Raw genomic sequence first — 144,179 nt, 5'->3', positions numbered from 1 at the left:
GAGTTAGTTAGGTAAGCAGCCTATAAGTAGAGCTGATAGAAGGTAGTGAGGTGGACCAAATACCTCTTACCCTGCATAGGGGGTAAGGGAAGAGCTAACCCCACTCTGGACGGCCCTGAGTCCAGAGTGGAGGCAGAGACCATCACAAAGGAGAACAGCTGGTGGACATTGTATATCAACTGTACCTGTCTGCTGCTGCTGGAGACTGAATAAAGGAGTCTGCTGTTAACAGGATCATTGTGTGAGACTAGAATCTCTCATCCCTGGGAGGGGGATTTCTGTGGTAGGGATTCCACCCCGTATTCCTGGGGCTTACTACAGATGGAGGCTCTGCACCATTGAAGAAGAACGAAGGCATCCACCCCAGTAACCTATCCTGTTGTTCCCCCATGACACCGCGGGAGACTCAGGCCCTCCTGTTGCCAGCAGGTATGCACCACACTAAGTCATGTAGCCAGACCACAGAACACCTTAGGGGGCCCGATCTGCTATTGGGTTGGGGTCCATGGGTTACATAATCTTTCGTAGTATGCTCTAAACTCCTCAACTATGTGTTTGGGATTTGCAGTCAATTCTGACGTTCTAGCTTTAATTGAGTGAATTGTGTCGTTTTGTTGCTTATTCCGAATTTTCCTTGCTAGCATAATATCTGGCTTGTTCGCCTTCTCAAAAAAATTCCTCTTTGTCCAACTCGGTGTCTTTTCAGCCTGGGAGGTAAGGAGTAGATTAAGTTCTATTCTTACATCTTTCAACTCCTTTAATGTTTCCTCTCTACCAGTTCGGTTATGTAGTATAGAGAGTTCATGGAGCTGGTCCCTTAGCTGGTTCGTTTTGGCCTCTCGCTTTTTTCCTGCCTGCTGCTATATTAATCAGGGCCCCTCTCATTGTGGCCTTGTGAGCCGCCCATAAAGTGACATGGGACTCCACACTGCCCATGTTTGTCTTGAAAAATTGTGAGATCTCTTCTTTTATGTTCTGTGCTAGCTCGGGTATCTTAATTAATGATTCGTTTAGTTTCCAATTTGCTCCCGGGCTGGCCAGTCTAATTTGAGAGCACCTCAGCTCAATCGGTGCATGATCCGACCGTGAAATATCATGTATTCCTGAATAGGAGATCTGTGGGACCAATCTATTTGATACAAAGAATTAATCAATTCTACTGTAGCTGTCATGTGGGTGCGAACAAAATGTGAAGCCTCTTTCTCCAGGGTGTTGTTCCCTCCAAATGTCAACTAGTTGTTTGTCTCTGATACCCTGGCGAAATGCTGCCACCCCTTCAGTCCTGGCTCTGTTCCTCTGTAGTGTTCTGTCTAGTGTCGGGTCTAATCGTTTATTGAGGTCTCCCATGATCACTATACTACCTTCCGCCACCCTATCCAGCTGTTCAAAAATGTACGGAAGGACTGTGGTTCATTTTCGCATGGGGCATAAACCGAAGCCAGCGTTATGCTACTGCTATGTATCTTCCCCGTCAGGATAAGGTATCTTCCTTATATGTGCCTTTTAATTTTATCCACTTTAAATGGGAAGCTGTTGTGGAACAGTATCGCTACTCCTTTTTTTCTCTCTGTTGCGGACGCTAGATAGAAATGGCGGAAGTGGATGTCCAAAAACCTAGGGTTATTTCTGACACTAAAGTGAGTCTCCTGTATAAATAAAACGTCTGTTTTCTTTTTTTTATATTCTGTGAATGCGATTCTCCTTTTCTGAGGGCTATTAAAGCCTTTAACATTATGTGACACCCAAGTTACAGCCATTGTGTTATTTGTGCAGGTTTGCTTACCAAAATCTGATGTCTTTTCAGGAGTACTCCAAGGGTCTGCTGCCGACATTCTTCTACCCTGCCTTCGTCGGACCGATCCAGTGTGTGGTATGTGTGGGGGTTCAGGGTGAAAGGGAAGGGAACACTCACAGGGACAAACAGGGAAAACAAGACAACATAGAATATAACTGACAAATTAAACAACATCTGCGTTGAGCTATCGCTGATCCTACCGGATCCGAGCTCTTGTGCCCAGGGGCAACATGCCTTTTCCCTATTCCCTCCTATCAGAGTCCAAAGGCGCCAACTCTCTGGGAGTCTCTCTTCCCCCGGGACTTCCCCCACTGGCCCTGATGGTATAGCTCCAGTGGAGCCATGGCACATGCCTACTGCCAGGGTGGCGGAGCTTCCGCCTATCTCCCTTCGCTCCCTTCCATTTTCGTAACAATGTCTCAAGTCACGTACTTTTTGAATTATCCATTTTTTGTAACACCCAACTATCCAAACTTTTTAACTATATAACTATGCTATTCACCTATATCCTGTTCCCTTTACCCACTTTCTATTTGTTCTGCCATGTGCAAGCTGAGGGTTGCTGCTGCCCGCCTGCACCTCTAATGTCCCATATTTTTATATCCACCCTTACCCAGAGCTCTGGAGACTTTCTTGACGAAGTTGAGACATTAGGGGGTCTGACATAACAGCATTAGGATGAAGCCGTTTTGTTTGACTATTTTCAGTCCGCCATCTTGTCCTGTCTTTGTGAGTTTTAATGTCATCATTCTATGTGAAGAAATCTGTGTGAAACAGAGAATGGAATGTTTTCGCTCCTAGCTGACTTTATTGATCTTTCCTCATCCAATCAGCTTCCAAATGAAAGTGTAAACAGGCCAGATATTATGAGAAAGCCTCGTTAGTAGTCTAAGATAAACTGTTTCCCATACAATGTGTCAAGTGACAGAACTGACATCACATTTAACCCCATAATGATTTTTAGCTTACATACAGTTATTCAGTATTATTATGTATTACAAAATGACATCAGCTTTAGTATTGTTATGCATTACAAAATGAGGTAATATTTAGTGACGTGCAAGCCCCCCCATAAAGGGGTGGAGCTTTAGGTTTTAGGGTACAAATATATGGCATACCATGTTATTGTTAGAGAGCTTTTTTTCAAAAGCTGTCTCCGTTGTGCACTTGACTTGAATAAATTCACGTGTTATTCTGTTTCAATCAGACTGTGTTTTTTATTTATGCTTTTCTCATTCTCTTCTGTATCCCTCTCATCCTCCACTCCTCAACCTCCATTCTAATCCTGGTATCTGCTTATTTCTCCCTTTCTATGCCTCTTCCTATCTTAGCTGTCACTTCCCTTGTCTAATTCTCTTTTCTATTTTCCCCTCTCTTTACTTTGCCGCTTGTTCCCCCTATGCACCACCCTATCCTCCCTTCTCCTTGTTTCGTGTCCATCTTTGTTCCCCCCTTTCTACGCCCTTCCTCACCCCTTCCCCCTAATCTCCTCGTAGCTGGGCTCCCGGCAGCGGAGGTCGCGTACCCCCGCCGAGAGACCCTGCTTCCATCACCCTTCTTATCTTCCGGATTCTCCGTCCCGCAGCGTCATCACTGGGCTCCCGGCCACCTTCACTGACGTCACTCCTCTTCGGCGCCTCATTGGGTGAGCTGTTCTTCCTCCCTCCTCCTCCTCCTCTCCACACTTAGCTCCGCCTCTCCACACTCCCTCTCCTCCCTCGGAGCTCGGCCGCAGATCTTTCGCGCCTTTTTCCTTTTGCCCGCGCTTTTCTCCCGCTTCTTCTCCAGCTCCCGGCTCCTCCGTCGATCCTTCTACCTGGACGCCATCTTCCCTCTTCTTGAGCAGCATCATGACAGGTTCCGTATTTTCTGCCTTTTTGTTTGGAAATAGTCCCGGTCAACTTAAGCAGTTAAATTTCAACGTAAACCAACTTGTAACAATGGTAACTTTAAAAACTTCTTGTTCTTTTATAACTGTTGTACCTCTGCACAGTCATTGTAACCTCCCCTTTAATGGCTCTCCATTAATCGTTTTAATGTTGCGGTAAGTCCTTTAATGGGATAATGATGATGGACAGATATGTAACTTTTCTGCCCTCATGTTTTATTTTTATCTTTTTTCTTCTCAGCGGCACTGCTCACTTTCTTCCAAACTGCCTCCATTGCTGGCTGCTTCTCTGCCTGGTGTTTCTTTACTCCTAGCTTCAGCAGGAACTCAGCTCCCTCGTCCATATGCCTCAGTGTATGAGCCCTTCCTTCTCTTATCACTAAGAGTCCAAACTGAAAGACCCATCGATATTTTATTCCCTTCTCTCTCAGAATTTTAGTCAGGGGTTGGAGGGACCTTCTTTTATTCAGTGTGGTGGGGGAGATGTCTTGGAAAACAGACATTTGTATGCCGTCAAACTGAACAGTGGGAGAAGCATAATGCATCCGCAGGATCACATCTCTCGGGGGGTTGTTTGGAAGGGGCTTGGATCGCAGGGCACGGTGACACCGATCCATTTGGAGCTCCGTTTGAGTTTTGTCTGGAAGCAGGGACCCCATCCATCTGCCCACGAACTCCTCCACATCCAGGACCTCCTCAGGTATGCCTCTTATTCGCAGGTTATTTCTCCTGTCTCTATTTTCCCCGTCTTCTTGTTTGTCCTCCAGTTCCATCAGACGTTTTTTTATTTGTGTAATCTCCTGCGCTGTGTGTTTGTGGCACTCCACTGAGGTGTCCATTCTTTGCTCCAGATCATGCGTTCGTTCTCCGATGTTTTGGAGGGCCTTTCTCAACCCCTCCACCTCATTGCGAAAAAATTATTTTATGTCCATGAGAAATTTTGTCATATCTTTTCTTAATACCGGCTGCATTTCTGCCTCCTCTGCCTGTTCCCCCCCCGGTCTTGCATGGAGTCCGTGTCGGAACTACCGCACGGTGACATAGCAGCCTCCTCTCTGTTTTTTGCCTGATCTGAGTTCCAGAAGTACGAGCGTAGACCAATAGATTTCCTCTTCGTTTTCTGTGAAACTGCTCGCGTCGTTGGCATCGCCGCCACTTCTTCGTTCTGTGTGTGTGTTTTGCGCGGTGATGTTTTGGGTATTTTATTGATTATTTTGTACTATTGCGCCAGGAGTTAGCGGAGCTTTCAAACTAAGCTGCCATTCCTGAACCCGTCGCGCATGCGCCTCCCTACATTTTTCTAAAACCGGGTAACGGGTACCTGGAGGATTTGGCGCCTTGTACCCGGTCGGGTACCCGGCTACCTGGATTTTCACTTACCTGAGGGTGGAGGAAGCCCGTGCGGACATCTGAACAGGTAAGCAGAGGTGCGGGGGCGGTGCGGCAGCATCAGCGTCAGTGTGGAGCCCGCGCGGGAGCTGCAGGACTCCATACTGCACTGTGAGCGGGGACCATGTGACCGGAGCAGGAGAAGAAGCTTTCCTATTGGACAGACTGGTGCTTGGGGCCACTGGTGACGATGATGACTCTGGTAGTGATCATCAACATCAATTTCAAACATCTATCTACTGCAGCCATGGATCCCTCTTATATCTAGCAGCAGAACAGTGCCAACGTTCGATGTGTCAGAGGTTTGAATCACAGGGTCAAATCTCCTTGTGAACTTGGGAACGTCACTCAACCTCTCTGTACCGGAGGCGCCAAAATTAGATGGTCAGCTCTACGGTGCAAGGACTCGTTGGGCCTGCAAAATTCAGCGCAATGTCAGCACTACGCAACGAAACCATTATTATGACTTTTTATATATTTACGAGCAGGGCAAAGTCAATATGGAGACGTTTGAGAACCCCCTGATCTAACTGATGGAGAGTGAACATTGTGAGCATCAAAGTTGCATTTTTAAGATGGTTTGAGAACAGCAAAACACAATTTAAAAAGGGCCTCGAAAAGGTTTTTCTCCATCAATATTGCTCAGACAGAAAATAGCTGGAAGGCTCTCCGGATGAAGAGTGTGATCCGAATTATAAAAGGCCAGTCAATTTCCTAAAAATTCTTCTGCCTCTTAGGCCTACATTCACTAAACGGTGCTAAGATTTAGCACGACTAAACTCCCATTCATTTGAATAGGAGTTAGGTTAAAGTGTAGCACCGTTTAGTGAATATGGGCCTAAGTGAGGCTGCGCTTTAAAGGGAAAAGCTGCTGCAGTTGTATGCAAATCACCAAAGTGAAAGGGTTAACCAGCAAAATATTCTGACACTTAAATCACTCAACCTGTGCTGGGAAACAATGTTTTCCCCCCTAACCTCCTGCCAGGATATTACTAAAACAGCCTCCTCAATCTCTCACCTTCCTGCAAGACCAACACGATTAAGGATGTTCCTCTAATTTGGCCCTGGAAAGGTTTGCTCTTATTTTTAAGCATTGCGGTGGTTTGTTTTTGCTAAAAAAGCTCAGACATTCAACAATGAGGCTCTTATACCAGCCCCGCGAGAAGCATTGACTCACTGCATTGGAAGGGGAAGGGGGGGATGTTGAATTTTAGGGAGAGGCTTCTTTATGCTGTCTGCCCCATAAGAGATTCTGGGAACAGCAAATCACACTTCAATGCCCTATACTGAATGGTAATTAACATAACGCAGAGACAGACTGGAACACCACTTAGGGGTGTAAACACATCATGAAAGTGCAACCAGGAGTTTGTTTTGCCACTTGGCACAGTTTTCTCCTGCCAGTTTTGCGTCAGATGTTAAAAGAAAAAACTGTTTCCTACATTTGACTGTTAGCCACACAACTGGAGGATCTCATATGGCACGTGCAAAAGATGAAAGGATGCACGCTGATGCAGAATCTGATACTTCTCATCATAATGTGTGCATTTGACACTCTCCACATAACAAGTTGAGGCATAGGGCAAAGAAGGGTGGGGAGCCGTGCTGGTCCTTTCTTCCATGTAGTAACAAAGGAGGGAAAGGGAGTAGGAGGTAAGATACCTTTTATTGGGACCATTAAGTAGTTGATAGGTTACAAGCTTTCGAACCTCTCAGGGTCCTTCATCCTTAATCATACCCTATTAAGTACACTGAGAGGTTTGAAAGATTATAACATATCAACTACTTGTTGGTCCAACAAAAGGTATCATACCCCTACTCCCTCTCCCTCCTTTGTTAGTAAGCTGATGCACACACAGCAAAAACTGGAGCCTCGCAAACTTGATGCAGTGATGTTAAAAGGCCCAGGAGGAAACTGACACTGCAAATTTACTCCTAAATTGCCTTAATGCGTCATCCACTGTGTTGTGATGACTATTTACAGAAGCCTGTGACTTCCCCACCTACCACAAGGTGACAGTGACACCCAGACACAGGACACCCTGTTGTTCCGGGTGCAGTGTGACAGTGGCACAGATAAAGTTGAGACATCTGGTCCTTATCATGTCTCTTTTATCATTTACAGAGTGACAGAGAGATAGAAAAGATAAGGGCCCATTAACTCTGCCTGGCTAACCATACACAATGAAACAGACAGATGAGGTGTATGGCTCATTCAGTATGTTTTACAGACTTAGCATAGCAAATGAAGGCAGAGGAGAAACTACCCTGGCTCACCCAGTCTGCCCATTTTCCTATCTGCTGTGAATCCTCAGACCCTATTGCAGATGCAGCGTTATGGCCGGTCGCGCGGCCGCAAAGAATGTGCTAGTGCACAGCGTGCAAAGTCTTGACCGTCTGCGGCGCATTGCACAGCAGTCGGTAATGGCCCATCGGGATTAACACAGCGGGGTCCCTGCGCCTGAATGGGACTCAACACTGTGTGAATCCAACCGGGCTGCACCTGTCTGTGAGAGACACGCAGTAAGAGTGAGACAGAATCAGTCACTCTCCCTGCGCGCCTCTACCAGGCGATCGCGCAGCTTTCATTTTATTTTAAGCATTCATTTCGGCCTAAGGGCCCCCTGCTTCCCAGGTTACAGGCCCCGGTATGGGGTGCCGGTATCTCCGCCATCTTATATCTCAATATAAATTAGCTTTAACTGTGCATGCAATGTCTTGTATATAATGTATACCCTGGTCATTATGTAACTGTATTTGTAAACATGTATTATTTGTCATAACTCTGTGCCCAGGACATACTTGAAAACGAGAGGTAACTCTCACTGTATTACTTCCTGGTAAAATATTTTATAAATAAATAAATCTTGAAATGTCCCACGTCACAGCCCACGTGACTAGGACATTTAAACAATGCAGGGAGATACCGGCACACCACTGTAGATGCTCGGCTTTCAATCATATTACATGTAACCCCTGTTTCTTTCCCTTAAACTGACTTCTATATGCTAAGGTGGGGGCCCAAGTCCTACTCCATGTTATGACTAGTGCTATCCCACTAGCTGAGCACGTGGCTGAAGGTCGGACAAAAGGACACGACACAGGGCTTTGAATAACAAGAACGTATCTTTACACCTCCTACAGACACAGGCAAAAAATAAATAAGTAAATAAAAAACGAAATATATATATATATATACATGAAAAAGGAAGAATAAACAGTGCACACTCTAGTGCATTACCACAAAAATAGAAGTTATTATAGAAAAAGGGGGTAAGCAATGCCCACTTACAAGATAGTAAAATATAAAGTTCATATAAAGGTATCTTTTAGACGGTGTCACTGTATATATTCACCGTCAGCGGAGGGGATCACCCAGTTGTGTGCTGGTTAATCCAAAAGCACATTCTGCTGCTGTGGATGCTGTTAGTGTCCTCCGACTCTGACAATCAGCGACGGTGTTGCCCGATCTAAACCGGCAGCATGCAGGCAGCTCAGATGTAGTAGAAACGGATCCGCACGCTCACAACACACGTGGCTACAAGGGATTCCCTTCCGCATACAGCTGTTTACTATCTTGCATTGTTTACCCCCCTTTTTATATAATAAATTCTATGTTCGTGGTAATGCAGTAGGGTGTGCGCTGTTTCTTCTCCCTTTTTCATAGCCTGTCCTGGGGAACTGATTCTTCCCGGACACCGCAGCCCCCATCTCCTGCATTTTATTTATTTATTTATAAAATATTTTACCAGGAAGTAATACATTGAGAGTTACCTCTCATTTTCAAGTATGTCAAGTAAGTTTGGCATCTTAAACACATTTTTGTGCAGTTGGATTGTCAATATTTTTCAACGACTCCTGGACAGGACTTGTAACTATATTATTGGTTTATACAATTGATCTTGTACGTATGGAGATATCATTTTTCCATTTATATATTTTTTATTGCATCTATATGTTGTGCTTAGCGCTAGTTTTTCTCTGTTTTATATATATATATATATACAGGGCACCTACAAGCTCATATTGAACCCCCAAAATAACCATAACATATATATAAGCATATAAGTGTCACAGAGGAGTGCTACTGAGCATGGCAATATATATTTAAAACCAGAGACAGAACATAAAACACAGACAGAGCTCAGTGCACATCCAGTGAAACTCATACACGGTACAGTGCCTAAATATATATGTATAGATATCTATTTAGGCACTGTACCGTGTATGATTTTCACTTGATGTGCACTGAGCTCTGTCTGTGTTTTATGTTCTGTCTCTGGTTTTAAATATATATATATATATATATATATATATATATATATATATATATATACTGCTGCGGCCAAGTTTATTCGAGCATTTGCCCGTTCTTGGCCGCAGCAGTAGCCTGGCGCGCGCCCGAGAGTGACGGGCGCGCGCCGAAGCAGCGGAAGAGCGCCCTCCGATCGGGGCGCTCTCCCTACCGCTGCCGGGTCCGCCGGGTCCCCCGGAACCCCCTGCCGCCGTCCCGCGATCGCGGGACACCAGGGCTCCCTCGGGGAGCCCTGGACGCGCGTGCAGGGGGCGCACGCTCCCGAAGAAGCGTGACCGCGCGTCTATGACGCGCGGCACGCCGAGGGGCGGCCACTAGCAAGCCGGGAAATCTCCCGGCTTGCGGATCTGGCCGCAGTGCGATAAACTGTGTCGCCACTGTACATGTAGAGGTATCAGTACCGTGTTAGCCGAGCTTCAATAATCAAAAAATAAATAGATGATACCGTTCTGTGGCTAACGAAATGCTTTTATTTGTGCGAGCTTTCGAGATACACTGATCTCTTCTTCCGGCGTTGTTAGGCTGCGTCCATAGATGGACCAGCCGTGCTGAGGCGTGAGGACGATCCGCACTGAGCCCCTGCATCCTCAATGAGGATGCCTTAAGAGGGGGCTCACGCGAGCGTCCGCAGGCGTGCTCAGGCTTTGGAGTTTTCAGCCGAGCGCCAAGCTGTTTTTCAGCGCGCTGTCGGCTGAAAACCTCCAATCACTGCACAGCAGCGTCAACATCACGGCGCCGTGACGTCGGCACCGTGACATTGACGTCAGTGCGTGGCGGGGGCGATTGGCCCAGCGACGTCACTGCCCCGCCTCCAACCACCTCCCCCCGGCTCCCTTCGCGCACGCTGGCTCGCCTGCAAGTCCGTGCAATCGCGCTGACTGAAGCAGGCGAGCCTCAGCGTTAGCGCGCCTCCGCTCTCCCACACCTCTATGGCCCGGGCCTTACAATGAATGAATCAAGCAAAAGCTATACTATAAACAGTGTCTATTGGAATGTTATCTGTGCTGATCCTTCCCCCGGTGTGGATGTGTTTTATGTGTTACAGCCATAAAACACATCCACAATGGGGGAAGGACCAGCACAGATAACATTCCAATAGACACTGTTTATAGTATAGCTTTTGCTTGCTTCATTCATTGTAACATCGCCGGAAGAAGAGATCAGTGTATCTCGAAAGCTCGCACAAATAAAAGCATTTCATTAGCCACAGAATGGTATCATCTATTTATTTTTTGATTATATATATATATATATATAAATATATATATATATATGTATATATATGAGAGAGAAACAAGCGCTAAGTACAATATATATATATATATATATAATCAAAAAATAAATAGATGATACCGTTCTGTGGCTAACGAAATGCTTTTATTTGTGCGAGCTTTCGAGATACACTGATCTCTTCTTCCGGCGATGTTACAATGAATGAAGCAAGGATAACTTAAAAACAGTGTCTCTTGGAATGTTATCTGTGCTGTTCCTTCCCCCGTGTGGATGTGTTTTATGGGGGAAGGAACAGCACAGATAACATTCCAAGAGACACTGTTTTTAAGTTATCCTTGCTTCATTCATTGTAACATCGCCGGAAGAAGAGATCAGTGTATCTCGAAAGCTCGCACAAATAAAAGCATTTCGTTAGCCACAGAACGGTATCATCTATTTATTTTTTGATTATTGAAGCTCGGCTAACACGGTACTGATACCTCTACATGTATATATATATATATATATATATATATATATATATATATATATATATATATATATGTACAGATATATCATCTTCAAGCAGAAGGATCGTTCACATTCAGGTACAATATACATCATATAAGTCACAGTTATGTATCAGTGTCTCTCCCAAGTCCCAATGACCCATTTTATAAGGGGCCTGTTTGTGGATGCGGCACCATGTTGCAGCTCTTATTGAAAGTGTGCCATCATAACAGGCCTATGTCTTCGCAAAGCCTTTAGTTCCCTCATGTATTGTTATCATAACTCTGTGCCCAGGACATACATGAAAACGAGAGGTAACTCTCAATGTATTACTTCCTGGTAACACATTTTATAAATAAATACAAATAAAAAATAAATTTCCTCTGTGTCTCCCACCCTCCAGCTTCAGAGAATAACCTCTTGTATGTACTTTTTTGCTCTGAAATGTGCATCCCTCCTGCACCTTGTTGAAACCATTGATACATATGAAGGTTTCTATCATATTTCCCCTACTCTCCTCGAGGCTGTGCATTATTATTATGGTTAATTGGTAAAGCGCCTACATAGTCCACAGCGCGGTACAATGAGGATACAGAGAAATGTATTGTATATTACATGAACAGTGTTACATACCAAATAAGGACAAATAAGTGTAAACAGATACAAAGAGGTAATGAGGGCCCTGCTCGTGAGAGTTAATAATCTAGAGGGAATGAGGGACACTGTTGAAACAAAAGGAACATGTTGAGGTCCTTAGTTAGGGGTGACACAGGGCCTAGAACAATGCAACACAGATTCTTCTTGCAATCACTGTGTCACTATGCCTCTTCTAGTAACTTCGATAAAATCACTGCCATCTCGAACAATGTGGCATGTTCCCATCGAACGGTTTGTCATTTGTGTTATCACGGTATTGAGAAAGAATCAAAAAGCAATACCGCAAGTCACAAACTGTGAGGTAGGAAAATGCCAATACCGATCGGGACAGCAGTGATCCCAAGCACACCAGCAAATCTACAACAGAATGGCTGAAAAAGAAAATAATCAAGGTGTTGCAATGGCCCAGTCAAAGTCCAGACCTAAACCCGATTGAAATGCTGTTGCTGGACCTTAAGAGAGCTATGCATAAATAAATGCCCGCAAACCTCAATGAACTGAAGCAACGTTGTAAAGAAGAGTGGAACAAAATTCCTACACAACGATGTGAGAGACTGATAAAGTCATATAGAAAACGATTACTTCAAGTTATTGCTGCTAAAGGTTGTTCTACAAGCTATTGTATCATAAGGTGTACTTAGTTTTTCACACATGGCTTCTCCATTTTGGCTTTATTTTTGTTACATAAATCATGACACTGTGTAATATGTCGTGTGTTGTTGTTCATCTGAGGTTGTATTTACCTAATTTTAAGACCTGCTAAGGAATAGATGATTGTTATTATGTCCTGATATGTAAAACCATGGAATTCAAAGAGGGTGTACTTTCTTTTTTTACATGACTGTACATCTATTTCAAACAATGTATATGTGTATATATGATGTGTGTGTTTGTGTGTGTGTGCTTAGAGGTCTTTGTGTGTGTGTGTGTGTGTGTGTGTGTGTGTGTGTGTGTGTGTGTGTGTGTGTGTGTGTGTGTGTGTGTGTGTGTGTGTGTGTGTGTGTGTGTGTATATGGCATTCACAGCCAAACTATATACACACCCACACACAATATATATACATATACATACATACACACAATCAGAATACAATGTATGTTTTTTTTTTTAAATGTCTGCCTATATAATGTTTATTTAGTTCATTTTATTGACGCTGCTATTTAGGTGTCTGTGTATATGCAAATTATGAGCTGAAAACATGTGTATCCAATCATGCTTAATTGACCACTCCACTTTACAATTGGTTGCCAGCTATTTTCAACCAGTATTTAAACCCACCTCTGGTACAAACCGCTTCACACTCATACTCCCTGAGGAAGTTACCGATTGGTAAATGAAATGCGTTGGGACTTTTTGGCCTATTGGCGATTCCGTAGTCCCTCTAACTGACGTCACCAGGACCGCATAGCGTTACACCAAATTTGGAGGTTCCAGCTGCAGCTTCCGCTCCGTTGACGTGAGTGTCTGGATGGGAGACAGGTCAGACTACAACTTGGAACACCAAGGGACACAAGAACCAGGTCTTATTTTTCTATTAAGTATATGCTGCAATATGCAAGAACATTTTTTCTATTTGGCCACATAGTGGTTGATTTCTTAACATCCAGGTCTACAAAAATACCTGTTTGTAGAATTTGGACAGGATACATTATACAGTCTGGCGACCTACTTTGAAGTCCTTCCAGATATTTGATACAGCCTGGTTTGCTATTTTTACATCTTCAGTGACTTTGTATATTCTATATCTACACCGTCTTATTGGAATATTGACATTTAGATCTATGGTGTGTCTACATATGAGACTGTCCTGGTCTGCACACGACCACCGTGTTATTTGTTTTTTTTATGTCCTCTTTTTTATATGTAACCTCCCAATTTTTGTGAGTGAACATTGTCTTTGTTGTTCAATACATTTCCCCCCATTTTTTGGACATTCTATGTCCTTCTCCTCCTCCAACTGTGCCAGCGGAAAGGCTTCCTCTAATACCCTGACTGCAACAGGGGAACCAAGTCAGCACAACCTCCGTGTATCGGCAGGGGATCCGACCAACCGGCTACCAGTCCACCAGTGATGACATCAGTGACGTCGTCGTCCTTACGCGTTTCGTCTCCTCATGAGACTTTGTCACAGGCTTACAATACACGGAGGTTGTGCTGACTTGTTTCCCCTGCTTGCAGTCAGGGAATTAGAGGAAGCCTTTCCATTGGTACAGTTGGAGGAGGAGAAGAACAGACTGAATATCCACACCATTGAAGATTCTGGGGATCTACCGTGATGTCCACAGTACTTTGTGATATGGTATCACTACATGCCTGATTTTATATTACCCATGTGCGTGAGCCTCTTTCCATCTGATTTTATCTATTAAAGTGAAAACAGTATCACATTATGGGCCGTGCGCTTTCTCTTTTCTTTATATATATATATATATATATATATATATATATATATATATATATATATATATATATAAAGAAAAGAGAATATATATATATTACAAAAAGAGGGACATTGCGGCTCCCATAGTCCATAAATGTGTATAACGTTTAATAAAAATAACAACCAAAATGTGGATTACGGCCACTCACAAGATAAAAATTGAAATTGCGCATAGGACATATAATATGGTACACCGATATCACCGTGGATTCATTGAAGAGACCGGGACAGCTTGCAAGGGCCTGCGTAACAAGAGCGCCTTCCTGCTACCAATACCAGGCGCACTCGGGGAGTGCACGTCCGCACCAAGCACCCTCCGCATATGCGCAGTATTGCCAGAGGTTCCTCTGTAGCAGGGACTCGCTTATGCCTTTAAAAGCGGGCGCACTCGGGGAGTGCACGTCTGCACTAGACTCCCTCCACACACGCGTGCTGCAATACCGCTACTTCAACTGTCAGGTGTAATAGTGTTGCAATATTAACCACACTGTACACAGCTCGGCTCCAAAGTAAAAAAAACAGTTCAATAGCACAGCCCACTCTACGCGTTTCGTGGCTAGGGGCTTGTGACTTCATCAGGGGACAGAGGGTTAATGACATGAGGAGTCTTTAAATAGAAAAAACCAGATTGAATAATTAGACATCCAGTAGTTAACCCTCTACGATATTAAAGAAATGGTTAACCCTCTACGATATTAAACAAATTTGAGTGTCTGCTATTGGTGAATTACAAGACAAGGGAAACACACAACAATTAATAAAGAATACATAGCAATTCATTGAGCCATTACTATCAAAAGATGCTGAGAGAGAAACCGAAAAAGGACATAAAATAGATGATGAATACATGTAAAAATATATAAAAAGGCAGTGTTATTAAAAATTCTTCAAACAACTAAATGGCAAATACAAATACAATATAATCACAATAATATACAATATCAAACCAACAGTAATTGCACAAATGAAAATACAATTACAATAATGATGCAAAAAAGAAAGCAAAAAAAGAACATGACATGCACCTTTTAAAACAAATACACATACTAATAATGAATGCTAATAAAACTATACAATTGCAGATTAACATATCTATAATAAACTACAATGTATATAAAAAAGTACATGTTAAAATATTGTTTATTAATAAATTTGTATGAATAATTAATTGCAGGATATAATAGTATAAAAAAATATATATATATATATATAGAGAGAGAGAGAGAGAGATATATATCAATTAGATTGTAAGCTTTTTGGGGCAGGGACTCCATTTCCTAAATGTCACGTTTATATTTGAAGCACTTCTCCCTTTTATGTGTTATTTATATGATTTTCGGTATTTTTTTATTCCGATTTAAAAAAAAAAAAACGCCAAACGAGTGGCGATAAGGTACTTATCGGCAGGTTTTCAAACGATACCCATTAATATCAGCACCGGAGACCCCCGGCATGAATCCCATGCAATAAAAATGCATTTACAGGCAACTTCATTACTTTAGCGGCTAACCGCTATGGCAATGAAGGGGTTAAGGAACAGCAGCAGCTTTATTGGGGGCAGAGAAGGGTAGTGAAGGGGGTACTTGGCCCTTTACTTGCCTCCTCTGCCCCCAATAAACATTACAATATGTACTTCCACCAATGCCCCCACATAAAAACATTTTTTATTTTGTTTTATACACAGGAAGGATACCAGAGGCCGGCGGGGGTCCCCGTGGGTCCCTGCTGGCTTGCGATACCAATCCTGTTGCAAAAAAAAAAAAGTGGAATACATTGCAATAAATATCTTCTATCACCTTCTTCTTTCTTCATCTGTCATTCTTTCTTTCTTTTCTTTAATCTATCTTCATCTGTCAATCCAAAACCCAATAGTAAATCCTGAACAGGATGTTCTCTCGTCGTCTTCTTCCTGTTAAATGAGACGTACAGGCCTTATATATGGCCTGTGACGTCACATTTTCAGGTCAGATTGTACAGCTCCAATCTAATTGGATGATGTATCATGTGCCCGCCTCCTTATTTTTTGTTAAGAATGTGACGTCATCTCCAAGGGAGGTACGTCACATCCTTAAAACCACGTGGCTATATCACATGGTATTACAGCCAATGGGATGGAAGACAATCCCACTGGCTGCTGTACCATGTGATAGGTTACATTAGTTCAAAAGGATGTGACATCATCCCTTAAAGTTGGAGGAGAGAAAGTTAGCCAAGAGGTTGTATACAAGCCGCTCAAGTAGTTTGGAGGCAAAGGGGAGAAGAGGGGTAGTAGTTAAAGCGGGAGGTTGGGTCAAGGGAGGGTTTCTATGAATGGGCGTGATGAGTGACTAGTTAAAGGAAGATGTGTGTGCCGGAGATGAGAGAAGTTAGAAAGGTGAATTTGGGTAGTACTTAGTGCGCTAGAGAGGGATATGCCCCATAGATTGTCTGACGCTAACTTTATGTCTTACATGGAAAGTTAATTCACTTTATAGTAGGTAACATGAGTGTGTATCGGTGTTTAAAAGCTGCTTCACATCTATCTATCTACGAGTAGATTATTAAGCTCAGCAACCAAATCCAAACAACATCTTCTTAATACCCTATTTAAATAGCTGTATTTCCCTGTGCTTCAGGCACCAACATACATTATAAGCTCTATGGGACAGAACACTCATAGAAATGTGTACATTGCAGCACTGAATAAAATAAATATGATATATATAAATATAAATATATATATATATATATATATATATATATATATATAAAACATATGTTTCTGTAGTTGCATATCTCAGACACCGTTTGAAAATGTCCAGTGACGTGCGGTTGGCAGGTTTCCAAGCTGCAGGATACCGTTCCAGCCACTGACTCAGAGGGGGTTCTGTTACACAGAGTCTGAGATTTTCCAGTTATTTATTACATCTGGTGGGATCTTGTAACCTAAGGTACACCCACACAATGCCTCAGCCTAGCCATGGTACTGTGAAAACTGTATTCAGTGTGTAGAGATGGCTCAGACGATGTACTGGATTTAGCAGGCTCGTCTGCATAATAGTCTGATGCTGTGCAGGTCTAATGTAAGACAGAGACAATAGGAGCATACTGCAATAATATGCAACACAGAGCAGTATCAGTGTGAATACAGCACTGTGCCATACACAACCATGTAAGAACAGCAAAGCCTTACACAGGGTTGCCACCTTCTATTGAATGCTAACCCGCAGAGTTTTTGCAATTATTTTATTTTATATATACATATATATTTATATATTTACTTCTCCTAACTTCTCTGGCGGCGGCATCTCCTCCTGCAAGGTTCCGTCAACATGGCCCTGCGACGTCAATGGGACGTTACATAATGTTATGCGGCGTCACATTGCCATGACAAGTGTTAAGTTGTTGCCATGAAGTGTTAAGTTGCCATGACAACAGTACACCTTAGGGCGCTGAGGCATCACGTGACATCCCGTTGTCATGACCATGTGACGCCGTGACGTCACATTGTCATGGTAACGCAACGCCATTGGATGTCGTGGAGCCACGTTAACGGGACCCTGCGGGGAGAGATGTCGCCAGATGCTGCCGCCACTGTCTGGAGATTTTACAGGAAAACCCGTAGTCTCCGGGTCAAACCCAGAATGTTGGCAACCCTGGCCTTACACAATTAGAGGACGGTTCCAAAGTCAGTGACTCTTTCTTTCTAAAAGACTCAAAGTCCATAAATGTTCCTCTATTCATATCAAAAGATTAGTTTGCAAACTTGGCAGATACAGCGCCTGACTAAAAAGTCGTGAGGATATGAAACTTCAGCAAACACCGCCAAGTGCGGATATGTTGTTTAAAAAGCACCTTCAATGAAGGCACATGCGCTAAGTCGTACAAGATGGTCCTAGGGTTCCATGTTTAGAGGGCACAAAAATTGCAATAAAAGAGGGTTAAAAGAACCATAAATAAAGCTGCAACCATAAGAGATGTGTGACAGCACTGCCAACACCCTTGAAAGATACCTTCTTCCAAAAATAAAAAGCAACCACTGACTGGAGAAGCGACAGCGACTGAATGGGACCGGGCCAAGTTAGTCCTCGACAAAGAAGGACATAAAAGACCTGCATAATAGCCTGAAAACAATGTTCTAGATGGTGCTGAAAGAGGTGAACACTGAACTGGGCGCTTTGGGAGAGCGGATATTGGCTATGGAGGAGAAACTAAACAGGGCCATTACCTCACAGGCTGCAATGGATACCAACATCCGTTTGTTGGGAGACTGCATGATCCTACTCTCAGTCTAGCAAAAGGACCAATCATATAACAGGTTCTGACAGAAGAACATATGCATATTCGGGTCGCAGAGTTGGCTGCTACTGCTGAGGATATCGTCCAACACATACTAAAACTGCTTCTACCGGACTCACTTACCCTGGACTTTGCACATAGGGCAATTCTGTGAGGATCGGGCGCAGCCTCCTCTCCCGTGATGTCAGCATCGGGCACAGGCTCCGCTCCCAAGATATCAGGATCGGGTGCAGGCTCCGACCCTGAGTTTGATCCAGACTTTGGCACAGTTGGTGCCTAATAATTGCCTGCTGTGCAAACCCAGCCAAGCAATGAATCAGGAGCCTGATTCTAGTATCAGCTTCTGCTGTGCAGCCATTCACCTATTGGCTGTTCCTCCTTTATAGTGTCAGCGATTGCCTCTGTAAATCGGCTGAGCATTATAGTTCTTTACTTGTGACGTTGTGCTGGTCGCAAGCACCCTGTTTTTCCCATTCCTGCCTTGCCTTATCTTGCAGTATCTTACCTAAACCTTGGCTACTGTCTACTACCAACCATCTCTCTCCAACCCTCGACCACGGCTAGTGACCCCAATGATCCGTACCCTCTCCTACCTCCGACCACGAAGAGTTTATCTATGTTCCTTACTTCTCCTACCCTGACCCGGATACTCACAACTACAAATCTGCATTCTGGCTCCAGGTTGGTGTTTCTATATCCCTACCTCGGCCTCGCTGTTCAGTCCATTTTGTGGCAAGCACCAGTTACAACTTCGACCTAAACCACCAGCCTCGGAACCACACGCGATATAATTGTGAGATGCAACTACTTCCATGAAGTTCTCATGCAGGCCGCGAGATCCCACCACATGCTGAACGGGGACCTGTTCCAGATATTTGCTGGCCTCTCACCGACTACCCTGGCAAGAATATGGGAGATGCGGTCTATTACAACTACCCTACATAGAAAGGATATCAGATATAAATAGGGCTATCTTTTTCGACTAAAAACTGGATGTCGTACAGAAACCTGTCCGAAGGTGCAGACCTCCTAACCAGACAGGGAATTGCTGGAGACGACCCAGAGTTCCTACAAAAAGACACGCCACGCTCAAAATCCCAAAGACCAGAGTCGACTAAGGTTCCACAACGTGTCATTCGAATCAACTAACATTGAGCATCCCATGTTAGAGCCGTTTCAGTCCAGGACAAACGCATTCAAAGATTTTCAGCCGAAAGGCCCAGCCTGAGTTGTCCTGGTTAAGCCTCTAGGGAGACTCGCCACAGTAAAACGCTTAGGCCCAGGCCATGGTGCCTTCGTGCGTGCGGAGGCTGTGGGAAAGCGGGTGCTTTCCCTGGGCATGGTCGACGAACCGTATGGGGCGTGCTCTGGGGGTGTGCCTAGGGGCATCACGGAGCTGGTTCGCCTTCATTGGGAGCACCGCTCACATGACCGGTCTGTCGCACCAAGAAATCAGTTTGAACTGATTTATTGCGCAACCCGCGCCCCCTCCTGCATCCGCGCGCACACGCACGCACGCCGCATGGACGCGAACACTGCCTTAAGGCAGGTACCATGGTCCCAGCCTTAGAGAGTTCATTTTCTGCACTACAGGCCCTCCTGTTCCAGGCTCAAGGCCCCCTCATCCCTCTGTCTCTCGGTCTTGTCCACAGGGTTGAGCCCTCTGGCAAGTCCGCTGAAAACGTGACAGTGAGCATCTCTCAATGAGGATGTATCCGGGGATGGAGACGAGAAGACAAGCCGAGGACGATTAAGTTGACTATATAACAATAACTGTTTTTTGTTCTCAAATAAGGGCAGCTGTCTCATATTACACAAGTTATTTCAACATGATAGTTATCTATATGTATATATAGAGTATCTGCCCTATTAACACACACGATTCCCGGATAATTACTACTATTATATTGTTAATATCAGTAAGGGAGACAACACATAGACATACTGCACAGGGCTGCTATCGCGGGGCTATCACAATGCCACAGTTGAATCCCAATAACTACATAGGAGCCTAACCCGGTCCACACACAGAAACCCCTAAGGGTCTTTTGTACACCCAGCAAGTGAATTGTATACTTGTGTGTGCCCGCGACACCCTCACGCGTCCAAGTTTTACTCTTCCCATACATTTTCTTTATCACAATACTCCCTTTTACGGGATACCCCAACATGCCAGGTCCTAACCCAGCTGGCGCTGTGTTTTTTGTGTTCCTCCCCCCCCCCCATATGCCCATAACCCACAGCTCCCATATGACCCCATTGCATACTCACGAATCATGCTATATTTTGAGATGTCTCTACTGAGAGAGAAAGAGGCCGTACAGAACCAAACTCCTCTGAAAGTGGAGAGGCTAACCCTGCTACCAACATAGCTAGAGGTGCAATGGCTAGTTCCCTCTATAGCAGGTACAAATGTCTCCCCACTGCCCATCAATGACGATCCTAACCATTCTATCTCATAACACAAGTGGTCTAAATATACCATTCAAATGCTGAATCGCTGCATTGCAAGAATATTAAGATCCAACAGCTGGCATCATTTCCCTCAAGGAAACACACTTAATGACCCCTCAAAGCCCAACATTTTAGACAAACAATTCTCATCTTTTTTTTCTAGCTTCGGCTAAGAGTAAATGCAGAGGGGTTGCCATCTCTATTCATAACAGTATGCCCAGATAAAATACATGCAGACAGTGAGAGAACATTTCTAATTCTGGTTGACAAGGTTGGTGGAATCCGAATGACACTGCCAAACATTTATGCCCCTAACAAAGAGATAAAAGAGACAAAGAGATAGATACGTTTCCCCCAAGGGTGTTTGACATGCTAGGAGAGAAGTGGGTCACGTAACTCTGGGGGGAGACCTTAACATGGTCATGGAGCCCAGTGTGAACAGGTCAGGGGGACAAGCTCACGACCTTCAACCACAGGCAACCAGGGCCGGCTGGGAATTTTGTGGAGCTTGGTGCGTCAAGCTTTTGTAGGGCCTATGACGTTGCGTTGTCATGACACCATGTGACATTGCGGCATGTGAAAAGCTCTGCAACCAAAATAAATACAACCCAACCTTAAATAGTATATAAAGGCAGTGCTCCCTGGAATAATTCAACATGAACAACACAAGAAAAAGCAGGTCCTCAAAGACAGAACTTGCAGAAATTCCATAACGGGGCACTTAGGGTTATTGAAAAATGTTACAAAATGTATTAAATATATTGCAATGATCAGACATATTGGATGTAACTTTGGGCTTCTCTGTCTTTTGTTGTATACAGTTAGCCACGCCCAGTAGCACTCCAATTGACATGTATATACATATATATATTATGTGGTAATTTTGGGGGTTTCTTAGAGCTTGCTGGGTATCTGTGTGTTTATTAACTTTGTCCAGCTGGTCTCAGCTGTTTTGATGGTTAGTGGCCCCTCCCTCCCAGGGTTTAAGCTCGCCCCTCCCCACTTTTCAATTGAGCAGCTCTTTTTTATGCAGCTGGTTGGGACAGATCCAATGCAATCATTCTTCCTCTAATTATATAGGTAAATAAGAATTTTAATCAGTTAGTGTTAGGACCTGCAAATTTGGTCATGCCTTGATGCGGCTTGCAGGCTTAAAATGCTTTGGCCAAAGGGTTTAACTAAATGACCCTTTTTCAAGAGTTATATAGGCATTTCACTGTGTATTTTTCTCATTTTGGGTGTAGTTTGGGCTTCTCTGTTTTTTGCTGTATACATTTAGCCATGCCCAGTAGCACTCCAATTGATACGCCAATTGATACGTATATATATATATATATATATATATATATATATATATATATATATTATGTTGTAATTTTGGGGGTTTCTTAGAGCTTGCTGGGTATCTGTGTGTTTATTAAGTTTGTCCAGCTGGTCTCAGCTGTTTTGGAGGTTAGTGGCTCCTCCCTCCCAGGGCTTAAGCTCGCTCCTCCCCACTTTCCAAGTGAGCAGGTGTTTTTCATGCAGCTGGTTGGGACAGATCCAATGTGATCATTCTTCCTCTAATTATAGAGGTAAATAAGAATTTTAATCAGTTACTGTTAGGACCTGCAAATTTGGTCATGCCTTGATGTGGCTTGCAGGCTTAAAATACTTTGGCCAAAGGGTTTAACTAAATTACCACTTTTCAAGAGGTATTTCACTGTGTATTTTTGTCATATTGGATGTAGCTTTGGGCTTCTCTGTTTTTGTTGAATATGTATTTTACTATGTTTATTTAAAAAAATTGGTCCTCTATATATCTAGTGATATTGAGTAATTGTATTCTATGTATACTATTGTGTTTTATAATGTATCTATGTGAATACATTGTGTTGATGTGTATCAAGCCATGATAGCACTTTAATTGTCACCATACTATGCTGCAAATCGAATTTAAACCAATCAAAGTATATGGAAGAGTATTTATAGTGAGCTAGAACAGCTAGCACTCCGGATAAAACTGGGAATCCAGTGAAACGTGTAGAGTGCCACAAGATCACAGCTGTGCAGGATTGATGTTCACAGCTCTGCTGCTTCCCTAAATCTGCATCCGGGCATCCAAACCAGGAAGTGTGGAAGCCAGCCAATCACAAGTGAGATCGGAGAGTGGAGAGACACAGAGAACTGCGGACACGAGCGGGGGGTGAACGCTGAGGGTCCCGGACAGCACCTACTCTTTCTATAATCACTGCTTATTTGCTTGATAAATCCTGACACCATGTGAGCGTAAAAATTATTTTCTATACCACCTGATAAATTCTATATCAGTCTGCGCTATTGGGGCTTCTAATTTTTTATTCACAAGGTTACCACATGTCACGCTTGTGCTCTCCTCACAAGTGCAGGGAAAAAGGGAAGGACCCGTCAGCGAGGTGGGGAGGCCGCAGGGGATACAAAGGGAGCAAGTTGCCGCGCAGCTGGGGATCGGCGCACGTAGTCACGTGACCGCGCCGCGCGCATGAGAATGCGCGACGCGTCCGGAGGTGCGGTGCCTTCTCAGAGACACGAGTGATCCAGCTGCATTTGTGCGCATGCTCTGACAGCAGAGCGGGAGTGCGCGCGTTCTCAGGCACCAACACTTCAGCACAGGAGTCTGGAAACGGAAACCAGGAACATGGTACAGGAACAGGGGCATAGAGTCCAGAGCACAAGGTAACATCCAGAGAAGGATTGCTTCTAGGAGAACGTCCAGACTACTTAAAGGCATAGTGACAGAAACAGCAAAGTGCAGCGAAACTAAACATAACATAAGGGTTCTTAGTCTAATCCATTGGCCAAGGAATTATAAGCCTGCTACCACGTCAAGGTGAACCCTACTAAGCAGGTACTACACTACCCGACGGTAAACTAACCTCAGTAGTATAAGAGTGACTGTCCCAGTCTTCCGGAATCCACAGGAGATAAGTAAGGCCTCGGTCCCGCTGCGCTCGGTGGCACGGGCGACCACACGCGAGTTCCCCATCAGCAGGGGAATCCTGCGGAGCCGGTCCCGGTCCCCCCTGGCTGCACAGCTTACTACACGCTGTGGCGCGTCAGCCGCTATGGGATACAAGAGAATGGTGTTCCCTAGCGTTGATGCGTCACGTGGTGTGGCTGTGAGCCAATGGGGAGGGGATGCTTCGGGAGGAGGAGAGGCTTCGGGAGCGGGGAGGAGTGTGGGGGGAAAGCAGCGTGAGTGCCTGTCTGTGTGTGTGTATGTGTGTGCCTGAGTGCGTGAGTGCCTGCCTCTGTCTGTGTGTCTGTGTGTGTCTGTGTGTGTGTGTGTGTGTGTGTGTGTGTGTGTGTGTGTGTGTGTGTGTGTGTGTGTGTGTGTGTCTGAGTGCGTGAGTGCCTGCCTCTGTCTGTGTGTCTGTGTGTGTGTGTGTGTGTGTTGCTTTACTTACCCGAGCCATGGAGGGAGGGGGGGAGAGTAGCGGGTCCCTCCGCTCAAGCCACGCCCCCCCTCCCGCTCAAACCTCCCACTCCCGCCCAGGCTCCCTACAGACCGCATATCGCGGTCTGTGTATGTTAGCGCCCCACCTGTCTGCAGTGCGGGCGCGCTGACTCTGGGAGCGGGGCCTTAGCCTAAAGGTCCCAAGGAGGTCCAGGCAGGAACAATATGCGATGAGTACCAGCAGGCCCCAGGGCAGGCAGCAAAAGACTAATAGCAGAGAGAAAGTCAAAGAGAGGCTTAATTCCTGTCAGGAGGAAGAGGGCAGGGTTTGCCAGAAAGCAAGATGGCGTTGCTTGCTTCAGAATCCTTAAAGACACAGGATCTTGACTCACAGCTAGAGGGCGGCGATCAGAAGTAAACAGGTAAAGAAGGAACACGCCGCAGGGGGCGTGTTCCGCGCATCGTTACACCACACACCTAAATGCATCGGACACGTTGTTGCCACTGATGGATATGCTTTAAAGCAGCGGTCCCCAACACCCGTGGCCTGTTAGGAACTGGGCCGCACAGCAGGAGGTGAGGAGCCATGGGTAAAGCACAACTGTATAAATCGTCGAAACGCGTTGCTCAGTTGTTTGTCCCAGAGAGGCCACCGTAGCAGCCCGATCCAGATTGCGTTCCAGCTGTGCCCCAGAGCAGGATACCGGACGCGGTAGCAGGGACACGCCAGTGCCGCACTGGTCACGGACTGCACGTTTGCAGCCTGGGACTTTCTTACATGTGAGTTTAGAGAGTTCATTTGTTATTAAAGTGTGTATTTTACCTAATACAGGCATACCCCGCATTAACGTACGCAATGGGACCGGAGCATGTATGTAAAGCGAAAATGTACTTAAAGTGAAGCACTACCTTTTCCCCACTTATCGATGCATGTACTGTACTGCAATCGTTATATACGTGCATAACTGATGTAAATAACACATTTGTAACAGGCTCTATAGTCTCCCCGCTTGCGCACAGCTTCGGTACAGGTAGGGAGCCGGTATTGCTGTTCAGGATGTGATGACAGGCACATGCGTGAGCTGCCGTTTGCCTATTGGGTGATATGTACTTACTCGCGAGTGTACTTAAAGTGAGTGTACTTAAAGCGGGGTATGCCTGTACCTCTCTCTGGCCTCATCCCGAAACCACCCCCCCCGGTCCGTGGAAAAATTGTCTTCCACGAAACCGGTCCCTGGTTCCGAAAAGGTTGGGGGCCGCTGCTTTAAAGAACAGATAGTTTGTGCGTACACAATCTGTATGCTACCAAGAAATGTATTCACTTTGAAAGACATATTGCACTTTTTGTGTTTTCAATTTTATTCACATTTTTGCACTCCCCACCACCTGGACTTCGATATTGCTGAGGAGTGAAAGAGCAAAATCTGGAAACGGTCTGAGCAGCACTTTATAAAGTATTTTTAATTTTATATCACTGTTGGTTTTTTTCCCTATGTGGTATTTAATCACAGAACACTTTCTTCTATAAGAATTGCACTTTTATTTGGTATAGAGCGCCAGTTTAATAACACCTTTTTCTCACACCCGTATGTATGTATATTTTTATTTATATAGTGCCATCCATGTACATAGCGTTTTACACAAGTAACACACGTGACATAATAGGAATAAGCGCTTCAGACAAAACAATAGGAAAAGGAGTCTGCCCCGAAGAGCTTACAATCCAAGTGCCCACCCAGGCAGTTAGTCACCCACCCAGGTAGTCAGTCAGTCAAAGGGCAGTCAAGGCAGTCACCCACCCAGGCAGTCACCCACCCACCCACACAGGCAGTCAGTCAGTCACCCACCCACCCAGGCAGTCAGTTTCCCACCCACCCAGGCAGTCACCCAGGCAGTAAGTCACCCACCCTCCAAGGCAGTCAGTCAGTCACCCACCCACGTGCCTTCCATCTCCCCTCCAAAACCAGTCCCACCGCCTACCAATTGAAGCCCCCCCCCCCCCCAACCCACTGGTCGGTTGAAGGCTCCACCCTCCCCCTGGCCGGTTGAAGCGTGGGCCGGTTGAAGGCTCCCCCCGCGGGCCGGTTGAAAGCCCCCTCGCTGACCGATCGAAGGCCCCACCGTGGACCGGTTGAAAGCCCCCTCGCTGACCGGTTGAAGAGAGGTACTGTAATTCATTTTAGTCCCATAGTGTACTTTACCCCCCAGGCCCATACTTAACCCCCCAGGCCCTTTCTTGACCCCCCCAGGCCCATACTTAACCCCTCCCCCCAGGCCCATACGTACCCCCCCAGGCCCATACTTAACCCCCCCAGGCCCTTTCTTGACCCCCCCCAGGCCCATACTTAACCCCTTCCCCCCAGGCCCATACGTACCCCCCACAGGCCCATACTTAGCCCCCCCAGACCCATACTTAACCCTCGCCCCCAGGCCCATGCTTATCCCTCCCCCCAGACCCATACTTAACCCCCCAAGGCCCATACTTAACCCTCCCAGGCCCTTTCTTAACCCCCAGCCAGGCCCATACTTAACCCCCTCAGGCCCATTCTTACCCCGCCCCAGGCCCATACTGACCCCCCCCCCCCCCAGACCTTTTGTCACATTGGATGTAGCATTGGGTATCTTTGCCTTTTGTTGAAAATATTAAAATAAACAGATTGCATTATAATGTTTTTTTCCCTATTACAATAAGAAGAAAACAGTTAAGTAAAAGTTGTGCGCTAATTTTTTTTTCCGTGGTAGGTGCGCTATGGGTGGGGGGGGGGGGGGGGGGCAGGGACTGCTCCTTTCATTTGTCCCGGGCCCCATGATTTCTGTTGGCGGCCCTGAGCACAGGTGGCTCAATCTGTGGCTCAGTCAGTGACTGGGCCACCGACTGAGCCAACAGTGCTGACACAGGGATATCCTTAAAACCGGACCTGTTGGGGGGGGGGGGGGGGAGGGGGGCTCTTGAAGACTGTAGTTGGCCACTCCTGCGCTATGGGGTCTGTGTATCAATGCTGTATTTTCACCTATAATTATACCTTTTTAGTATTAGCACCTAGATTCCCAAATAGTTATCTCTGCACTTAAACCCTTTGCCTGCAGCAATGCATTGTGGTACCAACGGGGATAAAACACTGTGCAATGTTAGGTAAATTGAGGAATGATTGTGGATAATGATGATGCTGGATAGTAGTCCTGGGATTTTATGTCACCTATTTATGGAAAGGTGCTCAAGATGGTTGGGTGCCCAGCCAATAACAGCACACTCGGAGCCCAATTCCTGCACAGGGACAAAAGAGTTAAGTTTAAAAGAAAACTTAGTTCTGAAGAATTGGATGAAGTCATAGTCTGGCTAGATCTGTGAAAGTTCATCCACTCAGGGATCATGTTCTCTAAATAAGGTAAACTCTGCCTGCCGCCTCTATTGTTTGGGAGAGGGATGAGGCAGGGTCCTACAGTATCCTCGAGACATCTGCCCTCCCTCCCCCACTCCCCCTTCAGAGACCTGTCCAAACGGACCAAGTTTTACTAATTCCCCTTGCGTGGGGTTTCCCTGTTTGCAGCTGGAGGGGGCGAGGAGTTAGGTACTGTGCAGACAGGCCCATATTCACTAAAGGGTGCTAAGCCTTAGCACGTCAACTCCCATTCATTTGAACTGGAGTAGTGCCATACTAAAAGGTAGCAGCAGCATCGTTTAGTAAATATGGGCCATACAATCCTAAAATAGTCAGTTTAACACCTTCTGCTTGTTATATTTGCAGCAGAATTTGGCACAGGTTAAAAAATTTTTTTTTCCACATATAGAATAAATATGAAAAGCCCAGCAGAAGATACAACGAGCAATGCAATCTATGACGCTTTTAGTTCATTACGCAACTTAAATCCTAATCCACTCATCGCGTCCCGCCTCGATTACTGCACATATTGTCATACAACGGCCGGGTCACGCGCCAATGATGGCGAACCGCTCAGGTGACATCGCGAGCACGCCTCCGGCACGCCACCCCATCGCGTCTCCTCCTCCAGATCCCCCAGGCCACAGATCGCCTCTGCAGTAGGCACGCGACGCCTTGCGCTCACGTGTGCGTGTGCCTACTATATCCGAGGCATTAGTAGGCATTCTCCTTGTCCACCTCTCTCAACTCCAATCCATTCAAAATGCTGCTGCTAGACACTTCTACTGCTCCGCAACACTTATCCCTACACTGGCTTCCCATAGCCTCTAGAATTAAATCTAAAACCTTAGTAATGACCTACAAAGGTCTCAGCAACACTGGCCCCCCTTACATCTCAGCCCTCATCCACATATACATAACTACACGCCCATTATGTTCGGCCCACGACATCCGCCTTTCCTCCCACCTTACTACCCAGTACCGTCTTAACGCTGGGCAGTTGCCCGGGGGCCCAACGAGCATAGGGGCCCCACGCTAATCTATGCACAGACCATAATTTAACACAAATTTTCCGATCACCCGCCTCAACATTCAAATCTCCCGCTAACTCGGTAGAAGAAGAAAAATTACAACTTGTAGCGGAGAGTTGGCATGTCTGCATTCGCGAGAGAAATTTTGCAGGGCCCAGTGCACTGCTTTGCCCGGGGGCCTATAATGCTGTTAAGACGGCCCTGTTACTACTTCCTCTCACTCCCGCCTGCAAGACTTCTCCTGTGCTGCCCCCTCTCTGTGGAATTCCCTACCACGCGCCATCAGACTCTCCCCCAGCTTTCATGGCCCGTAAGCTGGGACCGTCCCAAGTCCCAGCCGTTCCACTGACCCCATGTCAGACGCGAGATGGGCCCCAGCTACTCAATGCACCAAGAGCCCGGTCTACTCGCCCACTATGCCACCACCAGGCATTACCGTAACTGAGCCCCGTCTGGCAAGGTTACCCTGCACTTACCCCCCAACCAGCCGCCACCACAGAGGCAACATAACCCCAATAGACACCTCAAAAATAAATATATTTAATACAAGTATAACTCACAAAACATAATTTAACCAAAAAAGGTTAAAATAATAAAATAAAAATAATCTCCCACCCCTCACTGCCTGCCTTTAACTACTCCAGTTGGGCCCTTCCCCCCTCCCGGTGTCGCCGGTAACCAAGAGGGGAGCGAGGAGGCAGGCGGAAAAGGTGGGGTGGGTGAGCCTGGGCCTGGGGGTCATGCCGTGCTCTGCCTAAGGCTACGGCCCCAGTGTCGGCTGCTGCGTGCGCACCTGGCGGGCGGCGCGTGCAGCTGTGTAAACTGCGTGATCCGGTCTGTGATGAGCTGCAGGAGATTGTGACGGGGGCGTGGCGGGGTGTTACGGGGGCGTGACGTGTTCGCCCTCATTGGGTGAACCGCCAGGGGGGGGCATGGCCAGCCTCAACCCCATTAAGGGGCGGTTCTTGCTCGTGCACTCCATAGCGCGCGCTGCAGCATTTACTGGGGACCTAGCCTCTGGCTGCGCTTATAGTGTTGGCTACGGTGACTGCGACGTTGCGCAGCGCCGTAGCAAGTACATGCAGTCCGTCTCGGGTGCCCATAATGGGCGCTGCGGCACTGCAGAGCGACCGAATGGTCGCGATCGCCAGTAGTCAAAGGATTTTGACTTTTTCGGAGATTGCAGAGTGACATCAGCGGCACGTGATCAGTTCAGCCAATGAGGGCGAACCGCTCACGGCCACGCCTCCGCCGCGCCCCCTGTCGCCCTCCCTTGGTCTCCTGCACCAGAGTGCACTAATCGCAATAACTACGTGACGGCTGACGTCACACGGTCACGCAGCCGGTCGCGTAGCCAGCACTCTTAGCGCAGCCTACGGCTCTTTGCTTTCTTTTTGTAGTCAATAAAAAAATATTAAGTACCTCCAGCACTGAGTGGGTTAAGGGATGGTTTAGGATTGAGATGCCATATATAGAAACCCACTTAAGGCCTTCAATGGGCATCACCAGCTCTGGCCCCTTCCATGTAAAAAAGTATTTTGATGGCTCATTAACCCTTTCAGTGCCAGAGGGCCGGGACCTGCAACACATCTCAAAGGAGGGGGATGTATCAACGCCTCCCAGATAGTAACGCCAGCCAAGCTCAGCTTAGCATGGAATCCTTCTGCAAACCCTGGCTTTCAAAACGCAAACTGCTCTACTCAGGATATTTCTGGGCTGAGAAGTACTTGGAAACGACACATCCTGGCCCTGCACCTTGTGTGTTCTTGGAAAGCTGCTCTGATGTCAGTAATGTTTGTATTTTCCGGACAGACCCCTGTAGCCCGAGACGACGCAGACCCCAGAGATTGGGGGATCCTGTCTTCCACTTGAAAAGTATCCGGATGGCATATTCCAGCAAAAAAAAAAAAAAGTTGTGAAGTATTTTCTTAAAGAGTAATAGTTTCATGGAAAAAGAGAAAGCAGAAGGAATAAAAGCCGCTGTTTAGTTAAAAAGTGACTAGGTTTACTGGCTGTGCTGTTAAGCTGTGTAATGCGGCAGGCATACGCTTATTGGGTTCCATGTTAAAATGGATGAGACGTAAAGAGGGACACACTGTGCTCATCTGCATGTCTTTACCCAGAATCCCTGGCTCCAGTGTAAGCACTGTATGCTAAGGCTAGGTCCCCAGTGCAGCCGGCGGCATGTGCCGTCGCCTCTCAGCAGCCCCTTACCTGCTCCCTGGCTGTCCCCAGTCTATCCTCGCTCCCAGGCTCACTGCGCACTGTGACGCATCAGCCGGCAGGGTCTACAACCAGTTTGTGATCCCGAACGGTGACGCGTCACGTGGTGTGGCAGGGACCCAATCAGAAAGGCGGGGGAGCGGGAGCGAGAGGTGGATGAAAAGTCTGCTGAGCTCCGTGTGTGCCACAGAAGCCCGTGTGTGCGCGTGTGTGCGCGCATGGGTTTTTTTTAAAGTTTGGCCGGCGTCCTGGACCGCCCCCTTGTCATGGCTGCGCCCACACAGCGCATTTTGGCGATGCCCCTGCGTGTCAGAACACCGCCTGCAGACCGCAGATCGCGGTAAAGCGCTCTGCACGCGTCGCCAGGTCGCAAGGCAGGCATGCAGGAGCGTGCAGTGGGGCCTCTAGAGATAATGGGGAAAGGCAGGGTTGCAGATTATCTAAGACGTGAACTTGCTCCCAAGCAGTATTTGTATTTGCTGTAGAAGTGACTTAAGACTTGCATTCAGGAGAAAGCCCTCATCCAAATTACACAGTCTATGTTGTTTTAAGATAAGAGGTTCAAGGTAAGTTGTGTTGCATTTTTAACTTCACACCTGAGCATTGGAACAAGGCCCAGCGACACATGCAGCCATCAGATTTATTTGCACCTAACAAAAGATTGTTGCAGCAATTCGCTGATTATAGGCCAGTGAGACTTTTAACCAAAGCTGAATCCCCTCCTAGTTACCGAGGTACCAATCAGTGCTCCTTCCTGTATTTTCAAAGATTGCGGGCATACAATAGGAAGCTGCAATGTCCCCCCTCCCATAGGCCTGCAAGACCCACTATATTTGGCAGCCATTTTGAGTTGCCTAGCGAGAGCATATACACTGGCAACCAAACTCTCAAGTATCTCAAGGTCTGGTGGTTTACAGAGCTAAATATCATAGGGTTCAGATCCTGAGGACACCCCTCCCCGCTCCGAATTCTGTTAAAAAAATCTAATAAAATATATATTATATATAATAAAATATAAAATAAAAATAGAACGATTAGGCGAGATTGCTGCTTTAGGACATTAAAAAAATAAGTGACATCACTCAGTCCATATGGTAGTCGTGCTATTTGTGATTTGTTTGTGTCTTTTAAATCTTTGGCTTTTGGTGAGCTTCTGAAATCTTTAAATCCCAAACTTAACTGCGAAAAGCACAATGAGAAATATCACCGAATATACCACGCCAGTTAGGGTCTAGTAAGTGGCACGTACCAAACGGAGAAAGGAATTCAATTCTGTCCTGTTGCATTGAACAGGGCAGTTGTTTTATATACCAATGGTCGCCATTTTACCAGCCCCACACAAAATCAATCACATCAATATTTCTTCAAAGCAGAAAGTTATTACTGAAGGTTTTCAGAATAAAGAATGAAGAATGTTCAGTGTAAGTCATTATAATCACTTCTGTGGAATAACTGCTGGTTAATACCTTGGTTGGGATACAGCCATCAATTTTATGTTCAGTTTAAGATCCATCATTTGGAGTACTAATGGCATTTAAATGCCCACACAGTAATGCAGACGTGAGAACTGCCTTAGTTCATTGTTCATATAAGAATCCCATAAGACGTAGGTGCCACAAATCCATACCCAAGCTGCAGATATGCTGTAAGAATGAAACCCAGACCACAGGCCCCTAAATAACAATCAGCACAAGACACCCACCACATAACCAGGAGAGCTGGTTTACTTTCCAGCACACAGGCGAGATTTCCTCCCATAAAGGGAGGTAAAGCAGCATGAAAGGTGCGTTAGCCTTTTCTTTAATATTCTGGATGACTCCAGCACATGGTGGAAAATCCACGTCGTCTGTCTGCAAAGAAAAGAGTCCCTTCAAGGCCACACACACACGCACCTGGAGTCTCCAGCCCTACTAGACATATACATTTGGAAGAGTGTTAGACCGTATAGAATAAAAGTGTGTGTGAAGCCTGCCGACCAAAAAAAAATCAAAACTGAGATCGCCTTAACAGATCCCAACCTGCAAGTAACAATTTGCTATGTGTGTTGTGGGTCATTGATTGCAGTCCTCCATTGTGCTGTGTCCGTGTTGAATAGAGATGGGTGGATTTTTGGGGGGCGGATTTGGATCCCCAGTGGATCAGCTGGTTCCTTTGGTCCGCGGATTTCAGCGGATCAATCTCAAAAAGGGCGATTCGTGTTTTTGCAAATTTTATATTATGATTAGCAATACGCTCCGCGGATTCCGCAAACCCGTGGGACGGATTTGTATAATCCAATCCGTGGGATTAAGCAATTCGTTGGCGTATTATTAACGGATCGCTGAATCTGCGGCTTGGGTTCTACAGATCCGTTCACGGGTTATATCCCAATGCCGGATTTTGATGAATCCGCATGGATTAAAACCGACCAAATCAGTTTGCGGATTTTATAACGCAAAACGGAGTTTGGGGTGAAAATGTGGAAAAATCCGGAAAACAGATTTGGGCGGATTTGCCCATTTCTAGTGTTGAATGCAGGGGCCATAAGACAAATAAGTGAAGGACACATGGCATCTAAGTAGACATTACAATGTTGTCATTGTATCAGCAATAACGCTGCATCTTTGATTTAAACATATGTAGCCAGGTCCTGCGGTTCACCCCCCCCCCCCTTCGTTCTCCAGTTTCCCCCCCTTACCTCCGCTTAGTGTCGGGAAGCTTCGGGGGCGGGCAGGTCGCTGTGGGCTACCGCCGGCAGAAGATCCAGGGCATCGCCATGTTGTTTGGGGTTCTCGCGTATGCGCGGTGAACGCTGGAGTTGTGGCGGCCTGGAGACAGCTTGCGCATGCATAGTAAGAAGCGCAGCCAGAGAAGGCTCTTGGCAGGGAACTACAAGTCCCATGAGCCTTAGGGATGACCACATGATGCCAGGAAGCCAATAGGCCGCAAGGTTTCTTGAGGAAAGGAAGTAGGAGGTTGCGCAGGGGACCACGTTAGTTAGTAGGTGCCAGGAAGGGGAAGGGGACAGAGGTTTCTGTGCAGAGAGGCAAGTAGCCTCTGCACTAGGACAGAGAACCCCCTAGGCCTCAGATAAGCCCTGAGACACTATTAGCTTGTGGTTGCTTCAGGGAAAGTCCCTAGGCTAGGGAACCGATCCCATTAGCACCATAGTAAGAGTAAGGGACACAGCGGACGCTGCACTTACTGAGAAGAGGTCTGGGATCAGGCCTAGCACGCAAGAGAGAGTGGCATTACCCGGGTGGGACCACCCTGGAGGGACGTCGAAGAGGAAGTCGTGGATCGGCGGATCCTTTTTGAAGTATTTGCGGCCCGGGTGCTGGAGCGCCCGGCAGGTACATTTACTAAAGTGCACCAACATACCGGTTCAATACAGGCGCTGATCACGCCTATGGTGGGTTCTTTGGGGACACTATTGGGATAAGTGACCAATGGACTTAGCATATACTGTGGACACGGTGTTGGGAAATAAATGTGTGGGGTGAAGGCCCTGCGAGGCGTGCGGTACTTGTATTTCTAGTCCTTATAGAGTATAGTGTGAAGAGTTATCTGTTGTATCTCTGTTACAGTAAAGACCTTTCTATTTTTACTAAGTGTATGTATTCATTGTGAATGTGTCCTGTGAGGGTCTCCTCCCACTCTGCTGGGATCCTTCTCAGGTGGAGGCGCTGCACCATATGGTAAGAGTAATTCACCCCAGGCTTAGGCTCCTGTGAGCCAACAGGTATAAGGGCAGCACGGGTAGTTGCTGTGTTTCAGAGGGAAACAGGGCTTCATATGGAAATGGTCACATTTCTCAAACGTCGACAAAAATCTGCAAACGTTATTCCTTAGTAATATATTGCTGCTTGCTGATTTTGGGTGAAATTTGTTATCTGAATGTCCAAAATGAGTAAGTTCTATAAATGCGCGTGAATATTTCTCCCGTCTTTACTGCTGCCTCCAACATGCTGATAAAATCCAAGGCAAATTTCCTTCATAACAAGCTCATTAACCAGTGCTTTATCTTTTTTCCTTCATATTAACTGCTGCACTAGAGTCTGGATAAACCATCCTCATTGCCTATTATTTGTCTGCAATTTAAAGAGGCAATCCATGTACTGTATTTGTAACTATGTATTCTTTGTCATCTTAACTCTGTGCCCAGGACATACTTGAAAACGAGAGGTAACTCTCAATGTATTACTTCCTGGTAACACATTTTATAAATAAATAAATAAATTGCCGGTGAATCTTCTGGTGGTGTATGTATATATACTAGCTATTGTGCCCGGCTTCGCCCGGGGAATGCAATATTGAATACATGTACCTGCCCCCCCCTCCCCACTGCTGCCACATCTCCCCGGGCCCCCACCCCCCCTACACCCCTGCTGCTGGATGTAGTGCGGGGTGAGATTTTGTCTCTGTGTGTGTCTGTCTGTGTGTGTCTCCCCCCACTGCCGGAACATGTCCCCGGACACCCCCCTCCCCCCCCGCTGGCGAAACATCTCCCTGTACTGCTGTGGCATTCCCCTCCCCCGTACCTGCACCACACTGTGATGTCCCTCCCTGTACCTGCAGCACACTGATGTCCCCCCCTGTACCTGCAGCACACTGATGTCCCCCCCCCCTGTACCTGCAGCACACTGATGTCCCCCCCCTGTACCTGCACCAAACTGTGATTCCCTCCCCCTGTACCTGCACCACACTGTGATTCCCTCCCCCTGTACCTGCACCGCACTGTGATTCCCTCCCCCTGTACCTGCACCACACTGTGATTCCCTCCCCCTGTACCTGCACCAAACTGTGATTCCCTCCCCCTGTACCTGCACCACACTGTGATTCCCTCCCCCTGTACCTGCACCACACTGTGATTCCCTCCCCATACCTGCACCTCACTGTGATTCCCCCCCCCCCCCCCCCGGTACCTGCACCTCACTGTGATTCCCCCCCCCCCCGGTACCTGCACCACACTGTGATTCCCAACCCCCCCGGTACCTGCACCACACTGTGATTCCCTCCCCCTGTACCTGCACCTCACTGTGATTCCCTCCCCCTGTACCTGCACCACACTGTGATTCCCTCCCCCTGTACCTGCACCTCACTGTGATTCCCTCCCCCTGTACCTGCATCACACTGTGATTCCCTCCCCCTGTACCTGCACCACACTGTGATTCCCTCCCCCTGTACCTGCACCACACTGTGATTCCCTCCCCCTGTACCTGCACCTCACTGTGATTCCCTCCCCCTGTACCTGCATCACACTGTGATTCCCTCCCCCTGTACCTGCACCTCACTGTGATTCCCTCCCCCTGTACCTGCACCACACTGTGATTCCCTCCCCCTGTACCTGCACCACACTGTGATTCCCTCCCCCTGTACCTGCATCACAATGTGATTCCCTCCCCCTGTACCTGCACCTCACTGTGATTCCCTCCCCCTGTACCTGCATCACACTGTGATTCCCTCCCCCTGTACCTGCACCTCACTGTGATTCCCTCCCCCTGTACCTGCACCACACTGTGATTCCCCCCCCCCCCGGTACCTGCACCACACTGTGATTCCCTCCCCCTGTACCTGCACCACACTGTGATTCCCCCCCCCCCCCCCCGGTACCTGCACCACACTGTGATTCCCCCCCCCCCCCCCGGTACCTGCACCACACTGTGATTCCCTCCCCCTGTACCTACACCTCACTGTGATTCCCTCCCCCTGTACCTGCATCACACTGTGATTCCCTCCCCCTGTACCTGCACCGCACTGTGATTCCCTCCCCCTTTACCTGCACCACACTGTGATTCCCTCCCCCTGTATCTGCACCTCATTGTGATTCCCTCCCCCTGTACCTGCACCACACTGTGATTCCCTCCCCCTGTACCTGCACCTCACTGTGATTCCCTCCCCCTGTACCTGCATCACACTGTGATTCCCTCCCCCTGTACCTGCACCACACTGTGATTCCCTCCCCCTGTACCTGCACCACACTGTGATTCCCTCCCCCTGTACCTGCACCACACTGTGATTCCCTCCCCCTGTACCTGCACCACACTGTGATTCCCTCCCCCTGTACCTGCACCTCACTGTGATTCCCTCCCCCTGTACCTGCATCACACTGTGATTCCCTCCCCCTGTACCTGCATCACACTGTGATTCCCTCCCCCTGTACCTGCACCTCACTGTGATTCCCTCCCCCTGTACCTGCATCACACTGTGATTCCCTCCCCCTGTACCTGCACCACACTGTGATTCCCTCCCCCTGTATCTGCACCACACTGTGATTCCTTCCCCCTGTACCTGCACCACACTGTGATTCCCTCCCCCTGTACCTGCACCACACTGTGATTCCCTCCCCCTGTACCTGCCCACACTGTGACTCTCTCCCCCTGTACCTGCACCACACTGTGATTCCCTCCCCCTGTACCTGCACCGCACTGTGATTCCCTCCCCCTGTACCTGCACCACACTGTGATTCCCTCCCCCTTTACCTGTACCACACTGTGATTCCCTCCCCCTGTACCTGCACCACACTGTGATTCCCTCCCCCTGTACCTGCACCACACTGTGATTCCCTCCCCCTGTACCTGCACCACACTGTGATTCCCTCCCCCTGTACCTGCACCACACTGTGATTCCCTCCCCCTTTACCTGTACCACACTGTGATTCCCTCCCCCTGTACCTGCACCACACTGTGATTCCCTCCCCCTGTACCTGCACCACACTGTGATTCCCTCCCCCTGTACCTGCACCACACTGTGATACGGTTCTTTATTCTTATACCTATTTTATCCCTATGGGACATGCACATACAAATAATAGTTTACTTATAGGAGTGCCAACAAATTCTTGACTATATATATAGGATTGAAGCAGGGGTCTCCGGGAACCCCCTGCTTCTGGAGATACTTACCTCCGAAGGAGGTGCAGGTAGCTGCTCCAGCTCGGGACGCAGGGCTTTAAAGTTTAAAGCCCCAGTGTCACATGGACCAATAGAAACCCGCACCGATGACATCACAGCTTCCTATTGCTACGCAGAGCGCAACATCTTTGAACAGCGGCCATATTGTGAACCCTGGTAGCTGAGATCGGCTACTGGCACCTACTACGGAGGTATCTCAGGAAGCAGGTGGTCCCCGGAGCAGAAGTTAACGGGGGGGTTCAGCTTGGGAGACCCCCTGCTTCAATCCTATATAAAATAAAAAATAAAACAATTTGCAAAAAAATCCGCCGGCATGGAGTGGCGCTTTAATGCAACTGTATGAGATGAGGGACAGTAAACTGAGGTTGCCAACTGCCGGTTCAACTAAATTACCTGGAGTTTCGTACTTTTACCCTCATCTCTCAATTAACAGGTGACACCTCAAAGGCTTTGAAGCAACAATGTCCCTAAAAAACAAACAAAATACAAATAGTTCATAACATCATTTGTTGGGCTGATCTATTTCTAACTTTTTAGTTGATCTAAATCATCGTTGTTTTTGCCTAGTTCCCCCCTGTTTATGATTTTGCTGGCATCAGCTGTTACAGCGGCAGCTTTTATTGTCTTAAGGAATGTGAATGGCAGCGGCCATTTTAACTTCCCAAGGAGGCAAATTTTAAACATCTGATATCGCCACGGTTCAGAAAGGCTGGGGCTGCTAAAGAAAGAAAGGAGACCTTATTTTTTGAGTAGAGTGGATTGTTACGTGTCCAGCAGTGAGGATTGTTACATGTCCAGCAGCGAATTCGTTAGACATGTAAATTATGTTCTTTTTACGCAGCTCTGCTCACTCTTTAAGTGGACACGCATGTAGTCTGATCCTAATGTGTATAAGCTTAGAGGGATCCATGTTAAAATGGACAAGAAGCAAAAAGTTACACATATTGAATGCTCAGTCATTACCTAGAATCCCTTGCTGCAGTGGAAGTATTACACGTAGGGTTGCCAGGCAGCTTCTCCAAAAATACTGGACACAATGGTGAAAGGTGCGACAGGCGCAGGCACGCACACACGCAATCCTCCCTCACATCTCTCCACTCCATGCGGTTTCCTCCTTTCCTTGCCCCCACCTCCTCTTGATTTGCTGCATTACCCAGCAGCAGCCAATCAGTAAGGAGGAAGCTGCACAGCACCCTACAACAGCCCTGAGCAGGGAAATCCTGCGGTCCCCCAAGTCGGTCAGGTCACTATGTCCAGAGGGATAATATCGGACACATACATGTCCAGTATTACCTCTAATTTTTTACTGGACAGAGTGTCCAAATACAGGGCAGTCCAGTTCTATAATGGGCACCTGGCAACCCTACTACTCTTAGGAAGTTCTAGGTGAACCAGTGCTAGAGCGTTATAAGCAAAAAAAGGACTCAGGTGCCAGCATCTTGGAATGGCCCCAAAGGCCAAGAAACTCAAGGATAGTAAAAATGGGTATTAAGAGTAAAAATCTGGTCAAGATAAAAGACTAATCAAAAAACAATAGTCAAGCACAGGTGGCTCAATCTGTGCTGAAGCAGGAATATCCTGAAAAGCTCGCCTGTTGGTGTCCCACACGCTAAGAGATAATGGGGAACGGCAGGGTTGCAGACCTGTCTGAGACATGTGAATGTGCTCACAAGTAATATTTGTATTTGCTGTGCAGCATAGCTGCTAATGCTAGCAGAGGCTGGATGGAGGAGGGGATGTTAGGTATTTAGTACCTAATTGTTAGCCCGGGTTGTCTTTAAAGCACCAATGCTAATCAGCACTAAAGAAAAATAAATATTTGTATATGCTTCTTCAGATCCCTTTTGTTTTTTTTATCATAATTACATACAGTAAATTATGTATGACATCCATTTATATAATAGCATGAGAGTGAGAATGACAATGACACTGAATGTGCCTCAGGCACCAAAAACAGAGTCTAAGCTCATCTGGGCCGGGACTGTGCCTGTAACAATTGCTATGTGCTGCGTACCACGCAGTGAAGGGCCGAGTCCCATTGGGAGAAAAGCGCTATATGAAATAAATGTATAATTATACATACATATATATATATATATATATATATATATATACATACAGCAAAAAAGGGGTTCCACAGCACACTCAGACGAAGAATAGTAATTTAATAAAACTTCAGGCAACCAACATGCTCCAGAGCAGGGTCCTTTCTCAAGGTCCGAAACGTACGTTGCTCTGGAGCATGTTGGTTGCCTGTTTTATGACATTACTATTATTGCTGCGGACCCCTTTTTTTGCTGTGTATCTATTGGAATGGCTGGTGTTCCCTGTCCGACTGCGTGCACCTTGATCTCTGTTGTATTGTATGTCTTTATTTATATAGCGCCATTAATGTACATAGCGCTTCACAGCAGTAATACATGTGGTAATCCAATAAATAGCAGATAATATAAATAACAGATCATGGGAATAAGTGCTTTAGACATTAAGGAAGAGGAGTCCCTGCTCCGAGGAGCTTACAGTCTAATTGGTAGGTAGGGAGAACGTACAGAGACAGTAGGAGGGAGTTCTGGTAAGTGCATCTGCAGGGGGCCAAGCTTTATGTGCCATGTGTTCAGAATAGCCACAGTCCTATTCATATGCTTCTTTAAGCAAGTGTGTCTTAAGGTGGGTCTTAAAGGTGGATAGAGAGGGTGCTAGTCGGGTACTGAGGGGAAGGGCATTCCAGAGGTGAGGGGCAGTCAATGAAAAAGGTTTAAGGCGGGAGAGGGCTTTAGATACAAAGGGGGTAGAAAGAAGACATCCTTGAGAAGAACGCAAGAGTCTGTATGGTGCATAACGAGAAATTAGGGCTGAGATGTAAGGAGGGGCAGAAGAGTGTAAAGCTTTAAAAGTGAGGAGAAGAATGGAGTGTGAGATGCGGGATTTGATCGGAAGCCAGGAGAGGGATTTCATGAGGGGAGACGCTGAGACAGATCTAGGAAAGAGTAGAGTGATTCTGGCAGCAGCGTTTAGGATAGATTGTAGGGGAGACAGGTGAGAGGCAGGAAGGCCGGACAGCAGGAGGTTACAGTAATCAAGACGGGAGAGAATGAGGGCCTGAGTCAGAGTTTTAGCAGTCGAGCAACAGAGGAAAGGGCGTATCTTTGTTATATTGCGGAGGAAAAAGCGACAGGTTTTAGAAATGTTTTGAATGTGAGGGGCAAATGTGAGAGAGGTGTCGAGTGTGACTGTTAAGTATATACCCTTTTTTTTGGTGTGCACCCAGCATTTATTTGTTTTTATACACACACCAGCAAGCCTTAGAAAGATGGTGCTGTCCCAGATAAAGCAATGGAGATTGCACTGAATCCAGTTACATTAGGCCTCGGCCAGGGAGGCGCTGAGCGCGCGCTCACGCTGGCCACACACATTGCCTCAATGTGTTTCATCGCGGCCAGCCTGCTCAGCGCTTAGCTGCTTGCAGAGCAAGCAAATTTGAATTTGCCGCTCGCAAGCGCGTCACTTGAGCGGTTCACCCAATGGGGTCTAACCAGCACCGTGATGTCATGGCCACGCCCCCAAGCGAGCGCGTACCTAGCCGGCCACAATTCGCCCGGCCGAGCAGGGCGCTCACGTGACGCGTTTGCGAGCAGCAAAATCAAATTTGCTTGCTCTGCAAGCTGCTAAGCACCGAGCAGGCGCAGGCGCTCGCTCATGCTGGCCACACATATTGCTGCAATCTGTTTCATCGCGGCCAGTGTGAGCGCGCCCGCCCGCTCAGCACCACCCTGGCCGAGGTCTTAGAATAGCTTATTTCAAAACATAAGTAAAACCACACAGGCGAAGGAGTCCCCAACCGATAATATATAATGTTAAGCAGGGGAGCGCAAGATTTTCTGGGAGGGTGGGGGTGGGGGGGAGTGTAGCAGTTACAGAGGCACTGCGCTCTTCCACAAAGCATTTAAATTAAATGCCAGGGGGAGCGCATGCGAGGCCTCTGTAACTCACTTACCTGGTCTCCGGCGGCTTCTTGTGACGTGGCGTCACATGATGTCGCATGGCCATGGCAACGTGACATTACATGATATCGTGATGCTGGAGAACAGGTGGGGGGAGGGCAAGCAGAATGAAAAGTTTGTACACCCCTGATGTAAAGCAAAGTTACATGGCCATACCCGAGGGGGCTCACACAGTGAGTATAAGTGTACAGTGCAAGAATGGAACTCAGAAACAAATGTATCACAGACCATCACCTTACCCACTACACCACACCCTCTGCTGCGGATGGACTGAAGATAAAAGTGACATGCGGTGGGCATTTCTTTGCAGGTTTCCACATCATCTGTTTCATGTTGAAGAGATTTAAAAAAAAAAAAAAAAAAAAAAAAAACAGGTATCAATTGCGTAATTTTTACTGTCACTTTGCATCAATTCACAAAGGCGCTTTGCTCTACATGAGGCAGTGAGCATTTTGGGAAGGGGCTATATATGGGGAATTAGGGGAGGAAATCATCAGAACAATATTATAATGCGAGGGATCTAATGTTGCACCTATAACTGGTGCAGTTTTCCTCTATCTTTGCGTCAAATAAAACCGGCGTGCCTAAGGTGGCGTTAAGTGCTGCTATTGCGAGAACTGCACTGAATGTAAGAACCAAGATCCATACATAGGTTTCTGGTGCAAAATGACACAGATTAAGCTTTTTGCTCTGTGTTGTTGATTGATCCATCTTGATCCACTACCCCCTGAAGCTTCACAAGAAACCTCTGTGGGATATTTCCCTATTTCTCTGGGAATATTGACCATGCCCTATAAATATTTAATTCGGACAGGAATAGTCTGTAAGGTCTAGGAGCCGAGCCCTCTGTCTGTCTGGGAGATTTGAACACACTTCTCTTTGTGTTGCATCTCTACTATTAAAAGTCAAGATAAGTGAGTTTCAGTGTAACCAGAGCTCAGTGTGTTAACCCCCTAACTGAATGCATCACCAACAATAGGGTTAAAATCTAAATTAAATCACTATATATATATATATATATATATATATATATATATATATATATCCCTGTTTCTGACGCCTCCCTCAGGGACTACTAGTGCTGTACTTAACCTGCGGCTCCAGGAGATATGAGCCTCCGCTAGCTGGGAGCTTGGGGTAAGGGTTCTAGCGCAGCGCCTCCACTTGCCCAGGATCCCCGTTACGTAAGATCGCCCTGGGCAAGAAACATACCAACAATGCGTGCAACCAAGTTTACTGTGCATAGGCAACCATATCTTACTCTCTACATAACATCACACATAACTTATATACTTATACTATAATGTTAGAGTCCTTATACTACCGTGGCTCAGTCACATTCCTAGCAAAATTGTCCCGTATAACAGTGGCTCTGCCACGCTCTATAGAGTGTTGTCCTTGTAAGAGGTTAGCTAATATACTCAGTCCGCTAGCCACTTGCTAGTGTCACTACCAGAGTTATTCCTAAGGCGGGATCAGCGCCTGATGACCGGTGTTGGTGCACTTGCTTTACAATTGTACCTTCCGGTCACGGCGGTGACCGGTGCTTCTTCGCAAAGGGTCCGTTGCCTCCGCTCGGAACCTCCGGACGTCGCGGTGTCCAGCCGTCTGATCCCAGATGACTGTGACTGTCCACAACTCTGTGCGCTGTCCCTAACTAAGGTGACAATTCCTTCCACTATCGGGCGTCCCTGCAGTACAGCAGCCTACTGTGACTCAGGGAAACTTCCTATGGGCCTGGGGTAATAGCTGGCCTATGCAGGCGGGTCACGGACCCCCTGCACTCACACTACCTCCTCTCGCTCGGTCCCGAGCTCCTCTGCCTAGCGTTTCTCTTCCCCACGCTTCCTGTTCCTGCTTCCTTAATCCCCGCCCTATCATTGGCTCCTAGCATCAGGTGATTGTCCCAGAGCTCGCGGGAGTTGTCGTCCATTATCAGAGCCTTTCCTTATTGGCCTGCCGTTCGCGCGCTCCCATTGCGCATGCGCGACCTCTTCACCCCGTCAGTGTCCTTTGCAATATTGCGCAACAACATGGCGGCACCCTGTACTACCGTGCCGTCGCGGAACCTGCCGTACTCCCTCCGCACACACACCCTTACATATATATATATATATATATATATATAATGGAAATATAACTGTATATTCATTTGCATGTCTTAGGCAGGTCTGCAACCCCGCCTTTCACCATTATCACCCAGCACACAGCACTTCCACTGCAGCAAGGGATTCTTGGAAATGACATGCAAATGAGCACACAGTGCCACTTTTTGCTACAAAACCATTTTAAACATGGTTCCCTATAGGCTTAAGCTTGCTGCATGGTCACAGCTTTAAACACAGCCATATAATATTTACAGGCAAGCTGTGAAATAACCTATGAGCAATATCATGATGAGTGGCTCAGTGAATAAAGACACCGACTCTGTAAACAATGACACAGAGTTTCTAAGCAGGAGAACCTGGCTCAAATCCCGGTGTCGGCTCCTTGTGACCTTGGGTACGTCATTTTATCTCCCTGTGCCTCAGGCACCAAAAACAGATTGTAAGCTCCACAGGGGCAGAAACGGTGTCTGTAAAATTACTGTGTACTGTGCACTATACTAACTGTGAAGTGCTTTATGTCCCATTGGGAGAAAAAGCACTATGTGAAATAAAGCTAGGAAATGTTAGTGATTTGCTTCATAATAAAATAAATTGTGAGAAAGTTGCCCCGGTCAGGCTAACATTCAGTGTCAATGGGCAGGAACTGTGTGTGCAAAACGCCTATGTGCTGCATACTGCACCCTATACTGTACCGTCATTGGGAAGCACTACGAGTTCCATTGGGAAATAAGCACTAAATGAAATAAAATCATTATTATAAATGACTTGATGAGCAGGAATCTTGCCACTTTAGGCTACTCTTACAGTGCCGGTGACGCAGGCTGACTTCCAGCGATCGCGACGGCGGCGGCAATGCATTTGTTTTGACGCGACATCGCTGTCACCGGCACTATAAGCGCAGCCTTATTCTGATACTTTTAATGAGCTGTGGAGATAAAGCTCTTTACAGGTTTAAATAATATATATGGGTCTTGCAGAAACCCAATAACAAGTATATAATAACAATACTAGCATCCTCCTCACAGCTGTGCTCTGCACACCTCACACTGCCCAGTCTCAAACACACACCTCACACTGCCCAGTCTCAAACACACACCTCACACTGCCCAGTCTCAAACACACACCTCACACTGCCCAGTCTCAAACACACACCTCACACTGCCCAGTCTCAAACACACACCTCACACTGCCCAGTCTCAAACACACACCTCACACTGCCCAGTCTCAAACACACACCTCACACTGCCCAGCCTCAAACACACACCTCACACTGCCCAGCCTCAAACACACACACCTCACACTGCCCAGCCTCAAACACACACCTCACACTGCCCAGTCTCAAACACACACCTCACACTGCCCAGCCTCAAACACACACCTCACACTGCCCAGCCTCAAACACACACCTCACACTGCCCAGTCTCAAACACACACCTCACACTGCCCAGCCTCAAACACACACAATCTCTCCCCCAGCCTCAAACACACACACCTCACACTGCCCAGTCTCAAACACACACCTCACACTGCCCAGTCTCAAACACACACCTCACACTGCCCAGCCTCAAACACACAATCTCTCCCCTAGCCCCACTCCCAGCACTGAGTGCTCAGTGCGCCCTCCCCCTCCTTATATAGAGGGGCACAAGCCCTCCCCTCACTTGACGCCAGAGCCCAGTCCCACCCAATGGGATAGCGCCCAGCCCCTCCTCCCCTCCCGCTGCACCCTGTGTGTATATATATACGGCGCGCACCACACTGCGCTCTCTATTCCTTGCGCAGCGCAGCGCGGATTGCATCTCTCCTTGCGCTTTTTCTTGCTTTCTTTTTCTGCGGCTTCTGGTTATTATTTTTTTTATTATTTGTGCGCTCCGTGGTTGTTATTTTTTTTTCCATCCCGCACCTGCAGCCCTTTTGGGAGATGCGCTATTGATCCGGCGCAGTCCTGCACCAGATTCCGCTGACTCCCCTCCTCGCCCTGAAGATGACTCGGTGGCCCCTGGCCCGACTGTTCTCGGCCCTATGTATTTGCGCGGCGGTGTGCGCCACCCCCTCCGAGAGCAACAAACAGGCGCAACAGTCTGTGCAACCGCAAACAGCGCTGGACTCCTATCAGAGTAAGGATGGGGTGTTGCGGGAGGTCACTCTGGGTCCTGCATAGGGGGGCATATGTATGAAGAGCAGAATGGAACAAAAAGGTTGCTCCACATGTTATACAAAAAAAGACCTATGGGATTTTCGTGGGCACATAATGTGATTATTTTGCACCACTTTTGCGTTGATAAATATGCTGCATGGTGGTCTGCTGTCCTTTCCCTTTTCTTGTGCTGGGGCTTGTTTATCATGGCAAAAGTTCTGCACTTCTGGGGCAGTTTATTGCCCCAGATGTGTCAAAGAAATTGAAATTGACTGTTTTTTTTCCCCCAATAACAGCATGTTCTTGTATAGCGCTGCTAGTTTTACGTAGCACATTAGAGACATTTTGCAGGCACAGGTCCCTGCCCCGTGGAGCTTACAATCTGTTTTTTTTTTGTGCCTGAGGCACAGGGAGATAAAGTGACTTAGCCCAAAGTCACAAGGAGCCGACACCGGGAATTGAACCAGGTTCCCCTGCAGCAATCTCAGTGCCAGTCAGTGTCTCACTGAGCCGCTCCTTCTCCCATAAATGACCCATCTGGAGCAATGGGAGTGGGGTCTTTTTTTTTTTTTTGCCCCAGAACTTTTGCCTGGAGACATGCAGCCCTGTCTCTGAGACATGGGAATAAGCACGCTTCAGACCTAAAGGTATACATTGGGAAAATGAGCCCCTGCCCTGAAGATCTTGCAATCTTAACTCAGGGCTTGGGCAACTCCAGTCCTCAAGGGTCACCCAACAGGTCAGGTTGTTAGGCTATCCCTGCTTCAGCACAGATGGCTCTGTCATAATGACTGAGGCTCTGATTAAGCCACTTGTGCTGAAGCAGGGATATCCTGAAGACCTGACCTGTTGTGGCCCTTGAGGACTGGAGTTGCCCAACCCCTGATCTAAGTGGTAAGTATGGAGCGCTTGGACCAGTAGTAGGGTGTTCTTTTAAGTGCGACTGTGAGGGGTCATGATGAATGTATAGTGTCGGCCAACGAAGCTACCCAAATGCTTGTACCAGAGCTGGCTGCAGAGGGTTAAATGTACCTGAGGGTTCTGTTTTGGTGACTCCTGACCCTCCACACCCTGCTGTAGGATCTGTGCTAAAAGTTCTGTTTAGGTCCGCACTTGGACTACATACACCCTGGACTACATACACCCGCTGTGTGTTCCTCTGCACCCCTGTGTGTCTGTCTGACTCTGTAAATGCCCCTGGGTAACACCCTGTCTGTGCCTCACTGCAGGCACCCTTGTACATGAACTTAACTCGCCGTGCACTTACTGTTCATTTCATCAGAACTACAATCTCCAGAGGGCAAAAGAATGTAATACCCCTGTTATCAGGACTCTGCACACAGGACCCCCCATGTTCTGTAACTAATGGCATTAATTTAACGAATGTACTGTGGCTAATGTAATTATCCTCTAGCCTTGTCTCCTCTCTATGCAGCGTGATGCTGCTATACTCCCACCTGGAGCGCCCAATAATAAAATATCTGGTTACAGTGACTGTTCTAGGCTGAGATTTTGTGATAAATAGGATGCTGATTTTGCACCAGACAAACCCCCCCCCCCCCTTTTTTTTGCCCAAGTTTTGTAGCTGGATAACACACAGGGCATTAATCAGTCTTCTGGTTACATAACGGATGCAAAATTACCACCTCGGCTTTATCCAAGAAAATCTTGATGGTTTAAATTGGGATATTTTTCTTCAGTAAATCTACTGCGTTTTGTAGCTGGAAGACATTCATCCAAAAACAAACTTGGTTCCTTATTGTGTTTGCCCCGATGTGCTAAGGGGTATAGATAAAAGCAAAATTGGGGCAAAAAAAATCTCCCTCATATGTATCAAAGGAAAGTCCTATTGAAATCAATAGGTTTTTGTTTTGATACATCTGAAATCGTTTTGCCCCACCTTTTTGCCTTAATACATGCGTTTTTTGCCCCCAAGTCTTTTATGGGGTGGGGGGTGAGAATGCATTTAGTCCCTTCACTGTGGAACTTGCTCTTTTTAGTTTATTGTAGTAGACTTGCTATTTCTCCCTGCAGCAATGAATACGTTTTAAATCTCCAAAGAATCCCAATAAACATTTAGTGCCATCTGCAGACTCCCAGCTCAGCCAGAGGCAAATGGTTCTCTTGTCTTGTCTCCTAACTCCAATTGGCATGTGATAAGTGGAGGAGACTCCTGAATAGCCAGAAATCCAGCTGTGAATTGCTTAACCCTATAACGGTCAGAGGGGTCTGCAAAAAAAAATACCTTTTATTTCATTCAAATCAGTTTTGTTGTTCATGTAAAACTTGCCACAATTCTCACATGCGCTTGTAGCATTGTATGGATGTAATTGAACTTCACTGTTCTGGATATTCAGTAGTAGATATGTGGCGTTTTATATAATTGGTCCTTGGAAGATGCAGTGTTATGAGTGCTTGAGGCACAGGGAGGCTGCAAAGTCTCATGAAGGTCAGTCTTCCAACATCTTTCTCATGACTGGTTTGGTACATGGCATCTCGACTGTACTCTGCATCAATGATCACGATTGCTTGTTTAGTATGGCCTGGATTTTGTGAATCTGTGGACGTATCCATAAGCACCCCCAGGTGTATAGTGCGGTGGCTGGATGTTACGTGATGTCTGACAATCCTCTCTGCAGAATTCATTTTCTGCTTTAACAAGTTACACCCAAATGAAGAAACACTCCTATTTGGTGCAACAATTCGGACAATTGTTTTTAATGAATTGTCTGCTACAAACTTGTAAGGTGTTCTCCTTGATGTATACATTGCTAGGTTTGTGTTTTGAATTCCAATGTTTCATGTTCCAATGTTTGTTCAATTATAGGTAGTTGCTATCAATATAAACCTTCTGCTAAATGCCTCTGTTACCACAGCAGGAACGGGATGGTTATATTTGGCCTGAGAATAAAGATGTGAGGTTTATCTGTGCTATGCAGAATTCCTGCAACATCCCCTGTGGTTATTTTGACATGATCCAGGCACAGGAACCAACATAATGTGCATGCGCAACTATATAAAGCCTGTGTAAGCCTTTTTTAAAGGGCAGATTCGGACACAGTTGTTGTTGTATTGCAATTCACACTGAAATATACCTGCGCCAGGCAGCATCTATGTATTAATCATAGCAGCTCCATTTTCAGGTATGTCTGCATACGACGAGGGATTAATAAAGCAAGTGTGAGGCGCTGTGTTTGAGTTTCATTTGCATATTGGCGCAGGTCTATATATCCAAGTGCGTGACTTGTTGCTGTTATTGACTGTTTTCTGTGTTGTTTTTCTTGGTCATCTTAAAGTTGGTGTAAGGCATGCATGCGCCAAATTCTAAAATGGTACAAGTAAATGTCTCGTTTCAGCCAGAAATAAAATATAATTCTGCATCAGCGCACACAGCTTTTTATATCGAGGCCCAAACTCTTATTGTGGCAGTTTTGATCCGATGCTTACGGTTAGGAAGAGATTTATGGTCCTGTTTTAGGATGTTTTCCAGCTGGTGTGACGGGCAATTTCAGGGGGTAAAAGAGTAAATGCGAACGTCACAGCTGAAGTGTAATGAAATAAAGCGTCTTTTGTTTGGATCTTCATATCCTACATTGTTACTACGCCTGTAAATCTGTGGGGCTGTAATTCTTGCTTTGTGATTTTTATTTTCAGGAGGTTCTGCTCCTAAGAGGAAATTGGCTGCCCGAGACGAATAGGGAAAATCTATTAACTGGGGGTTGTAAAATACTTAAGCGCCCTGAAAAGTTTCTTTCCTCTGGGTCACTGATGGGAGCGAGGAACAATAGCTGAGGTGTTGCCAGCTGCACACAATCATGTCCTTGCTCACTTCTGCCTCTGAATGGCTTTGTCTCTCTCTTGTTCTGTCATTAGCTTCATGTAGCCTGAGGTTATTTGATGACTGTGGCTTGTTGTACCCTTTTTTGCTTAACACTTGGGATTTAAATCTCATTACATGGCAGCCTTTGGAATTCCCAGGAACCCCCTTTGTTCTTCTCCCTCCCCCCTCTCCTTGACAAGTTTAACCATTTTATTAACAGTGTTCAGAAGTGAGTTTATCATGTGCAGTTTGTAGTTTGTCTTCCTTAAGAACAAAGGATTTGAGTCTTCCATTGGCGGGCAGATGAAGCATAGATATCAGTGGAAGGGCGGTTTTGAAGACTCTGTCCGAGATCATATAAATTGTATCATCTGCATGTAATATAATACACAGGCTTCCAAATGAATGGACCCTGAAACGGGTGACCATCTTGTGATGACAAACATACTGTGCTTACCTTGCCATAACCGCGCATATTACGTCTGTCTCCTAATATATCTCATGGAAATACTTGGACTCTGCCAATGCAAACCATTTTTAATAACCTAGAATGGATGAATAGATTGCATTGGCTTGGCAAATGTCCCCATAAATAAACAACGGGAAGTAACAGATTGTTCTTTGCTCCCCACAGAGAGCTGCTACGATAATGGGAAGTCCTATCAGATCAACCAACAGTGGGAGCGTATCTACCAGGGCAGCACGCTGGTGTGTACGTGCTATGGCGGAGGCAGGGGCTTCAACTGTGAAAGCAAGCCAGAGGGTGAGTGTCTGCACAGGGCCTGGGTGCGAAAAGGGGCATCTGAGCAGTGAGTGTGTAGTTTAGGGCAGGTGTGCGCAAACCTTTGGTGCTCGCGTCCCCCTTTACCTTTGCGCTGGATCATATGATGCGGCTTTGCCATGGCGATGGGTGTCGATGATCCCACGGCGTCATTTCACGCCACGGCGCCCAAAGCCGGCTGAATCAAGGTAAGTGAGTTACAGAGGCCTTGCGCGGTCTCCGGCATTTAATTTAAATGCCTTGGGGAAGCGCGTGGGACCTCTGTAACTGCTGCACCCCTGGTCTAGGGGTTAAGTGTAAAATCTTCTGTACTGTGCGGCAATAATGTAACATTGGCAGTTTCTGCTATATAACTTAAATGTTTATGCCACTGGACATGCAAAGATTACTTGTTTTTCGCGTTGTGTAATTTCTCCCTTAACCCCTCATTACTCTATTTAGCCATTCTTCTTATTGCATGCTGACATGTTTTTAAATCCCCTCTCTTTCTAGCTCCCCCCCACCCCAAATAACCTGCATGTTCTAAAGCATCTATTTAAATATAAAAACCTCGTCAACCTCTTGCACATTACCAAATTACAATGCTAGGTAAATAAAGTACAAACCGTGGGGAGAAATTCAACATAGGGTAAAGAGAACGTGCTCCTAAGAGCTTACAATCAAAGTATATTTCTTGCCTTTATGTAAGAATTAAATTCTCTGGTCTTCTAAAAAAAATAAATAAAAAAAAAAAAATATCTATATACAGTATCTACTGAGACACTCGGCTGTAAAGAGCTGCAGAAAATGAACTTCTTTAAATGTCTTCTACAAGGTCATTAAGGATCTGACATGGTGTATGACCTGCTCTGTGTCGAGGTGCATTGTGGAGTAATGTAAACTGGTCTCTTTAACCACTTCAGTGCAGTTTCATAAGCTCTGGGTTCACGTCTCTATCTGCAAGTTAAAGGATGCGTCCCTATTGACTTTCCCACTGGTCAAAATGGCATTAAAAGGTTCTGCCCTTGAATGCAGGCGAGCTCCCGCCTTTTCCCCAAATGATCCCAAGGCGAGCTTTAACACTGGACTTGTTTTAGAAGCCCGTCAGATTTATTAATAAAAATAATATTTGATAAAAGGGGTGTTTGTTTTTTTATAAATAAAAACACTACAATCAAAAAGTGGCCTATAGTGCTGTGTCCAGTCGCCAACTTTTATAGGTTTGGTTCCTGCTAAATGTTTATCAGAGTTGTTCCGGTCTCATTGCCCCCAAACAGCCGAAGAAACTTGCTTTGACAAATACACGGGCTCTACGTACCGGGTGGGGGAGACTTATGAGCGCCCCAAGGACAGCATGATCTGGGATTGTACCTGCATTGGAGCCACCAGGGGCAGGATCAGCTGCACCATTGCAAGTAAGTGTCACTGTTATTGGTCTCTATAATGCAGCAGGTAAAGGGGACACCAATAATGGCGTATTGAGAAGTCTGCTGGGAAATATACTCAATGTTGTAGAAATCTCTGGCAGACACGCTACAGATTGTGTAGATCATGAGGCCAACTCCAGTTCTCAAGGGCCACCAATATGTCAAGTTTTCAGGCTATCCCTGCTTCAGCACACGTTGCTCAGTTGTTGGATCGAACCACTTATTGAGCCACCTGTGTTGAAGCAGGGATATCCTGAAAACCTGCCTCAGCCTAAGTTTATCTGCTCTGCTACATCTTTGAAGTAATTAGACCCTTTGACATTTGGTCAGTGACTTCTTGGTGGCTTGTAAATGCTTGTCCTGGTATTCCTGTCACATGCAAATCGGGTCTTTTGTATAGTTGGGGGCATAAAGGTGTTAATGTGCTGTTTCATGGGGTGAGGCCAGATGTTGCCTTTCTAGATGGGGAGGTTTTTTTTTTCTCCTCTCTTTAATGATCTGAACTTGAAGGCCCTCCTTATGGAAAGTGCATGTCTATTTGCCATAAAGGGTTCATCTGCTTGTCTCCTCTGGTGAAGGCTAGGTCCCCGTTGCGGCCGGCACCGTGTACGGCCGCACCGTTCACCAGCCCCTTACCTCCTCCCTATCCGTCCTGGGTAACTCCTCCGCTTCCTGGCTCACTACATACTATGACGCAGCAGGGGCTACAACAGGATTGTTTTCCGTGCGGCGACGCGTCACATGGTGCGCCAGGGAGCCAATCGGAGACTTATGGGTTGAGTGACACACGGGGGGGGGGGGGGGGGGAAGAGTGGCACAAGGGGTATAGAGAGAGACTGACAGGAGGGAGAGTGGCACATGGAGAGGGATGGTGGGGGGGGAGAAGCAAAGTGGCATGGGGGAGAGGTAGAGTGGGATACCACTTAAGTGGTTGAACATATATTTGGGGCCACAGCTAGTGCATAAGGCACCTTACCGCCACGGGGGAGAGGAACCCCCCCTACCACTCATGGTCGCGCCCACTACCCGTAATGGCTGCGCCCACCCGACCCATTTTGGCCCCACCCGCGCCTAAAACAAGCTTACCTACAGATCACAGTGAAGCGTCGTGCACGCGCTGCCTGGACGCAAGGCGGGCATGCAGGTGCGTGCAGCGGGGCCGTAGCCTGACTCTGGCTATTGATGCAGATGGCTCTTTGGGTTGTTGTGGTCTGGACGAAGTCATGGTGCTATTGTCACTAACTCGCCTTGAAATCTGACTGCACCTGTATATTTCTGCCTTTTGGAAGAACTGTTTTTTTTTTCCCGTTCCTCTGTGCTTGTTTGATTTTTAATTTGTATTTAAAAATTCCTGTGGCATCCATGTTCACATGGCAATCTGTACTGTTGTGTTTTTAATTTTTTTTTTTTATCCTCGCTTGCTCCATCCCAGCCAGCAGCCCAGAGCTGTTTTCCATGCAGACTACAAAGCCCCATCAGAAGCTGTCGCACAAAAACAAATGTATCTCTTGTTTGAATAGACTGGTAGCCGCTGTCCATGCAAGAGCAGTGGATGAGTACTTTACACTGTAGGTTTCTAGTCTGTTCCATGTCCAATTCTCTTTTGCAATGCAGATCGTTGTCATGAGGGTGGCCAGTCCTATAAGATTGGAGACACTTGGCGCAGACCCCATGAGACTGGGGGTTATATGCTGGAATGCGTGTGTCTGGGTAATGGCAAGGGGGAGTGGACCTGCAAACCTGTCGGTAAGTTATCTACAAGGTTTAGATTGCATGCTCTTATGCCTAGGAATATCCTTCCTGCAATGTTTTGTAATGGTACCGCATAGAGCACTATATAGATACAGCCAGATCCTTAAATCCATTTATATTACCAAAAGTCAGGTTACATTGTTGCCTCCTGTAGCATTTTATAGCTAGATCCTTAAATCCATTTATATTACCAAAAGTCAGGTTACATTGTTGCCTCCTGTAGCATTTTATAGCTATCTCCTGGGAGTCATTTTGCACCTCTGTGCTACATATTTAACGTGACACATTCCCGCATAGGCTTTCAGATGGGCTTTCCACTCATGGAGCAGTAATCCATACTGTGTGGGTTTTTTTTTTGTATAATGGTTTGTAATCTGACATTGACGGTACAATGCTAGATGGCGTTGTATCCCCTCGAGATTGGTGCCTATTACCCAACCGGTGGTACAAGATTGGCGATGCGTAGTATGACCACCTGTGTTGCAGAACCGTCCTGCAGTGTATGTGATTAGTAAAACTCTGCTACTCTGCAGCCCACTCCCGCATTCTCCTGTCTCCTCAGCTGAGCGATGTTATGATAACACCGCTGGCACATCCTACGTGGTTGGACAGACCTGGGAGAAGCCCTACCAAGGATGGATGATGGTGGACTGCACGTGTTTGGGAGAGGGCAGCGGGCGTATCACGTGTACCTCTAGAAGTAAGTGCTGGCTTCTGTAAGCGCCTCTAACAAAAGGCTCCAGTGTTGGGATGTGGATGTGTTGGAGAACTTAGTGTTTTTGTTTTTCTTATGGGGGAGAAACACAAGTTCATGTAACCCTTTGAGTGCCAGAGCAGCGCAATGCATTGCTGGCGCCACCAGCAATGAATATATGTAAATAAATATTCCCATTGGGGGTTAATCATTAAGCTGCAATAGTGCCGATCGACGCACCATTGCCTGGAAGCTCACATTGACTTCAATGGGAGTTTCCATGTGATCATGCCCTGATCAGTTAAATGATTTGAATCCTTTCTCTCAACTAGGTAAATGGGAAGAGAGGGTGTGGGGGGTATTTTACTTCTCTGAACACTGCTTTTTAGAGGAATAAATGGGAACCAAACTAAACTTTTAAAATGAGGACTTCATTCTTATATATATATTTTTTTTTTAGTTTGTTTGTGAACTGAGACTTGATAAGTATATAGTGTGGGGCAAGGGTTAAATCACTTGACCATCACAGCCCCAAAGAAACAGAATTGTACCCATTGTCCAAAGATACAATAGAAGACAAATATGTGCTTTAAGCACGCTTGGTTGTTTTTAAGGAAGACCACTCCGGCTGTTAAATTATTTGCACCTTTAAATTATCGTATTTGCTTTTTAAATCCGTGCCGTGAGATCTTTTCCATTTCATTTTCAGCGTTAGGGGAGGATTGTTTCCTCCGCCCTGTTGGTTTTCACCTACAATACCAATTCTGCAGAGCACTGCATGCATTACAATGCATTACAATACATTACATTCCCAGCGTGTTTTGGACTATTTGGGGATATGGAAGTCTGTCTTATCTGTTCTCTACCACATCTGGACTTCCTGTTCCATGCGGCATCCATTTGCCCAGCATATTCAATCTCATTGGAATTTAAATTGCCTTGGAATTTAAAACATTGATTGCGATGTTACAATGAATCTAGGCTCACTGTTGTACCTTTTTTGCATGTGTGGGAATGTGAGCATTTAAATCGCTGCTCTAAATAGAAGTGCAAACACAAATAACACTTTAAATGCCAGATAACCCTTGCAATATATAACTAATTTTCATAGCTCTTTTCTCCCAATGGGATTCACTGCTTTTCACAATTACTGTACAGTGCATGGGTAAGCCGCATTGTACATGGGGCATGTCCATTCCTGCCCAGATGAGCTTGCAATTTGTTTTTGCTGCCTGAGGCACAGTGAAAATGTGACTTGCCCAGGGTCACAAGGAGCTGACACTAGAATTTGAACCAGGTTCCCCTGCCTCAAACTCACGGAGCCTCTCCAACAATAGCACTCTGGGATTAAAGTTATGGCAACCGCTTCAACGTGTTTCAGTTTCTTAGTCCAGTTGAGAACACCATCTAGTTTGGCTATAATGCATAAAGTATTTATAAGTGACGTAGTGTCAAGTAAACACAATCTGGACTCTTTTTAAACACATTTGTGCTCTGTATGCAGTCTCTGTATTTGGCTCCCAGAACAATGGTGGATGCAATGTCATCTTTAGCGATAGACATGAATGAGAAGCCAATGTGAAGACTGTTCTGTCTCCAACCACAGATCGGTGTAATGACCAGGACACCAGAACCTCTTACCGAATCGGTGATACCTGGAGCAAGACAGATACCAGAGCAAACATGCTGCAGTGTATCTGTACAGGCAATGGCAGAGGGGAGTGGAAGTGTGAGAGGCACTCATCTGTACAATCAACAGGCACTGGTAAGCAATGATTGTGTGAAGAGTCTCCACTGATGCTTCTGGCTGAGTTAAAGCCTTGGTGGTTCTTGCTCACACATGCCCAACAGCTTTCAAAGTTGGGCTGCAAAACGTATATAATGTTGGACATTTTAAGGTTTTTGGAGTTTAACAGAGTGCACAAATACCATGGAATACACTACACACACTGCTTTCATTAGATATTTGTTTAAGGCTCCTGGTGATGGAACAATGTGTTAGTCATTTCAAAGCTGAACTGATTTTTAGCTTTATATGGTGTTGCCTAGAGGTTATACAGTGGGAGCTGTGCTCAAATACCCTTGCAAACATATAAAAAGAAATTGTTTATTTCAAATGAAGGGTGCTGTGCATTTCTGATATCTGTGATGTCCATCTTGATGTGTTCCAAACATTCTGTATCTATTTGGTGGCCATTCCCTGCAGAATTTGATCCCATTGTAGGAGACGCTGAAGCCTAAATATAGAATTTGTGGACATAAGAGCCACACTTATCCATCTCGTCTGCCCATTTTCCGATCTGTTGCAACACCACTGCTTTGTTTTTATTCTTGGCTTTCTTTCATAATTAAGATTGCTTTGTATATCCCAAGCAATTACCTGGTCAATTACCCGTGGGATAATTGCCTTCACACCTTTGCTTGTTCCTTGGCAAGGGAAGTGCACGTGGCAGTCAATGTAATGAATAACTGTAATGCTTCTTTTCTGTGCTCTTCCCTCAGGAACTGGCTCAAACTCTTACACTAATGTGCAAACTGCAATTTACCAGCCGGATACACAACTGGAACCCAATGGTCACTGTGTGACGGACAATGGAATCCTGTATTCTGTGGGCATGAGATGGGTACGGACACAGGGCGCCAAACAGATGCTCTGTACATGCCTGGGCAATGGAGTCAGCTGCGAGGAGACTGGTGAGGGTTTATTTATTTTTTGGCTTTTTTTTTTAAAGATGGCTGCTCCTTGCATATGTTCATCTCGGGTGGCCATTCCCGTTCTAGTCTTCCATATACTTTCTAATATTTTATCAAGTTGATTTTAACCCCTCCAGTGCTGAAAGGGTCTGCAATGCAGCAATATTGCTTACCCTATCAGCATTGAAGTAATTTGACAAAAAAGGATTTATTTAGTAGTTAAAAGGTTTTTTTTTTTTTTTTTTTTTTTTTTTTTTTCCCCCTCATTCCTTATTGATTTCCCTTTTGTCTTTTCAAACAGTTGAGACTGTAACATATGGCGGTAATGCCAATGGTGATCCGTGCGTCATTCCATTCACACACGATGGAAAGACCTATTATTCCTGCACAGGTGATGGACGCCAGGATGGGAAGCTCTGGTGTGGCACCAGCTCCAACTATGATCAGGACAAGAAGTATTCCTTCTGCACAGATCAGCGTGGTATGTTCCTATGCCCCAGGGACCTGCAGAGGAATGTACTGCTAGCTGCCTGGCAGAGTTGACCGAACTAAGTGGGGAAAATACAAAATGGTGCAATATGTGTCGCAGTGTAGAGACTCTGTCTTTAGAATCCAACCGGGGGTGTGCTCACACTTCCGTTTCGTTTGTGCATATGCCAAATCGGTGGCAATGATGTGTCGTTCTGTACCCCTGTACGTCTTGGTGTAGGGTGACCTTCGTGAATAAGGTAAAGGACCAATGTCTACGTGCCCCAGTGTATGATGGTGAATCTGTGCAGTGTTGGATGATGGCGCCTCAGATTCTGGAGTTGACAGGCCGTGGCTATGACTGGCAATGGGTCATATCAAAATATGTGCTTGCGAAAGATTTGCCTTGTCTGACTCCCTTGACTGTGTACTGTATTGTATGTCTTTATATAGCACTAAAAGTGTACTCTGTGCTTCACAAAGAATATAGTGCAGGGAATTTATAATAATACATTAAGTGCAGCAAAATCAGACAATAGGAAAGGAAATCCCTGCCCAGAGGAGCTTACAATCTAAGTGGTACGATGGGAAACTTGGACATCAGGTGAGGGAATATGCTGTAGATGTCAGTGCTTGGTAACAATGGGGGGTAGGAGTGACTGGGTGTGGGACAATAGCTATGAGTGCAGGCTGTTGGGATGCTTGATTTGTGGGGCGAGTTTTAAGGTTAGTCAGGATTAAATCAGGAGGTTAACACCATTTGCATGGGGGGAGATGGCAGGGAGGCATGGATGAGAGCAGGTGTGTTTGGGTTGAGGATTAGGAGATATCCAGCAGCAGGAAGGAGTAGATAGAGGGTGTGAATATAGTATTTGTGAGGATGCTTTTTGTATGGGCGTAGGTGGAGGGGAGGAGAGGTGAAGAAATGTGGCTAGGATGGGAGGGGTGTGGGGGAAGTTGGAGAGAACAGAAACGTTTACAAAGGAGTGAGTAGACATTAAACAGAAAAAGCGATGGGGAGGGCACAGTGAGATGCAGGAGGAGAGACTAAACCAGGTATTGGAGGATAGGAAGAGTACAAATGATACCAGCATTTAGAAAGTCAAGTTCTCAGTTACAAGGTTGTAGTTTTGGAAATGCAGAGTCAAGATCTTCTTGTAGTATTCAACTCCAATTCTAACTCCAGTATTAACTCCACAGACATATGGCTCACAGCCAAGATAGACTCGCTTAAATACTGTTAAGTACAGTCACTTGATTAACAATTAAGGGAGGGGTCTGCCTATTCAGCGCATACCAGGTAGATCAATAGCCGATGGGCTTAATTTGAAAGAAGGGTTCCAATCAAACAAACATACCTGTGAAGAAATTAAATCAGAAATCCAGGTTTAAGGATATTTAAAAGATGTAGAGCATCCACAGACACTTTGTGACACTTTGGGGTGACGGGTGATGCTGCCTTCCTACAAGAGATTACAATGCATCTCCTTGTAGTATTAGGGATCCACTTTAGACGTCATCAATGGGGATAAACGCTAGGTGAAGGTGTTTCAAAGGCTGACTATCAACACTAATGGTGTCATTTTATCTGTCTGTCTATAGCCTTAGTACAGACACGAGGTGGGAACTCCAACGGAGCACTTTGCAACTTCCCATTTTTGTACAACAACCGAAACTACACAGACTGCACATCTGAGGGTCGCAGGGACAGCATGAAGTGGTGTGGAACTACTCTCAACTATGACGTGGACCAGAAGTTTGGCTTCTGCCCCATGGCAGGTAAGTCGCATGTTTGAGGAGCCACCTCCCTAAGGTTGTCCGTATTGTGACTACTAGGATCGGCAATCGGAACGCATATAATAAAGCTAATGAACAAGGGGATACGCTTCTTTAGAAGACACAAACTCACATGTAAATGTTTATTTTAATTTTATATAATCTCCGCACTTGACGCATCATAAAACAGTTCAAAAGAATAATGAAATAGAGAGAACTGGGACCAAGCAGTCTAGCCAGCACAACTAACCTGTACAAACACAAGGGAATTGCCATCTCCAAGCACACGTACGTCACAACTTACAAACTTGTGTCCAATTCAAAGGAAATTTATTGTAGACAAACGGCAACAACATTTTGGGTCCTACATGGAACTTTGCTCAGGTGACCATAAAACAAGACATTGTTGTACTAAAGATCTTGCAAGCGCCTACATGCAGACATCGGGCGAAATCTGGGCACATACAGATGTAGCAAGACTTGCTTTCTTCAAAGTCCCTGCCACTCGCAGTCACACAACCACGGAGGACGTGGCACAGACGGGTTTACGCTGCGGAGGGTCCCGTTCTGGTGCATGGACCCCTGCAGCGCCATCATTGCACATTGCCCACTTGCTTGTTCGTCCGCTATACCGAGGACAGAAAGTCTTGCTTCATCTGTACTAGTGTGTGGGGAACCCAGCTGAACAGTGACGCGTGGTGTGTTTTTTATTGCTAAAATTTAAGACCTAATGTAACAGTATTACTCTGGTATGGAATATTTTTTTTTTTTTTAACAAGGCTGCTTTTCTTGTCAATAGCTCATGAGGAAATTTGCACAACTAATGAGGGCGTCATGTACCGTGTGGGTGACCAGTGGGACAAACAGCATGACCAGGGTCACATGATGAGGTGCACATGTGTTGGAAATGGTCGCGGGGAATGGAACTGCATTGCTTATTCCCAGCTTAAAGGTAAAGGCGGCTCTCCCGTCCCTTTAACTATGCAGACTATCACCGGGTTTACTCGCAACTTTCCGAGCTTTGCTGCAGCGTTAATTCTCTGTACTACGGGTTCTGTAGTTACTAAGAATCAGGCTTTGGTTCTTTTTGAAGGTGATGTATACTAGGAAAACTTCTGCGATTGCAAATTCCTTTTAAAGCCAAGGTGAGAGCCTTTTGTGTGTTTAGCATTTCCTGCCCTAACCTCGGCTTTGTCACATTTTTACAAGATATGTTGATTTTTACTGATGGAAGTGTCTCAGACGCATGCAAAAACTCCCACAACTTTACTAATAAACACCCAGTATCAGGAGCCATTTAAAAGCCAAGATTTGAATATCATTCAAATACTATAACAATTCTTATTTGCAAGATAAATATTGAAAAGGCATAAATTAATTGGCACTTGAATACAGTAACATTAAGGTTGTGTGGTGCAACCAGGTTCTGTTTGGGGTTTTTTTTTTGGGGGGGGGGGGGTCTGTATACAGTAGTGGGATCACTCAAAATGCCAATCTAAAGAAACAATCCTACATTTATTTTTTTTCTTATGTAAAGCATGTGACCATGTATAATTCTACAATTTTACACAAGACGGCCATCGTTTGGTACTTCTGTTTATAAATTTGTCAAAATCCTGATAATGGCCACTTTTCAGTTCCAATCAACCCTTCAGTCCGTGTAACTCGGCAGCTACAATGTATCTGGCTATTACTAAGGTAACAGTATCTAATTTTTACAGCTCAAACTGCTGGAAATGTTGGCAACAAATTATCACAAGCAGGGAAGTTGTAAGGCTGCGCTTATAGTGCCGGTGACATCACGCTGCGGTCGCTGGAAAAATCAAATTGACTTGACTTTCAGCGATTGCGACCAAGCCGTCGCTTTGCTTCTACTATAGGTGCACGCGACAGCGGCAATACATTTGTTTTGCCGCGTCGCCGGTACTATAAGCGCAGCCTTAGAAAGATCTTGCACGGCTTGTGAGGTGTGATGAAACCTGCTATAGAAACCAAATCATGCTTGGTACATTAAAAAAAAAAAAATTGCATTGAGAGGTGAATTAAGTCACCATCTAGTACCGCAGAACTGTTTTTAACAAAAAATAAGATTTTGCATGTTTTTGCTGCTTTTAAAGTGGCAAGTGAATTTCCCAGCCCACGAAGCACTTCCTGAGGGAAATTCCAGGTCGTTAGAAAGGATGTGTGGCTCAGATTCTTGAATCGATGCAGAACATTGCAACAGTGCCCGTTGGTTATAATAAGCAGATGTTATTGTGAAGTCCACAGTATTGGAAAATCTTCTCCCTGCTATGCCCAGTCACAGCTGCACTATATTAACGGTCTGTGTACTGTAGCTGTGACTGCAAATGTATACTTATACACAAGCCTGCAGAACAAAGCATTCGCAATACAGGTCACACTGGGAACAGCCGCAGTGCTCTGTAGATGCACTGCATGGACCGTTCGTAGGAAAAGTGGTGTGTCTCTGTGTAGTTAGAAACTAATGTGAAAACCAGCATAGTTTCTATCTTTGTCCTATGCAGTAATACATGTTTGAGCCAAACACCATAAACCCGATTTTAGGCTTGCCAAAGAGTATATTCACAGATGGGATAGGGGAGTGGTGGGGGCTTCAACTCTCCAAATAACTTCACTGCTTTCCTTTAATTTTCCTCCTTTTTGTTATAAAAAGCTTCTAGTGTAAACGCTGTTTTTGCAGGAATATAAGCTATGATTATACATGAGCACAAGAGCTTACAATCTGGCCCAATGCAGCTTGCACTGGCAGGTTATTGAACATCTCTGATGTCCTGGTGGGCATAGTAAGGCCTTAATGGGGTTTTCCTCGAACAGATCAGTGCATCGTGGATGGGGTCACGTATGATGTGAACTATACTTTTACCAAACGCCACGAGGAAGGACACCTGATGAACTGCACGTGCTATGGCCAGGGACGTGGCAGGTGGAAGTGTGATGCCGTTGGTAAGTAAACCAGACGTGGAACCTTAATGTAGTCAACCCTCTGCCTTCACTTACCTGCGCTCTTCAATGTTTGTCATGGAAGTAAAATGTGGCAGGAACTTGTGGGAAAGAATACTCCTGTCTTAAATATTAAGGGGGCAGCTGGATAATATAATGGCTTGATTCCGTGTGTGTGTGTGTGTGTGTTCCACAACTTGGTTACACTAATGACTTGTGACCCCTGTTTTGCAAACCAACAAGGCTTGGAATAACTGTTTGCTCTGACAAATAAATTAAATAAACATTGTAAAAACTCTTAAGCTTTTGTTTACTCTGTGTGAATGTAAAGTCTTAATCTTTAACTTTTTATGCTACTATCCTTCACTTTCATCATAAATTAACTTTAAAATAAACATGCTGCATTATATACTCATACTGTAACTCATCCCCAGAGTGATGGCCGTGTTGGTTATCGTTTGGTGAGTTAAGGCAATAGCTGTAGATTTTGAAGACTTCCCTCTTTTAAGCAAATCAAAAATACTGGGGGATTGAAAATGATACACTAAACAGTGCTAATTGTTACAGGACCATTGCCAATGTTCCCTAAAGCGTTACACACATGGAAGCCCTTACATTGTTTCATTTTATGTTGTATTAGTTTTAATTGTAGAACAGCTCCATTTCAAAATGTTAAAGTATGTTTTGCTGTATTTAATCTTTGACCAAACTCTGGAGATTAAACGCGGAGCGGTAGCCCTGTGCAGGGGGAGGCAGAGGATGAATGGGTGGTGAGATCTGATCTGTTTATTCAATCAGTTTGCTAAGCCCTGTGCATTTCAATCTGTTTTCATTGGCAAGCGTTCAATGGGCTGATGTCTCTCAGGACACAGAACAAAGCCGCGGCTAAGCGCTGTGCATGAAGGTTTTTTATTTCTAAATAAACACTGCGCAGTCTCCATTGGCTGGCAAATGATTGCGATCTGATCCCTTTCCTGCCCTATATCACAGATCCGTGCATAGTATTGGTTAAGTGGCATGAGCCCCAAGGGTACCCAGTGCATCACACAGGAATTGGTAACATACGCTCTTGGATATGGTAAGAGGTCTCTAGTACAGTACTATATATATCTGACCTTGCTGAAATCCAGAAGGGTTGAATCCATCTGCTAGAGGAAATCCAAACCGCTGCTGCCACTTAACTGCTTCACCAATACTATGCATGGATCTGTGATTTAGGGCAGGAAAGGGATCCGATCACAACCATTTGCCAGCCAATTGAGAATGCAGTGTTTATTTAGAAATAAAAAACCTTCATGCACAGCTCTTGGCTGTGGCTTTGTTCTGTGTTCTGAGACATCCCAATAAAAATATATTATATATTATCTATCTCTTTGATTACCTTTATTGAAAACTAATTTCCTAAGCTGCCGATCGATTAGTTCTCCCATTATTGATCAGTAAAATCCTGCTTCCCAGGGATTACTAAATGGCCGCCTTTCAGTTTCAAATAAACCCTTCCGTCAGTGTAACTCAGCAGCTACAAAGAATTCTTGTATTACGAAGGTAACGTTGACTATTAGTTTACAACTCAAATTGCTGGTAATATTGTCAACAAATGATCACAAACAGGAAAGTGTTACAAATATCTTGCACTGCTGGGGAGATGGGCTAAACCCTGCCATAGAAATAAAGATGCTCAGTATATTAAAACTCATTAAAAATGGCATTAAGAATTGAATTTTAAAATAAAAAAATAAAGGATATTGCCTGGATTGCTCTTTTTTTCATACAACCAGAAAATAAAATGCCCAGACACTGGAGTAGCTTGCCTTGCGTAGAATGGCAGGGAGGTGTAAATCTCAGACTGCTCTTATAGTCCCGGCGACGCTGCGGTCACAAACGAAATCAAATTGACTTCTAGTGATCGCGACCAAGCTGTCGCTTCGCTCCTTCTATAAGCGCACGCTCTGGATGCAATACATTTGTTTTGACGCTCCGTCGCCAGGACTAGAAGCGCTGCCTTACATGCATTTTATTTATTTTCGCTTTGCTCTGTTTGGTGCTGGTTTTTATTTAGTGTATGTGTGTGGTTGTTGTTGTTCGAACCCCCTCCCCTCTTGTTGGGTATCTATAGAACATAAGAAACATTTGTCCACTCATTTCTCCCTCCTCGGCCAAACTTTTCATCCCCTCCTCGTCTATACTACAACCTTCTGTCTCCCCCTCTACTCCTCCATACCCCTCCAAGAAATCTAAAATGCTGCATCCCGTACACTTCTCAATCTCCTTTGCTCTGCCCATACCACCCTCTCCTCTCCCACCTCCACTACCCATCTAACAGCGTTCCCTCTTCAAATTCCTCACCCTGGTCTACAAATCTCTCCATGGTCTTTCCCCTCCTCACCTTTCAGCACTCATCTCTCGCTACACACCTTCCCTTCGCTCCCTGATTGCCCCAGCCACCTGTGCCTCTCGATTCTGATCATTTGCCTTGGTTCCCCCACCACATTCAATCTCACCCCTCGTAGCCATCTTCAGAAGACCACTCATCACCAGATATACCATCGCATCTCCACATCACCATCACATTCCATGATCCCCTATTAATCTCCCATCCCCCTCCATCACCCCAGCCTCCACAATGCCCATGATCTCCCCTACGCTCACTCCTTCCCAAAGTCTCTCCAAACACACTAGTCACCCACCTCACCAATCCAATTGCCTCCACTGTCGGGCCCATTGCCATGCCACCGACAGGACTAAATCCAGAGACCTGACCCCAACCCCTGCCCACCAGCCAAGCAAGTTTAATGTACAGCATCCCAGATAAGGGTGCTATATAAATGTTATAATAAATATGGCGGACAAGATCAAGGACTTGGTCCTGCTGCCAATAGACAAGTATGGCCACCAGTATAGATTGCAGCTTCCTATTTGTGACCCTGGCTGCCATGTTTCTTTCAAATGGACACAACTACAAATTGTATATCCGGAGCCAGAGGGTGCATACATCAGGATTGATATTATCAGGCTTTTTTTGGGGGGGGGTCGGGGAGAATGGTGTTCTCTTGGAAATGCCCCAATAGCTACTGCTTTGCTCAGGGGTCATGATGGGGCCATGCAAATCTCTATCCAATTCCTCTAAACCAGGGATGGCCGCCAACAGGTCAGGTCTTCAGAATATCACTGCTTCAGCACAGGTGGCTCAAACAAGGATATCCTGAATACCTGATGTGTTGGTGGCCCTTCAGCACTGGAGTTGGCCATCCCTGCCCTAAGTAGAACAAGGTTTATGCTGACGTCTCCAATGTGTTTCAGACCAGTGCCAGGACTCTGAAACCAGACTCTACTACCAGATCGGTGATTCCTGGGAGAAGCACGTTCATGGGGTACGATACCAGTGTTACTGCTATGGCAAAGGAATCGGGGAGTGGCACTGCCAACCTCAGCAAACCTACCCAGGTAACCACCCTGCTTATGATATTTACCAGTTGCACATTAATGGTTGCAGTGAGAATCCTGTGTGGTTGGATGCTGCTGGTGATGGCAGCAGCAAAGGGATCATTTACTGGGCTAATGTTTGTTGTATATTTTGAGACTTCATGCTTTAAGGGCTTATTACTGTGGACGGTGTCAGTTTTTCTTTTCAATTTCAGAAGGTGGTGTAATTAAATCCCACTGAGTTTGTAGAACTGGCTTCCTGTTTAGGTGCTGTCATATTGATGTTTTCCCCATCATTGTTCTGGTCATATTGTAACCTCGAGTGAGATGTCAAAGAGACAGATGTTTGTTCCACCTTGTAAAGGCAGGTGGAGGGTTTGCGTGCCTTAGATCATCACTTTAGATGGCTTGGGATTTCAGTGCCACTCGATGAGATGTGTCCTGCTGGAATCTTCAGAAGGTCAAAGGAAAGAACCCAGCAGTACATTCTCCTTTACCATTTTATTTAAGTTCCAGAGAAAATGGAAGGGGGTGGGTTGCATGCGCTGAGACAATATTGCACAGCTTTATGATGATGCAACCGGAGGATAAAGTTCATGGTAATGTCCCTTCTCTCTGAAATCTGCCAGCGCTGCTATCATCAGATTCCACGAACTTGTAACTACATTTTTGATAGCGGCTCTCGGTGTGTGTGCTTTCTGTCCATTCCGTGAAGCGATAACACAAGTTAACTATTGGTGTCTGGAGGCTTTCAGTAAACCTGCCTTAAACCTGGTGCACTACTATATTTAAATGTCAAATCTTGTGCAAATTGCCAATCAAAGGTGGCACACAGGGCTGTCCTTTAAATTTAGCTGTTAAACTTGCTGCCCCATGTAACCTGAATTATATGTACAGTTGGTCTCCTCTTGGCAATATGAGCCGACAATTAACAAATTGCTAGCATGGTTTATAACGAATGTTTTTTATGTTAACTAACTTAAGTCCCAAAAGCCAGTGACACTCTGTATAAACAATAAATTAGTTGGAAAGAAGTCTTACCTAGGAGAGTGCAACAGAAATTACAAAGATGAAGTGATCACATCAGTCTTATAACTGGTACTGTATTTAGAAAGTCTCAACTTTATTTAAAAATTTTTTTTATTTTTTTTAAACAAATTTCTGGGGGGATGGGAGGAAGCCACTTTCAGTAATGAAAGGAGCAAAGTAAATTTAGATGTTAACAAAATATATAACCAGGTATGAGGTCTATTTATTATTGATGTCATTTCTTGGTCTCATCTTGCAGTACAGGGGTCTAAAATGTAAGCTTTTTGGGGTTTGTTCTGTGTGAATTTTCATGAACCTTTTTGTTTTTGTGGGGATTGGCGAACACAGAATTACGAGTGCTTGTTTTTATTTTGGCTAAATCCATTTGCACGCTTTGTAGAATACATTTTACTTGAGGGAATGTAGTGAGAAGAGCATCTTTCACCTATAGAATCTTGTTAGAGCACCTGTGAATTCCAACGTAACCCAGATCCTGCAATGGGGGTGGCTGGAGAAATGACTCATAACTGTTGGCAAAATCTGTTTGTCCTGTCCCATGGCTTATTCAAACAGTACTTACTGCACATCCCAAGGACAGGTCTCTGGCCAATGGTACGTTGCCCTCTTGTGTAGCTATGCAAAGGGTCATGAAAAACACTAGGGCAGGGGTGGCCAACTCCAGTGCTCAAGGGCCACCAACAGGTCAAGCCTTAAATAAATGACATTGACTGTCATATTACAGTATCCTATAGCAATATACCACATCACATGGTGGGCAACTCCAGTACTCAAGGGCCACCAACAGGTCAGGTTTTCAGGATATCCATGCTTCAGCACAGGTGGCTGTCATGACTTTGCCACTTGTGCTGAAGCAGGGATATTCTGGAAACCTGGCCTGTTGGTGGCCCTTGAGCACTAAAATTGAGAATGTAATATGTTCTACACTCAGGCTGGCCAGGAGACAGCTGCCTTCTCTAGAACAAAGGCTTGATGCTGTTTATAAAAGACTTTATCTGTCCTGCTCCAGGTTTAAAAGGAGAGATCTGCAGCATCACAATGCAGGCATTAAATCCAAGAACACTGATTAGGTGTAATAGATGCCATGTGTAGAGTTAAACCAGCTCTGCTGTGCTTGAGACAGATTTAAGACTTCTTTACAGTCTAGATAAGAATCTGTGCAGTTACAATGAATCATCAGCCCCCTGTGTCCTCCCCACACGGGGGATTGGAAACAGATTGTAATCAGAAACTCATGGGGCTCATTTGCAATCAAGCCAGAGCTCTGGCCAGTCAGGGAAATGGAATGAATCCTCCATCTGCATGTTTCCGCCTTGACCCTCTTTACCAATGGGTCCAGCTAAACGGTGGCTTAACTTAGACTTGGTGAAAGCTTTGCTTTTTAGTACTTTACTTTGCATCAGTGGGAAACGTTTTATATAATGTGTAAATGAGCAAATTTATGCGTTGCGGTTTATTTTTTCTTTAACCTTCAGTTTAAACGTGGTGTTCACAGTAGTGTGCACGAGTTATTGGACCGTAGAGTAATCATCCTTGTGACACGAGGTCAAATGTGAAGCATGGGAGGGGAGAGAGAAAGTAAATTGTTAGTCTACCTGTTGCTTCACCACACTCCCAGGAAATGAGTGGGCTTTTAATGAAGTGTGTTTATTTGATAACAGTTGGAACCGGTCCTGTGCAGGTGATGATTACAGAGAGTGCCAACCGTCCTAACTCTCACCCCATCCAATGGAGTGCCCCTCAACCATCCCACATAAAGCAGTATATCCTGCGCTGGAAGCCTGTAAGTTTGCTCACATTGTGTTCCATGTATGTTGGCCCATTCCCAGCCGTGACGGGTAGTGTTTGTCACATGTTGCTGCATCACTCTAACTCGCGCTTGCGCTCCTCTTTCTACAATGTTCCATCATGGTTTTGCAGATCTCCTGGTTTGAGAGTAACATTTCTGAGGTGGGATTTTAAAATGCATCTGAGGTACCTAAAACGGAGGTTCAGTTAATTATCTGAGATCATAGTTCTATCTAGCTCTAGCCAGCTACAGACAACACTATTAAATGTGTAATTCTGAGTCCAACTCAGTGGTGGCTGTATGCATTCAAGACTTTTTACAGTGGTACTTCAGAGTCAGAGTTTATAGAATGGAAAGGTAATGTCACATTTTTTTAAATAGCCTCTGTTTAAGAGGTGGGGTTTTTTAGGGTGGGAGAGGAGTGTTTTTGGTCTACAAACTGAATCGGGTCACAACGTATAAGCAGTTTGTCATTTTTGGAAAATGAGAGGGCAGATAAGTTACATTGATAAGATGAAGGATCTTATGGAATCGCACTTTATAAAGGCCTTCCAATTGGCCATTTTTAAGAAGTAGTCAACAATTGGGCTGTTTTGGATAGATATGTTGCAAGAACCCAAAGCTTGGTAACTTTAATTTCTGTTGGTCAAGTAGTACCTTTCAGCCTCTGTTTTTTTTATTGGCATTCAGATGTGCTATTGAAATGGGATTTTGCTGGGAGCTGGCTAGACCACACACCTAGTCTCAGTCGACAAACACACGTTTTATTAAATGAATACAAGCTCATGAGAATTGTGCTGGCCAGAACCTGTGGGGTGTCTGATCTTCCTTCTCCCTGTTGCTCATGAGCTTGCCAATTTTCTTATAGTAGAATGGGTGTCTCCTGCTGTGGGTGGTTTGCTGTTTCCCCATGCTATCCTCATTATTGCTGGGAGAGAATGCAGCCTTTATACACTGGGATTGTAGAGGTGTTGACCGTAATATAATCATAACATCCGCTACAGGAACATGCTTTGTTACTAAAATATTGCTAACGTCTTGGAATGAAGCAGCAAACACTACAGTAAGAGTACAGTAGACTGACTTAATGTTGTGGAATGTAGTCATGTGCCATTGGAGATCAATTACAATACATCTAATGGATCACAGCACAGACCTCCAGCTGTGAGACAGGACTATAAAGGTTCTGCACATGTATTTGCTTTTTGTTCTTGTTGATGTTTTCATGTAAAGCTCCATAGATTTGAAGGGAAAAATAGATCACCAGATCCCGACACCTCCGAATTGTTACAAGGGTTTAATTGTTGAACAAAGCTTGGGATATTTTAAGATCTATTAAAATGAAGGTTTTAAGATGTCTGACGTCTGCTGGTTGCACTTGGGCGTTCATGTCAAAGAGTTGTCTGTTTCCTCCAGAAAAACAAACCACTGGCTTGGAAACAAGCGACCATTCCTGGTCACCTTAACTCCTATACCATCTCTGGCCTGAAACCCGGAGTGGTGTATGAGGGTCAACTGGTCAGCATGCTGCAGTACGGACAGAAGGAGGTCACACGCTTTGACTTTACCACTACTGCCACCACGCTTGTGTCCAGTAAGTGAGATATCATGGGATGGGGGGAGTGTAAAGGGTGTCCAGTTTTATCAGCCATAGGAAAGCATTTTGTGAAATCTGTTTTTGAGAACTAAAAGGGGCAAACTCCTCTTAAGCATGCACGTGGTTTTTTTTTTTTGGGTGGAACAATAGACACTGCGCTATGGAACAGTAGGCTAATATACAGTGAGACTTTTTATATGGGGAAACAGGACTTACATGGGAGATTATGGTGCAAAAGTAGGAGTTATTTTAGCTTCTAATGTGCATGCTTCTGAAGTGCCCCAGCTCAGAGCTGTACCTCGTCAATTTGGCTTATGTCCAATATTTTACATTGGGGGGAAAAAAAAGATGCCTTCTTTGTCCAGTAAATAAAAATACCACTTGTGCGTTTGCATGTCAAACCTCAACAGGGAACCCTTACAAGTTTATGCCTACCATATTGCACAGCTTTTCAGCACAGCCTGGGTTAAAGAAGTGCATCGCTAGTAAACCTACACGGACAGCCGTTTTGACCCTTTTTTTGGGGTCCCATCCGTGCAAGGTTGGTTTCTGGCTATTCAACATGAAGCTGGTACGTGGGTATAACCAGACATTTAAAAAAAAAAAACTTATGGTGGGTAAAAAGTGACAAACCCTCCACCACACAGTGTACAGCAAATACAGATTCCTCTTGTAGTGGGCTCATTTGCTTGCAATTACCCAGAATCCCTGGCTGCAGTGGAAGCACTCTTGGCCAAGTGATAGTGGAAGGACACGGTTGCAGACCTATCAGCCATGCAAATGTACCACCAATGGTATTTCTATTGTTCGTGCCAAGTCTCTCAAAAATCAGGTTATTTTGTATCGGCCATACAATGTAAGGAGATCCAGAAGAGCCCCTATCTAAAGTGGCAGATTTACTGCTGCAAATTGTCTATTTGCTTTGGCGATCCGGCTATACATAACAACAAAAGCAATGGCTGTGCATTGGAATAACATTATTGGTGATGGAGGCAATCCCTGCGTTTTTATACAGCATTGAAGCAGTGGGTCTTCGATGCTTACCACTAGTGGGTCACTGCTTCCAGTGGTACCTACCTCCTGTAGGGGCTGCCGGTAGCCACTCCTGTGCTCACATTTAGGGCTGCTTTTCAAAGCTGCCGGGCCAGTAGGAAGTAGCGACGTCATCTGGTGCGGCTTCCTATCGGCCCATGTGACAAGCTGAAAACTGCAGCGCTACTGGCATCCCCTTCAGAGATAAAGATCTCTGGCAGCAAAGGGACCCCAGAGCTGAAATTAATGGGGTTCAGCACCTGGGACCCCCTGCTTCAACCCTGAAAACAGCCTATCATTTGTAACATGCCACAAATCAGATTATTTATTTATTCCCCCCCCCCACCCCCCCTATATGCAGAAAACACATTAACCAATATTGAGAATCCAAATATGGCTTTTTAATTTTTTTTTTGCTGCTGGCCTCGTGAAATCCATGGAAAGAATGATCAGTGCAACTTTGTAATTGCTGTAGAAGTGTTTTTACACTATTCAGTAACATAATAGTAGACGTAATGGTTATTTATTAACATAACGGCAGTCCTGGTTCCCATCGCTAAGGCTGCGCTTGCTGCCGGCGACAGCGATGCGACGTCGTGTGCATATATATGTATATATTACATACAATCCACACATTCCACCCATACATACAACACATTTCGGTTTTAAAAAAAATATATATATAGAATTATTTGTTTAAACCCAACTTTGAGAATTTTAAATAACACTGGAAGCTTGCAATTTGCATGTAGGTGCAGACTTATTGGAAAAGGTTGTGGTTTGTAAAGTCTTCATAACCATGTTGCTATGGAAAACTTGAATATTAATTAAAAAAAACACTTAAGTGTAGTGGTTTAAATAAATAAATTAAGCCTTTGCAGGCAATCCATTAGTTGGTGTGACTTGGAGGGACTGCTCCTTTTTTTAATTGCCCTGTCTTCTCTTGCTGCTCTTCCTTAGCCACCCTTTGCTCCCTCTCTGCAGGTCACACACTGTCAGGGGAAACGACCCCTCAGCCCCCTATAGTGGCCACGTCTGAGTCTGTGACCGAGATCACCTCCAGCAGCTTCGTGGTGTCCTGGGTCTCTGCGTCCGACACGTTGTCCGGGTTCCGAGTGGAGTATGAGCTCAGTGAGGCAGGAGATGAGAAGCGCTACCTGGGTGAGCGCCTGCGCGGTGTACATCACGTGGTGACTGTATTAGAGATGCCATTATGGCGAGATGCTTCTCCGCAGTGTTCCGCTTCCCTGGGTGATCCCGAAGAGACGCCCTTTGGAAAACCCGTTGTGATTTTATGGTCTCGTGGGTTACAATTTTGTACATCCAGTTTTTAGTTGGGAATTTACAATGGCCTTTACTAACACTTCATGGTAAATCTAATTTAGGACTGATTCCGAGGTATGTATATCTATTCCGTTCTACAGAGAAAAAACCCACTGAGCCCTGTTAATGTTGCGTGTGCACAAAATTGGGTCATATCAAATACTACTCGTATTAATGTTGTATCAAATATTTCTTTTAATATGTGCGGCACTAGACACTGCATCTTGGGACAAAGAATAGAAATCCTGTTCCTGGGCTGATTTTGAAGTCTGGGGCACAAGGGCAGAGTAGGGGCTCATTTTGAGGCCAGGGAAGAAGGCAACACTGCTAGAGCCCCTATTTAATGTTACTACTTACACTCCTATAAGGACATTTTCGTGCGTGTGTCTTTACAGCACGGACGTCTTTTGGAAGTGCGGTCTGTTGATGCCATATAACCAACATACACAGCTTCCAACCCTTTTGGTTTCTAGTCTGACGAGGGCTCTTTCGTAATTCCTAAGATTTCTCCCCAAAAGTTGGTGTAATATCCAGAATACAAAACAACTTTTTCTTTCCCCCCCTCTCCTTAAAGACCTCCCCAACACGGTCACCTCTGTCAGTATCCCCGACCTCCTGCCAGGCCGCAAGTACAACGTGAACGTGTATCAGGTCTCAGAAGAGGGGGAGCAGAGCCTCATCCTCTCTACAACTCAGACAACCGGTAAGATGCAGCCGGGGGGGAAATAATAAGGGTTTGTTTTGATAAAGCTGTAGGGACTGGTTTTATTTTGTTGTGGATTGGTTGCTTGGTGTTGAACCACCTTGTAGGAATGTCTTGATGCTTTTCATAGACCATTCGGCAAACCTATGAGAATTGGAAAGCATATGCACTGATGTTGTGCACTTCATCTGTAAACTGTGGCCATGGTACTAGAGAAAAAAATACTTGCTGGTTTATTCCTGGAAATACAGCCCCTGCCATCAGTGGGTTGGCAGTAAAACCCTGTGGTCTCGTTGGGATGTTGCAGTATTCTGTGCCTGTGTTCCTGCTGAATCCTACAGAAAGTTGGTTACATAGTCCAAGATGCATATACTGACACAGGTTGTGTTCTTACCAAGAACTTTATTTATAAAATGTTTTACCCGGAAGTAATACATTGAGTTACCTCTCGTTTTCCAGTATGTCCTGGGCACAGGAGTTAAAATGACAAACAATACATGGTTACAAATACATGGTTACATAAGTGAACAATGGCAAAATCTGTACACATCTGCTTATTTAAGTGATGACCCGAATAATAAACGTAGGCGCCACTCCCTTTTCTTATCTTAGCACCCGATGCACCCCCTGCCCATACTATAGAAAGTGTTGATGACACCTCCATTCTCGTCAGCTGGACCAAACCTCGAGCTCCCATCACAGGTAAGGTCTGCTTTGCATTGTCGCGCTGTCCTTGGTGCATACATAGCAAATCTTGATCAGATGTGTTCATGGTTGGGATGGTGGTGTTGGCGTTGTCCTGGCATTGTATTTTAGTCGCTCAGTAGTATTCTTACTATGAAGAATAAAGCAACCGTCCCCAAGCATGATCTATTTGTTTTAGATTTCGTAATACTGTGCAGGAGGATGTCTTTGTTTCACATCAGGTTGTTCACTGGCTCATTTTACTAGGAATAAAATGCAGTTAAAAGTAAGCAAAGACAAAATGTAATATGGCTGGCAATCCCCTCCGACCTTTTTTAGCAGATCCCAAAAACCAGATTAGGTCCCTTCTGATGGAAAAATGCTGCTCTCCTGGTAGTGGAGAAAGTGAACTAAACAAGAGTTATGTGAATGCTCAGCCTTTTGAGGGTTTTTTTTTTATTTATTTTTATTTTTAAGCAAATTAAATAAAAACCAGCTATGAAATATAAATAACAAGTTTGGTTAACTTTGATTTAAAGGGCATCACCTGGAAATCTTTAAAAATGGCCGTAATTTTAGGGGGCAGCTGCACTTTTCCAGTACTTGCACATTCTCTTAAAGTATGGATACTGCTCTTTAAAACATCACAAACGTACCCTTTTTTAGTTCCTCATTTGTTTTAGGACAGCACTTGGCCTTTGTCTCTTTTGGGTTTTTTCTCCCAATGCTTGGTTGTCCTGTTTTTTTATTTTTTGACCTGTGATGCTCTATACATGCTATCCATGCAGAATTTCCGACCGTTTGCTTGTGCTCTGTCCCAGGTTACAGGATTGTGTATTCTCCAACGGTGGAAGGGAGCAGCACGGAGCTGATCCTCCCAGACACCGCCACTTCGGTAACCCTGAGTGAGCTTCTCCCAGGCATTGAATACAACATCACCATCTACGCAGTGGAAGATAACCAGGAGAGCACTCCGATCGTCATCCAGCAGGGGACCACAGGCACTCAACAAATAGGTAAGAGCCGTGCACAGCACCAGGATTATTGGCATCCCATGAAGAGTGGCATTGTGTGATTAGGCCTCCTGTTCTTGGAAACGCACCTGTTATTTAAGTAATAATCCCTGAAGAACAGGGCATTACTGGCCGAAGCCGAGGGACTTTAACCCAGCCAGGGCATTATTGGCCAGTAATGCCCTGTTCTGAGGGGATTATTACGATTTATATGCTAAATGTAGGCATATTTCATAAATAATAGACACTTTTGTAGTTAGATTTTTTTTATTCAAATAAAATGGTAAATACATGAAACCACCTATATACGCTTACACTGCAGATATCTATATCCACACACTGCCATCCCCTCTGTGTGTAGACACACCAGCTCACACACAAACTGCTGCTACACACACACACACACACACAAAACAGCACACCATACACAACACAGTGCCTCTACATACACACACTGGAGCTCTAGACACACAACACAGCACCACCTCTACACTCACTACACAGCAGCTCTACACACACACAAACTCTGCTGCTACACCCATAAACACTGCTACTGACACACACACACACAATGGAGCTCTACACACACACAAACACACACATCAGCTCTACACTCTCACAAACTACTGCTACACATACAACAGCACAACACACACACACACACACTGCAGCCACAATAAAAAATGCAGCCACTTACAAAACTTTGCACTCCCCCCCCCAGCTCTGCACGACACAGCACCTCCACACACACCTCCACACACACACACACACACACACCACTGCACCTCTATACACAACACACTTACTACTTTGCACCTCCCCCCCCTCCCCCCAATTCAACTGAATCTGCTCAGAAAATCTGTCAGCTCGGGAGGGGGAGGGGGAGGAGTCAAACCATGGCTGATACTTTTTGACCAATCCCCTGCCATGTCTCACAGCTTTTACTTAATTCAAACCAATCCCCTGCCCTGTCTCAGCTGTTCTGAAAGCTGATTGGCTGGAAATAAACAGATTGAAAACTGCATTTTGCAAGCTGCTGAAATTCAGGGCATTACTGTGGATAATGCCCGGAATATTAACCAATCAGAGAGCAGGGTTTTCAAAATTGCCCTGAATTTTACTGCTTTAGCCTATAATAATCCATAACATATAAATAGTCTGTTTATTTTTTATTTTTTTTGCATGTTTCCAAGGGTTAGAATCAGAAGCTGAATATACTTGATTTTGACCTGTCCGTGCCTGATTAGAAAGACACGCCATAACAAATTTATCTTTGTATCTGCATAATGAAGCAGCACTTCATTTGGGTGATGGATGGATAGATGAACATTAGCTGCTGCATGCAGAGTGGTACTTCCCTTGCACAGGTGAAAGACAAGCTGTTGGGCATAGACTACAGCATTTTGGGTGAGACCTTCCCATCTGCTGCTTCAGGTCTTACGAACCTTACGTGTTTTATCCTGGCACATTGGATTGTGGTCTGAGCTTTGCATGATGAGAAGATTAATTAAATGCACTTTTTTTGCACAAATACGCCATGGTGTTGAGCCCGCTGCCTACTTCCAAAAATGGCTATTTATACAAGGGCTGCTCTGCTGGAACCTTGTTGCATTTGGCGCTGTGCCCTCTCTTTCCCACCAGTCTCACATCCCTGTAGGTGTTTGTGGTGGTGGAAAAATAATTGTGCTAATTTTTAATGTAGAGGTGAGTGGGTGGAAATATCCCATACTGGGCTGGAAAAATCCTCTTCTCCAAAGCCTGTCTGGTGAAAAATGTAGCTTGGTTTTGGTTGAACCGCCTGTTGAAACAACGGTGTGTGCAGTGTGTCGTCACTCTCTGCTGGAGTGTAGAAACGAGCCCCCAGTAATGCTTTGCACCTGCCACAGCTGCCTGTAAGTGCAAGGCATTGTGGGGAGTGTCAAAGCGTAGAAATAACAATACAATATAAGGGTTCAGCAGAATAACACGTGAGCTTTATTGTATACAGGTGTACACACACGGAGACCGCTACAGGTAGCAGATCTGACTCCTAGTCACAAAGTATGCTTTCTTATACCATGTAGTAATCATATGGTTCCTCCCTTAAGGGGCTGGATTACTAATAAAAAAAACAATATATTTTCTTTTGCTATTGCCTAAAATTACTTACACATGCTAAAACATCTCTAACTTATCATTTTTGAAAGTCACTAAACATTAATAACTGCATAAAAACAACTTGGTACGTCAGGGTACATCTTCTTGCTATACTTTTGTGCAACAATAGAAGACGTCTTATTCTTGTATCGGTTTAGTTCTGAAAACATCTCTGCGTATCAGGCAAAAGCTTATTTTTCTAAGTGAAGCAATAGAGAGGGTCCAGTACAAAGGTGGGGGCTGTTCTGCCAGGAGCGAGTGCATATTCATTCATTCTTCTGGCACACAAACATTCATACAAAATGGAGACAGCAGTAAAATGGAGTGTCACCCTGCCAGGGTAACCCTTCTCAACAGATGCCTCAAATCCATTCTTCACAGGAGCTAGATTGCATCTCTGGTGAGTGACAGGCACGCTACCGGCACACCGCCTGCCGTTTCACAGCATGGTCCAACGTAAAGGAAGCAAATTCTTTTTTTGCTTTGGGCTGCTTCTAAAATCCTTCATTATTTGAGGGGTTGTTTGGGTATTATGGGAGCGGTTTGTGTGGGCATGATGGGTGGTTCAGTGACTTTTTTCATTGACTGGTCCTATTTCAAAGACCGAAATGTTGCTTTGATAAACAGATTTTTTTTTTTCAGCATGAAAGTCCTGAATGCCAATCCTTTCCATCTTATCTAGCTGTGCAATCCTTCATATTTTTTTTTTTTTTTTATTATTTTTTTTAAATCATAGGAGCAGAAAGATTGGGTTTGTCTCATTTGGATAAAATCGTGTGTGGTTGTGGTTTTTATTTTTTTGTATTTTTTTAAATCTTGAATTATGTTCCATTGTTGGCTCTGCACATCAGGCTGACTGAAGGATTCTTTACACCAGTGGTTTCCAACTTTTTTGGGTTAAGGAACCCCAACCCCTCTCTAATAGTGTCTGAGATCAGATACATTGTAAATTCATCTGTATTTGGTACCCTTTTGAAAAAAAAAAATTATTTAATTGGCCGAACATTACAGCGAACCCTCTTAGGGATGCCCTGGGTAACCCAACGGTCCCTAGGAACCCTGGTTGAAAAACACTGCTTTACACAGTAACACATTTTCCAGCACATTTCATGACAAAGTCTGGGGCATTTTTTTTTTTTTTTTAAAGATGTTTATTGATGTAAGAAATATGCCAATTAACCCTTGTCCACAGATGGCCTTAATGGTTTAGAACAGTGACACTACTTTTTTTTTTTTTTTTTTCTCTTCTTCTTTCCCTCCCAACAGTGCAAGTCCCAGCACCCACTGACCTGCAGTTTGTGGAAGTAACAGATGTAAAAATCACAATTATGTGGACCCCTCCCCAAAGTGAAGTGTCTGGATACCGTGTAGTGGCTTCACCCATCGGTCCCTCTGATCAGGAGGCACAGAACCTCCCTGTCGGCAGAAGCACATTTGCAGAGGTCACCAACTTGCACCCTGGTACCCCCTACTCTTTTGAGGTGTACGCAGTGAGCCGTGGCCAGGAGAGTCCTCCCCTAGTTGGGGAGTACACGACCAGTAAGTCCTGTGTGTTATGCCTCCATTGAAACACTGCATCACCGGGCAGCTCTGCTGTGTATGGGAAGCCGAGATTTTATTGCTCGGGGTACATTGTAACAACCAGGCAGTGATGGTGCTTTGTTCTGCCGGTCTCCTCTTACACTCGTTCATTTGCAGTATTGTGGAAAACTCCTCCAGATTTAGTCTATAGTCGGTGAGCAGGTCTCTCCCCATTCAGCAAGAATAAGGTGGAGGTTGCAGGAGGGGAAGCACTTTTAATGTTTGTACACTGTTATTCTCATGGACTTGTTCACAGGTACCACAAATCTGCTTTCAGGAATATTTAGGTCTAGTATACATCTGAAAAGGGGTGTAGCCATTGATAAATGTTGCCAACAGTGACTTGTGAAGAAGGTACTTTTGCAGTTGAGCCCTTATGAAGTACCTTTTTAAAAAAATAAGTATTTCTGGGACACCCTATTAAGTCTTTACATTTAAAGGTCATCACAACCATTAGGGACATAAAACCAGGACTAACCTTTATTTCACCTTCTAGACTTGGATGCACCAACACGCCTGCGTTTCACCAACGTGACCGAGTCTGCAGTCCTCATTGTCTGGACAGCACCCCGTGCCCAGATTGGTCGCTACCTGCTGACGGTGGGTCAAACCCGGGGTGGGCAGCCCAGTCAGTACAACGTGGGTTCCACTGCCACAAACTACAAACTCAAGAACCTGCTGCCTGGCACAGAGTTCACCGCCTCTCTCGTGGCCCTGAAAGGCAACCAGAAGAGCAGCACCGCCACAGACATATTTACAACCTGTAAGTATGAAGTGGAAGGTGGGAACTTCTACTGGTGGAAACCATTGTATCACAGACCTTTCTTGGAAGTAACTACCAGAATGACCAGCAACACCTTGCACATCAGTGCACTGCAGGCCCCTGAGAGTGGAGGGTTTAAGGATGCAGGGAAAAGGCTTGTACCATGTGCATGAAACTGTAATACAAGCAATGTTTTGGGGGCTTCAGTAATGCTGCCAGAGACACACTGGTAATAAAGACCCTGACTGGAGATGTTGCAAATTAAGGTCCTGCCGAAAAATGAGTTCATCGCAACAGTCCCTGAAACTGAAGCAGTTCCGTAAAAAGCATAATTACTCTACGCTATAAAGCTCCGTCTCTAATCTCTCTAATGTATTAGAAGATATATTATCTCCCAGAGAATCCCCGGTGTGCGCAACTCGCATGTCCCAAGATATTCTCTCTTCCATGCTCCTGCAGGGCTGAACATGCTACCCGTGTCTCTTGGCAGTAAATGGGTTAAGGGTCTATTTTACTAATGTCTTACAGAGCTGCTAGAAGTTCAGAAGTTCTCCCCCGTACAGAATAACCCAGCGCTTCAGCACTTTTTTTTTTCTTTTTTTTCTCCTTTCCCCCTGCTTTTCTTAATTTGTAGTTTGGGGCTGTGAGCATGTATTTAATCATTGCCTAACCCTACTTAAAATAGCCATGCTGGTTAGATTTGCAAGGTCTTTTGGACACAAACCATAGTGGAACATATTTTTTTGTTAACTTGGCTTCAGGTCTAACCACTTCAAGCAGTAGACTCGGTCAGTTGCATACTTGGTGAGCTGACTTCCATGGATGACTTACAGAGCCCAGGCTGGAAATAAATGGCCCCAGACATTCTCGTGTGTGAAGCTGGGTGGTGCATTTGTGTTACAGGGGCACTTTTTCATGGAAGGGTCTTCTTGGCTCTGGCAAAAATATAATGCAAACATACGTGTGTTTTGTGGGGGTTTTTTTTTGTAACAGTTGCTCTGAATAAAGGTTGCTTCACAGTATATATCACTGTATCAATTTATGTTCAGACACCGAATGGCTAACATTTTAAAGTGACATACTATATTCCCCTTTTTTATTTTTATATGTAAAGCATGTGACAGTGTAGAATTCTACATTGTTACCTAAGCTAGTGATCTGTAAAAATCCTGATTGTGTGCCTAAGGAAATGGCTGCCTTCTAACATTGTGCTGCAGTCTGTGAAATGCAGCTGTGTAACACATTATTGTTATAACTTTCTGGGTACCATAATAGATATGTTGCTGTGTTCCTAACAGCAAACGTATCTGTTTGTGATACTTTGTTGCCAAAGGGCATAGCTTAAAAAGCCATGTGAGAGCCTGTATCAAAAGAGGAAGTGGATATGACTTTCTAAATGGTTGCTGTAGCAACCAAAAATGATCAGTACATTAAAAAAAATGGCATTACGAGTTAAAAAAATGCAGATGATATTATCTCAGAGCTGATTTATTTAAAAACTGGATTTTTCACGTTTTGCTGCTTGGTGTCTTCTAGAAGTGTATTGGCTGAATATCTATCTTCTGTTTCTCTAGTGGAACCTGTCGGATCAATTCCTCATTACAACACAGAGGTGACAGAGACCACCATACTCATAACATGGACCCCAGTGCCCCGAATAGGATTCAAGGTAAATATACTCCTCCCCCAACAAATGTTACCCTGCACAGCACTTTCACCTTGGAGCAAACAGTCTCTAAAACAATCTATTGAGAAACGGAGAGGCACACTAGGGTTCATTAATTGGAATGAAATCAAAATCTAAAGTGTTTATATTAGATCTCTTAAGTAAAACATTCCTGTAGTTTGTTTGAAGCATAGTAATACTCCTGACTTCTTGCTTTTGATTTCCAGTTTAACAAAAATCAGTAATTTTTATATACACAAGAATGTGATGCAACTCCGTTCTGAGTTATTTTGTAGAGACTGTAATAACGACTAGCTTGGACCCCTCTCCATTGAGCCGACACTCACTATATCCTATTCGGAGTTCATATTCCCCCCTGCTAATTTAACACATTTTATGACCATATGTTTAATAGTGTGGGAATGCGTAGGTAAATACTTTGGGATCTAGGGATCCTTGGGTTCAAAAAGGTTAAGAACCTCCTGGTTTAGAGCATAGGTTTAGAGCATAGTTTGGCAAATAACAGCCAGAATCTACTGGAAGTGCTTGATCTTTACCCAATGTTTCCTCCCTATCCTGCTTAACTTGGATCACCTGGAAACAAAAGTATGGTGAGTATATTTCCTGTTTGGTTGCACTGCCATAAACAACTTTGTTGTGGTGAACATTATGATTCCTATTGGTGTTAAGTTGTTTCCTTTGTGAAAAGCCAAATTGCTTCTGTTTATGTAATGGTCTCCTCCTCTTATACAGCTGGATGTCCGACCAAGCCAAGGTGGGGAGGCTCCTAGAGAGGTCATCTCGGAGTCTGGCAGCATAGTGATCTCTGGCTTGACCCCTGGTGTGGAATACACATACAGCCTCTCTTTCCTCATGGACGGTGTTGAGAGGGACACACCCATCACCAAGACTGTTATCACACGTAAGGCTTATTAATGTGTCCATCACTGGATTAGTAAATTGCAGCACAGTCATAAGTGACCCCACAGTTCTAGAAAAGACATTATTAATACTGCATAAAGTCAGCAGCCATAAGCTATTGGTTGCGTACGGCCAATGGTGCGCCCTCTATCTTGAAAGACCACCAATTATGAAATGCTTAAGCTGTCTCCTACAGATAACTGTGCTGAAGGCATTGGAGAAGTGAACCATTGTTCTAGTACTTCCACCATTCTTGGTGTACTTGCTGTATATAAAAGGCGGTGCACTGCCAACATCACCTGTCATAAAACATAGCCCCCCCCAATGTTTGTGTAGTCCTGATCCAATGCTTTTGAGTGGACATGCATAAAATACCTTGTACTGGAAAACCAGTTGGTGCCCATACTCCATTGTGAGTCCCCCACTAACTTCCTGGTAATGGACTTGGTTCATCTATTAAAGGAGAATTGCCTATTTCCCAAATTATTTTATTCATTTTTTTCCCCTTGCATTTATGGCAATGAAATTCTCTAGGCTGCCGATTTTTGATCCTTTCTCCCATGATCGATCGGTGAAGATTCTGCTTCCCAGGTCATGCAATATGGCTGTCTAGTTCAAGAGCAAGGGGTGTAGCTTCCTAAATGGTTGCTATAGCAACCCAAGGAAGCTTAATCCTGAAAAATAAAATGGGTGGCGGGAGGAGGAGGAATGCAGAGTATGATCTAACACAACTGATTTAGAATTGTATGCTGCTTTAATGTGAACACTGTTTTGGCAACACAATTACATTTTGTATGCACCAAGTGTCCTTGACTTTCAGTTCCAGTGTGTCCTCATACTCCTTATAAATATACTATATCCGGATGGATGGACGCCATAGGGTTAACAGCTTCTTTCTTCATTGCAGCCCTCTCGCCTCCCACCAACCTGCGCCTCCAGCCTAGCCCTGATTCTGCTACCCTGACTGTTTACTGGGACAGAAGCACATCTCCAGGTGACTTATTTTTATTGTGCAACAAGCCGAGCTAGTGGCAACAAGACATTCTAACCATGCCATGGAGCTGTGCATGAATGTAGCAGACCTCTTTTCTGCCTCCCGAGTATCCCTGAGATGGCAATTCTGGCTCTATTTTGTGATTTTAGTATGGTTGACATTGTAACCACCATGTGGTTCTGCAAAGCAATTCCATGGCAGGCCCGTCCTGCCGCAAAACGCTAAAACCAAACGGATATGCAATCTTCTACTTACACACGTGTGAATGCATATGAAATAGTTGGTCATTTTAGTGTATTATATATTGTACAATTGTGTAGTTATAATGTAATTATCTCTTAAATACATATGGCTGACTGTCATATTACAGTATCCTATAGCAATATACTACATCACATGGTGGGCAACTCCAGTGCTCAAGGGCCACCAGCAGATCGGGTTTTCAGGATATCCTTGCTTCAGCACAGGGTGGTTCAGTCAGACTGCGCTGCTGATTGACTACCTGTGCTGAAGGAGGGATATCCTGAAAAACCAACCTGGCCCTTGAGCACTGGAGTTGCCCACCTCCTGGAATGTTGAATGAGCAGATACATTATGGTTACATGTGGTCCTGTCCCCTGTGGGCTCTCACATTTTTAGCGTGGCCTCTCGCTACATTATTGCAGCCACTGTAGAACACTTGTGAGCTCTGTGCACTAAGTGTCTTCTCATATCCAGGTGTCACCGGGTACAGAATCACCAACGCACCCACTGATGGGCACCAGGGCTACACCCTGGAGGAGGAGGTGGATGAATTGCAGACTTCCTGCATGTTTGAGAATCTGAGCCCTGGTGTGGAGTACAACGTCAGCGTCTTTACTGTTAAAGGAGATGAGGAGAGCATCCCCATCTCCAAGACAGTCGTCCAAGGTAGCTCAGAACTCTATTCCTATACATTCATTTTATTTCCTTAGGAGAGTTCCTATTCCACCCACATTGATGGACATTTCACTGCAGCTCTCCCAATGTATCCCACTTTGCAAATGGCTTTACAATGCTTGCTGCTAGTGTGCTGTCACTGTGTGCATCTGATTTCATATCTACACACTGACAGTCGGTGTGACATATGGAATCTTGCACCATGTGTTATTCTGCTTCCATATCCAGTAATTATTTACCTGCTTATTTTCTTATTTAATTCAATGAGTGTTGAAGACTAATCCTTATTAACCTGACAATCCTGTTGCACAGTTCTCTGGGCAACTTGCTTTAGCAGATGTGGGACAATATTCGATATTAAATAATGCAAAAAGCTGGTATATGGTGCAACTGTTGCCTCTTGAGTGCTAGACTTTGGTCCCATCTCAAAGACCGATCTTGCATTCTCCTCCAACCATTTCTCATATGGAGAAACCAGCGCTGCCCTGAATGAGTAAGAGGCTAATGCTGGGACAAGAGAAATTCTTCTCTTTGCATATTTACTCCATGAGAAAGCAATTGGTGACATTTTGTTCCTGCATTGCATTGATGGAGTACCCTCCATAAAGCCATCAGGAAAGTCTGCAGATATATATCTAACACTTATTCTCTCTTACCGCTATAATGAGAAAAATAACTAATATCTTCCACATCTGCAGATAAATCTTGGAAACAGAAGTGTTGCAACTTCTGTTTCCCCAAACTGCTCATTGGTTAAACTTCAGCCTAAATAGTAGCACATGTTAAACATGTGGAAAACATCTTAGCTGGTGTTGCTATACTTAACAAAGCGGACCATAGCAAAGCTTTGTGCAGTGAAGCATCAATCCTCCCCTAGTCTTATTTAGCCCGACACTCCTTGAGTATCCAATGCTTTTTTGATTGTGTTGCTTTCTGTTAACAGTCTATCGTTAATTGTGTAAATCTTAACTGACCTGCTTTGCCTCCTACTCCACTCCCTCTGCTTCTTTCCTGCGTCCCCCCTGCCAGAGGTTCCCCAGCTCACTGACCTAAAGTTTGTTGACGTAACCGATTCAAGCATCGACCTGAGGTGGACACCCCTTAATTCTTCCACCATTATCGGCTACCGAATCACGGTGGTTGCGGCAGGAGAGTCCATCCCCATCTTCGAGGACTTTGTGGGCCCCACGGACGGGTACTACAAGGTCTCAGGACTGGAGCCCGGCATTGACTATGAGATCAGCGTGATCACCCTCATTACCGGCGGAGAGAGTGCCGCGACCACACTCACACAGCAGACGGGTGAATGTACACAGCTTGCCACTTTGCAAGGGGTGGATGGTGCTGGGTGTTGTCACCAGTTGGGATGAAAGGGACACTTCAATAGGCTGGGGGAGACGCTTCCCTGCGCCGGAGGAGCGATCCGCTACATTCAAATGAAGGGGGCGTAAATCTTCAGTGCAGGGAAGTGGCTTCACAGCATGTTGAAAACAAAGGGCTTGGGATCTACAGCTGGAGGGCTCTTCAGGAACCAAGGTCATGGCCATTACAATAGTCGTGATACAAAGCCCCAAATTACTCTCTCCGACCCTTGCCTCATGTGTAATTACATTGAGGTTTGCCCTTTTTAAGCACCTAGCTACATCAGCTCTCATTCTGCCAGATGCCTGCAAAACAATGCTTTGTCGGCCTCCCTGACAATGGCAGGATGGCACGGCTGTAATTGTAATCTTCCCACACCCCCCCAAAAAAAAGACTGGCTCTAGAGCACTAGCATCTGGATGAGAAGTGCTAGAAGCTTATTAAACAGCATGTTTTATTCCAGCAGTAATTGCCAAGTCTGTATATTGTGCACCGCTGTTATATTTTACATGCACGTGCCCCTACAATCCAATGCAGTGTTATTTGGGGAGCGGTGTACATGGCCCGATTGCATTATTTGTATGAAAGCGAAGTTGCATTCAAAAGGGGCTGTGGACTGAAGGGCACTCTGCGGGCGGGATTGTTACACTGCCAATATCATGGCTTCAGAGTTACAGCTGCTAATTAGAAAGCTGAATGAATACACATGCTGGTGATTAACATTTGGCACTGCCCAACCTCTGTAATGCATGTGACATCAGGGTGGTTACTACTGCTGCATGGGAACCTGTCTGTAGGATAGGAGTACGGGAAGGATATGTTTTCTTTCTCTTGTGATATTACAGTATTGTTGCATGATGCATATTACTGCTAGAAGTATAAGCAGGTCTAGCTTGGACTATAGCTAAGGTATTTGTGCTGTAAAAAATACTTTTCTGGTGGGCTTTCTCTTTTGGCCACTTTTTTTAAAAAAAAATTAAGGGAGAATAATTCTCACCTGCTCACTTAAACACTCCCCTATATTAAGAGTACCCCCTCTTGTGAAAAGATCTGAGGACACAAGCTAGATGAGCTGTTTTTAGGGGGCTCCAGTGCTTCCCTTAGAAGGCCTGAAGGTGCTTCTCCCCCCCACCCCCTCCACCTCCCTTCAGTGCCAGAGCGTATGTAACCCGTTTTTTAAATCTTGTGCAAGAACGATTTTAAAGATATTGCTTCCACATATATACATTTTAGATTTTGACTACATCTTAACCCAGATTCTAAGCTGGCCTAAAAGAACTGGCCCTTTGTGCACTTGCATGGTATTTAAATGTACAGTAGCTCTTTCAAACTGTAGATTTAAAGGAATGGGAAATGGTTTACTCTGACAGCTGAACAATTCTCCACATTCCCATGTGACAGATCTCTGCATGCCTCCTTCTGTGCATGAAGTATCGGTCACTTCCACGTTCTGTCCCATGGTGGTTAATGCTGTGGCATCATTTTCTTCTGCCGTTTTTCAACTTTAGCCGTCCCTCCCCCTACTCATCTGCGCTTCACCAATGTTGGCCCAGACTCCATGCGCGTCACCTGGGCCCCTCCGACATCCATCGAGTTGTCCAGCTTCCTTGTGCGCTTTTCTCCCGTCAAGAGTGTGGACGATGTGACGGAACTGACCATCTCGCCATCTGACAGCATGGTAGTCCTTACAAGTAAGATGTCAGCTGGGATGGGCAGGAAGACTTCTTGGCTTCTAATTGACCCGGGGGAATAAAGGCTCTGAGTATGTCTCAAAAAAATAGTGTCTTTACATAAGGGTGAGAATACTCCGTGTGCATGGAATCCCTTCGAGAGAAGAACCATTTTACTCTTATGATTTATTTTTTTTATAAGGATTAATAATTTTGCTAAACTACCAAACCTTTTCGTAATTTTTGTTTTTTTCTTCATGTTTTTCCTGTAACTGGTACATTATTATCTCTTTGCAGATCTTCTGCCGTTCACAGAATATTTAGTGAGCGTTTACTCTATTTATGAGGAGCGAGAGAGTACACCGCTTACCGGAGTGTCAAAAACTAGTGAGTGCTTTTTTTGATCTCTTGCTTTGCTTACAAATAATTTAAAGGTTGTACCTTTTTAACTCTGTGTAGGAGACATTGAAAAGGTGATCTGCATGTAAGTGGAACTGTTGGTGGCAAATTCGTTTACTCTACCTTTTGTATAGGATAATCGTAACAAAATTTGGTTTTGCTTATCTGCATCCTGTTTCAAACTTAATGTTTGTGGGGGTTTTTTTTATCTGGGTTTGTTGAATTCACGTGTAGCCCTCCTTACCCCTCTGAAAGGAGCTTACATCAGATTGAGCCATGCAATGTATACTGTATAATCGGTCTCCTACCATTCTCAGGGTGTTGGGTAGGTGCAGGCTTGGCGTGAAAAAGCAGATAAAAAATGCATGGGTACCAGGAACTTGTGTAAAACGTGAGCAATGCTTTATTTGACATCTAAGGCTCCACAGTTATCTACATACATTTCACTTAAACTTGTGGCAAAACAGAACACTCTTGCGCTCCATCCCCTTTGTAGCTCACCCCTACGCTAGGGAGGTACTTGGCTTATTACCAAGTACCAGGTAAGTGTTAAATTGGCAGTCTCTTATGTAGGCAGTAATGCCCCATATTAAATGGACCTCCGTGGAATACACTCCAGCCTCCGGGATTGATATCCCACCACGGCGTACTTCTTCCATACGTACTTGATTAGTATTGCAGTAGGGCTCTTCCAGTTGGGCCGATCCAAACACTCCGGAGTTACTCACACTGAACTCTTTTCTAAAAGAAAGCTTCCTCAATAGTGAGAACCATCTCAGACCCCTACTACTTACTCTTGCGGTTGGGACACGACTTAATACTTTTAGCTATACACTTAAACCTATACACAGGATTCACAGTTAGGATCCCATTAGAACTCTCTAGAACCTGCTTTGGAACACTGGGTGGAGCTATAACTACCCTTCTATCTCCCTATAGTGACATGACTAGTCACAAGACATATTGAGATGGGGCATTCCTTCTGCAAAGTCCTCCTACATCGCATGTTGGGGCGGGAATAAACTGGAGTGACCCACACAGTTAACCCATTCAATTACATAGTCCCAAAGATGTGCTACACAGCAGCTAATTATACAGAGTACTTCCAAAAAGATTGCCCACTAAATAAAAATAGAAGGTCCAAATGGTTTCTTCAGTGTTGATCATAAGAACTCCTTCAGTAATAAAAGGGATTTTCTTAGCTGCCAGCTGGGCTGCCAACAAATCGTGGGGCCCAGGACGAATGTTTTAAGCAGAGCAGCCCCCGCCCATTTCGCACTTCACAAGCCCAATCTCTTCCCATGTATTTCTCTCCCTTCAGTCTCACCCCCTTTCACTCTCCTGCCTCGCATGTATTTCTCTCCCCTGCGTCTCACTCTTACTCCCTCTTTTCCTCACTCACCCCCTCTCTCCCTCCGTCAAGTCAATTACCCCACGCTCACTCATTCCCTCCCCCCTCACAACATATATACCAAAACTTCCTACCCCCAAATACATGCAAAAAATCCCCACCCCCAAATATATACAACCCACCCCCCCAATGCATACAAAAAATAATCTACCCAGTACATGTATAGTTAAAAATATATATATATATATCTATATATCTTAAAATTTCCCCCACGCAAACACATATATTAAAAAAAAAAAAAAAGTAGACATACCTTGGGGACCGGCAGAGTCGGGTCCTGGCTGCGACTGCCCATCAGATGCAGGCCTCCTCACTCTGTGTCCCACGCCGACCTTCCAGTCGGCACACACCGGAAGCTGAGGCGTGCTTACGTCAGAGGGGCCCTGGGACAGGAAGGCCTCCATCTGATGCAGAGCCCTGGCGGCCATTAACTTGTCCCCCCCACCCCTCCTTGGTGGCCCTGACTGTCGCGCAGGGGGCCCGCAGGCCTGTGATGCCAACCCCCGGCAGACCCCCCCCCCCCCCCCTGTTGGTGCCCCTGGCTGCCAGTTGGACTTCCAATGTAACTCTCACCTCCTCCCCTTTCTGGCAGCTTGATGTTGGAGTTTGAAGAAATGAATACTTAAGAGCATATCTATGCGCTATCGCTAACTAGCTCAGCATGTTGATTTTCAATAGAGGACAAAATACCACTCAACATGAACTGTTACTTTAAATCAGGAAGTATCCAGGGATAATCTTCTCCCACATGCACCTACCAGCTGATCACCCTTTGATGTGGTAACAGCTGCCAGTGTGTGTTTAAATCTGTACTCTGGGTATTCGGTATGAAGACCTCACGCCAGAGTATTACACTGTGGCTTTCTGTTTTTGGAATGGAGGGACATCTGACTGACGGTGACTCCAAGCTGTATGTATTAGGTGTACATTCCTGAATGTAAAGCTTGGCTCTCTGAATGGGCTTTACCAGCCGTCCAGTGAGATAAAAATCCTGATCTACGTGGTGTTTGAAGTTATTACTCTTCCAAGAAATTGCAAAACCATCTAACCAACTAGTCTCTTATCAATTTAAATCACCAGTGATTCACATGTCGGCTAATGAGCCATCGTCTCATAATGCTTAAAATGGCATTAAAAAAAAATCAATACATTTAGAGAGTGAGGGGGAGGGAGGTGTCCTGTTCCTGAGACTACTTATATATATTCATTTTGCTAGGGAAACTACCTTCTGGTTTCAACACGTGTCTCTGTAGGGGATTGGGTGACAACTGTATTCCTTGGCTGTTTTTGGTCTCCATTTTGGCTCATTTACCTGCTGCACACACTTATTTCAGTGGCATGTGTAAAGCCCTTTAATTCTTCAGTGTTGGTCCTTTGATGGAGGACTGCTTTTTGGGCATGCCTGTTTTTTGTTTAGCACAGCGTCTAAAGATATTACACTTTCACTCCATATTAATTGTGGGTTGTTTTCTCCCACCTTTACAAAATAGGTCTGGATTCCCCAAGTGGCATTGACTTTTCTGAAATCGCCCCCAACTCTTTCACTGTCCACTGGATAGCACCTCGTGCCACCATCAATGGATACAGGATCAGGTACCAGCTGGAGAGTGCGCCTGGTCGCCCCAGGGAGGAGCGGGTACCCCCATCCCGAAACTCAATCACCCTCACCGGCCTTATCCCAGGCTCTGAGTATATAGTCAGCATTATCGCCGTCAGTGGTCAGCAGGAGAGTTTACCACTGATTGGACAACAAGCTACAGGTAAGTGCATGTCCCAGTTTGTGTTTCCTTCATTGATCCATCACCCCTTCACTCTGCAGACAATTCTGGGAGCAGTGTGTTGTAGACTCTACAAAATAAACCATTTCATGTCCTAACATTTCATTCTGTAGCCTCCTGGTGTGTGCGGTTTTTCTTGACTCCCATCATTGCTCTAATGGAAAGGCTTCTACATTTATTTAGTGGCATATATCCAGTAGTTAAATGCAGTATCTTCTATTTCTTATGCAAAGTTTACATTTCTGAAGTGGTTATTTTTCAAGGCTTCATTTTTTTTTTAATACTAATAGTGTGCATTACATCTCGTCAGTGTGGAAGGGGGCCTTCTGGGTGTTGCCAGATCTATCTATCTATCTATCCTATCTATCTAGTCTGCTTCTCTCTGATTTTAATAGAATATGTTTAAGTGCTGATACTCTTGGGACTTGAATTGTATACCTGCTTCTTGGTGTGTGAAACATTCTCCTCCTCCGCAGTATCTGATATCCCAACTGAGGTTGAGGTAGCCTCTGCCTCACCTACCACCCTCACGGTCTCCTGGGATGCACCTGCTGTGAGTGTGCGTTACTACAGGATAACTTACTCCCAGACAGGTGAGTCATAGTAATGTTGTAGATTGGGTTGCGAAAATGACAACTAGGCATATTTCATTCTAGATTTGTAGTTCTATTGATCCAGGAGTTGGTTGTGTAGTCTAGACCAGGGGAGCGCCATCCCGCCGGCTGTCCCCCTCTTACCTCGGCTCCGGGGGCTGGGCATCATGTCACGTTGCCATGGCAAAGTGGTGTCATTTGACGCAGCGTTGCCATGGCCAAGCATCTCCAGAAGCGGTATGAGGCTAGGTAAGTGCAGTTTACAGAGGCCTTCGCCACTTCCCCAGCATTTAATTTAAGTGCCTTCGGGAAGCACGCGGTGCCTCTGTAAACCCTATGCCCCCCCCCCCAGTTTGCGCACCCCTGGTCAGACATTGCAGGACATCCGAGGGGTTCGAGTCTTTCACATTTGAAATCTAAAATAAAAAAAATTGTGAATCTGCCATTTATAGCTTGATATGGTATTCCAGTTCTATTGGCCCATTTCTCCAATAGGCCGGTCTTCAGTGTCCGTATTGGGCTACCAAATATTTTTTTTTTTATTTACGAACATTGAATTAACCTGTGACTTGTACTAAGATCTGATGCAAGCCAATGCAATTGCTAGCTCAATCCAGCACACTTTCACATAATGTGACTGGTTTGGAAGGGTAATTGGGGGGCTTTCTTTTCCCATTGGGAACAAGGAACATTTGTCAGGAGGGAGAGGAGTAAAAATTCTGCGTTTTTCATCGACCTACCGGGCAGTCTGTCTGGCATTGCAGAGGCATAGAGTGCTGTGCTACAAAGTAACCAGTAGACGATGAGGGCATCTCCAGCCCCTGGGTTCTGCCCACTTGACTGTTCTTTGCTTTTCCCTGGATGTGTTCACACAGGTGGCCACGGAGGAGTTCAGGAGTTCACAGTGCCCGGCACCTTGTCCACCGCGACCATCAAAGACCTAAAGCCAGGAGTAAACTACACCATCACTATATACGCGGTCACTGGGCGAGGAGACAGTCCTGCCACCAGCAAACCTGTTATGATCACTTACACTACAGGTGAATGCAGCAGCGGGACAGCCTAGCGGGGAAGTAGGCGTTCGGGTTTAGCCAAGACTGGGATTGGGTGCATTAGGGGGAACAGTGATGCAATAAAAGGGCAGGGCATTGATTGGGAGGTAAAAGGAATCCAACCTGTAGCCACAAAGCATAAGTTTGTGTTTGACCTTGCAGTGATTTTGACTTTAGTGCTAGCGATATACCAAGGATGAATTACCTGAAAGGGTAATTATTTTATTTTTGGTTTGGAGAGCGTGCCCCCCCATCCCCCAGGTCTTGCTATTAAGAAAGGGACTTTTCCAGTAAAGGTTTTAAAAAGTATATGGCTTCCTGGAACCTTTCCATTGACCCATTGGGGAGACTGACCCCTGTTATGTCCACCAGCAAATATCTTGAGCCAGAGTTGACTGCTGTCAGGTCTTGGGGACCCCCACTTATTTAAAATTTTGTTTGCAGTTTTAGTTAAAGCAACTAATAACCCCAGAGGGGCATTTGTTGGTATGAGTGCAGCCCCACAACGTGCTGAGCACTAAAAGCTGTGTATGGTTTCTTGGCTGGACCTCATGGCATTGAGTTGCAGCTCAGGACACTGGGAGTTTGCAGCTCTGCGCACCTTCTGAATGTAGTTCTTTATCTGCAGAGGTGGACCATCCGTCCGAGATGCAGGTGACTGATATCCGGGATCAGAGCATTCATGTTCGCTGGTCGCCTTCTCCAGGCCCCGTCACCGGATACCGGGTCACCAGTGTACCTAAAAGTGGTCAAGGAGAGACCCTTTCCCGGATTGTTCCTTCGGGTAATTATTTCACTGATGCTTTAGAAGGGCCACTTTCAACTTCTTGCTGAAATGCAGGCATTGTTACAGAGTATTGCAAGTCCTTTCAGCAGTGAGGGGCTTAAAGTAATCGCTGGGCTCATCTTTTCTATTTATTGATCAATAAGCCGTTAACGTCCCTCCTCTCCTAGGTGTGAGGTCATTTGGGATATTTAAATGTATTTTTGGCTTGTATTCTCTATTCAGAATCTCCTCCCCACTTTTAAAAAAAAATGTAATAATCAGACATTCTTCATCCCAGATATTATTCCTAGCAGGAGTCGTGGTGGTGTAGACATTTAGGAGCAGGTAATTGCTGCAAAATACTCTCGTGAATGTACCTCCATTGTAGGTTTTGATGGCAAAGCTGTTAAAACGCATGAAAACATAAGGAAGCGGTTATATGGATTGACTATATTGCTCTTAATTGTTGGATTATTTTTTTTTTCACTTGAGTTGGTGTTAAATGATGCTTTTCTGTAGCTGTTTGCGTTTTTTGTTTTGAAAGTATGCTTGTCTGTGTTTCAGATCAAACTGAAATGACCATAGAAGGTCTGCTGCCCACCGTAGAGTACGTGGTGAGCATATACGCGCAGGGTGAAAACGGAGAGAGCGAGCCGCTGGTGGAAACCGCCGTCACCAGTACGTATTGCCTGCCCGGGTGTTTGTGTGGTTCTGTTTTGTTTGCAGGACACTCCTTGGTCTCCAATCTCCGCTGTGTATATTGCAAAGCAGACGGGACCTGACTGACCAGATTCTCCTAACAGGGAGCTGCTATGATGCGGAGTGCAGCAGTTGGCTTTCCCGAGTTTGGTTATTGCATTAAATGAGCTGGGAAAGCTGCACCTTCTGCTTATTCAGACGACAACCAGTTTCAATCCCTGAAACCTGGTTCTTTCTCCATTAAAAACACCCTCCAGGATCCTGTTGTGTTTTCTACAGGCTGCTGTGGCGTTTTTGTTTGAGTTTAAAATATACAGAGTCCTTTATCCATAATATCTTTCATATCCAAAGCTGTGGTGCTTTCCAGTCTCCTCTTTAATGTGAAAATCAAACCGTGCATTAATCCAGCAAAGCTTGACTCCTTTTCTGCTGGTTTAACTAGCAATGCTTTGCAGTTACAAGAACTGAATCATTTGTGCAGTGGGTCTAAACTGGGGAATTGTCTGCTCCCGATTTTAATCATTTATAATTGATCTCGGCCATACACCAATCCATATTGGGACTTCTGCATTAAGGCTGCCAGCAGGCTTTGCATTCAATCCTCTGTACCATTTGGATACTATTGAATGTTAATAGCACAGGTGTATAAATTTATATTCTGGGACGTCCTGTCGGGCTGGCTCACTGGCATAACCGTAAATATGTATACAATATGCGTAATGGAAATGAAGTGACAAAGGGTTGCATGGCTGCTCGGTAATCTGGGAAATAGTTTTGAATAGAGGATAATTGGATTATAATTAATGCTTTTAGTCATTTAGGTCTTTTAACCCCTTCATCCTTGATGGATCTTTCACAAGGATGTACTTGGGATCAGATGCTATTCGTGGCAATAAGACACTGTTAGGATTGTGCCGTGCAATAGTTGTTTCTCAAGAATGAAGGGATTAAATGCAATGCAGTGCTTGCTGCTTCCTTTCTGCTTGTAGGGGCCTGTAACCCCTTCAGTGCCAGAGAGGCCTGTGCTAACGTTTCTTTTTCTCCCATCTCCTCCCCCCATCCCCCCTTTGACTCCTGCGCTGCTTGTCTCTGCTGCTAACTGCTTTCCTGGTTAATTTGCCTAACAGACATTGACCGGCCCAAAGGATTGACATTCACTGATGTGGATGTCGATTCCATTAGACTGGCTTGGGAGAGCCCAGAGGGGCAGGTCACCCACTACCGGGTCACCTACTCCAGCCTCGAGGATGGAATCAGAGAGTTGTTTCCTGCTCCTGATGGGGACGATGACACTGCAGAGCTGCACGGTCTCAGGCCGGGTGCAGAGTACACTGTCAGCATCGTGGCATTACACGATGACATGGAAAGCAAGCCCCTGATCGGATTCCAGAGCACAGGTATCTCGGGCGCATGGCACGCTGTGTCTGACGTCTGCAAGGTCACAAAGGCGATCATCTCCTGCATGCATCTAATGCCCCTCACCTGGAGGGTGCCACATTGCCCTTCACTTCTATGTGTGCTCACTGTCTGAGTCGCCCTGCACCACTCTGCTATTTTTTTTTACCTGCACTGTGTCTCCGGGGACTTGTGGTGCCTTGTGCACTGATGCATGTAGCTCACTCTGGTATCAAAGGGATATTCCTTTCAGTGGCCATGCTGCCTTCAATTCATCGCAAAGCAATTTATTAGAATATCCTGCAGTGAAGGGGTTAAGCATTTCCTTTCCTTCTGTATTCTAACCCTCTGCCGATGTTAAGACCTGGTGTTCTGGCAGAGCACAGCCTTCTGCACAGTGCACCGTTTCAAATCTGTCCAACAATTATGTTCATCCCAGCAATCATTGCCCGAACGGGTGCGTGTTCAGCTAATGTGTTTCCGTCCCTACGTTTGGCCTCCACTTTTTTTTTTTTTTTAAATATATTAAATAAAAAAATACGTATGTATAACTTATAGTGCCTAAAGTGTACTGTGCTCTTCACCAGGAATACACTACAGGCAATTATAATAAAATAAGCGCAGCAAAATCAGACAATAGGAAAGGAAATCCCTGGCCCAAAGAGCTTACAATCCAAGTAGTATGATGGGAGACTTAGACAACAGGTGAGGGAATAAGTGCTGTAGATGGCAGTGCTTGGCCACAATGGTTGATAGGGTTGACTGGGTGTGGGACAGTAGCCATGAGTGCAGGCTATTGGGATGCTTGATTTTTGTGAGGCGAGGGTTTTTTTTGTTGTTGATTTTTAAATGTTAGAGTGTGTGTGTGTCCCAGGATTAGGAGAGGGCACCAGCAGGAGGATTTGAGGGGAGTATAAATAATGGTGCAGTGTATGGACACAGGCATAAGTGGAGAGCTGAAGAAATGTGGATAGGAGGGGAGTGGGAAAGTTGGAAAGAACAAACCTTTACAAAGGAGTGAGGAAACGGTAACCCGAAAAAGCAATAAGGAGGGCATAGTGAGCTGCAGGAGGAGAGACTTCCCAGGTATTGGAGCATTTGGCAAATAAAGTTCTCGGTTGCAGGGTTGTTGAAGTGCAGCGTCCAGTTCTTGTAGTCTTCACCTCCAATTCGAACTCCATTATTAACTCCACCGACACTTTATGTGACACTCAGGACGTTACACATCAGTTCTCATATTTTGCACACAGATTTTAAACTTGAAGCCGCTTTAAATTGGCATACGTGTCTCCATTGGTACAGTGCTTGTGTGTATTGGAATGGTGAGGTTACAGCCGGACTCATCCCTAGTGCATGCTTTTGATCTTGGTGCATGCCTTCCATACTGTCTGGGTTAAATGTGCCTTGTTTACAGGGTGACATTAGCGTAATGCTGGTCTCTCTTGCACAGCCATCCCTGCCCCAACAAACCTGCAGTTCTCCCAGGTGACTCCGAGCGGCCTGACCGTCAGTTGGCACGCACCCAATGTCAAACTCACTGGGTACCGTGTGCGTGTGAACCCCAAGGAGAAGACTGGACCCATGAAGGAGATTGACCTCTCTCCTGATGTCACCTCTACCACCATCACTGGGCTGATGGTGAGTGCCAACCACTAACTGCGTTTTGTTCTAGTTCGAAGTATACCTCTGACATGGGATTATGCAACACTGTACAATGGGGGATTGGTCGTTGGATGACTAGAATGACATACCGAATCTGGTATAAGGGGCAAAGTTAAAACAAGAAGTTTAAGTGGCTGCTCATTGTGAGACTGCATATGATGCAGAATGGACTTTAGGGGATTGAATGTCGGGGTGCTGTCAGGCTTCCTTGGAGGTGAGCCTTCAGTGATGGCTTAACATGCTGAATGTATATGAACCGTCTGGTGGTACAAAATTCTAGAAGGAAGTTAAAGTCTTGTAGGCGGGAGTAAGACAAGTGGGCAGAATGGAGGGGGCGCCAAGGAATTTCATTATTATTTCAACTGTCTACTAATTACAGAATTTCCTACCGATACAAAGAGGATTATTCTGCACTTTGTGTGTATATAATATTATTATTATTATTATTAACAGGTTGCCACTAAATATGAGGTGCAGGTGTATGCTCTGAAGGACTCCCTAACAAGCCGTCCACTGCAGGGCCTCATCTCCACCGTTGAGAGTAAGTGACCAGACGATCATGTAGATATCCAGGAATATTCGCACTGTTCTACATAAATGGCCTGTACAGGAAAAATGGTCCTTTTTGTGCCCTTCCCGTTTTTACTCGGAGGCCAAAGTACAATGGACCATGGTACGTTAAATAGTTTAAAACTAGTCCATTAAAGGCTCTTAATCAGGACTAATTTTTTAGTGATTGGTTTCCGATCTGCAAGTATTGTAACTCAATGGGTTTTCCTGCCTTCCTCTGCTTTCTTTATATCTTTAACAAAATTGTTTCTCAGACTGAGATGGCATTCATAAATCTGATATTTTACTTGGGTGGAGAGAACCAGATTGACTGCCTCCCCCCCCCCCCCCAAAAAAATACAGATCACCTGTGAAGCTATTAAATACAGGCCTTTCATTAGCTCTTTGTGGTCTTGTTTGGCAGACAGTTTAACACCTCCCTGCTGGGGAAGGCTAAGTTAGTTTATTCTTGGTCAAACTGTTTCATCCAACATCTGGTGATATACAGGCTCCATTCTTTGGAAGATGGGTAACTGCGATTGTTAGATTTCATCTCTGTTCTGTCCCTAGACGTCAGCCCCCCTCGCCGCCAGCGTCTCACAGACGTGACCGAGACCACAGCGACCATTACCTGGCGCACGAAGACTGAGACCATCACCGGCTTCCAGATTGATGCCATACCTGCCGGTGGTCAGAATCCCATCCAGAGGATCATTAATCCAGATATCAGGACCTACACCATCACAGGTAAAGGGGTTCAATATCTTGGTCACGAACACCATGCACCATTGGCCTCTGTTAGAGCATGGAATCTCTCTGCAGCTTGAGGTTGGGATAGAACTCTTTCAGGGTTTCATTTTATGGAGCAGGTTCTGTACTAGTACATACCTACGGGAAGAGCTTGTTACTCACAATAGGACCTCCTCCGCTGTCTTTGTCAAATGGGTTTTAACTAACAACTTTCCCTCTCTTTTCCAGGTCTGCAGCCCGGCACAGACTACAAGATCTATCTGTACACCCTAAACGACAATGCACGCAGCTCCCCTGTAATCATTGATGCAGCTACAGGTAATGAACCAGGGGTGGGTAGTAGCGTCTGAATAAAGGGGTATGGAAAAGTCTCAATCTGACAAGTTGATCTTGTTTCTTGTGCCTCTTTCACTTCCACCCCCTCCACATACACCTGGTATAAAAAAAATCTCCTTTTGTCTTCCTAGCTGTGGACTCTCCATCCAACTTGCGCTTCCTGACCACCACCAGCAACTCCCTGCTCTTCTCCTGGAAGCCCCCTCGCTCCAAAATCACTGGGTACATCATAAAGTATGAGAAGGTAGGAGGGCTGCCTAAGGAGCTCCTACCACGTCTTCCAGCGGGGACCACTGAGGCCACCATCACCAGTGAGTATCAGCGCTTCAAACTGAACACTGCTCGTAGTCCTACACATACCTGGAGCAAGCTATGACTATAGGCCACGGTCACCAATAACTCCATTTCAAACCTGAGTGTTGAAAGGTGCTGATAATCCCTTTGAGCGTTATTATCCTATTCCAAAATCCACACCTACTTTCTGGTTTGCACCTTGACTTGTGTTTATGGCGCCTGTGGGTGTGTTAGAAATTGCAGTTAAATTGGGTATTTCCCTAAGGTCTCCATTATACCAAGAGCTGCAGGGCGGCAGCGCTATCCTGTGACGTCACCCAGCGCTGCCGCCAAGCAGCATCTTGATTTATACAGGGTCGCCATCGGTATGAGCTTTTAATTGTATTTATGCTAGTTCTGGCAGCTAAGGGAGGAGGATGCAGCAAAACCTCAAATAGTCCCATTCAAAATGTTTAATACGAGGCATTTTAATAATTTCGCTGAGACTGGATTCTTCTGGCCTTCCCTCCCCCTGCAGATCTGGAGCCCGGCACAGACTACATCATTCAGATAATTGCTGTGCGGAACAATCACAAGAGCGAGCCTCTGGTTGGACGCAAAGGGACAGGTATAAACACAACATGCATATCTTTGCAGCGACTGTTGTCATGCTCCGACTCCGACTCCAGTCCTCAAGGACCACCAACAGGTCAGGTTTTCAGGATATCCCTGCTTTCGCACAGGTGCCTCAGTCAAAGATTAGGCCAAATGTGCTGAAGCGGGGATATTCCGAATCTGACATATTGGTGGTCCTTGAGACTACAAGAGTAGCCCCTGTGCTAGACTGTAACTGTCTGGCATTGTAGAATAAGCCAATGCCTACAGCTCATTTATGTAGTGGCTGAAAAACCGTGGTACCAACATATATTTAATTTTTTTCCCCCTCCTTGAATGTACACTGAGAATACTACTACTTTAGTGATTTTTACATATAATTAAATTAACATGCTTCATATCAGATTGGGTTTTCTCATCTTGCAAAACACTTTATTGAAAGTGAGCAGTTGTGCTGCGTTATAACACCATGCCTTCATTCTGTGTACTTTCTGTGCCTTCTAAACATTGGTTCCTTCCACATTGGCAAACACATGAGTGTGTAGGTAACACTTGCAGAATCGCATATTTTTAAATGGGTTCTCCTTTACCCTTCATTATACATCTGCAGAGCATGGCTAACTAGTGTGTACATGTAAATGGATGATCCACGGCACTACAGACTTTATTTTTATTTTTTAAGGGATTTATTATGTCAGAATAGCACAACGTTTCGCCCTACTCAAGGCATGGCATGACCTTTTTGTAACTAGTGTGTCGAGCATAGATTCCCAAATACAGACTGACCATAGTCACACACATATGTATCTTTCCCCATGTTTAGTATCTGAATGTGTAGAGTCGCGACATCCTCTCTGCATCGGCTTATGTCACTTAGGCTTGTGTGTCCTGTGATGCTTGCTAAGCCGCTTTCAATGTAATCCTTGTACATACAGTATAAAGAGTATCTGCAATACTGCTAATCTGTTGCAGTTGCTCTTCCAGTTTAATTATAGATCAAATCAATAATCAAGCCAATCATTTGAGCTTCTAGTGGTGGTGGAACCATGGGGTATTATCTGATGCCTATGAGCGGTCTGCAACCGTAGGTACTTTCTTGACCAAACAGGATTAATTTTATTTGTAGCTCTAAAGATGCGCTTTCACCTCCAGGTCTTGAGTTGCATTTTCCTGTTTATATAAACTACCTCCAATTATTTGCCCCATCTTTTCTATAACTTGCTTAAAAAGTAAAACAAAAGTTGTGGTGCAAACAAGATGGCCACCGGCCACCATTTTCTTTGAAGGCTAATTCATGATTAAACGACAAAGGGGCAGTGCACGATCTGTTCTCAAAAGGTTGTAGAGGAGACCATCTGTTTTGTTTGTTTGTTTGTTTTGTTTAAGGGACACCAGCTTTAGGCTGCTTTAAAGTCAAGATGCTAGATATAATTATATGGAGCAGCATGTTCATTATTAATAATTTATTTTCTCCCAATGTCATTTTTGTGTATCTCTGACATTAAAGGGGTCTTGGGAGTATCGCTCAACCCCCTTATAACGCTGTGCTTGGGGTCCAAAGAATCACATCGTGTTATAAGCGGATCGCGTTAGAAATAATATACAATTGTATGCATTGTACAATAAAGTATTTAAGATACCAATAATCGTGTTGTAAAGTATTCATAAATACGAAAATTGGGAGCCACGCTTGCATCGCGCTATAAGCGGATTCGCGTTGTAATGGATCACGTTATAACAGGGTTGAGCTGTATTGACAAATAACTTTATCCTTACCTACTGTTGATTTTTGTGTAATTACAATTGCATCTGTCTGCTTCTGCTAATGCTTTGCTCTTATCGCTCCTCCTAACCCCTTTCCGGCCAGACATTGTCCCCCATCTGGTAACCCTCCCACACCCAGGTCGGGGCCCAGAGATCATCGGCGTCCCCTCTGGCGCCGAAAAAACACCCCTCATCTCTCAAACAAAGCTTGACAATGGCAACGGTATCCAACTTCCAGGCAACAACGGACACCTGCCCACCTCTGAGCATGAAGGGCGGACGTCCTTTATTGAGGAACATGGCTTCAGGAAGCCGGTTGTGCCCACTACTGCTGTGCCAGTGCAGCCAGGGAAGTACACCCCTGGGCAGTACCAGCCAGGCCAGCACATACCACATGGGAGGTTCCCTTTGCACAAGGAGGTTGATGGACCTTCTTACCCTCACGGCTACGAACCTCAGCGCAATGACACTGGCATCCAGGAGGTTGCATCACAGACCACCATCTCTTGGAGACCCCTACCGGAGACGACAGAATATGTAATCGCCTGCGAACCTGTGGGCAATGAGGAAGCCCCACTACAGGTAATAGCACAGATGTAAATAACATTGGGGGGGGAGGGGAAATGGGCGCTAACCTACTCCAAGATGTATTTATTTCCACCCTCTACTTTATTCCCAGTTGCAGCTGCCCTGATTGCTTGAAATTTCAAAGATATTTTGTAGCACAGGGGTGGGCACTCCAGTCCTCAAGGGCCACCAACAGGTGAGCCACTGATTGAAGCTGGGATGTCCTTAAAACCTGCCCGGTTGGGGGCCCTGAAGGACTGGAGTTGCCCACCCCTGGGGTAGCATGTGGAGGTTTGAGTTCTGTAGTGTCCCCACACAATTGGTGCCCTTTCTTGACAGATTTTTATATATTTTGTTTCTTCTCCAGTTTAGGGTCCCGGGAACTTCCACCAGTGCCACCCTGAATGGTCTTACCCGTGGAGCCACTTACAATATCATTGTGGAGGCACTGAAGGGATTAAACCGACACAAGGTCCTGGAGGAGCTAGTGACGGTCAGCAATGCGGGTACGTTCTCAATCCTGTAGGGATTGGCAAGAGGCGACACCCAAAATTTGCAATCGCCAAGTACTTTGTCTTCTTGGTTACACTTAATTTCCAACCCCATTAAAATATATTATATAAGACCCTTCATAGGTGTAGCTTGGGATTCATTCACTCTCGTAAAGATGTATGTATGTATGTATGTATGTGTTACTGCAGTAGGTCTGCACAGCACAGGGTATTTTGCTGGCTAAATGTAGGGGCCCATTATCTCTTCCATAAAGCTAGTGTGGCCAACACCAGGCTACTTCCTGCCCCGCGTGGCAAGTCTGTGCACAGATACTTTTACTACCCCCATCAGTAGCAAGTACTACCCCCATCAGTAGCAAGTACAATAACTTATTTGGTTAAAAGTACTTAATTGGAAGTCACCCCCTTCCCCCCCCCTCCCCCCCCCCCCCCCCCCCGGCATGGCAGTGAAAATGTTAATGGCTTACCGTGAGGTTGCCAGAGTTGTAGGCTGATCAATTATTTCTCCTCTGCCAGTTGTCCCTGAAGGCGGCCTGCAGCCCTCTGAAGACACATGCTACGATGCATTTAACGGGGCACACTACCCTGTGGGAGAGGAATGGGAACGCATGTCTGAGTCTGGCTTCAAACTCTGGTGCAAGTGCCTGGGATACGGGAGTGGACACTTCAGATGCGACTCATCCAGTCAGTATTCATTTCCTTTCCTCCTCTTCCTTCATACTACTGCCATGCGTCCCGTCTAACTGTACTCTATCTTAGGGCTGCATTTCCACCTGGGATTTGGTTTCCTCCGCTTGCTGTAGGCTTTGATGCCTTAAAAGAGCAAACCAAGCCTGCTAAATATTATTTTTTGGAGAACGGGGGCTCCGGAGCTGAACCCCATTCATTTCAGAAACTGGGACCCCGTGCTGCTGGAGATAATCTCCTGGGGAGTAGCTGCCGTTGGCCACTCTGGCCGAGCAAGCAGGGCGTTGAGGTTTAAAGCGCCCGCGTCACATGGGCCAATAGAAAGCTGCCCTGATGACGTCACGGCTTCCTATTGGCCCGCAGAAAACAAAATATCTCAACAGCGGCCATTACGTTGTCCCTGGCAGCCGAGGAGACCTGCTACCGGCAATTAATTCAGAGGCAAGTGTCTCTGGAAGCAGGGGGTCCTGAGAGCTGAAACTAATGGGGTTCAGCTCCAGAATTGCCTCTTTTAAAGGGCTAACCATAATTCTTGGATCAGTGTGGAGACCTTGCCAAGCCTCACAGGTCGTCACTTGACACGCTTCACTTCATGAGTTCAGTGTGTCCGTACGGTTGAAGATCATGTGTGCTTTGGGAACATCTGTAGCCTCTTTCCAAGAACTCATGTTGGTCCATTTAAAGGATATTGCAACCCGATACATCTAGACTTCTCTAGGATCAGTATGGCTTCTAGAACATTGCAGTTTGTTGGGTTCAGTCTTCATTAACTTTAAATCTAAAAAAATGAGTTTGTACTGTTTCCCCCCCCCATGCAGGTGTTGCTTCTGCACACTTATGTTATGTTGGGAAGTCCATTAAATTATCTAAAGACCCTATCTTGATACATTTTCTACGTGTTGTGCTGAGCACAGAATCGCACCAAAAATGCAAGAAACAAAGTGCAATATATCTAGACTGCGTAAAGGTTACGTGTCCTTGAAATCTTATGCTAAACTCTCATGGCCCCAGTAATTAAAGGCCGTAATTGACCCAAGGATTCTCCCGATGGTTTCTCCTTCTCCACCCCTCCTGAGCTCTAATCGGCTATGTGGTTAGTATGCGGAATGGAACCTGGGCCCTCCCAGACATAAGATCGAAGCGACAAATAGTGTAGATTGTCTTGATTGTATATCTCTTGATACATACCAGGCCAGTGCTAATCGCATACAACAATGCAGAGGCTACAGGATTTTTCTCGCCTCAATGCTGTCATTTGTGTCTTTGCAGAATGGTGCCACGATAATGGGGTGAATCACAGGATCGGTGAGAAGTGGGACCGTCGGGGGGAAAGCGGACAGATGATGAGCTGCACCTGTCTTGGAAACGGGAAGGGAGAGTTCAAGTGTGAACCTCGTAAGTAACGGAGCAGACACAACTCTGCCTGCTCGCCTCCCACCTTCATCCTTTCCATTTCTCTGAAAATCTGGCAAGAACTTTCTGCATCTAAGAAAAGTGAATATGGGAATTGATTGGTGACAATACCTCTTGAGTTCATGTAGCTATTTACTCCTAATGGGGCTCAAAGCACCAGACTATTGCCATAAAGCGTGTGGTATGCAACACTGTACATAGCATTTTATAGGCACCGTCCCAGCCGCAGCGAGCTTCGTTTTTGGTGCCCACAGCACAGGGAGATACGGCGACTTGAACCAGGCCATAGGAGCAGACACGGGGATTTGAACTAAGCTCTCCTGCTTGTCAGCTGCCGTTTTCAGACCTTTACTCCTTTAGCCCATTAAAGAGAGTGTGTGTGTGTGTGTGTGTGTGTGTGTGTGTGTGTGTGTGTGTGTGTGTGTGTGTGTGTGTGTGTGTGTGTGTGTGTGTGTGTGTGTGTGTGTGTGTGTGTGTGTGTGTGTGTGTGTGTGTGTGTGTGTGTGTGTGTGTGTGTCCTGAGATGGGGGCAAGAAGGTCCTGCACAGCACTGGGTGACCTCCCCTTATGATATATTTTATCCTTGAAACAGATGGTTATTTATGTAGTAAACACCCAGCACCAATTGCTGTGTATTGTAAACAGAACTTTAACTTTTCAATATACTTACCAGTGAAGTTACCGGGTTTAAATCTCCCTCTGTAAACAAAAATGTGGGCCAATAGGAAGTTGTGGCTTCCTACTGCATGGCCATTTTAAATCCCCTTTAAAAACAACAAAGGAATACTGGTAACTTCACCAGTAAGTATGTCTGGAACCAGAGGGTCCCGGAGCTGATAAAAAATGTTTCGGCTTCAAAGGACCCCCAGTTCCAATCCTGTAAACAAGTCGGTGAATTGCCATTTTGGCTATATATAGCTCACAATTTCTGTAAATAAGAACCAAATTTGCCTTCCTTTTTAAACCAATGTAATTCTAGTAATGCAGAGGTTACATGGGACGGTCCCAATATTTTCACTTCCTAAACGGAGTGTCTCAACCTAATTCAAACCCGGCCTCTTCCTCTGCAGACGAGGCTACATGCTACGATGACGGGAAGATGTACAATGTAGGGGAACAGTGGCAGAAGGAATACCTGGGAGCCATCTGCTCCTGCACATGCTACGGAGGACAGCAGGTCAGTGACGCCTATTAAGCCAGTTGCACGTGGGCAAGGCAGAGACAGCACTGAAATAGCAGCATGTGCTGAGCCTGCTGCTTGTGCAAGATGTGCTGTTCATGTACAACTTTCACCTGTGCACATCGCACACTGACCCCGTACTTGCTGTCTTTCTCGGTGCTGGGGAAGAGTTCAGCTCCATTCATATGAAATGATGCAAAAAATATATACATCTTTGGCAGTGAAGCAATTTTCCTGGAAGCAGTGATGAATTCTCTTAGCTTGGCAGCTCCAGAGCAACAGTAACTTAAATATTTTTTTTTTCTTCTGGTTTCGTAAACTTCAGTGAGAAAGGGAGCATTGTAATACTATAAAAATGTAGATATATTCTGGCCCATATTTTGGGCTTAACCCCTTCCCCCTCCTCCCCCCCCCCCCCAATTATTATTGTTATTCTTATAACCATAAACCACATACAGGCAATAGCAATACTAATGGTTACAGCTATACCTCACCGAGCAGAGCGTTGACCCACCACACCGTGTCCACAGTACCAGAGGTGTCCTTTGGTCACTTCACCCAATAAGTGTCCCCAAAAGATGCCCACCCTTCTAGGCATGATCAGCGCCTTATTATACCGGTGTTGGTGCACGTTTGGTGAACGGTACCTGCCAGGTGTGTCCACACCCGGGCACGCCAACAACGAGAAGCAGGGGATCCGCCGATCCAACGATATCCTCCGCTGGATGGGATGTCTCCCACTGGAGTGACTTCCGCAATGATGGTCGCTCCCTCTCTGGCAGTCTGGTCCCAGACTGCAGCAGCAATAGTTCAAATGAAACCACTGTGGCCCTAAGCTGGCTAATCACTAAAAGGGCATGATCCCTAACTGAAGGGGCCTTCCCTAATGCAGCCAAAATCTAGGGTGAGTTGGGGCCTAACTGGCCTAGTGCAGATGGTCACAGACCCCTGCACCTATACAACCTCCCCTAGCTGTGTCCCAGCTCCAACTGACAGCAAGCCCTCAGAGCACCAACTGTAACAACTGCCTCAGCAGGGAATCCTAACACTCCATTGGCCAGGCATAGTCACCGGAGTCTGCAGCAACCTCCCTTCTCCCAAGCTGAAGTGGAGGTAAAAGCCAAACCAGGGAACCCAGGCCACATTTACAGAGCACGTCCCTTGGGGCTATGCATATCTCAATGTGGAGGATTATAATTTCATAATTCAGACCCTTACTCAGTACAGAATGGGACTGCAGGTAAGAAAGGCCTTTAGTTTAGCACCATAAGATCTATATTTCATTATTGCTAGATAACCTTAGAAACTGCTGTATGGACAGTTCACGTATCTAACTATAAACTCTCATTCTGCTAGTTGCATTTCTGTTATGCTTCCCCATTAGACGCCAGGCAGGGTATTTGCCCTCGGAAAGAGAATAAACATTTGAGGTTTTTTTTTTTGTTTCTTTAGGTTAATTGTTATGTAGCTCCGCTTGCAAATCTGTGTAACAAATAACATTTTAATTGCCGGAATACGAAGTATACACCCAGGTTGTGAGACCTTGTGAAATCATGTTTACCCGCCTCTTTATTCTCCAACATTTACTATGACTAAACAAGCAAAGCGGCAGTGCTATTTGTTATTCAGACTCGGGTGTCTGGTGATTTATATGTACTCTTGTAGCTACACTATGACAATTCTGACGAGCTGTTAACCCTGAAGTCTTTGTGGGGTTTTATTTCTTCCACACTCATGGGCACTTTTTTGTATCCTGTTTCTCTAGGGCTGGCGCTGTGATAACTGCCGCAGACCTGGTGCCGCCGCCGCCCCCGAAGGTGCAGCTGGACATACAATCTCCCAGTTTACACAGAGATACCAGCCGAGCACAAACTTTGTAAGTATCCCTGGGTTCTGTGGGCTACTACAGTTGTCTGAAGCATGCACGGTGCCCATTCTCAATATTGTGGGTAAGATGTCTGTAAAATGGGACAGTGTTTTTCTTTAATAAAATAGCTAATATAAGGTCTAGCATTTTCATGCAGAATATCCACTGCGGTGCCATTGTGCAGTATAGATGTGGAAACCATGTATCGTGTTTTTTTTATTTTTTTTAATGGTATATGTAGAGGGGTTGGGGTGCACTCGCTGGCGCTGTAGAACTGCTTTGGGTGCACAAGATATCTCCTTCCCCCTCCCCCCCCCCATAGGGGGAGTCCTATAATTCAAGGCACATCCTCCAAAAGCAAGAAGGAACTGGCACTCCCGAGGTCTTAATACAAATAAGATTTTAATCCGCACAGGTCGACGTTTCGGTCAAATACACTGACCTTTTGTCACCTTGACATCAGTGTATTCGGCCGAAACGTTGATCTATGTGGATTCAAATCATTATTTTGTTTTTCCTGTATGTAGAGCGTTGGTTCCTTGTTTTTTGAGGATGTCTTCATTTTATTGGTATAAGGGGCACTGCTACTGTTGAAAAGCGCTCTTCTGACACTGGGGTTTCTTTATTACACTGCGATTTTAATACAGATTGGGACGAGTCCGGTTGGTTGCCCTGATCGGCACGATCAGTTTAATGAATAACGCCCGCTGTCCCTGTTCTCATTGTGGCTTCGTTCCTTCCTACTAGAATGTGAAATGCCCCATTGAGTGTTTCCTGCCCCTGGACCATCAGGCTGACACGCAGAATGCCAGAAGGACCCTAAACTGAGGCACATCCTAATGAGACACCCCACCAAACCCAAGCAAAATAACACCAAAGGGGCGGCTGGAGCTCAGAAGTCTGTGCCGCAGTGCAGCGTTTGAGGGGGAAATGCCCTTTTAACTTGAGCTGAAAATCCAGAAGGCTTCAAAATTCACCTAAAGTGTTTGATGCCATTCAGTATTCAATGATTGTAATTTTATTTCGCTTTTTTTTTTTTTTTTTTTTTTTTAAACTGATCTGGGAAACTAAAGGGAAATATTGAAGAGTCCTTTTTTTATTTTTTTATTACTTTGTGACAGGCAAAGAATTTACTTTTTTTTTTTTTAAATATTTGGACGAGGAACAAAACGCAGGGTGTATAAATAACGCAGCGGTGCCAGGGGAGCTGGTAATGACCTTCAGGCAAGTCTCTGACCTTGAGGGGGTTAATTTTACAGGCACAAGTCAAAAGGGACACTTCTGCTTTTTATATTCCTAGGACGCAGCGCGAGACTTGCTGCTTCTGACACTGATTTATTTACCATATGCACAATCTTAATTCTTCCAGCACAATTCTTACTAATTCCCTTACCTTCCTGTACCCCGAGTGTTATTTATCAATGTCTGCTTCCTCTCCAGAGGATTCCTTCTATTTTACTACAGAAAAGTAATTTTGATACCTAGAAAGCGATGGAGAATGAATTTGATGTAATTATGGTTGGTGATTCTTTAATTTTTTTTATATATACTGTATGTGCCAAAGCTTTTACTACTGTGGAAAGAACTCTTCTTTTAATAATAAATCTTGAAAATGAGCATTGTCCATGCCTGTGTTTTTAAACTTTTAATATGAAAGGGTCATATGCACTCGCCCGTAGAAATGCCTTTCCATGCTTCCATGCAGGTCTTTGTGTGGGCTCAGATCCTTTTCCCAGCCCTGCAGCGTGATTACTGCTAGTAATCCGTTATTTGGTGTGGTGGAGAACAAATATCAAACTGGCGACCGGTTGCAACTTTTTTATTCTTGCTGGCAAACGTAAAAATGCACGACTTTTCAGGGCATGTTTTCTCCCTGTGGCAAGGAATAAAGTAGCAACAAACTCACATTTCTCACCGACCAACTATAAAGCCATAATAGTTTTTAGAAAGGGCTCTAGCTTCCCTCATCCCCATATTTGGGTCTGCATTCTACACCTATTATTTTAATTTAAGATGGCAACTTCCAACTTTTTCGGTTCTCCCCTCCTTGCTAGGAGCAAAGACCTGTTACTAAAGTGCATCTCCTGGAGTAGAATTCTAGCAGCTGCCTCTTACAGTTGGATATAGCAAGGTTGAAGACCAAGGCTTCGTTTAGTTGGTTCGCGCGCGTGACCTCACGCACATCGCTCGCGCGATTTCTGTGCTTGGTGGTGGGGTGGCACGTGAGCGGTTAGCCCTCGTTGGCTGAATCGCACGTGACCCGGCCATCGCACAGCAAATAAAAAATTTCAATCTGCTTGATTGCGTGCGCAGTCGGTGCCAGAGCACGCGAGCTCTCTGGCATGCCTCGGAGGTAAGGCCTTTAGTTTGCGGCGCGGGCGCACCAACTGTAAACGCGGCCTAACTTTCCACATGTGAAGCGATCTTTAAGACTTGATGCAGCATTGCAAAGCGGGTGTGTAGTAATGCACATTGTCATTATGCACCTATTTGGCCTGAAAGGGCTCCCACCAGGCAGCACACAGCAGAGCTTCACAAAATCTGCATAAGGAAACTGACCGCAAAACATTAATACATAATGGATAGCGTGGGCACCAACATGCTGGGTTACAGCATAGACCCGGGCTTACTATTACTGATACGTGCAGGAGGGAACGCAAATGCACAGCGTCAAGCACTCGGACATCCCGGCCAGCGGGAAGGCACGACTCTTAATAAAGTAACCTATGCTAACATGCAGTTGCTGTAGTGTCTAAACACATTGAAAAATCTGACTGCATCAGTGAGTAATATAGTGTAAAAATCGTGCTAGATTGGCTTAAATGTTATTACCTGTAGTTGTACATGAAAGTTTGGGGGGGGGGGGAAGAGAGAGAAACACAGTCCTAGCGCAATGGAGTCCCCCTGTCACTGGAGATCAGGACAAATACACCAGGGATCAATTTGCCAGATATCTACAGAGTTAATAAAACTGAATTTATTGAAAAATAGCATCCTCAACTGTCTCATACATGAAACATATACATTAGCAACTGGGGAAGACCCTACAGGCCTAGGTGCAGGGACCTCCAGTGAGATTTTCTCCATAATGCGCCCACACCGTGTCTAACAGAACGTGGACCAGACTGGATCTCGTGCAAGGAACCAGCACTGGAACTAAAGCAGGCGGTGACACGCAGGCCTGGGACTAACTGCGACCTAACTCCCCCCCCCACCCCCAGCACATCATTGATAACATATAGGGCGGGTCACTGGCAGGTGCCTCCAATATTAGTTGGTCTCCTGATTGGTGGGTTAAATGCAACATTCTCCCCCTTTAAATGAGAGCTCTGGGGTAGCAACCCCAATGGGTTGATCAATATTGATGCTTGAAGGTCTGCACTTAGCCACTCCTGGATCGTCCTGCCAGAAAAGTCTATTGGCATTGCCATGCTCACTCGCCTTGTGCTGTACAGTGAAGTCATATTCCTGTAGGGCCAGACGCCACCGCAGCACCTTGGCTGTATCCCCGAGACCTGCTGCAACCGGCTTCGGATTGTGATCCATAATGACCGTATGCATATGGCTGGAGTTTGACACTATGACCAAGCATTCCTAGATCGTAGCATAAGCAGCCTCCCGATCTAGTAACTTGCGGCTCAGGTACACAATTGGGTGTTCAACCCAATCAGCACTGCACCATTGCCAAAGTTAGGCATTGGTCTGAATCAGGGACCGCTTGTCAGTCGGGAGCTGCCAGGATCGGAGTGCTTGCGAAGGCAGCCTAGAGAATGGAGGCGCTCTCAGATTCTGGTGACCAGGTTACCGTGTTAGGGAGCTTTTTGGTCAGGGCACTGTATTGGTGTGCAAATGTGTGGTAATACCTGGCGGTCCCCAGAAATGCTAGCACCTGGTTTTGGGAACTGGCCACCCCACACTGGCTTTCATCGTGGTGGGCTTGAGCTGCCTCCTGCCTACCCTGTGCCCGAGGTGTACAATCTCTTGCATAGCTACTTGGCTGGCTTTAGCCCGGTCTCGTGGATGCAGGCTAAGACTGCAGCTACATGGGTAAGGTAGTCAGTCCAGGAGTTACTAAAGACAGCCAGGTCGTCCAAGTACGCCCGGGCATACCCCTGAATTCCCTCGAGCAAGCAATTAACCAGGTGCTGGAAGGTAGCCTGCACATTCTTCATCCCGAATGGCATGACCGAAAATTCATACAAGCTATTCGGGGTGATGGTTGACTTCTCCCACGCCTCCTGGGTCAATGGGATCGGCCAGTACCCATGTCTCAGATATATGGTGGTCAGATACATGAGCTCACCTGGGCAAGGTAACAGCTGATCCTTCCGGGCATGGGATAGGCACCTGACACGATCTGGGCATTTAACTGTCGATAGTCCTGACTGGCCCAGGACCCCTGACTTCCAAAGGACGATCGGAACCTTGATTGGATGGTTACCTGAGCAGCCAGGAACTGAAGCATGGCAACTCGCTCAGCAACAGTGGCCCTACTTCCCAGCATACCCACCTTCAGTGCGGGTAACCCCACCGGAGCCTCCCAACTCATCGCTGGGTGTGTGGGCAATTCCCATAGTTCGGAAGGGCCTGGAACCACCTCGAGGCTGGCCAGCGCCTCAGCTCTAACCACTGTGCCTTGCAGGCTACCAGGTCGGCGACCAACTGCTTCTTGCCGCGGTTCCTGGTAGGTCCTCCACACTCCCCACACTGGAGTACGATAGTCCTTGGTCAAGGACCAATACTTGGTCAATATGCTCGTAGTCTTATCTGTATGTCAACTAAGCTACAGGGGATGGTAAGGGATGTGTCCGAGTATCAGAGCAGTTGTGAAAACCACTGAAATCATAGTTACAATTGAGACCTTACGCAGGACAGATATTGCTGGAAGAATCAGTGCTAAGCATAGCGATCCCACCACTGCCACTAGAAAATAGCCTGTCACGGTATACCAGGACAAATACACCAGGGATCGATGCACTAGACAGATCTACAGAGTTAATAAAACTGAGTTTATTGAAAAATAGTATCCACAACTGTTCCATATGTAGCCAGGTCTCCTCCTTTTCTCCCTCCCCCCCCTTACCTCCGCTGCCATGGGGGGTGTTGCGGGGAGTCGATGGGCTCGCCGGCAGCTCCCTCCACAGGGCGCCACCATGTCCAAGGGCTCGCGCAGAGCAGTCGCAGCAGCCATTTTGGGTTTGGCACGAGAGGTCACGTTTCAGCAGGAGGTGGAGTGACAGAAGCGGCGGTGGCCATGACAGTATTACGCATGCGCAGTGAGGATCGCGCACGCGGCCCCCATAGGAAAGAGCTTCAGAGGGGACTACATGACCCAGCAGCACCTGGAGCTGCTTTACCACCTGACGTCAGGGAGCAAATAGGGCTGCAGGATTCCCTGAGATACACATTTTGGCACGCTGGGAGTAGGGGCAGGGACACAGATAATGGAGGTAGTGTGCGCAGGGGTCAGGGACCCAGTGCACTAGGCCCATAATCCCCTAGGTCCCCAGCTAGGCCCCAGTCATTGAAAGGTTGGTGCTGCTACAGGGACATGCCCTAGGTAGGGTACAGATCCCCTTAGCAGTCAGGTGTATTCTATTATAGTCAGGGACACAGCTGTGTGCAACATGGCCTGGCAAGTTTGGTCTGGGAATAGACCTCTTCAGTGATAGAGACTGTCTTCATTGTGGGATCATCTGGCAAGACACCAACCCACACGGAGGCGGGTTCATCACAGGATCGGCAGATCCTTTGCCAAGAGATCAGCCGGCTCAGGTGCTGGTGCACTGGGCAGGTATCGTAACTAAGTGCACCAACAGAGTACACACACATTGTGGGCAGAGCTGTCTCACATACCAGGGAGGTTGGGTGTGACTTTGGGGTGTTGTGGACACGATCTGGGATACATGGTGTGGGGTTACAGCCCTGCGAGGTGACCAGGTAGTTGTACTATTAGGGGTACAGAGTGTTACTGATGTTATTGTCTGTTGCCTCTACAGTAACTGTTATATTGTGGGTCTGTTACAGTAAAGCCCTTTTCTATTTTACTAAGCTGTGTGGTTCATTGTAAGAGTCCTGTGAGGGGCTGCTCCCACTGCTGGAATCTCTCACAGGTGGAGGCGCTGCACCATATAGTAAGTGGTAAGAAACACTATTGACTGGTAGGGGGTAATGGTGGGCTTAACCTTTATTCAAAAAGCAGCAAACTGTACCCTTACCATCACACCCCTACACTAGGGCGTAACACTTGGTCCTTAATTGATATCAGTGAAACTGGAGCTTAAACAAAACGCCATAAGTATACATTATATAGTGGTCTGTAGAGACTGATGGGCTTCTGCAAGGTGACACGAGAGGGCAGTGATAAGAAAAATTACCGGACATCCTAATAGTTGAAATATATCGAAGGTACTACACACCACAACCAAAATCCTGTATGTCAATATACTATATAATATGGTGCATAGAGTGTACAATAGCAGAACAAGATGGGAGGTGGGTATGCAGGATAATTGGAGAAGAGCAATTGCAGTGGAAAGGTGTGACCAACAAATACTGGGTTATTTTTTGGGGGGGCTGGACAGGTACTTGCAATAGGCCCCACTCTTCCGAGGCATTTAAATTAAATGGGGGGGGGGGGGGAGGAGGGAAGATTGCGAGGCCTCTGCGACGTGTCTCCATGTCAATGCGGCATCAGAATGATGTCGCGGTGTCATGCGGAGTGACGTCACACAGCCGTCTCCATGGAAATGGGGTCACGTGACCCTGCAGACAAGTGAGGGGGGGGTGCATGCACACGCAGCTCAAAGTTTGTGATCTAGACCAGGGGAGCACAATCTATGATTAACTGCACAGCTTTGAGCCATTTCCATGATTGATAGTTATTCAACATAACAGCCTCTGGAGTGGAAATGGTGTATGTAAATGGCAGGGAATGCTAAGCAAATGTATAACCAATATTGTATGTTCATGTACCCAAAATATGACCCACATGTCAACCTGCACACTGTAAATACATTTACTCACCTTAAATACTCGAGTTGCTGAACAAGCAAGCATCTTGTATAAGGGCAAAGCCTTTTCTGTTTGGAGTCTGGAGGACAGTTTATGAAGTGGGTATAAGATGTAGCCTAATTTGTATGTTCTGTTGGTGAACAGTTCTTTCAACTACATACATGTGCAAACACAATCCTCATTATTTTTCTTCACGTCCCAACTGTGGTGATAACCCATTCCTTCAGCTTTCGTGGCTGTTAGGGGGTGCTCAACTCCAATCCTCACGACACCCCTCGCCCCCAGCCAATCAGGATATTCCTGCTTCAGCACATGGCTCAATGAGTCGCTACTTCAGCACCATCACGCATCCATACTGCCTAGTGCCGCACATTCACCATCCCGCGTCCATACTGCCCTTTAAATAATTGTCACGGCCTCCTTAGAGTAGCCGAACACCAAGACCTTTCATAGTTTGTGATAGGACTTCAGTTAGCCTGGTGCAAGTTACTCAATTCGACCATGGAAAGAAAGATGCCGACTGGATCCTGTAATAATTCATCTGTAAATATTTGCATCTCAAGCAGACGCCTGAACCTCACGTTATAGAAACACAACAACTGCATTCCAAGACTAAAAGGCTACAAACCATGTTAAGGGAAGAAGAGGACAGTAAAGCTGTGAATGGAGCCATAACCAATAATAAAGTCATCCCATCAGTACAGTGTGTGCATTTCTGAACTAGGAAAGCTCCTTCACCTGCACATGAAGAGGATCTACAGGAACATAACTGCAGGGCGGTAGGTCTCGGGAGGGTTTAAAGGAGCAAGAGAAGAAAAAGTCTCAAAAAGCCATAACTGCAGCAAATAATATTTAATTGGAACCGTACAAAGGATGTTTACAAGACGACCCGGCACGAAGCGTCAGGACGGCGCAGTGTGCCCGGAATGAGCCGTGTTAATGGTGGAAGAGGCGAAGGCTGGTGTGCGCCAGCACAATGCCCAGTTCGTCACACGCATCGATCACGACCTTATCAGCGGCAGAACCGGAGGGGGCAGCAATGAACTGAACCCCGCTCTGTGTGAGATAGAAGAGTGAGATTAATCAGATGGATAGAGGTTGTTCTGTGACTAAACAAAGGAGAGTGCTGTAAAGTAAAATTAATTTTAATTAATTACGTAAAGTAAAATTCAGCTTCAAAAACGTGTTAGTTTTTTAGTTTTTTTTTTATTTTAAACATTTTTTGTAAACATTTAAATATATATTTAAAAAAAAATTCCAATAGAAATATTGGCTAGCAGTAATAGGACAGCGAGCAGCCTCTGTGCAGTGACCTCACCTTCCTCGCTCGCTCCACGTTATCTCTGAATGGGAAGAAGGCGTCTGAGCTGAGAGCAAGGCCGCTGAGAGTGGCGATCCATTCCCTCTTCTCCGTCGGGGTCAGCGGCGTTGGCGGATGCTCAAACAGGGCCCGCCACTGCACTAGCTCCTCCTGGTGGGTGCAGAGAGAAAATTAGGGGATTAGTGCTAACAATATTTACACCCCACAGAGAAATCCCTGGGGGACGGGGGAGGAGTGAAAAATCACAGGATAACCATATAGGGCACATTCAATGGAACATTCCACTTTTACAACTATTTTCTCTGGTTTGTCTAAAAAGTGTTCTACAGTGTCAGCTGTGATTACATGGTCTGTTGTCGATTGGTTGCAGCACACACAGTTCAGCCAATCGGAGAAGCCAGAATAGAAGGGACCAAACGAAGCAGAGACTTGCGAGATCTGATGTATATAATAAAATCAGATTTTGAGAAGGGGGGGCGGGGGGTTCGAAGAGGGGTAACAAGGCTCTCAAATAAAGGTTTAAGCCCGTTTGGTTACCCCTAATCCACAAGGGTTCAAGAAGTCAGCTTGAGCCCAGTACTGTGTAATGCATAAAATGTGTTAGACAATATAGTATTTAATGTGTTTTTACCTTTCCAGGAGTGCCAGCCAGCAGAGATTGCTATGGTGTGAGTTTCAAGGGGGGGGGGGGGGGGTTGCAGAGAAAGTGTTCTCAGAATGTGCCTAGCTAGTCAGGGTCCAGAGTTGCTGGTTCCCCTACAAATGGACCCAGGAATCAGGTCCGATTCCTGGATATATGTAGGCACATGTCCTGGCAATATCCCCCTTGAATATGCTTTCGCCTACTCACCATTAGGGGTTCCCTGCTTCAGCACAGACCAGAAAGGTAAAAAGGCAATAGGGATGTGAGGTGTCCCTGAAACAGTTAAGGGGCCCGTAGGTTAATCGGGATACCCAGTAAATTCCCAGGTCACCCAGAACCGGTATAGGGGTTCTGAGGTGCTCCCATCACACAAAGTGAGGGGATTCTTAGAATCCATACCAAGTCTAGGCAAGTGTGTGGGGAATATGGCTAGTGAAAAGAAAAAGAAAGTGCATCTTTTCATTCTATTTCCCATACCAGAAAGACTTAGCTTTTTAAAGTGTATATTTTATTAACAAAGGGTGTTAAATACATATGTGCTTTGTGCGCAGTAAAATGAGGCACAGGGATGAAGAGTATCCCTGTAGCTGAGGCAATTCCTAGGTTACGGGGGGTACCCCAGTTAGTGCCAAGGTGTCCCAGAACCTGTATTGGGTTTGTGGGTGCCCCAACCGAATATGAGGTACCCCAAAATGTATGCTGTAATAAAGTATGACTTATGGCGTTTTACAGTTACTATAAGGCTCTACGCAGTCAGCCTGGGCATGTGTTTAAGGAGCCAGCTAGTCTGCATAGAATCCGTAGGATGGAGGAGACGGGATGTTGAGGTATCGGGGTGCTAGATGGACGGGGCAGGGCGGAGTACTGGGTCGGGAGAACAGACTGCTAGACTCAGTGGGACCTGCCCAGCGGGAGGCAGTGGGCTGGCTAGGGAAAAGATGGCGATCGTAGGCTTTTCCTATTGGCCAGAATATATGTCCCGCCCACAGGCTGCCCAGAGCCGGCTCAACACGCCCCTTGCCTCCGACATCAGCCAGATAAGCCCTGCTCGGCTACTGAGAATGTTCACGCTTCCGATAGGGCTGTAGTATTCTGTGGATGAAACTTAGAAGTATTATAAACCCCTGCGCCAATCAGATTTTGATTTCTCCATGATTCTTAGCACCAAGGCTAGTGAGTTAAAAATCCAGACCTCTGGAGGGAGGGGTGGCGTCTGGAACTGCAGGCTGATTTCAGATCTAGGACATGGCAGGCTAAAGTCTGTCAGGGGGAAATCCGCAAGTAGGATTCCTTGCACCTAGGAGAGTTTAGTTTTACCCCAGCTCCCAAGTAAGTGTGTCTTTTCTTATGTAGTTTGTGTAATGTTGTGTTTTTGCCTTTTCCTGTGAATAAATGTACAATTTATTTCATTAACTCGTTTTGCTCAATGTATGATCCTGGTATAAAAACAAAAAACAAAGTGTAAATTGCCTGGTCTCCCGTGACAATGAGTTAGTAAAGACATTTATTGTACCGGTTTTTAAAAAAAAAAAAATATATATATATATATATATATATATATATATATATATATATATATATATATATATATATATATATATATATATATATATTTATATTTAACACACCTTTCTACATAGTAGAGTTTAGCACAAGAGCAGTAGCACCCTTTCTTTTGGATTATTACTGTTATTGTGCCAACACTAAATATCTTAAACTCATACATTTTATAAATACGATTTACAGTCTCATACCCATCTATAAATATATTTGTGTACAGTTGAATGTTAATATATAGTTGATCATATACATACTTTGTATATCTATACACAAAGATTTGAACCAGTAGGGATGAGATAAACATCTATCCACACACTCCCTTCTCACCTCTCCCAATGTGCCGCTCACGTATTGATCGATGGCATTGGAAATCTCCGCCCTCTTCACGCCGGCCTTAAACTTCATGCCGAGGACCCGCGGGTGATGCCGCAGCCACCAGTTGTCAGCCTTATCCCCCGCCAGCCGCGTGCAATGTATGCGAGACTGCTGACCAGCGCCGATACCGACCACCTAACAAAGACGGGGAGGCGGGAGTGTCACGAAGGCTGAACTAAGCCCATGCTGCACAACACGGTGACAGGCCTTCACTCAAATTATTCTTTCACCTGGAACCATTCTGATAATTGAGGGTATTTCTGCTTGAGTTCAGTGATCTTTGTGGAGTATAGATTATACTTCATTTTGATATTTGGTTGTGTTACTAGCTATACATATCTTGCAGACATGATTGTGATTAGGGGATGTCCCCAGACTGTTTTAATCTTGTGTCCTAGATATTACGGATTACATTTACAGTATTATGTTGATATGTGGGAGTGCTTTTTTAGCTTCTGTATCTTGTACTTTTTTTATATATATTTCTATTTGGTACCCAGCCGGCAGCCCCTACTTAGGTTTCTTAGGTCGCCGATGTACAACTGTACAAGATTAAATATTTCTCGCCTTCTATAGCCCAGACACTGTACAGAGAATTTTGCAGGCACCATCAGTCCTGACCCAAAGAGCTTACAATCTAAATTTGGTGCCAGGGAGTTGCTCAAATGCCCAAGAAGAGCCGACCACTGGGATTCAAACTGGAGTTTACCCTTTTGAAAGCAGGGACATTGGGAGCTGAAGTTCACTAGTAAACACTACAATGATTTAACAGCTACATCTGGTGCAGTTTGTTTGCACATGCCATAGCTGTGGACAAGAAGCCCCGACAGCGTGCACGCCCGAGATTCACATAGGATCGGAGGATTCAAAGTAGCATCGGAAAGCAGGTCTTCAGGAACCTAGATACTAGTTCGATATATTGTATGTGGTGTTATACAGGGAGTGGGTCTGCAAAGAGGTGGGGGATAAACGTTGGCTCTCTAAAATATATGAACAGATTCTCTGAAGCATAATGTAGGAGGGGAGAACAGACTGAGGACGGTTTGGCTCATGATTTAGCGGCAGGAAGATGAGTGAAGCTTATTCCCCCAGCAGCCAGACACCCCCTCCCTACCCCAAACAGTGCTATAACCTCCCCCTCTACCTGCAGCAGATGTGAAACCCATTGCCCTGAGACCCAGTGAGTCAGACTGGTCTGAACAAGAAACCAGACTTTACTGTGGCTGCCAAAAAAAAACAACCACGTGAGTCAAGGGTCAGGCAGAATTAACCATGTGTGCTGGACACAATGAACCATACAGCTACGATTTATTAAAATGGTTACATACTGGTTGGGGGATTTTAACCCTTTTTGCTGTCAGAGGAGCACGCAACAGCAGCAAAAAAGGTTAAAGAAACACCAAAATATAGTTCGCTTTTACCTGCCCATCCTTGGCGTAGCAGACAGAGTTCGACTGCGTATATTTCACTGCGATTGTGGCGACAATCAGGTCTCTGACAGCAGACTCCGGGAGCTGGAAAGAGACGGAGAATCTTCACTTGCACTTTACAGACGGTGGCTACATGAAAACCACACATCTTTCCAACCTCTAAGTGTTTCTTATAGAGCAGGATTCACAGCAGGAACCCCTCTAAAAAAAAACAATAGATCATACTTCTGGAGAGATGAGCAATATAAATAACCCTACAATATTTAATACTGTAACAAATCTGTCCCGTGGGATTCCAACACATTGGAGGAAAAGGCAGCTGTAATCTTTATATTCATATATTTAAAAAAAAAATCCCCCAGTATGACTAGTGACCCAAGTTATACGAGCAGCAGATAGTGTTTGTGGTTTTATTTGTTTTTTGGGGGGTAGAGAAGAGTGGGGTAAGGTGGTCAGTGGGAGTTCCACCCCCTTCTTGTGATGTCTCACCTCTTTCTTGGGGGTCACCACATTGCCGAATAGAGCGCTGTCTATGACGGAATCATCTTTCTTCTGCTCCAGCTGCAGCCCAAAGATGCTTCGAACCTCCATCCCGACCGGCTCATACCCAGGGTCCATCTGAAAGCAGGTACAAGGAGTAAGCACCGATGGGGTTAAAAGCCTCCTTGATGTGCGTGTGTAAAGAGGTAATCACACCTCGGACCAGGGCAAACCAACGGGAACTATGCCAGAAGAATTAAAATGAGAAAACAAAATATTCCAGGAATGTTTGTAACCTGCAGTTAAGCAGGATTTTACTGCCCTCGTCTGCTTAATTTCTGTGCTTCACCTTATCCTGTCTCCTTACTCAACTAGTCCTTGGAGAGTTTAGGAATGTCAATGATTAAGATATCAGTCCCCACTGAAGAGAGAGAGAGGACCACACACAGTGTCAAGGTTTCGGTCCACAAGAAGGACCTTTCAATACAAGCCCTGCGAGGGCGTGTCCTAGGCATTGATGCATTTCAGTAAGAGCACCCAGTCGCCAACCTTCAGATTACTGCGAGGATCACAAGCAAGACAGATACGTAAATCTGGAAAGCGCTCTGTTAAAGTGTAAAACCCGGTGCTCAATAAGAGGAATAAAATACATGAGTCTAGAGGACAGGCACTCAACGTTTCGGTCCCATTACGATTGAGCAAGACAAACAAAAAAAGGTTATCTATTGGTGCTTAAATCTATTACTAAATGGTAAATAAGTGACTTATAATAAGTGCTTAAATAGTGAAAATTCAAACTCTTAAGGTGAATATGTGATATAGTGAATAAATATATAAAATAAGGTGCAGCTTCAACCCTTCATGTAGATTGCTTTTCCTCAATCCAAAAGCGGATAGAGGAGCAAGACCAACACGGATATACAAACTTAAGTGCGGTGCAGATAGATAAAAATTGAAAACATAAAATGAACAGTTTATATAATCAAAATCAATCTAGTTCTATAAACAGCACCATGGAATAACTTAAATGATAAAACTAAAGAATGATCACTTAATCCAAGGAATGTACACCAAGCGCTCATGGGCTGGAAGTCCCAGTAATTGTACACAGTAATAGACAATTACAATACATATGGAGTTATGTAGCAAACTATAGCCGTGTAACAATGCATATGTAGCCGAACAGCAAGATAATTGAAAAGTCATTCTAGCAACAAAGTCGGTTTTAAATCCAGCATCATAAAACGAAGTCTTTATTACCAGCTGTTCAACATCGGTCAAACCGTGAGCACCGACATGTTCAATCCATTTCCCAAGTCATTGTACCAAGATGCAATCTTCTGCTTATGACAACCTTGTAACGTTTGATGGTTCCAGACAGGAAAAGCACCTCTGTAGCACATTTGTAATCCGAAAGCATCTCCTACGAGAAGTGCATCAGTAAGAAGAATTGTAATCCTTACTGCCATTTCAAAGCATATCCATCACCTAATATTGATCCAGAAGGCAACAAAGCATCTTATTTGTAATCCAATGTTTTATCGTGTTGCTTTGATCAAATAGAAGATGAAAACGCCAGCGCCATCAAACAAAACAAAGGATCGGATTAATTCCATACTGTAATAGTGGACCAGATGTGATCACCATAGATATTGGCATAACTGTCCATTTCTTCTGTTTCATGAGGAAGAAATTTTGAAAGCTGTGTCAAGGCTGCTACAGATATCCCATTGTACTACCTGCAGGTGTGTGCTTCCTGGCTCAGATAGTCTCACACGACGGCCACCTGATGGACAGTTGAGCACGGCCTGACCTGTATGCTACATGCACATTATAATCTGTCCATGTGGACGTTACTAGGCAAGGAAAACGGAGAGGACCGTTAGAGGATGGCACAACATGGGTCTGCAATACGAGCTGTGATCAACTTGTTGCCTTTGTGTTAAATGTCAACTGCGCTGTGTGAAATATATGGCTGTAGACTTTGTCGATCCACCATACAAGGGAGGTAATCTCTCAACGTCTTAGATGTGGATTTTTCATTTAAAAACCATAGCACCCAGTGGCTTAAAGTCTGCAGCTCGGCATGTTACAAAAGATTAGCTGAATATCGCAGAGATCACACTGGCTCTCCGTTACTCCAGGCACACCACTGAAACTAGGCATTGGCGACATGGTTACATCGGAATTGGCCAACTTGCTATAATGTTTCTAAAGGGGTGAATGGGGGGCGTGTACCCCTTGTGTGGGGGGGATGGAGGGGGTGTACCCCTCTGCTCATGGCAACAACCGAATGTTACTTTTTACAGCCAATGTCTATTTGACTTGTGAGACACCCTTATGTCCCCATGGGCTTTCTGCTGCCTTTTACTGTGTATATCTGCTAATATCTATGGTGATCACATCTGGTCTACTTTTCCCGTATGGAATTAATACGATGCCTTATTTGTCTTTCTTATGGTGCTGGCGTTTTCATCTTCTATTTCAGGAGTGCGCAAACTGGGGGCTGTGGGGCGCAAGATTTAAAAAAAAAAATTGGGGGCGGGGGGGGCGCCACGCGGTGGTTGGAGGCCCCGCGTTCTTCCCCAAGGCATTTAAATTAAATGCTGGGGGCTCCAGTGAGGACTCTGCAACTTCCCTTCCCGTGTCTTTAGCGACGCAGCGTCATTTGACGCCGGAGACAAGGTGAGGAGGGGTCGCAGACTGAAAAGTTTGCGCACCTCTCTTCTATTTCGTCAATGCAATACGAGTTTGGATTACAAATAAGATACTTTGTTGCCTTCTGGATCAATATTATGTGATAGATATGCTTTGAAATGGCAGTAAGGATTACAATTCTTCTTACTGATGCACTTCTCGTAGGAGATGCTTTCGGATTACAAATGTGCTACAGAGGTGCTTTTCCTGTCTGGAACCATCAAACGTTACAAGGTTGTCATAAGCAGAAGATTGCATCTTAGTACAATGACTTGGGAAATGGATTGAACATGTCGGTGCTTACGGTTTGACCGATGTTGAACAGCTGGTAATAAAGACTTCGTTTTATGATGCTGGATTTAAAACAGACTGAAAAGTCATTCTAGAACAATTATCTTACGGTTCCGCTACATCTGCATTGCTACAGGGATATAGTTTGCTACATCACTCCATATGTACTGTAATTGTCTTACTGTGTACAATAACTGGGAATTTCAGCACATTAACTCTTGGTGTACATACCTTGGATTAGGTGATCATGCTTTAGTTTTATCATTTAAGTTACTCCATGGTAGTGTTTAAAGGAAGTAGATTGATTTTGATCATAACTGTATTTCAGTATTATTTTTGTAATATACACTGTGCACTGAAGTTTGGATTTGTGTATATTCAGACCTTAGATCACTAAAGCAACGTATCAACAGAACACAACCCAACGCGCTTCTGGGGGTCTCTCCGCTTCACTTCCGCAGTGTATATCTGCATGTATTAGTCGAGCTCTATCTGGAGAGGTGATGGGACCAAAACGTTGATCATTTGAACTAAAACTATTGTCACCTTTTTGGACGCGGAGACAGACTTTATATGGCAAAACAGATTCCGATTAAGCAGCATCCCTTCGGCAAGGCTCCTCCCCACACTGCAGTGACCGGGCGGTTCTTAGAGATCTCACCTGCAGGACGCAGTAACTCCCATTCTTCTTCTTGGACAGGATTTTGAGAGCCTCCTCCTCGTATCCCGGAGCCACGATACCGTCAGAGACCTGAGGCAGAGTAGCAAGGAGGAGATCTGATCTATAAAATCACACCAAGAATATTTGGAGGCGTGTACAGGAGAAAACCTTGAGCACAACCAACAAAATCAGTCACATCTCGGGATATAAAAATTGTGACACCCCTTTTTTAATTTGTATAATAAATAGATATCCATCTCTCTGATGGAGGTAACTACACCACTATGAATATTTAATCTGCTAATTTTCAAATACTTAAGATGTATTGCATTTACAGTGTACACACAATGTCTAACAACAAAAAAACCATTTATACAGGAGTTCTTGCCATGTGGTACAGGCCCATGTAGACTGGATTGTAAGCTCTTCAGGGCAGAGTTCATGGTGTATGCGTTACGCGCCCATAAAAACATTTCTAAATATCCCTCTTCCATTTAACCCCTCTCTGCAGGAAGGGCTAGGAGCACATTGCTCAGCCCACAGGGGCTGGTATTGCAGGCACATCAGGCAGGAAGGGGTAAAACAGAAAAGTCTCTGCTAGCGATGGTGTGCAAATTATAGTCCCAGTGACCAGGCACCAGCTTTCCCCTTCTCATGCACGCCCCCTCCCCTACCTCGCGAGAGATTATTTTTGCCGTGGGGACATCGCACACGTCAGAAACTGCGATGAAGTCTCCGAAAGACGACATCCTGTCTGCACCTGGGGACAGTATACAGGGAGTCAAAATCTGTCAGATCTTCGTGCGCTACTTTCACTACAGGTACAGAGAGACCAGGGGAGGTAAGGAGAGCTCTGTGCAGGTAAAGAGACCAGGGGAGGCAAGGAGAGCTATGTGCAGGTACAGAGAGACCAGGGGAGACAAGGAGAGCTCTGTGCAGGTACAGAGAGACCAGGGGAGGCAAGGAGAGCTCTGTACAGGTACAGAGAGACCAGGGGAGACAAGGAGAGCTATGTGCAGGTACAGAGAGACCAGGGGAGACAAGGAGAGCTTTGTGCAGGTACAGAGAGACCAGGGGAGGCAAGGAGAGCTCTGTACAGGTACAGAGAGACCAGGGGAGGCAAGGAGAGCTCTGTACAGGTACAGAGAGACCAGGGGAGGCAAGGAGAGCTCTGTGCAGGTACAGAGAGACCAGGGGAGGCAAGGAGAGCTCTGTGCAGGCACAGAGAGACCAGGGGAGGCAAGGAGAGCTCTGTGCAGGCACAGAGAGACCAGGGGAGGCAAGGAGAGCTATGTGCAGGTACAGAGAGATCAGGGGAGGCAAGGAGAGCTCTGTACAGGTACAGAGAGACCAGGGGAGACAAGGAGAGCTCTGTACAGGTACAGAGAGACCAGGGGAGACAAGGAGAGCTCTGTGCAGGCACAGAGAGACCAGGGGAGGCAAGGAGAGCTATGTGCAGGTACAGAGAGACCAGGGGAGGCAAGGAGAGCTATGTGCAGGTACAGAGAGACCAGGGGAGGCAAGGAGAGCTCTGTGCAGGTACAGAGACCAGGGGAGACAAGGAGAGCTCTGTGCAGGTACAGAGAGACCAGGGGAGGCAAGGAGAGCTATGTGCAGGTAAGGAGAGCTCTGTACAGGTAAAGAGAGACCGGGGGGGGGGGGGGGGGGGTGTAAGCAGAGCTCTGTGCAGATAAAGAGACCAGGGGGAGGGGTGAGGAGAGCTCTGTGTAGGTAAAGAGACCAGGGGGGGGGGGGGGGGGGGGGTAAGGAGAGCTCTGTGTAGGTAAAGAGACCAGGGGAGGTAAGGAGAGCTATGTGCAGGTAAAGAGAGACCAGGGGAGGTAAGGAGAGCTCTGTACAGGTAAAGAGACTACGGGGAGTCAAGGAGAGCTCTGTATACTGTAATTTTATCTACTAATGACTAGTGTTCGTTCATGAAAAGCCATCACGACATACAACAACCCCACAGACACTAGATATCAGTGTCATGTAAATAGGATAAACTGAATGATTCTAAGAGATGTCACATGGACAGCCTGTGATCTGACGTATAACGACCCCCTCCGCTTGCCCGGCTTCACCTCGCGCTCTGGCGTATGCAGTCGCTAGCGGAGTGAGGGTTGGGTAGAGATCCTGCACCATGCACACCTGAGCCTCTTCCTCAGTCAGTGGTACGGCCACAGCAGCACCTGGTGGGTGGAAGCAGCACTGCAGTCAGTAAACAATTAAATGGTGGCCACGAGAAATTTGGCCCTAGAAATAAGAGATGGTAAACAGCACCTCTAGGTCTGGGGTTGAACATAATTCTGTGAAAAGGAACAAGCATGAGGTTTTATCAGGAAATAGACAGCACCAAGTACAAACTGACTATGAACAATTAATATTAAAAAAGTCAATGGGAGATTTGAGCCAATGTTGAAGGCAGGCAGAGGTCTCTGTACTCAAGCAGAGGTCTCTGTACTCAAGCAGAGGTCTCTGTACTCAAGCAGAGGTCTCTGTACTCAAGCAGAGGTCTCTGTACTCAAGCAGAGGTCTCTGTACTCAAGCAGAGGTCTCTGTACTCAAGCAGAGGTCTCTGTACTCAAGCAGAGGTCTCTGTACTCAAGCAGAGGTCTCTGTACTCAAGCAGAGGTCTCTGTACTCAAGCAGAGGTCTCTGTACTCAAGCAGAGGTCTCTGTACTCAAGCAGAGGTCTCTGTACTCAAGCAGAGGTCTCTGTACTCAAGCAGAGGTCTCTGTACTCAAGCAGAGGTCTCTGTACTCAAGCAGAGGTCTCTGTACTCAAGCAGAGGTCTCTGTACTCAAGCAGAGGTCTCTGTACTCAAGCAGAGGTCTCTGTACTCAAGCAGAGGTCTCTGTACTCAAGCAGAGGTCTCTGTACTCAAGCAGAGGTCTCTGTACTCAAGCAGAGGTCTCTGTACTCAAGCAGAGGTCTCTGTACTCAAGCAGAGGTCATTGAATCGATGCACCAGTTCTCGCAAGATATACAAATTAAACGCATCATTTAATTTGCAGCAATGCTTGCGCACAAGGAAGAGACCCGCGAGTGGCTGCCATCTTTCCATATCTGCACAGCACCTGCATCCAGCTGCACCCAGGCAGGACATTATAAAGGCCTGAGGGCCACACCACTAAATATACTCCGTGTTTGCCGGAGCGATTAGGATGTAGAGCAGGATGCCGGAGTCCGGGTTTAACGGTGTTACCTGCAGGGCTCACGTGTTTGAAGGAGGTGGCAGCAGGCAGCCCCAGGGCTCTCTTCAGCTCTCTCACCAGCTGCCAGGCGTTCAGAGCATCGCACAGGTTGATGAATCCGGGGGACCCGTTTAGCACTGCATAGGAGACGTGTACCGATATTTAGTATATTAGCCCTAATGATAAATGAAGCAAGGCTACCATACTACATAGAACTCTATTGCTAAACTAGAACAGCGATTCCCAACATGGGAATGTGCAAAGTGCAAAGCGTCTAAAAAATAATTTGTTCTGTGTAGTAGGGTAGTATTATATTATTTATTTTGAAACCAGATCCCAGGCAGTATAATGGGTTCCTAAACCCGTGGGGGGGACTACACACTTAGTAAGGCCCCAAACTGCACCTTGGTGTAAGTGGTATATTACAACAGCTTCCAAACTTCCTCCCCACATTGCCTTGCCTCTGTTAATGCAAAGCATTGTGGGGCGCGACTTTGGAAGCTCCACAATAATTGACAGCTGTACTCCCTCCTCCATGCGGTCTGCACATACAGGTGTAGTTTGGGGCTTTAAGTGTGTGTTTCTCCTCTCCCCACACCCCCCCCCCCCCCACGAGCTCAGGAAACTAGAGTTTCTGGTAACAGTCAGATTTGTTAGTAGGCAATAAGATTTATTAATATTTTCTAGCAGAGGGAGCAATGTTAAAAAAAAGTTGGAACACAGCTAGAATATTAAATTCGGACATTAATTTGCACACCTCAGAAGCTGCACCATGCAGATCAGTACTGGGTATCAAGTCTTTTCCACAACTGTTTTTCTTTTTCAAAAGATGAAAGTATCCTGAGGCTGTAAAGTAGAGGTACTCCAACTCCTGGTCTCACACTTCACCTCTGTTACAGCAGATTGTTAAAACGCACTGACCTGTGCACGGCTAACATGGTTCAGCTGCGGTACTCGCCTGTGAGCGGCAGCTGTGGTCCGAGGGTGTATATCTGAGCGGGGATCTGATGAGGGTTCATCCCATAGCGGAGAGGGAGCTGGGAGACTCCCTTACTGTATTGCTTGCGGAAGTAATCCGAGATGGCTGCGTCATACTGCGCAGTGTGCGTGAAGGCCTGCGAAGGGGAGGGACACGTCACTTGCAGTATATACACGGCAAAAGCTAATAACGCCAACATTGTGAAGTACCTGTTGCCAACGGCAGACGATAGGTTAAGTGGTTGAGCGCTTTCACTCTGTCATACCTTCAGGGCCAGCTGACTGCGCCTCTCCAGGGTAGTGTCCCTGTGCTCCGATCCTTCCATTGCATCCGCGACGCAGTCATAGTCGCTGGGGTCACAGAGCACAGTGACGCGGGCATGATTCTTCGCAGCCGCGCGCAGCAGGGTCACGCCACCTGCGGGGGACCGGGAGGAAATGGACATAACGTGGTATTACATGATACCACGCGTGGCTGCACAGTTTAGGTCTGTGAGGCTTATTGTAAATAACAGACATAGTTCTGCCCCTCTCGCCTACTAGCTACCACCACAATTACTTAGGGTGGGGTGTGGGAGGCTTCAGATAATTAAAACACTGTGGTCCTACTGACTGGGAAAGTCAACATGGCAGACCTGGGTATGGGGCTTCAGAATATTTTTATGCCATTTCCTAAACAGTTTTTTTCTGTCTGATTGGACAAAACGTGTAGATAACCAACCTCAAAAACACAGAATTTAACTATATATTGGATGCTGGAGTCCTGAACATGGCACCAGCTCCTGTAATGCCAGAAGCAAGATAATTACAGGGGTGACATGGAGCCAACAGTGACCGGTGACAGCGTGTCCGCTCTCAGACATCTGCCGGTATCCTTGTGTGTGTCCATAACCAACACGCAGATCCCATACGCTGGGGTTAACCCTTTCAGCAAATGCTTAGTCAGCCCCTCCGGAGCGGAAAGGAGTAATCATTAGGTTTCCGAAAATCCCCGAACTGCTCTTTGCTGCAATGAGGCAGCGGCTTTTAACCCTTCAGTGTTTCAAGAGATGCCGCCCCCCTGAAGAAGTTAACTGCGCTGCACTGCACGATGTGGAGTCTCCGCGGCTTTATCTCAGCTCGGTGATTTAGCAAAGAACACGGGTCAGTTCTGGGAATGTGAGGAAACCCGACAGCACCAAGACTTGGTATCACTAGATCAAAGAGCTGACAATCTAACCGGCCATCTTCCCTATTGCAACACCATAATGTGTGCGGGGGATATAACACAGATAAGACAATGGAAGATGGAAGAGAGAGGAGTGGGGGAGACTGGCTACAGGGAGATGCAAGGAGCAGCTGGGAGGTTCGTGTAAATACAGATAGAACTGCGCGATCGCAGAGAGAGACCAGGCACAAACAGACAACTCAATAGTATGGAGAGATGTATGCTGGGTATTACTGGGAGAGAAACAATGAATTGGGTTTGGAACCAAAAGGGAGAGGAAAAAAAAAAACCCACAGACATCACCACAAGGGTGAAGACATTAAAAGGCCAGTGGGACAGACATTGCAAGGCGTAATGGGGAAAATATAAATAGAGAATCTGTTCATTAATGGTTTTTCCCTTTGATTTTTATATAAAAAATGAATTTATATACAGAGCCAAAGCTTTAAAACAGCTACTGCAATTAGACATTTAAAATGACGCAAGACAAACAGTGTGACTGGCGATTATAATAGGGTCAGAATTGGGTCACCGGTATCCCAAGAACCCCTTGATAAAAAGGGGCTAGGAGTTGGGGTGCTTTGCGGTGTGGCCCAGTGCTCAGGCTGGGTATGAACGAGATCACGAGGAGACTTACCGATATCAATCTGCTCCACGGCCTCCTCCACAGCGACACTGGGAGAGGACACGGTCTTCACGAATGGATACAAGTTACACACCACCACCCTGCAAGGTGCAGAGGAGCCGGTCAGAATGGGGCTTCTCCCCAACACACAGAAACCCTGATACAAAGTGTAACCACTCCCCCCACAAAAAGGAATGACAGGACAGCAGAGCACCAATGGATTAAAGCATAGGAAGGGAATTTACGTCAACATTGACCTGGAAGGGTTTCCTGAAAAATATGAACTGTAAAGCATTGAACAGCCCAACACAGGCTCCCACTCCTTCTGCGTGCCCACTTGTGCTACCTTACGGAGCTGAATCCCAGCTTGTCCAGGTCTGCCTTGTCTTCAGGGTTGTCTCTCGCCAGAATTCCTGCAAAAACAGAGATCAGGTCAGCGCACATCTGCAAATATCAGAGGACCACCCCGAAAACCAGAACAGAGACTTCTGGGGCGCTGCAGAATACTGCTGCAGACACAGATTGTGGCCTCAAGGATGGGGAGGACTCATACATATGCAAAAAAATAATATAAGTGAAATCCTGCCAAACAGAGCTTGCTTTTGGAGACCAATTTAAAGCTGCAGTCCAAGCAATATCCAATGTTTTTTTTTTTTTAATACATCAGTTCTGTATTATGAATTTTTTTTTAATGCTACAACTCGATTACATTTTTAATGTATTATAATGCAGCAAGCATTTTGTTTCTATAGCAACCATTTACAAAGTCACATCCCCTTTCTCTTCTGAAACAGGCTCTGGCACACCCCTTTTTGAGCCCTGCCCTCTCTAGTAGTGTGTGAAAACAGAAAATATGGGTGGGCGCAAATAGTGAAGATAAATAGTGATTATGAAGTGAATAAATGATTATAAAAAGTGAGATTAAATGATTATAAAAAGTGAGATACTTATATGAAAAAAAAATGTGCTGCTCTAAAAACCCTTGTAGCAGATGGTCTGCAGACTCCACTTCAGTAGATATGTTTTTCCAGGAGGGAGGGGAGCGCAGGAATCAATGTGTCATAAAAAAACAAATAGAAAACACAACACAGTGCAAATAAAGTTTTTACATTTGAGAGATGTATGGAGGGATAATCTTCCTGATGGAAACTCACAAGGTCTCAGTGTAAAGAAGGCATTTTCAGAAATCAGTGGCTAATTTGCTTGATTCTGTCTGGAAAGATGAGCGCTCACTGTGTGCGATCTGATGTGGAATATGAACACTCCAATGTCCGAAGAATATAGGCACATCAAAAAATCTGTATGTCCCCCGTTCTGTTACTGTCCGCTCCCTCTGGCTCCAACCTCTCGATCGCGGTGTGCGTCACGTCCAGTTACAGGGCGCTCGCCGGGACCCGGATAATGCCGATACGAGGAGGGTCTCTGCTTCAGTAGCTGCTTATCTGGGGGCGGTGCAGGGATCCCAGGTTGACGTCAGATCAAGGCGGCTTGCGACTCGACGCGTTTCACTCAAAGTGTAGCTTCCTCAGGAGTCGACTCGGGTCCCGGCGAGCGCCCCTCAACCGGAAGTGACGCGCCGCGATCGAGAGGTCGGAGCCAGAGGGAGCGGACAGTAACAGAACGGGGGACATCACAGATTTTTAAATGTGCCTATATTCTTCGGACATTGGAGTGTTCATATTCCACATCAGATCGCACACAGTGAGCGCTCATCTTTCCAGACAGAATCAAGCAAATTAGCCACGATTTCTGAAAATGCCTTCTTTACTCTGAGACCTTGCGAGTTTCCATCTGGAAGATTATCCCTCCATACATCTCTCAAATGTAAAAACTTTATTTGCACTATGTTGTGTTTCTATTTGTTATTTATGACACATTGATTCCTGCGCTCCCCTCCCTCCCGGAAAAAAACTCTAGCAGTGCACCAATGAGATCTAGTGACTGCCTGGTCACATGATCTTCCCCACAGAACTTTGTCATTAACATGCAAATGCATCCCACTGACTGCAGAATACTCCTCTGCAGCCATTTAGTGAACCCTCGAGCCAAATCTTCTCCAAATCGATCACAGGAGAACGGATCGATTGATAACGTAGCTAATTATTGTGTGGATTGTATTGATGCACATATTAAAAGGAAATTATATATAAAAAAATAAATAAATAAAAAAAGCGGCTTGGACTGCTGCTTTAACCGCTATTGTCTCCAGTCTGGATTTGTGTGGTGATACCCAGCATTATTGTAGAGGGCCGCATAGTCTGTCACGGGAAGTGTCTACATTTTGTAGCACACACAAATTCCCTTTAATTCACTGCTCACCTGCGTGGACTGCTGGATGTAAGGTCTTAACACGACCCCCCAACATCTCTGGAAACCCAGTAAGCTCAGATACATCCCTAAAGCCAAAAACACAAGAGACTGCGTCAGGAGAGGAACAGAACACAGGCCATGATATACATATCTACAGCATATAAAAACCATGTGGAAATATATAGAGACTTGTTAGGGGCTCAAATATAAAAAAACGACAATTTATTGAATACACAAAATAAAAAGCCAGCGCCATTTTCAAAAGGCCCCAAATAATATCAGGACTTCCATAACTGCAGGATCACACGGAAAGTCAGGTTTAAAAATAAAGATATATGCAAAGAACATGGATCCCGACTCATTATATACAAACACATTTATTAACAAAGCCAGAGTATCTGAGTTGCACTAATTATCCTGGTTATTACTTTGCCTGCAGGTGAACAGATAAATCGGGGATATGTTATCTGTCTGTACCTGACAGCGAGACCCGCATCCCGCAAAGATTTCGCTGTCCCCCCGGACGCAACCAGGGACAATCCGAGGGAGCTCAAACGCTGGGCGAAGGCCACCAGTCCAGATTTATCCGACACGCTAAAAAGAGCTGGAAAACAGAGCGATGCGAGACTCAGCACTGATGTGTCCCGCAGACACAAGCTCACCCTGGTGCATATATTAATAGGCCTTCAAGGTAAAGCTAATATCACTTAATCCCACAGTATGCCGGTCAGCAACGCATTGCAAAGCGTATGGGCTGCACGCTGACCACAAAGTGTTAGCAGATAAGGTATGTATCAAGGTAAAAAGCAATGCAGATCTGGGACAAAAATAAATAAATAACTGCACAAAAAGTATTGGGGAGAATTTTTCTCTTTTATAAATCCAGAAAAATACCTTTGTCCCACAGTTGCGCCAGTTTTTGCCCCAGAAATGCACTACTATTGCCTTTATAGAGACCACGGGATGTTCAATGAATGTCATGTTTGACCAAGTACATTCCGATCCATATACCAAGAACAAGGCTGCTGTGTTCAGGCATTTCATGCTGTAATTAACGTACAGCAGCAAAATCATGCGTCCTAGCCCTTTCATTTCCAGCACTGCAAAAAGGTAACAGTTCTGTGACTTTTGTGGATTTAAAGCTCAACGAACCAAGGGGGACCTGTGAGGAAGGGAGCGGACATACCGGGGTACGAGACAGGGACCCACAGGAGTGTAAAACAGGGATGGGGGGTGGTGGGGGTGGGGGGAGGGGGAGAGAACGGGGGACTGCAGGGGCACGAGACAGGGATTGGGGGGACTGCAGGGATTGGGGGGACTGCAGAGGCACGAGACAGGGATTGGGGGGACTGCAGGGGCACGAGACAGGGATTGGGGGGACTGCAGGGGCACGAGACAGGGATTGGGGGGGACTGCAGAGGCACGAGACAGGGATTGGGGGGGACTGCAGAGGCACGAGACAGGGTTGGGGGGGACTGCAGAGGCACGAGACAGGGATTGGGGGGGACTGCAGGGGCACGAGACAGGGATTGGGGGGGACTGCAGGGGCACGAGACAGGGATTGGGGGGGACTGCAGGGGCACAAGACAGGGATTGGGGGGGACTGCAGGGGCACAAGACAGGGATTGGGGGGGACTGCAGGGGCACAAGACAGGGATTGGGGGGGACTGCAGGGGCACAAGACAGGGATTGGGGGGCACTGCAGGGATTTGAGGGATTGGGGGGGACTGCAGGGGCACGAGACAGGGATTGGGGGGGACTGCAGGGGCACGAGACAGGGATTGGGGGGGACTGCAGGGGCACGAGACAGGGATTGGGGGGGACTGCCGGGGCACGAGACAGGGATTGGGGGGGACTGCAGGGGCACGAGACAGGGATTGGGAGGGACTGCAGGGGCACGAGACAGGGATTGGGGGGGACTGCAGGGGCACGAGACAGGGATTGGGGGGGACTGCAGGGATTTGAGGGATTGGGGGGGACTGCAGGGGCACGAGACAGGGATTGGGGGGGACTGCAGGGATTTGAGGGATTGGGTGGGACTGCAGGGGCACGAGACAGGGATTGGGGGGGACTGCAGGGATTTGAGGGATTGTGGGGACTGCAGGGGCACGAGACAGGGATTGGGGGGGACTGCAGGGGCACGAGACAGGGATTGGGGGGGACTGCAGGGGCACGAGACAGGGATTGGGGTGGACTGCAGGGGCACGAGACAGGGATTGGGGGGGACTGCAGGGGCACGAGACAGGGATTGGGGGGGACTGCAGGGGCACGAGACAGGGATTGGGGGGGACTGCAGGGGCACGAGACAGGGATTGGGGGGGACTGCAGGGGCACGAGACAGGGATTGGGGGGGACTGCAGGTGCACGAGACAGGGATTGGGGGGGACTGCAGGGGCACGAGACAGGGATTGGGGGGGACTGCAGGGGCACGAGACAGGGATTGGGGGGGACTGCAGGGGCACGAGACAGGGATTGGGGGGGAATGCAGGGGCACGAGACAGGGATTTTGGGGACTGCAGGGGCACGAGACAGGGATTGGGGGGGACTGCAGGGGCACGAGACAGGGATTGGGGGGACTGCAGGGGCACGAGACTGGGATTGGGGGGGACTGCAGGGGCACGAGACAGGGATTGGGGGGGGGACTGCAGGGGCACGAGACAGGGATTGGGGGGGGGACTGCAGGGGCACGAGACAGGGATTGGGGGGGGGACTGCAGGGGCACGAGACAGGGATTGGGGGGGACTGCAGGGGCACGAGACAGGGATTGGGGAGGACTGCAGGGGCACGAGACAGGGATTGGGGGGGACTGCAGGGGCACGAGACAGGGATGGGGGGGACTGCAGGGGCACGAGACAGGGATGGGGGGGACTGCAGGGGCACGAGACAGGGATTGGGGGGGACTGCAGGGGCACGAGACAGGGATTGGGGGGGACTGCAGGGGCACGAGACAGGGATTGGGGGGGACTGCAGGGGCACGAGACAGGGATTGGGGGGACTGCAGGGGCACGAGACAGGGATTGGGGGGACTGCAGGGGCACGAGACAGGGATTGGGGGGACTGCAGGGGCACGAGACAGGGATTGGGGGGACTGCAGGGGCACGAGACAGGGATTGGGGGGACTGCAGGGGCACGAGACAGGGATTGGGGGGACTGCAGGGGCACGAGACAGGGATTGGGGGGACTGCAGGGGCACGAGACAGGGATTGGGGGGACTGCAGGGGCACGAGACAGGGATTGGGGGGACTGCAGGGGCACGAGACAGGGATTGGGGGGACTGCAGGGGCACGAGACAGGGATTGGGGGGACTGCAGGGGCACGAGACAGGGATTGGGGGGACTGCAGGGGCACGAGACAGGGATTGGGGGGACTGCAGGGGCACGAGACAGGGATTGGGGGGACTGCAGGGGCACGAGACAGGGATTGGGGGGACTGCAGGGGCACGAGACAGGGATTGGGGGGACTGCAGGGGCACGAGACAGGGATTGGGGGGGACTGCAGGGGCACGAGACAGGGATTGGGGGGGACAGCAGGGGCACGAGACAGGGATTGGGGGGACAGCAGGGGCACGAGACAGGGATTGGGGGGACAGCAGGGGCACGAGACAGGGATTGGGGGGACATCAGGGGCACGAGACAGGGATTGGGGGGACAGCAGGGGCATGAGACAAATTAGGGTGTAGAGAGGCTGCAGTTGTATGAGGGATTAGGGGCCCGGGGGGGTACTCCCGGTGTAGGAGACGGGCATTAGGGGGATGCAGGGGTATGAAACAGATTAGGTGGGTGCACAGGTGGGGGGGGGGGGGGGGGCTTGCGGTGTGCCGGGTCCCCGGGGGGTCTCTCACCCAGCTCCGCCATCTCGCTGATCCGGGCAGGCCGCTGCTGGGGGGAATAACACGTGGGGCGCTGGAGGCGGGGGAGAGGGGCAGGGATAAAGAGTGAAGGGGAGGGGCCTGATGATTGGGGCCGTGGGATAGGCTGGCAACAGAAGGGGGCGGGGCTACGAGAGCAGGAAGTGTCCTGTGCATGAGAAAGGGAGCACGTGATGATGCCCCGTCAGTCACTGGGAGACAAGGGGGGATTTAATACAGCTGCCCCGTGCCGGCAGCCTGGCGAGACCTCCCTTTCACACCTGTTTTTATCTCCCTTATCTGTCTCTCATGCTTTCTGCCCCCCCCTCTCTCTCTTACACCCACTCTCTCCTCTCAACCCCCGCTCCCAATGCTATCACTCAATTACCCCCTCTCACTCAACCCGTCCTGGCCACACACAATTCCCCCCAATACCCATACAACCCACACACAATAATTAGCCCCCCAATACAGACATCACTACCACCCCCAATACAATTATCACCATCTCCTATTGCTATCTGACTTCAAAAGACTGTTCATGGTCCCAAGGCTCAACAAAGTATCCGTCCGTTCCTCCTTCTCTTACCGTGCACCCCAAAACTGGCACAACCTACCAGAGACTCTCACATCCACCACCAGTTTAAGTTCTTTCATAACTAAAGCTGTCTAACATTTTAATCTAGTCTGTAACTGTTATATACGCCCATAATATATATTATCTCTAAGTGTGCATACAATGTCTTGTATATAATGTATACAGCAGGGCCCCACTTCTCGGCGCCCCGCTTTTTGGCGATCCGCCGATACGGCAGCACCGAGAAGGGGGCCACCATCTTGGATCCTCAGTTGCGCATGCGCAGAATGGGTGGTTGCGCCCGGCGCGCATGTGCAGACTAGTTTGCGCACGCATACTGTAGTTTGCGCGCGCAGAACGGCAAAAATGCCGATTTGCGCATGCAAAATAACTGAAAATCACCGGATCCGCTTTCCGGCGATTTTCACCCGCTTTCCGGCGATTTTCACTGTACGGCAGGCCCCTGGAACGGAATCCGTCGTATACCCGGGGCCCTCCTGTATAATGTATACCCTGTTCACTTATGTAACTGTATTTGTAACCATGTATTATTTGTCATTTTAACTCCTATGCGCAGGACATACTTGAAAACGAGAGGTAACTCTCAATGTATTACTTCCTTGTAAAACATTAAAAAAAAAAAATTGCTCCATATCACTCCCATAACTTGTATTCATTCATATAACACCCATATCCCCTACTATTGCTCCATATAACTCCCATATCTCCTACTCTTGCTCCATATAACTCCCATATCTCCTACTCTTGCTCCATATAACTCCCATATCTCCTACTCTTGCTCCATATAACTCCCATATCTCCTACTCTTGCTCCATATAACTCCCATATCTCCTACTCTTGCTCCATATAACATAACTGAAGTCAATGAGAATTTCCTTCCCAATCGGAACTGTAGCAGTTTAATGCAGGGGAGCACAAACCTTTGCAGCTGCGCCCCCTGCCTTCCCTCCGCTGGTGCTCGCGCCCCCTCCCTTACCTTGATGCGGCGTCAAATGACGCAGTGGGGTCATGTGACGTCACATCACGTGACCCGCAGCGTCAATTGACCCCGCATGTCATTTGACGCCGCGTTGCCATGGACACGAGTGACGCCGGCAGAGTCAAGGTAAGTAATAGTGTTGCAAAGGCCTCACGCGATCCCCCAGCATTTAATTTTTAATGCCTCGGGGAAGAGCGCAGTGCCCCTGCAACGGCCCGTGCCCCCCCAGAAAAATCTCCCGCCCCCCCACTTTGCGCACCGCTGTTTTAATGAATGCCAAAAACGTGACACCAGGCTCCTCCACTTCAAAGACCTGCACATCTTTAAGGAATCCAGCATGCTGAATCCACATAAATATAGATAACTTAGATTGACATTAGTGTACAGTATACTGTACAAATGAGCAGTGTATTACAAAAACAGAAGAGTCCATAGCGGACAACCTGCACAAAGAGAAGCTGTACTAATGTATGCACATCTTTACAGCGCCTTAGACTCTGCAGGTTGTGATTCTCTTTATTGGACCAGCAAAAAAAATGACACACCATGTATATTATTTTTAGTTCCTTTCTAATATATTCCCTCCCCCCTTTTTTTATTTTACATGGACGGTAAGCAGTGGGTCACCAGAGCTTTCAGCCCCAGGGACGTCCTGGTTACCGAGATACATACAGTTGTAGGTAGCCGTCTCCACCAGGGGAAACAAAATGGAGATTTAAATCTCCTGCGTCACACAAGCCAATAAGGCCTGTATTGGTCCTCAAGACGCTGAGATTTTAATACAAAGTACTGGAGATACATTCTAAGGTAAATATCTAGGGAACCAGGAGTTCCAGAGCAGCTTCCCGTCCATGGCAAAAAAACTGAGTGGCCTTTAGGGGGTGGTAGGGGACAACTCATTCATGTTGGTCCAAAAACTCTTCACTGGTTGGTGTGAGAAATCACCTTTAACCACTAGAGGGGGTCTGGAAACTAGTATAGGTACAGTACTGTGATGGAGAATTTGGAATTACCCAGTATACCGAGGCTGCTAACAGGTAGTGCACACACTTTTTGGCAACTTGATTGAAGAGAGACCCAGCAATGATTAATGAAACAATAAGCCTCCGGTATTGAGAACAGGGAGTTGGGTAATAGTAAGCCGGATAGAGGTACAGGGGGACACCTCCCTAGGGGGCGCCCCCAAGTAAATCACAGCCCGGCACTAACCACCTCAATAATCTCCCTGAAATACCGCGTGGAGGTTAGGAGTACTCACGAAAAAGCCGTCCCTGTTGGTGCAGGGAATTCTGCAGCGGCTTCCTCCTCTAGTGTAGCTGGCGTCAGCGTGCTCCTCCGGAAATGATGACACAGGAAGAAGGGGGTAGGATGGTCCGTGGTTCACAGCAACTTCAGCAGCCAACGCATGGATGTCTAAAAAAACTTTATTGATCGCTAGCAGCAAACATCAGGCAACCACTCTAACATGTTTCGTCCAGGCTATGGACTTTTTCAAAGTCCATAGCCTGGACGAAACATGTTAGAGTGGTTGCCTGATGTTTGCTGCTAGCGATCAATAAAGTTTTTTTAGACATCCATGCGTTGGCTGCTGAAGTTGCTGTGAACCACGGACCATCCTACCCCCTTCTTACAGTACTGTGATGGGCTATTAAATTCATGGTTCTAGTTAAAGTATTATTTATGGAAAACAGTGTGTTGGTTGTTGATTGTGATATGCTTACTGGATCAACAAGAGAGTTCTTCATGTATGCAACCATAGTGTACACTGTACAGAGTGTAGCTCCCCTTTGGGGACTGCTAGTTAGTATAAGGGATTTACAGCCTTAATGGTTTAACTGTGTGTAATCACTCAGGATGCTCCCCTTCCAATCATGTGATGCAGGATGACTGTGCAGAAAGGGATAGCCACTCCTTTGTATGTCCTGGGACCAGTGATGTCAACAGGGCTAGCTCGATGGCGGTGCCTTCGGTGCAGTGGCAACGAAGCCCGGGGTTAAAGAGGCCCTGCGCTCTTCCCCAAATGAATGAAACTGATTGCCGGGGGAGAGCGCAGGGCCTCTGTAACACTCTCACCTGCTCCGGCGGCATCTCCTCCTGCAGGGTCCCTCATCGTGGTGCCGCGACGTCAAATGGCAACGCATTGTCATGACAACGGGACGCTGTAAGACTTTCATCCCGTGTATTGAACTTGGAACTACTAAATAACTTGAACGCTTACAATCATGACTGTAGTTCTTCGCCATAACTAAGAAATGCCTGTGCAACACTTCTATAGATGGCTCTCTATCTCAGGGGTGCGCAAACGTTTTCCCCTGCGCCCCCCTGCCTGCTCTCCCCACTGCTCGCGCCCTCCCTTACCTAGTCTGAAGCGTCAAATGACGCAAACAGGTGTCATGTGACCCTGACGCCGTGTTGGCGACGCATCGCCCAAGCCGACTGAGTCACAGTAAGGGAAGTTACAGAGGGGCTCACGCCTCCCCCAGCATTTTATTTAAATGCTTTGGGGAAGAGAGTGGGGCCTCTGTAACTGCCGCGCCCCTCCCCCCCTCCAACCCCCCCCCCCCCCCGTTTGCACACCCCTGCTTTATCTGTCTGAATAAATTAATATGGGGAAAAGACGCTGAACCATGGATTTATTGATTAAGGTAGAGAGATACCTATTTTCGTTGGTGCACCAGCCAGACCTGTTTTCATACCCCTTCCTCTCTATCAGCGGCCCTGCACGTGACTGTTTATGAATACTAACATGTAAGAAACGTGGATGTTTTTAAGGAATGAAGGAATATGTAACCCTCAAAATGCGAGTTTCATGTTGGGTTGGAGTGACTTGTTTGAGTACTTGCTTAATCTTTTCTTCTCGCGATGTGCCCAGCCCTCCGCCATTTTCATTTCTTCACTCTTGTGACGATGTCACAGACTTTTGTTTGGTACAGTATATTGCTCTATTTTCATAACGAGTGGAAGCATTATATTTACAGAGCACAACGTGCATTGTCATTGTCATTGAGCATACAAATGGCCATAATAGACACACACATTTTTCTGTAACCTATATTTGCTTTGCTTTTCCCCTATGAATACAGGGTCAATTCCTTTGATAAATGTGTAGGGCGTGCCAAGCATTTTTCACATTATGTTGTCATGTCCGTACTAGTTATAAGATCAACACATTTGACTTACCATATATAAAGTCACGCGAAGTTGTGATAGCAGTAGATGTTGCAACTCGAGACCGTGCAGATGATATTTACTTGAGAGAACGCAGGTCTTAGTTGGGAGGTGACTGGAATCTACCTACAACTTCAGGCAGCCCGTGATCACTCTTGGCGTCACGTCACGTGAATATTTCGCAGCATTGGGAAAGGATGTACAACTGGGGGTGTTGTGTGGCTTTCACATCCTTGAGAAAGGTTCCAGTGGGGGCCATTTGCTTGGAGCAGCGGTGGCCATCTCCAGTCCTCAAGGGCCACCAACAGGCCAGGTTTTAAGGATAGCCCTGCTTCAGCACAGGTGGCACAATCGGGCTCAGTCAAAATGACAGCCCACCGGTGCTGAAGCAGGGATATCCCTAATACCTGGTCTGTTGGTGCATCTTGAGGACTGGCGTTGGCCACCTCTGACATACATGGTGATCTAGCATTAGTACCCGCAGGCCGAGGCCTATTTTGTAGTAAGCTGGCAAATACAATGTGATTTAGGAAAAGACTAGGAAATACCACCTTACTTATCTGTGTTGGCATATAACAATGATTCAGGGGGAGCATGTAAGGGAAAAAAAGACAAAAGAACACACAAATAAGTGTAGATGTATGGATAATTAATAAATAAGGCACGTGATGATTTCTTGGCTCGTATGTCTTGTCTACTCACAAGATGTCAAAAGATAAAAAGCAGTTTGCAAGAAGGGCTGCTACCCATATGGCGTATATAGCCAATAAATCATCACGTGCCTTATTTATTAATTATCCATACATCTACACTTATTTGTGTGTTCTTTTGTCTTTTTTTCCCTTACATGCTCCCCCTGGATTGTTTGAGAAATTGTCACACATCTTGGAACCCGTGAAACAGGTCCCACCAGAGGGTTTGAGCTGGGTTATCAGACTTACACTATTTTATTTATGTTCACTGTGTGCTGTTTATTTAATTTGTTTTACACCTTTATGATTATTTTATTTAAGTTGTTCGCGCCTTTATATTCACTTTTTCAGTAATATAACATTGATTACCACTAGTCATATTATTAAGTAGGCTGTGTTGTGAATGTTAGTAACTCAAGATGTGTGTGTGTGTACTTGTTAGTTATTTAAAAATATATATATTTATATACCTACAATTTAATATAATCTGATATATCATAGTTTAAATAAATATATTTATATATACTTTTTTTTTGAAGAATTTAAATAGTTTAAAGCAATGCCCCAAACAAGTCAAAAAAGGTGTGTATGTATGCATGTGTGTAAATATGTCACTCCCCGTCACTCGGACTCAATTGCGTTCTATTTTAATTTTAGAGTATGACTCTTTAATAAAGTGTTTTTTTTAATCTACTGCGGTCTATTACATACCTGCTGTTCTGCCTAATGCTGATATAACCACTTACCTGTTGTAAGTAGGCACTCAATATAGCCAAGATTTTCTACAAATTGTATGCTATTTTACTGCACCATCATTTTTTTATTATTTTTTATTCTGGGGTGTTCCTGATACCATCGCTCCCTTCCAATACCTGGACCTACATTATCTTGAGGGGAATCTGTACATATTCCCTGTGAAGGTTGAGAATCCGTTTTTGTTGCACCTTACAATTCACTTTATATTTTTAATTAATCACTCAATTCACCAGCACTGTTGTTTAGCGCCGTTCTAAGTCACTTTGGTTCACTTTTTTAATTTATTCAACATATCAATGCATATTTAGTACTCACTCTACCACATTAGGTCCACCTATGTGCGCTGACTCTGTGATTCCACTGTGATAGAGTGCTCTCATTTATTGGGGTTCCTTTCTCCCTAGTCCATGTGTGTAAGTATGTATGGCAACGTGATGTCACGAGAACACGCCGCCGTGATGTCCGCTGCGTCATTAGACGCTGGGATTTCAAAGGAGCAGGAGGGCAGCAGAGAGGAGGCGGAAGACAGGCAAGTGCCTTGGGGCGGCACATTTTGAAATCTGCCGCTGTGTGTATGTATTTATTTATTTATAAAATATTTTACCAGGAAGTAATACATTGAGAGTTACCTCTCGTTTTCAAGTATGTCCTGGGCACAGAGTAAAACAAATAATACATGGTTACAAGTACAGTTACATAAATGAACAAGGTATACATTATATACAAGACATTGCGTGCACAGTTAAAGAAAATATATATTATGAGCGTATGAAACAGTTACAGACCAGATTAAAGTGTGAGACAGCCTTAGATTTGAAAGAACTTAAGCTGGTGGTGGATATGAGAGTCTCTGGTAGGTTGTTCCAGTTTTGGGGTGCACGGAAGGAGAAGGAGGAACGTCCGGATACTTTGTTGAGCCTTGGGACCATGAACAGTCTTTTGGAGTCTGATCTCAGGTGATAGGTGCTGTATGTGGTAGGGGTGAGGAGCTTGTTCAGGTAGCTGGGTAGCTTGCCCAGAAAGTATTTGAGGGTGAGACAGGAAAGGTGAACTTTGCGCCTAGACTCTAGTGATGACCAATCTAGTTCTTTGAGCATTTCGCAGTGATGTGTGTTGTAGTTGCATTGGAGAACAAAACGACAAATTGAATTGTAGAGGGTGTCAAGTTTGCTAAGGTGGGTTTGAGGAGCCGAGCCATATACTATGTCTCCATAGTCAATAATTGGCATTAGCATCTGCTGTGCAATACGCTTTCTGACCAGGAGACTTAGGGAGGATTTGTTCCTGTAAAGTACCCCTAGTTTGGCATAGGTCTTGGTTGTCAGGGTATCAATGTGCATCCCGAATGTTAAGTGGGAGTCAAACCATAAGCCCAGGTATTTAAAACTAGTGACAGGTGTTAGGGTGGTGTTAGCGTTGGTTCTAATCAGGAGCTCAGTCACTGGAATCTTTACAAATTTAGTCTTGGTCCCAAATACCATTGTTACAGTCTTGTCAGTGTTTAAAAATATCTTGTTTTGGGAAATCCAGTTTTCGAGTCTCAAAAAGTCAGACTGAAGTATGTGTTGTAGGTCAGAGAGGCTATGGCTGTGTGCATATAGGATTGTATCATCTGCATACATGTGTATTGAGGCTTCCTTACAAGCTGTGGGAAGATCATTAATGAACACTGAGAAGAGTGGGGGCCCCAGAACAGAGCCTTGCGGGACACCACAGGGGATATCCAGGGGGTTGGAGTTAGAGCCTGAGATGGACACATGTTGGGATCTTCCTGATAGGTAGGACTGAAACCAGTTTAAAGTATGTTTCCCTATTCCAGAGCTCTGGAGTTTGTTAAGCAGGATAGCATGATCAACTGTGTCAAAAGCCTTTGCAAAATCTAGGAATACTGCACCAGTGAGTTGTCCCCGTTCCATTCCACACTGGATTTCATTGCAAACTTTTAGCAGGGTAGTTACGGTGGAGTGTTTGGGATGAAACCCAG

At 45.9% G+C, this 144,179-nt stretch overlaps 2 protein-coding genes across 7 annotated transcripts; one reads left to right on the top strand and one right to left on the bottom strand.

Moving 5' to 3' along the window:
• Positions 1 to 45,754: 45,754 nt before the first annotated feature.
• On the top strand, positions 45,755 to 108,984 carry FN1 (fibronectin 1). Of its 6 annotated transcripts, none has more exons than XM_075607236.1 (46): positions 45,755 to 46,106; positions 50,581 to 50,709; positions 51,984 to 52,121; positions 53,748 to 53,879; positions 54,448 to 54,585; positions 56,186 to 56,344; positions 57,082 to 57,273; positions 57,575 to 57,754; positions 59,344 to 59,520; positions 60,317 to 60,469; positions 62,353 to 62,481; positions 65,779 to 65,922; positions 68,610 to 68,731; positions 70,154 to 70,331; positions 72,351 to 72,527; positions 73,264 to 73,392; positions 74,005 to 74,094; positions 74,898 to 75,092; positions 78,492 to 78,764; positions 79,303 to 79,569; positions 81,144 to 81,238; positions 81,989 to 82,157; positions 83,064 to 83,150; positions 83,868 to 84,059; positions 85,098 to 85,370; positions 86,939 to 87,121; positions 87,398 to 87,487; positions 90,401 to 90,670; positions 91,165 to 91,281; positions 92,157 to 92,321; positions 92,962 to 93,117; positions 93,664 to 93,777; positions 94,926 to 95,195; positions 96,644 to 96,831; positions 97,309 to 97,396; positions 97,975 to 98,151; positions 98,383 to 98,472; positions 98,622 to 98,801; positions 99,302 to 99,391; positions 101,381 to 101,724; positions 102,077 to 102,215; positions 102,738 to 102,905; positions 104,178 to 104,303; positions 105,392 to 105,498; positions 107,267 to 107,377; positions 108,116 to 108,984. In XM_075607236.1, exons 1-46 carry the CDS (start codon positions 45,974 to 45,976, stop codon positions 108,194 to 108,196), a joined length of 7,305 nt encoding a protein of 2,434 aa, XP_075463351.1. In that variant the 5' UTR covers positions 45,755 to 45,973; the 3' UTR covers positions 108,197 to 108,984. The 6 variants fall into 6 exon arrangements, with proteins under 6 accessions (XP_075463351.1, XP_075463350.1, XP_075463349.1 ...); XM_075607235.1 differs by having other exon boundaries at positions 101,282 to 101,724; XM_075607234.1 differs by having other exon boundaries at positions 101,246 to 101,724.
• Positions 108,985 to 115,219: 6,235 nt separating this feature from the next.
• On the bottom strand, positions 115,220 to 136,094 carry ATIC (5-aminoimidazole-4-carboxamide ribonucleotide formyltransferase/IMP cyclohydrolase). Its single transcript, XM_075607233.1, has 16 exons — positions 135,997 to 136,094; positions 132,633 to 132,759; positions 132,165 to 132,241; positions 130,192 to 130,258; positions 129,858 to 129,946; positions 128,280 to 128,431; positions 127,994 to 128,150; positions 127,047 to 127,172; positions 125,922 to 126,029; positions 124,515 to 124,600; positions 123,841 to 123,930; positions 120,201 to 120,329; positions 119,703 to 119,795; positions 118,234 to 118,416; positions 115,701 to 115,853; positions 115,220 to 115,438 (listed from the first exon to the last, which is right to left on the bottom strand). Exons 1-16 carry the CDS (start codon positions 136,007 to 136,009, stop codon positions 115,319 to 115,321), a joined length of 1,770 nt encoding a protein of 589 aa, XP_075463348.1. The 5' UTR covers positions 136,010 to 136,094; the 3' UTR covers positions 115,220 to 115,318.
• Between the last annotated feature and the right edge of the window lie 8,085 nt (positions 136,095 to 144,179).

The sequence above is a fragment of the Ascaphus truei genome, chromosome 7, assembly GCF_040206685.1.
Source record: "Ascaphus truei isolate aAscTru1 chromosome 7, aAscTru1.hap1, whole genome shotgun sequence".
Lineage (NCBI taxonomy): Eukaryota > Metazoa > Chordata > Amphibia > Anura > Ascaphidae > Ascaphus > Ascaphus truei.
The sequence above is the reverse complement of the archived record's forward strand: the minus strand, read 5'-3'. Positions and strand labels throughout refer to the sequence as shown.

Bases quoted from the DNA above. Each gene is read 5' to 3' on its own strand.
- FN1 (XM_075607234.1), top strand. From the start codon at position 45,974: ATGACTCGGTGGCCCCTGGCCCGACTGTTCTCGGCCCTATGTATTTGC. The intron at 87,488-90,400 runs GTGAGTGCTTTT...TTTACAAAATAG, and splicing joins TACCGGAGTGTCAAAAACTA to GTCTGGATTCCCCAAGTGGC. The intron at 93,118-93,663 runs GTAATTATTTCA...TCTGTGTTTCAG, and splicing joins TTCCCGGATTGTTCCTTCGG to ATCAAACTGAAATGACCATA.
- ATIC (XM_075607233.1), bottom strand. The intron at 128,432-129,857 runs GTAAGTCTCCTC...GGTCCCCCGCAG, and splicing joins CGTGGAGCAGATTGATATCG to GTGGCGTGACCCTGCTGCGC. The intron at 115,854-118,233 runs GTGAGAAGGGAG...TGCACCCACCAG, and splicing joins TGAGCGGCACATTGGGAGAG to GAGGAGCTAGTGCAGTGGCG.